Source organism: Strongylocentrotus purpuratus, unplaced genomic scaffold (assembly GCF_000002235.5).
Source record: "Strongylocentrotus purpuratus isolate Spur 01 unplaced genomic scaffold, Spur_5.0 spur5_scaffold_1, whole genome shotgun sequence".
NCBI lineage: Eukaryota > Metazoa > Echinodermata > Echinoidea > Camarodonta > Strongylocentrotidae > Strongylocentrotus > Strongylocentrotus purpuratus.
In genome coordinates this window covers 34,016,846-34,138,741 of record NW_022145594.1, presented here as the reverse complement: position 1 = coordinate 34,138,741, position 121,896 = coordinate 34,016,846, and the positions used below count along the sequence as shown (strand labels likewise).

At 37.5% G+C, this 121,896-nt stretch overlaps 8 protein-coding genes and 1 long non-coding RNA gene across 10 annotated transcripts; 7 read left to right on the top strand and 2 right to left on the bottom strand.

The window, feature by feature from the left end:
* Positions 1–2,040: 2,040 nt before the first annotated feature.
* On the bottom strand, positions 2,041–5,686 carry LOC115921069. 2 transcript variants are annotated; one of them, XM_030978116.1, is made up of 3 exons: positions 5,278–5,686; positions 3,932–4,082; positions 2,041–2,801 (listed from the first exon to the last, which is right to left on the bottom strand). In XM_030978116.1, the coding sequence occupies exons 1-3, from the start codon at positions 5,459–5,461 to the stop codon at positions 2,774–2,776; spliced, it is 363 nt and encodes a 120-aa protein (XP_030833976.1). In that variant the 5' UTR covers positions 5,462–5,686; the 3' UTR covers positions 2,041–2,773. The 2 variants fall into 2 exon arrangements, with proteins under 2 accessions (XP_030833976.1, XP_030833977.1); XM_030978117.1 differs by lacking the exon at positions 5,278–5,686 and adding an exon at positions 4,839–5,084.
* A 9,927-nt stretch (positions 5,687–15,613) lies between these two features.
* On the top strand, positions 15,614–16,962 carry LOC115921335. The gene is made up of 2 exons (XM_030978716.1): positions 15,614–15,759; positions 16,617–16,962. The coding sequence occupies exons 1-2, from the start codon at positions 15,647–15,649 to the stop codon at positions 16,960–16,962; spliced, it is 459 nt and encodes a 152-aa protein (XP_030834576.1). The 5' UTR covers positions 15,614–15,646.
* A 1,386-nt stretch (positions 16,963–18,348) lies between these two features.
* LOC100892805 lies at positions 18,349–32,588 on the top strand. Its single transcript, XM_030978715.1, has 6 exons — positions 18,349–18,462; positions 18,913–19,202; positions 20,175–20,286; positions 25,389–25,678; positions 27,760–29,441; positions 32,427–32,588. The coding sequence occupies exons 2-6, from the start codon at positions 18,926–18,928 to the stop codon at positions 32,586–32,588; spliced, it is 2,523 nt and encodes an 840-aa protein (XP_030834575.1). The 5' UTR covers positions 18,349–18,462; positions 18,913–18,925.
* A 19,257-nt stretch (positions 32,589–51,845) lies between these two features.
* LOC115921334 lies at positions 51,846–64,224 on the top strand. Its single transcript, XM_030978714.1, has 6 exons — positions 51,846–52,097; positions 52,866–53,033; positions 59,686–59,850; positions 60,576–60,740; positions 61,466–61,630; positions 63,903–64,224. Exons 1-6 carry the CDS (start codon positions 52,011–52,013, stop codon positions 64,095–64,097), a joined length of 945 nt encoding a protein of 314 aa, XP_030834574.1. The 5' UTR covers positions 51,846–52,010; the 3' UTR covers positions 64,098–64,224.
* Positions 64,225–66,236: 2,012 nt separating this feature from the next.
* Positions 66,237–70,748, top strand: LOC115921068. Its single transcript, XM_030978115.1, has 2 exons — positions 66,237–67,262; positions 67,928–70,748. Exons 1-2 carry the CDS (start codon positions 66,932–66,934, stop codon positions 70,081–70,083), a joined length of 2,487 nt encoding a protein of 828 aa, XP_030833975.1. The 5' UTR covers positions 66,237–66,931; the 3' UTR covers positions 70,084–70,748.
* Positions 70,749–73,164: 2,416 nt separating this feature from the next.
* Positions 73,165–77,112, top strand: LOC115921333. Its single transcript, XM_030978713.1, has 2 exons — positions 73,165–73,939; positions 74,632–77,112. The coding sequence occupies exons 1-2, from the start codon at positions 73,165–73,167 to the stop codon at positions 76,431–76,433; spliced, it is 2,577 nt and encodes an 858-aa protein (XP_030834573.1). The 3' UTR covers positions 76,434–77,112.
* Positions 77,113–80,547: 3,435 nt separating this feature from the next.
* Positions 80,548–82,816, bottom strand: LOC115921067. The gene is made up of 2 exons (XR_004062725.1): positions 82,524–82,816; positions 80,548–82,155 (listed from the first exon to the last, which is right to left on the bottom strand). It is a non-coding gene; the product is annotated as an uncharacterized LOC115921067 (long non-coding RNA).
* A 9,267-nt stretch (positions 82,817–92,083) lies between these two features.
* Positions 92,084–101,871, top strand: LOC105442740. The gene is made up of 10 exons (XM_030978712.1): positions 92,084–92,090; positions 92,797–92,900; positions 93,693–93,950; positions 94,168–94,313; positions 96,636–96,673; positions 97,422–97,625; positions 99,358–99,599; positions 100,096–100,230; positions 101,072–101,234; positions 101,825–101,871. Exons 1-10 carry the CDS (start codon positions 92,084–92,086, stop codon positions 101,869–101,871), a joined length of 1,344 nt encoding a protein of 447 aa, XP_030834572.1.
* A 119-nt stretch (positions 101,872–101,990) lies between these two features.
* Positions 101,991–105,231, top strand: LOC105443874. Its single transcript, XM_030978113.1, has 4 exons — positions 101,991–102,069; positions 102,532–102,648; positions 103,116–103,370; positions 104,494–105,231. Exons 1-4 carry the CDS (start codon positions 102,026–102,028, stop codon positions 104,573–104,575), a joined length of 498 nt encoding a protein of 165 aa, XP_030833973.1. The 5' UTR covers positions 101,991–102,025; the 3' UTR covers positions 104,576–105,231.
* Positions 105,232–121,896: the final 16,665 nt, after the last annotated feature.

Sequence of the window (121,896 nt, the reverse complement as noted above, 5' to 3'; positions counted from 1 at the left end):
CAACGTAAGCTGTTACGTTGGTCCAACGTCGCCAACATGATGTTGGGCCCACGGCTTTCTTGCCGGCGGGCCAACGTTGGCCCGACAGTGACAAAATGACATTAAGCCAACATCGGGCCAACGTTATGCCGACCCCTATCCGACCATATGTGTCGATGTCCTCCCGACATTGAACCAACGTTATGCCAACCTCTTTTCCACCGTATGCCGACGTCTTTCCGACATTGGACCAACGTCGTCCCAACCCTTTTTTAACCATGTGCCGACGTACGACCAACGTTATGCCAACCCCTATCCCACCATGTGCCGACGTTGTTCCGACATTGGATAAACGTTATGCCAACCCTTATCCCAACATGTGCCGACGTCTCCTCGACATTGGCCCAACGTTATACCAACCCCTTTTCAACCATGTGCCGACGTCTCCACGACGTAGGGCCAACGTTATTCCAACCCCTATCCCACCATGTGCCGACGTAGTTCCGACATTGGACCAACGTTATGCCAACCCCTATCCCACCATGTGCCGACGTCGTGGGCTGTTACGTTGCGCCATCGTCGCCAATGTGATGTTGGGCCAACGGCTTTCTTGCCGGCGGGCCAACGTTGGCTCGACAGCGACGAAATGACATTAAGCCAACATCGGGCCAACGTCCCCCCGACGTATGACCAACGTCATGTCAACACCTATCCCACCATATGCCGACATAGGACAAACGTAATGCCAACCCCTTTCCCACCATGTGCCGACGTCTCCCTGACGTAGGACCAACGTAATGCCAACCCCTTTTACACTATGTGCCGACGTCTCCCCGACGTTGTCCTAACATAATGCCAACCCTTTTCCCACCAAGTGCCGACCCCTCCTCCACCATGTGCCAATGCTAGACCAACTTTATGCCAACCTCTTCTCCACCATTTGCCGACGTAGAAGCAACGTTATGCCAACCCGTATCCCACCATGTGCCGACGTTGTACCTCCCCTTTCCAGTTCATGCCAACATCCTTCTGACATTACCAACACCAACTCAAAAACATATTCACACCAACATCAGTCGTCCGTTCATAAGAACATCGTCAAGATCATACTACATCGGACATGTACAATCATTCAAACACATGCATCACAACGTGACAAGGAAAAGCCAAGTAGTTTAAGATTGGATTAAATAAATAAACAGAGCAAAATCCACAAAATGAAGATAGTAACAATTTCATCAAAATTAGACTGAATTTGAGAAAAGTTCATTATAGAACTCGACTTAGATCCGTCAGGAAGATATGTATAATAACAATATTGAAGTAAGAGGGACATGTTATTTTAATTTCGTCATGTCTATTATCTTGTACATTTTAATCACTATCAAAACTTGATAACAACTTATTTGTCCCATTTTAATGAAAAGTTCACCATCTTGCTTCTTAGAATTTGCTCTGAATACATCCCCCTCCCTCCAAAACAAAAGAACAAGGAAAATAAACTGATTTTGTGATAAAACATACTTTATTTTATGTGTAATAAACAAACTGTTGTAAATGTGAATACAATTATTGTACATCTTTCTTTTGTATTTTCGTTTGAATTCGAAAAAGATGTAAACATAGTTTCAAGTTCAAGGTATCTCAATGTGTCACAATATAGGCCTACTATCAATGAATGCTAGGACGATAGGAGCTTTTATAAAATGATTTGTCGCTGACACGTAACACAACATAACATACTGAAATTCATTGTACGAATATAATAAACAATCCTCACAACTTCCCGAGTAAAACAAAACAAACTTTCTGGCAGACGAACACGATTGCTTATGAAAAGATTCCTCTACATATGTACAGCACAAAAATATAAAGAAATTAATAAAGTGTTTGCATTTGCATACCAAGAATTAGGCAATTAATGTAAACAATGTTCCATAAAAAATAAAAAATAAAATTCAGAGAAATTGCCAACATTTTTTATGCTTAGGCATTTCAGAGATGCTGATACATTTCGTCGCCATATCTATTGTTAACACATCTACAAACTGTTTTTTTTTAGGAGGGATAGTATACATTGCTTGAATGTGTGAAGTAAAGCAATCGCTAAATGTTTATATAACAAGAGAGGAAATTTGAAAGTGAAGTAAGAAAGAGCAGAGCTTGTAAAGGGAAAAACACAAGTTTCTTCACTTTGATATACCACTTTCAATATTTCTTTAAATTGAGAAGAAGGTAGTACGAAAAACATTCAGTCACTTAGATATATGAAACATTTTTTTCTTACCTTTGAAATTCTTTCTAGCATGCATTTAGTTGACACGTTATACAGGCATTCAAATCAATTACGACCTTCTTCGACTCATGGTATAGCTCTCTTTTTAAAATTGGGCCATTATTGAAATTTCACCACAATAAATAACAAGTAAAGATGCATAGCACACTATTTAATAACAAAAGTTATTGTTTATGTTTGTGTACAAAACATAATGCCTGCAGAGCTGGCTAGCATGCACCGTAGCTTGCCTAAGCGGAGATCGTTCTTGATATAACATCACTAATCCTTTGGTCAATCATTCCGAGGAACTCTGAGAATTGTAAGGGGCGGGGTCCACCATTAGACGAGCAACTTGGAGAGGTTTTCAAAAAATTGTAAAAAATATAAGGAGGCATTTATTTATGAAACAATTGTTATTATGTTGCTTTAAAAGGGTCTTGATACAAGACATAAAAGTTTTAATTTCCTAAGGCAATGGACCTTTAAAGAATGGGTTAGTCGGAATCAAAATCTTGTCTAGCTTGTGGTGGTACAACTTCGACATCTGCGGCAAAAAAAAGAAGAAGAAAGAAACCAAACAAGATTTAAAAGCAGATCATGGAAACATCACCTTGAAATAGTACGGATATTAATCAAATAGTACGGCATTCAAGGGAAGTAGTCCTGAGTGGCACATCCTCCCTAGTTTTGATGAAATTTCATGGATAGAAGTACTTTGTCATGAAAATAACTTCGTTCAAACTTTAGAGCGAATGACCCAGACGTATGGAAATTAGAAAGGAATGGATTTCTTTTATTTTTGTCTTGTTTAATTAGAATCAGCATCAAACACTCTTCTTAACAAAGGAAATATACATTTGAGGTAAAATGGCAGTAATATTCTTCAATAGAAAGAACCAATTTATAGTATCTGTTTGCTCAGTGTTGAGATGCTTGATTGATAACAGTTTAAAGCCCCTCTTAAGTGTTGGATCCCAAAATTAGCCAAAGAATAGATGGCACAATCTCACTTAAATGGTATGATGTAAAAGAGGATGTCATTAACACCCGGACACTTCTGCAAATAGAATATTGCCCTAACAAATATGTTTGAAGTAGAATATGGATGAAAGAATACAAAATTTGCGTTTTCTGCATACAACACAAAACCCTTAGTTAGTAAGTTTGTATTCTTTCTAATTTTTAGGACAAATGTTTGAAGAAGAGTGGCATTTTCTTTCACATCATTATAACATTGAAGTGAAATGTGAAGCTCCCAATACTTTTTTTGTATTTATGTAAGCTCAATAACCCAATACTTGAGAGGGCTTCAAAGTAGAAACAAAAACACAAAGCTATATCGTTAGTTGCTTATACAAGAAACAAATCAATTGACTGTGTTTTGTTTTTTGTGGCACCCTGCATTCAGAATTGTTTCCAAAAAAATACTGCTATAAGCAGTATTTCATGATTTGTTGTTGTTGAATAGATTTGTAAGTGATCACAATGCATTTTCTCAATATAATCAGGAAAAAGATACTAGCATCCGTTAGCAGCTATGTACTACACAAACGTACATTAATCCAGTACATTTGTACTTTGTGTGCAGGGCACAACTATAACGAATACTAAGAAGTGCTATCCTGTCTACATGTATAACTAAATACTAAATGAATAAAATGCCAAATGACATACCCATATTTCTGAATGTTGAGGTCAATGGGGTCGTTGGGGTCGACAGTGTTCTGGAGGTTGATAGGGTCGATATCGAAGGGGTCCTTGGTGCGGTTGATGCTGTTCTGGATGATCGAGGTAGGGGTAGCTGGATCTGAACGGGTAGAGGAATCTGGAATTTGTTATGAAGTAGACGATATGAAATGCAGGATTTAATATTTAAATTTCAGAATTGTAGGGATTATGGGAGAAAAAAGTATTGGGATTTGGAAGAGCTATATAGAATTGAATGTATTAATAAAGAACGTCAGAATTTTAAAAATAAATAATTAGAATATTTACCTTCAGTTCAAATCATAGCAATTTAATATACATGGGCATAAACAATAAAAACTAATTTGAAAATGAGAATAAAAATGCAGCAATAATCAAATTTGTGAATGAAAATTGTGAATGAAAATTATGGGATCGATCAGTGTTACCCCGCCCCCCAATATTTTTTTCTATTTACTATTTGATCAAATTGAGGTTCTTGGCCAATTGCGACTTTAAATGATTGCAAATGCCAAAATGAGGGTAATTCCCACCAGCTACCTCTTTCACATCACACTCACAATCCACTAAATGTGTTGATACAAAGTTCTTGCATATTTTGGCAGACTTGGCACACTCCCTTGTAAGATTTCAGGAGGCTAGAAACATGTACTAGCGGGATATCTTAATTCACAGCCCAATCTCGTAATTTATTCCTTTTCGAACTGAATCATCATCAGCATATATTGAGCTACTACAGAGTATAGTATTGACCTACTTCTAAATCTGAAAGTATCAGAGACTATAATATCATTTAGATATGCATACAAAAATGATGCATCTTCCCATTCAGCTCTATTTGATTCAATTGGTCTTTCCAACAATGCATCAGCACCTTCAACACTTGTAACACCAACAGATTCACAATCATTTGATTCATGGTCGATATTGCATATTGGGATGAACATCATCACTGTCACGGACGCTGCAACATGATGCATCAATACATCACCTAGGTCTAACTCTAAGTCAGGAACATATTAACATTTATCACGGCAAACACTCAATGCATCTGATGCCGACACTTCGGCCCCCATCATAGCCATCACTCACACTTCAATTGCACGCAGCGGGTGTGCATGCTAAGCGTACGGCGAGCGGTACACTCGTACTCACTTTCATTTGGACAGGGAATTATCAATGATTACTTTAACAATTTCTCATGCTATTTCCCTCGCTTTGTGACGGGGAGTTCTCACACTATACAATTTATCAGTTTCACGCGACATGCTCACAAAAATAACGTTGAAAGAGAAAGAAAATCATTCATTTACCATGCAGTGTTGGTACTCCCCGGCAACTGATCCAGACAAATGGACAGGATATGGCTGACGTACGTTGGAATTGCATGAGCACATGGGCATGCGCACGCATGCAATTTTTTTTACCCGGATGTAGCGGTACTAGGTCGTATTTGCTACGTTGGCCCAACGTCATATAGCCAACCAATATATACATGCACTATTTATCAGTAAAGATGGAGACGATATAGACCAACGTTAAGCCAAGGTTGGCCCAACGTCGCGTATATTAGCCAACATATCCACCATTTCTCAGTAAAATTTGAAACGATGGACCAACATTGAGCCAACGTTAATAGCCAAACGTCGAATAGCCAATTAACAGCCACAATTTATCAGTAATAATTGAGACGATGGACCAACGTTCAGCCAACATTGGCCCAACATCCAATGGCCAGCCAAAAGCCAACATTTAAAATTTAAAATTGAGACGATGGACCAACGTTCAGCCGACGTTAGCCCAACGTCGAATAGCCAACCCAAAGCCACCATTTAAAAAAAAAATTGAGACGATGGACCAACATGAAGCCAACATTGGCCCAACGCCGAATAGCCAACCAATAGCCAACATTTATAAGTTAAAATTGAGACGATGGTCCAACTTTCAGCCCACATTGGCCTAACGTCGAATAGCCAACCAAACGCCAACAGTTATCAGTAATATTTGAGACAATGGACCAACGTTCAGCCAACATTGGCCCAACGTCGAATAGCCAACCAATAGCCACCATTTATCAGTGAAAATGGCGACAATGGACCAACGTTCAGCCAACATTGGCCCAACGTCGAATAGCCAACCAAACGCCAACAGTTATCAGTAATATTTGAGACAATGGACCAACGTTCAGCCTACATTGGCCCAACGTCGAATAGCCAACCAATAGCCACCATTTATCAGTGAAAATGGCGACAATGGACCAACGTTCAGCCAACATTGGCCCAACGTCGAATAGCCAACCAAACGCCAACAGTTATCAGTAATATTTGAGACAATGGACCAACGTTCAGCCAACATTGGCCCAACGTCGAATAGCCAACCAATAGCCACCATTTATCAGTGAAAATGGCAACAATGGACCAACGTTGAGCCAACTTTAGCCCAACGTCGAATAGCCAACCAATAGCCAACATTTATCAGTGAAAATGGCGACAATGAGCCAACGTTAGCCCAACGTCGAATAGCCAACCAATAGCCAATATTTATCAGTGATAATTGAGACGATGGACCAACATTTAGCCAACATTGGTCCAACGTCGAATAGCCAACCCAAAGCCACCATTTATCAGTGAAAATGGCGACAATGGACCAACATTAAACCAACAATAGCCCAACGTCGAATAGCCAACCAAAAGCCACCATTTATCAGTGAAAATAGCGACAATGGACCAACGTTCAGCCAACATTGGCCCAACGTCGAATAGCCAACCAATAGCCACCATTTATCAGTGAAAATGGCGACAATGGACCAACGTTCAGCCAACATTGGCCCAACGTCGAATAGCCAACCAATAGCCACCATTTATCAGTGAAAATGGCGACAATGGACCAACGTTCAGCCAACATTGGACCAACGTCGAATAGCCAACCAATAGCCACCATTTATCAGTGAAAATGGCGACAATGGACCAACGTTCAGCCAACATTGGCCCAACGTCGAATAGCCAACCAATAGCCACCATTTATCAGTGAAAATGGCGACAATGGACCAACGTTCAGCCAACATTGGCCCAACGTCGAATGAGCCAACCAATAGCCACCATTTATCAGTAAAAAATGGCGACGATGGCCCAACGATTAGCCAACGTTGGCTTGCCGACTGCGACCCTGCCGACCGTGGCCGACGTTGGCCCAACGCCGTATTGTTATCTGGGGTCTTATTAGACAAAGAAGACGATTCGTTGTACCTTTCTCGACCCTTAATCCTTATCTGTATTCAGTCCCCCTCACACGCAAAGCGTGGAAGTTTTGACGTTTCATTAATTTATTAGAGAAAGAAGACGATTCGATGTACCGTTCTCGACTCTCAATCCTTATCTGAATTCAGTTTCCTCCCGTCCCGCGCAAAGCGCGGAAACTTTGAAGTTTCTTTAAATTATTAGAAAAAGAAGACGACTCGAAGTATCGTTCTCGACTCTTAATCCTTGTCTGAATTCAGTCCGCCCCTCCTGCGCATAGCGCGGAAGCTTTGACGTATTATTAGAGAAAGAAGACGATTCGATGTACCGTTCTAGACCCTTTAAATTATTAGAGAAAGAAGACGACTCGAAGTACCGATCTCGACCCTTAATCCTTATCTGTATTCAGTCCCCCTCTTTCGAAGCGCAGAAGCTTTGACGTTTCATTAAATTATTAGAGAAAGAAGACGATTTGTTGTACCGTTCTCGACTCCTTTCCCTTTTTCTTCCTACGTCCTCTTACTTTTTTTTTTCTCTTTCTCTCTCTTTTTTTTTGGGCCGGCGTTTTGCGGGAAGCGACCGCCCTCACCGCCTCCCCCCGATACTGATTTTCGGGGCATAACAATATGGCCATAAATGGCCTTGGTGTTTGAAAGTGAATAGGGATAATCTTCCGTCTCTAAAGAGAGAGCCGACCCTACCCCAATAAGAGGCTAACGAATGAAAGAGACAGAAAATTCGGTCTGGGGGGTGGGGGGGGGGGGGGGGAATGAACACTATTTTTTTTTATTCAACAACCCCCCCCCCCCCCCCCTCCCTTGAGCAAAAAAAAAGGGTACAATTGTGAGTGGTTACCATCTGACTTCTCCTTTTTTGCCAGGGGGGGGGGGCGGGGCAGTTAATTCTTTTCTATTTTAAAAAAAGATAAAATTGTTGTAAGGTCTACTAATAACAGATCTAGATCTAGACCTAGGGTCTACTATTTTTTTTTTTAAACATGTTTTTGGCCAGCGTTGCATGGGCCCGCCCCTAGCTTGAAATTGTTGAGTTTAATGTTAAATGATATCAATTTTTGTTTCGTCTGGAAGTGCGTTACTATAGTCTATAGGCTTTATAAAATACTTGAAGCCTTTTTTCAGTCACTGACAGGTGATTATCTCATCAAATCAGCTCTCAATTAATGTAAGAAAAAGGGGACCATGGGGGACATAGAGATGAAGCTATATTGACGCGAGTGTAGAGCGAAAGCAGCATGAACACAGGATTATACCATTTCACACAAAGAAAGATGCTGACAGAGAACTAGAAAGACTTCAGAAGTTGGCATCAAAGAGAAAATAGAAGGACATACGGTACCCCATGGACCAGCCCAATTGTTATTGTGCCGAAGCAAAGTGGACAAGTCAGATTATGCGTAGATATGAGGCAGGCAAACGCAGCCATCAAACAGAAAAGACAACCAATCCCTGCACTAGATCAGAGCTGTCAACCCTCCCGCATTTGGAGGGAGTCTCACGCCACCACGCTCATCCTCCCGCCGCCCCAAAAGCTTGTAGCGGGAAACTCCCGCCACCACGCACAATTTTTGTCTCGCCTGCGTAGTAAAAAAGCGAGACATAGGTGCCACTTTTCCGGTGGCGACGGCGTCAACATCAAAAACTTAACCTTGGTTAAGTTTTTAAAAATAAATTTTAATATAATTTTGCAAGTAAGTACTTATTCAATGAAAGTTGGACTAAAGGGTTATCAAGGGTCCCCATCATGTGAGGAGAATTTCAGGTCACATAGTCAAGGTCAAAGGCCATTTACGGTCAACAAACTTAGACTACCGTATGTTGTTTAGATTTATGCTTTAAATTTGATTACATATATGTGTAGTTTTGTGATACTGGAGAGATTTCACCATGGATATTTCAGATCCAAGTATAATAATAAAAGAGTATTCTATGGTGATAATTTTGTTTATATCTTAATGCAGATATGTAGTGGAGATAACTTAAATAACATTGTGTTTCAGAGCCCCTGGTTAAATAATTTTATGTAAGGTGAAACCCATTTTTTTTTTTTTGCCCTATTTTGGACACCAAAACGTGACATGAAAAAAACCTAGTTCCTGGTAATGGATATTCTCTAAATTTGTATGACTACATGTATCTGAATGTTCAATTATTGTCTGATAGTAAGTGCTGAATCTATTTATGCTCAGAATGTCATTAAAAATCTTAGGTTGCGTGGCAAAGTTTTTTCATAATCACCATATTTTACATCTTGTAATAGTGGTTATGCATGGTGTCCACCATGCAATGCGCGTTACATTTGGTGCTTCTGCATGATGAATGCACATTATATGAACAACTTTGACAATTCCCAGTTTATTTCTTGGAAGAACTCCATGGATCAAATCAATTAAAAAAAGATGAGGCTTGAAATGTAATAGTTAGAAAAACAGCGCATGTTTGAAATTCTAAAAATTCTTTGGTGTCCACCCATAACGCTTGTCCCGTTCGTCACGCAGCACATTAATTACATTTAAAATTAATTAAAAAATTGGTCAGAACTAAAACTTTCCACAAATGAACTAGCCCATAATAGCCACAGACTCATACCAAAAGATAGCCATATAAATAATTTCATCTGTTGTTATTTCTTGTTTAAAGTCTCTAAATGTCCCGTACGTCACAATCCAAATAGCTTGGACCTGCCCAAGTAAGAATATTTATTCTTAAAGTTTGTGTTACGGTTGAGATGGTGGACACCAAGCTTTTTGAGTTAAACTGCCCATACTGTACATGTAGAAGTGCATGTGTCATTCATATTTTTTATAACAGAGTTAGCAACTATTCAAGTTTGTAATTTTGTCTCACTTCACAGAAAATACACAATTAATAACATTCTCTAAGAATGAACCATATTTAGGCATATTTTAGAGGGTTTCATTTTTAAGCATTCATGTCACATTTTACCCAGTATTGTAAAAGTACGTACATGTATCTCTGCTGACTCGCAGCCAGTGGGCGACACTCCAGTGTGGCTGTCGTGGGCAATTGTCATTGTGACATGATTGAATACAAAAATTTAAAGCATGATCTCTTGTGAGGTAACCAAGGCCAAGGCTTGTAATTAATCATACATAATGTGGCGGAAAACGGGTTGGGGGGTTATGTGTGAGTCTGGGTGGTGAAGATGTTGATTTGGGACATGAGAGGGCGGTCTTATATTGTGGTAAAGTCACTGGGGTTAGTTTGAATACTGCGTCTCATCTCGTTCCCTCGTTCTATCTCTCTTCTCACACACTTCCTCTCTCCTTTTCGTGGTAGCGAGGGGTCCGTAAAGCAACAGTGGGCCGGAGATTATTGAACTATACACGACTTGATATCTGCAATGAGGGTACTGAGAGCCAGATTTTATGGTGCAACTATAGATTGGAGCCTAAAAGCTTCCCTTTTATTTGTGTAATGTATACATTCAACTTTTATATTTGTCACTATATACTAATACATAATAACATAACATCTTCATTACAACTTATTAATTCATGGGCATTGCAGTGCCCGCTACATTAAGACAGCTAAGTTCGAAAAGTGATAAAGCATACTGAGAGAACTGGAGTAAGCACAGGCATCCAATGTTGTGGACTATATAACCCTTGACCCAAAACAGTATATAACTGTCACTAATCCTTACTAATCCCCTTTGTTTGAGACTGGGAAATAAACATTGAGGGGAGGGGACGAGGCGAACCAGAAGCTAAGGGGGACTGTTATACGAGCTTTACTCTGTAAACAAGTTATACCCTGCACTAGCAGGACCCGCGGAAATCCGCGGGTCCTGCTAGTACCTAACAAACATGAAAAGCACTGCTAAAATTTATTTCTGATTTTAAAAAAATAAATAAAAAAAAGTGTCGGCCGCCATCTTGAAAAATAGCCCGAATGTCAGGGAAAATGTACGGAGCGGCCATTTTGAAAGAAAGAAAAAAAAAAAAAAGGGTCTCCTCCCCATTTTTCGAAAAAACAGGACGCTAAACATTTTTTTTTTTTAATTTGGCCTTATATAAAAAAAAAAAAACGATCCAACTGTACCGGTAGTTATTCTTTAAGCCACTGGAACTGCGTAGAGTTTCGTAGTGTGGCGTACCGACTATGCAGAAATTAGGCTGCGTATTAATGGGAAAATAGTCCCTGCGTAGGTTATGCGTAGGCTGGCGTACAGGTTTGCTTATGGTTGCTTACTGTGTGGAGAGCTTTTACTGCTTTGTCGATCTGGCGTAGGGTAGCGTACTGTTGTGTAGGCATGTAGCGTAGTGTTGCGTAAAAAGGCGTACTTTCTGCGTCAAGTTTCTACGCCGAAAGTATGCGAAAAAAATTAAACATGTTGAATTGTTTTTGTTCATCTTGCGTACCCCTTTCCGTCCCTCAGCATATAGTAACGTAGGCCAGCGTAGTTGGTACGCAACACTACGCAACTCTACGTATTGACCCCACGCCAATTAGTAACCCACAAGTGTCACAAATAAAGTATTAAAAATATGCTCATCTGACCCTAATTAAACGCCAAAAACCCAGAGCTTTCGGGGGTTTATGGCCCCTTGAAACCCGTGGACCCCACACCTATATACACTCAACCCGCTGCGATCTAACTGACCCCCCCCCCCCCCCCCCCCCCCCCCCCCCCCCCCCCCCCCCCCCCCCCCCACTTTGAAAAATGTTTCTTGGAGCCTTCATGTAACATGTGAGAATGGTGCATGGTGATGCCGATTTTTTTCTGCACCCCCCCCCCCCCCCCCCCAAACAATTTTACTCATTACGCAACTGATTGTTTTGCAATGCATGAAGTCACATGCTTCTGTCTGCATGGTTGATATTGAACTATTAATATGCAAGTGTACAATTCATAACCTTATTCATGCAATGCTTTCTTGTAATTTACTGTAAAGATAAGAAACAAATTTGTGCCACTTCGGCCCGCACGCTGTTGTGTTGACGGGTTCTTCGATGGATGGAAAGACGTATGTGTAGTTATATAGTTGTACGAATATTGGCCTGCTTGGCCCCCCAAACTCTTCGACTCTAGCGCAGCTCAGTCTTGGTCAAAGCGCCCCAGCCGCAGCACCGTGTATACTGTATGTGTTGACTGAAGTTAGCTTGCGACTGAACTGTCAGTCCAATGGTTTTCTTGTGAAAACTTTCCTTTAGAAAATGATAATTAAAATTAAGTATAAATGGCCGTAATAATCACAAAATAAGCTTTGATTTCATACCTCCATTCACGAAAACTATATAAAAATCGCGGCAATCATGATGGAAATAGGTCTCTAAGTTTGGACGTCGACGGGAATTAGCCCTGTGTATCTCTCTGGCTTGTGCAGCGAGTACAAAGCACACCCTATAGTAAGATGGCTTACTCGGGGGTTATCCCGCCCTTTGCATAGAGCATTTAATACGTAACATAATGTGAGTTGATGGTCATCTGTTGTGTGTCTGTTTGATACAGCTACTACAAAGCACATCCTAGCTACTACAAAGCACATCCTAGCTACTACAAAGCACATCATATATAGCAAGACGCTTTACTCTGGGTAATCCCGACCCTGTGCATATAGTGCATTTAATACGCAACTTAATGTGAGTGGATAGTCATCGGTTGTGTGTCTACGGATGTAATGTTGAGTATAGCCAATTCCACAGAGTAGACTCTCCCGCGGACGATGGCACCGGGCACGGGTACCCCGAGGGAAGGGTTCAGGAGGAGATAGCCGCACCAACTTCGGTCGGCGATCTCATTAAAGAACAATAGAATACAAAGGCTCGCGGAGACGTCGCGCCCCCCGCGGAGCCTTAGCGTATTACTTATATAGATTAATTAGTTCACAGTACCCTTAACTCCAGAATGAAAACTGAACCCTTGTGTAATTTAGATAAGGTCTCTAGTCTCTAATCTTTATCAGCTGGGGCGGTTCAACAAACACCACAGAGAAAGGAGGCATAGCAGGGGGAAGGAAGGGAAACTGTTACATGCGAGCTCAACTCTGCAAACAAGTTTCCTCTTAAGCCTCTCTCTACACACCATCCTCACCCTATGAGTGTAAGCTACACGCCCCGGTTTAGTTTGAGTAACGTTTCCCTAACTATGCCTCTACGTATTCTATGGGTACAACTGAGCAAACACCGAGGCCAAGGAGGGATGACAGGTACGAGAGACAGGGAACTGATACCACAAGATTTACTCTGCAGTCAGATACCCCATGGTCGATCTCCCCTGTACATCACCTGCCGATTGAACAACTGTGTAGCCTCCCTTAATATTCACTAAGTTTATTTGGACCCCGGCTTAACCCTTTTTGGAGATTAGGGGGCCTGCGTACCCATAACGGGGGAGGGATGAGGCTGGGAGGATGACCGGCGACAGGGGCAACCAACGTCGACACGGGTACAGTTAGCAAACACCGAGGCCAAACGGTAGAAATGACAGGTTTTCGTTATAGAGACACAACGAAGGAACTGAACTGCGAGATTTACTCTGCAGCCAGGTAACCTGCGGACTCCTCCCTGTACGTTGCATACCGAACCAAGGTGTAGCTTCACTGTAGGTGTTGACTAGATTGGGCCGCTGCCTCCAGATCCGCCGTCTCCCCCCTCATCCCCGAGATGGTATAGCTTGTACCTAGTTAAGTTGGGATGCCTGGCTTCTCAGTCTCTGCGATTATTTTAGATATGGCTCGGTTCTCCTCCTTTCTGCTTCTGAGTGTCTAACTGACTTTTTAGCTAAAATTCTACCTTCTTTATACCTTTCCAGCAAGCCCCTATATCCCCCAAAGCATGGGAATACATCAGGTTTGCAAAAGAGTTACTTCTGCTTATTACACATTATATACATTTTAGTATGACTTCCCCATAGGGAGCTGTACTAAGCGAGTGCAACTAATCTCTCTTATTATAAACAACGACTATAATAGTATGCTTTAACCCATCCCTTGCTTATACTACAATATTACATGACCTGAGGCTGGGAGCAGGGCTGTGTGGCATGGAAGGGGTTACTAGAAATAGGCACAGGCTTTCATTGTCTGGAATTTGTCAGTGAAGTTAAAAGAGATTATTTAACCCTCTACTCTCCCTCGGGTTAATACCCATTAGGGATATGAGTAGTATTTTGTATTGTATTTTGTATTTGTATTTATTAACATTTATTTCCTTCTCAACTGCACAATATAAAACACAATGTATATATATACATGATATATGTAACAATTATTTCAACATAGAGTATACAGTAATTAATTCAGATACGGAAGGAGGCGAAAATCCGGAAAGCGTAGCTTGAGTTGGGAACGCCCATAATAAATTAACACAGTTACCGAAAGAACATTATAGATATTATTATGAAAATTACATTTCTTGTATTTCTTGTAGTAGAGTGGATGTTTGAGGGTAAATGGGTTAAATGGAAATAGAATAATAGTTGTCCTTCTACCCTCGAAAGAGGGCCTGCTTAAAGTGCCATTTCGTCACAATAATTATTAAGAAAAGGGATGGACGAAAACAAAACATACAGACGGCCTATTGATGTAGGGGCTCACTATGTATATAACAACTATTTTGGGGGTTCTTCATATGGTCAAAAATATGGTCAAACTATATATCAATTTAAAGCTCTTTATGAGAGAAATCAACTGATGAAAAGATGATTGATATTGGATATTATATTATTAAGTAATGGCTTGTCAAAGATACTCATCTCCTATGGGTCTTCTGCCACACTTCTTGGAAGATAATTAACTATGATCTGTAGCTGACATTAATCTTCATCATCAGGCTATTAAAAATATCCTACTTAAAACAAAATGCAGCTTTTGATATAAGGAATGCAGTGACCAAGGTATTGCAATAGAAAGTCCCTAGTAGAGGCTATCACTTTTAAATTCTGCCTTGCCAGAAAGGAGACCAAAAAAAAGGAACACCTCACTACGGGGTATTATGTGACTGGCAACCCATCTCCAAGTGATGTTTGTCGATACAGTAACTATCTTCTTCCAGACTGCTACGCTTATCTTATGCAAGTTCTCCGGAGATCTCTGCATATGGTGCAGTACATGATCTATGCTCATTTTGCGCTGTGGAAGAATCCCGGGCGTCTTGATTGATGACGACACAAAATCACAAAATCACCTTTTGCTGTCCAAATATAAAATTTCTTGAATATGAATCCTGCGATCGAGGCTCATATTCTTGGCTGGTCCCAGTCATTTTTGCCAAAGGCCGGTTTAAGGAGGCGGCAGCAGCAAAAAGGTTTACAGCATTGAAAGCTAAAAAATAACACTTATGCTATGATACAGGATCTTTATTCCCTCTGTTTTATGTACATAATGTATTTATTTCTAAATATTTTTTTCAGGTATTTGTTTCCTATGTCATCACCATTTTCTAGAGGACTATAATTCTGTCAAATGAGAAGGACATCTTACACCATGGATGGATTCTGCCTTCTCTACCTGCTCCTGATCCTCTTGATGAGATCTGGTGACGTTGAAACCAATCCAGGTCCTAACACTGCAGAAAGGTATGCATACTAGTAACCTTTGGGAATAGATGATAAAGTTGAGTTCAGGTCCAGCAATTGTCTTACGAAAGATACTGTGGAAGCGATTGGAAATGTTGATCATGTAGTGCATGTATTGGTGTATACTCTGAGGGTAAGGAGTTGTCAAAATGATAAATTTGCCCAGAAAAAAGTCGCATGCACTGGACACAGAAATGTTCATATAAGACTACACAAAAATGTTGCATGAAATTGTATTCCACAATAAATTACTTGTCATATTTCAAATGTGAGGGTATTTGAAGAGCCATCTTTTTCATGGAACTTTTTTTTCTAAGATACTCACCAACATAAAAAGAATGAACAAGCTAAACAAATTATTTTCACCTTTCCCAGAACTCAACCTTCTTATCAATGTGACACTTAAAATTACCATATTATCAAAGAAATTCAGTGATTACAAAATATGCAAGATACAGATAATAATTATGATGATGATGATGGTCATCATCATCATCATCAATTCTATGTACCGGTAAACATTATTATTATTAGAAGTAGGAGTAATCCTTTTCTTCTTCCTCTTATTATTATTATTATTATCATCATCATTATCATTATTGTATTTACTGCCACACTCTACATCTTTTGGAATGATTACCCTTGCCAGAACGATACCGTCCTCGCCTGCAATTTGGGGCAATATGTCTCAAATGTTCAATAATTTCATAGGCAATTTTTATTCTCATATCCCCAGGCTGTTATAATGCAAGCTGGGGCATATAATACAAATTGTTTAGTGTTTAGCTTCTCAGCCAAAAGGATGTTCTCTAACTAATATCCTATCATTCCCAATTGATTTATTATTCATTTTACAGTACTGTCAGTGACATGGAGTTCCTGAAGCTGGCCCAGGATATCCAACCATCTTACTACGATGCTGTAGGGACATCTCTAGGGTTCTCCTATGCTCAGCTAGAGAACATCCTGATTCAGAAGTCAAATAGCCATACCCATGCATTTTTTGACGTATTCATGAAATGGAATGTCGTGCAGCAACGTCCACACTTAAACAAACGACAGCTTTTGGCAGACAAACTACGAGAGATTGGCTTGGAAGGCCTATCGGACAGATTGCTCAATGAATCTCCATTTCCAAATTACAGCACAGGTAAACAGATACCAATTCTTGCTACACCACAAGATATAGAAAACCATGCATAAACGTGAAGTCAGTTTTTACTAAAGAGATAATGAATGCTCTATTTTTTATACATTTGCCACAATTTACAGCTTGTGTCAAATTTTAGCAGGCCCCATGCATGTTTTTTTAATAATTTACTTATTTAACTTTGTTTATCCTAGATATTTTCTGGACACCAATATATAGTACAAGTACTCTGAGTGACAGCAGAATTCAATTCATGTCAGCTTTCTCTACTTGCACATGTTCTACAAACAAATTAAATTTATTTGCATCATTCCATTATGTTAACTGTATTTATGCATTCGCCCATCAAAAAGGGTGCCATAGATAATATGTTTTAGGGTTGTCTGACCGTACGTTCCCCTTCTTTGTTATTGCGATATCTCAAGAACCCCTTGAGATATGTACTTCAAACTTGGTGATAGTATGAATCACAATAAGAACATGAGCAAGTAGGCCAAAGGTCATAGAGGTCAGTTTAAGAAGTTACAGGTATTAGCCTCCTTATCGCGATATCTCAATGACAACTAGAGGTATCAACTTTCAAGGTTATGATAATACCACCTTAGGAAAATGATCTGAATAGGTCTGGGGGAAAGTAGGTCAAAGGTCAAGGAGATCAATTATGAAATTGCATGTTTAGCCTCGTTATAGAGATATTTCAGGAACCACTAAATGTATGAGCTTCAAACTTGGAGATAGTATTTATCGGTCACCACAGGAAGACAATCTGTCATAGTGGTCAAGTTTTTAAAATTACAGGTTTTAGCCTCATATTTCAAGAACCACTTCGGGTACGACTTTCAAATTTAGTGTTAGTGTCCATCACCAAAGTCAGATGATTATAGATTTTGGGATAAGTAGATCAAAGGCTAATTCATGGAGGTTAAATTTAATGAATTTCTAGGGTTTTAGTCCCATCATCACAATGTCTGGAGAACAATTGGAGCCATGAATTTCAAATTTGGTGTATATCCATCACCATAGTGAGGCAAACTTATTATATTTTGGGTTCGGAAGGTCAAAGGTCAGCAAGTCAATATACATGACAAAATTATCACCATATCAATAACTATTTTAGTGATTTTAGCTAGAAACGTAAAAGAAAAAAACCTTGTATCTACATCTACATGAGGTATGCGTCACCGTTGGAAAAATTATTCCAGTCATATTTATCTACAAGTACATGAATACACAAGTTACTCAGATTTTAAATGCCCTTTAAATTAAATGAAGTCATAAACATTCAGACAAACATGTAGGACTTTTTGTCTTTGAGTACATGCACCTAGTCGTAGGTGACACTATTAGCCTCAGGCCTTTACAATCCTTTCAGATATACCTTGTAAAGATCAAACTATGTTTACTTATATCACGTGAATATGGATTATCTATGTATTATTAGGAGGGCCATCAAGACTGTCAGAATCACAGACCAAACCTCCTTCAGCTGAAACGCAGACCAAACCATTTTCTCCTGAACTGGTTAAGCAGCGTGCAAAGGATTTCAAGTCCAGGTACAGGTCAACTGTATGTAATTATGATGATTCTGATGATGATTCTGATGAAGACTCTGTTAATGATTCTGATTCTGACGAGGATGATGATGATGTAAACATTTTTATTATTACTATTAAAAGTAGTAGGGATCCTTTTCTTCTTATATTATTATTATTACTATCACTATCATTATTATCGCCATCATTATTGTATTTACTGCCAGACTCTGCTTTATTTGGAATGATTACCCTTGCCAGAAAAATACCGCCCTCAGATCACCTGCAACTTGGGCAATTTGTTTCAAATGTTAATATCATAGGCAATGTTCTGATATCCCCAGGCTGTTATATTGCACAGCCGAGCACATAATACAAATTTGTAAGTGTCACTTGATAGCTTCTCAGCCAAAAAGATGTTCTCTAACTAATATCCTATCATTCCCAATTGATTTATTATTCATTTTACAGTACTGTCAGTGACATGGAGTTCCTGAAACTGGCCCATGCTATCGCTCCATCTTACTACAACGCTGTAGGGATATCTCTAGGGTTCTCCTATGCTCAACTACAGGCAATCCTGGTTGAGAATTTGAAGAACTACATCAATGCGTTACTGGATGTGTTTATGAAATGGAATGTCGTGCAGCAACCTCCACACTCAAATAAACGACAGCTTTTGGCAGACAAACTTCGAGAGATTGACTTAGATGGCCTATCGGACAGATTACTCAATGAACCTCTATTTCCAATCACCACAGGTAAATTACAGCAATACTAGTAGGCCAAAGGTCATAGAGGTCAGTTTAAGAAGTTACAGGTATTAGCCTCCTTATCGCGATATCTCAATGACAACTAGAGGTATCAACTTTCAAGGTTATGATAATACCACCTTAGGAAAATGATCTGAATAGGTCTGGGGGAAAGTAGGTCAAAGGTCAAGGAGATCAATTATGAAATTGCATGTTTAGCCTCGTTATAGAGATATTTCAGGAACCACTAAATGTATGAGCTTCAAACTTGGAGATAGTATTTATCGGTCACCACAGGAAGACAATCTGTCATAGTGGTCAAGTTTTTAAAATTACAGGTTTTAGCCTCATATTTCAAGAACCACTTCGGGTACGACTTTCAAATTTAGTGTTAGTGTCCATCACCAAAGTCAGATGATTATAGATTTTGGGATAAGTAGATCAAAGGCTAATTCATGGAGGTTAAATTTAATGAATTTCTAGGGTTTTAGTCCCATCATCACAATGTCTGGAGAACAATTGGAGCCATGAATTTCAAATTTGGTGTATATCCATCACCATAGTGAGGCAAACTTATTATATTTTGGGTTCGGAAGGTCAAAGGTCAGCAAGTCAATATACATGACAAAATTATCACCATATCAATAACTATTTTAGTGATTTTAGCTAGAAACATAAAAGAAAAAAACCTTGTATCTACATCTACATGAGGTATGCGTCACCGTTGGAAAAATTATTCCAGTCATATTTATCTACAAGTACATGAATACACAAGTTACTCAGATTTTAAATGCCCTTTAAATTAAATGAAGTCATAAACATTCAGACAAACATGTAGGACTTTTTGTCTTTGAGTACATGCACCTAGTCGTAGGTGACACTATTAGCCTCAGGCCTTTACAATCCTTTCAGATATACCTTGTAAAGATCAAACTATGTTTACTTATATCACGTGAATATGGATTATCTATGTATTATTAGGAGGGCCATCAAGACTGTCAGAATCACAGACCAAACCTCCTTCAGCTGAAACGCAGACCAAACCATTTTCTCCTGAACTGGTTAAGCAGCGTGCAAAGGATTTCAAGTCCAGGTACAGGTCAACTGTCTGTAATTATGATGATTCTGATGATGATTCTGATGAAGACTCTGTTAATGATTCTGATTCTGACGAGGATGATGATGATGTAAACATTTTTATTATTACTATTAAAAGTAGTAGGGATCCTTTTCTTCTTATATTATTATTATTACTATCACTATCATTATTATCGCCATCATTATTGTATTTACTGCCAGACTCTGCTTTATTTGGAATGATTACCCTTGCCAGAAAAATACCGCCCTCAGATCACCTGCTTCCTTTTTGGGGGCCACCTCCTATTTTTTTTTTTTTTTTTATTATTATTTTTTTTTTTTTTGAAAGAAAAAAAACATGAAAAGCACTGCTAAAATGTATTTCTGATTTTAAAAAAGAAAAAAAAAAATTGTCGGCCGCCATCTTGAAAAATAGCCTGAATGTCAAGAAAAATGTACGGAGCGGCCATTTTGAAAGAAAATAAAAATAAAAAAAAAGGGCCTCCTCCTTCCCATTTTTCGAAAAAACAGGAAGCTAAACATGTTTTTTTTTTAATTTGGCCTTATATAAAAATTTAAAAAACGATCCAACTGTACCGGTAGTTATTCTTTAAGCCACTGGAACTGCGTAGAGTTCCGTAGTGTGGCGTACCGACTACGCAGAAATTAGGCTGCGTATTAATGGGGAAATAGTCCCTGCGTAGGTTATGCGTAGGCTGGCGAAAAAAATTAAACAGGTTGAATTGTTTTCGTTCATCTTGCGTACCCCTTTCCGTCCCTCAGCATATAGTAACGTAGGCCAGCGTAGTTGTTACGCAACACTACGCAACTCTACGTATTGACCCCACGCCAATTAGTGACCCGCAAGTGTCACAAATAAAGTATTAAAAATATGCTCATCTGACCCTATACGCCTAAAACCCCCGAGCTTTCGGGGGTTTATGGCCCCTTGAAACCCGTGGACCCCACGCCTATATTATATATACACTCAACTCGCTGCGATCTGATCTCTCCCCCCCCCCCAACTTTGAAAAACGTAACCCCCGAGCTTTTGGGGGTTTATGGCCCCTTGAAACCCGTGGACCCCACGCCTATATTATATATACACTCAACTCAGGACCCGCGGAAATCCGCGGGATTCTAGAGGGGGTGCGCAGGCAAAAAATTAAGTTTTTTATTTCGGGGGCTCCATTTTAAATTTTAGGGAAATTTTCGGGGGCTCTTTTTTCTGGGGCTACTTTTTCATTAATTCATATAAGGATAGGCCTACACTTTGTTGAGATTTGTTTAGTAGGCTATTAGGTTTCAGGCTTCCTACTTCATAATTGCCTATTTAAAAAAAAAAACATTTTTCTAGTTCAATAACTAAGTTTTCATGCATTGATTTGATGCAAGAACTGTAACATAATAGACCCTAGATTGTGATTATTTCTGACCATGAATTTCGATAATCATTTTTCAAAGTAAAATTTTCACAGGAAAATCAAACAGTCTTTTAAAAACGTAGACATTAGAGTCTAGTAATACTTTTACTAATTCTAAGCTCAGGTTTCGTAAATCTATTCACGAAACTATATTGAAATCGCGGCAATAATGATGCAAACCAACAGATAACAATTTCAAAGTGTCAAATCTCTTCGACTCGAATTCAACTCACACACTTTCAACTGCAACTCAGCTCATCTCTCACACACACTACACAGTGGCAATGCACTGTCAGTTACGGTGATTTTGTCTGATTTTCTTTACTTTGAAGAAATGATTATCAAAATTACGTAAACATGGCGAGAACATCACAAAATAGGCTTTAATTTCATACCTCTATTTATGGAAACTTTATAATATTGCAGCAATCGTGAATTCGTGATGGAAATTGATGGTTGCAGTTTCGCGATGTTTAGTGGTTCATGGTCTAGATTCAGCTTCTACCGAAACAAAATCGACCGCCAAAAACTCGAGCCCTACGCTCCGTCTCGATCTCGCAACTGCGAAAATGTACGTGTTTTGGCGTACTTGCGTGCGACACGGTAAGCCAGGTAAGGTATGGAATATGGTTCGAGTTTTTTTTACGACCGATTTTTGTGTATACAATTTTATACGGATAGTCATCGGTCGTGTGTCTACGGATGCAATGTTGAATATCCATGAGGTATCTCTGTCGTCACGCATATCCTGCATTATGCATGTCGCGTCTGTTTTCGCCCTGGACGTCGACAGGGAGGAGGACCTCGGGCGGAGTATAGCCAATTCGATAGAGTGGACTCTCCCGCGGACGATGGCACCGGGCACGGGTACCCGGAGGGTAGGGTTCAGGAGGAGATAGCCGCACCAACTTGGGTCGGCGATCTCATTAAAAAACAATAGAATACAAAGGCTCGCGGAGACGTCGCGCCCCCCGCGGAGCCTTAGCGTATTACTTATATAGAGATTATTATCATTACTAGCAGGACCCGCGGAAATCCGCGGGATCCTAGAGGGGGCGGGGGGTGTAAATAGATATATAGAGACTGTCTAAATTAAAACCACCAAGAACTTTATTTGCCATTCAGGCCATTAAGAAATATACATGTTAAGCGTCCCCGCCCGCTTCCTTTTTGGGGGCCGCCTCCTATTTTTTTTTTTTTTTTTTTTTTTTGAAAGAAAAAAAACATGAAAAGCTATGCTAAAATGTATTTCTGATTTTAAAAAAGAAAAAAAAAAAATTGTCGGCCGCCATCTTGAAAAATAGCCCGAATGTCAGGGAAAATGTACGGAGCGGCCATTTTGAAAGAAAAAAAAAAAAAAAAGCGCCTCCTCCTTCCCATTTTTCAAAAAAACAGGACGCTATAAGCATGTTTTTTTTTAATTTGGCCTTATATTAAATTTTAAAAAACAATCCAACTGTACCGGTAGTTATTCTTTAAGCCACTGGAACTGCGTAGAGTTCCGTAGTGTGGCGTACCGACTACGCAGAAATTAGGCTGCGTATTAATGGGAAAATAGTCCCTGCGCAGGTTATGCGTAGGCTGGCGTACAGGTTTGCTTATGGTTGCTTACTGTGTGGAAAGCTTTTACTGCTTAGTCAATCTGGGGTAGGGTAGCGTACTGTTGCGTAAAAAGGCGTAATTTCTGCGTCAAGTTTCTACGCCGAAAGTACGCAAAAAAAATTAAACATGTTGAATTGTTTTCGTTCACCTTGCGTACCCCTTTCCGTCCCTCAGCATATAGTAACGTAGGCCAGCGTAGTTGGTACGCAACACTACGCAACTCTACGTATTGACCCCACGCCAATTAGTGACTCGCAAGTGTCACAAATAAAGTATTAAAAATATGCTCATCTGACCCTAATTAAACGCCTAAAACCCCCGAGCTTTCGGGGGTTAATGGCCCCTTGAAACCCGTGGACCCCACGCCTATATTATATATACACTCAACTCGCTGCGATCTGATCTCTCCCCCCCCCCCCCCCAACTTTGAAGAACGTAACCTCCGAGCTTTTGGGGGTTTATGGCCCCTTGAAACCCGTGGACCCCACGCCTATATTATATATACATGCAACTCAGGACCCGTGGAAATCTGCGGGATTCTAGAGGGGGGCGCAGGCAAAAAATTAAGTTTTTCATTTCAGGGGCTCCATTTCAAATTTTTGGGAAATTTTCGGGGGCTCTTTTTTCTGGGGCTACTTTTTCATTAATTCATATAAGGATAGGCCTACACTTTGTTGAGATTTGTTTAGTAGGCTATTAGGTTTCAGGCTTCCTACTTCATAATTGCCTATTTAAAAAAAACAACATTTTATTAGTTCAGTAACTAAGTTTTCATGCATTGATTTGATGCAAGAACTGTAACATAATAGACCCTAGATTGTGATTATTTCTGACCATGAATTTCGATAATCATTTTTCAAAGTAAAATTTTCACAGGAAAATCAAACAGTCTTTTAAAAACGTAGACATTAGAGTCTAGTAATACTTTTACTAATTCTAAGCTCAGGTTTCGTAAATCTATTCACGAAACTATATTGAAATCGCGGCAATAATGATGCAAACCAACAGATAACAATTTCAAAGTGTCAAATCTCTTCGACTCGAATTCAACTCGCACACTTTCAACTGCAACTCAGCTCATCTCACACACACTACACAGTGGCAATGCACTGTCAGTTACGGTGATTTTGTCTGATTTTCTTTACTTTGAAGAAATGATTATCAAAATTACGTAAACATGGCGAGAACATCACAAAATAGGCTTTAATTTCATACCTCTATTTATGGAAACTTTATAATATTGCAGCAATCGTGAATTCGTGATGGAAATTGATTGCAGTTTCGCGATGTTTAGTGGTTCATGGTCTAGATTCAGCTTCTACCGAAACAAAATCGACCGCCAAAAACTCGAGCCCTACGCTCCATCTCGATCTCGCAACTGCGAAAATGTACGTGTTTTGGCGTACTTGCGTGCGACATGGTAAGCCAGGTAAGGTATGGAATATGGTTCGAGTTTTTTTTACGACCGATTTTTGTGTATACAATTTTATACGGATAGTCATCGGTCGTGTGTCTACGGATGCAATGTTGAATATCCATGAGGTATCTCTGTCGTCACGCATATCCTGCATTATGCATGTCGCGTCTGTTTTCGCCCTGGACGTCGACACGGAGGAGGACCTCGGGCGGAGCATAGCCAATTCGATAGAGTAGACTCTCCCGCGGACGATGGCACCGGGCACGGGTACCCCGAGGGGAGGGTTCAGGAGGAGATAGCCGCACCAACTTGGGTCGGCGATCTCATTAAAAAACAATAGAATACAAAGGCCGGCGGAGACGTCATGCCCCCCCGCGGAGCCTTAGCGTATTACTATTATAGATTATCGACATCATTATTGTAATACTGCCAGACTCTGCTTTATTTGGAATGATTGCCCTTGCCAGAAAAATACCGCCCTCACCTGCAACTTGGGGCAATTTGTTTCAAATGTCATTATCACTGGCAATGTATTCTGATATCCCCAGGACGTTATATTGCAAGCTGGAGCACATAATACCAATTTGTAACTGTCACTTGATAGCTTCGCAGCCAATAAGATGTTCTCTAACTAATATCCTATCATTCCCAATTGATTTATTATTCATTTTTCAGTTCTGTCAGTGAAATGGAGTTCCTGAAGCTGGCCCGGGATATCGATCCATCTTACTACTACGATGTAGGGATATCTCTACGGTTCTCCCATGCTGAGCTAAAGGCAAACCTGATTGAGAATTTGAAGAACTTCAAAAATGCCTTACTTGATGTCTTTATGAAATGGAATGTCAAGCAGCAACCTCCACACTCAAACAAACGACAGCTTTTGGCAGACAAACTTCGAGAGATTGACTTGGGTGGCTTATCAGACAGATTACTCAATGGACCTCCAATTCCGAACAGGACAGGTAAATTAACAGATACTTTTTCTTGATGAACCAGAAATATATGCATGAAAGTAAGATTTTACCATGGATTTTACAATTTACAGATGTGTCAATTTTTATCAGGCCTCATGCAGGTATTTATGATTTACTCATGTAACTTTTTAAAGCCTAGAAGTTGTCTGGACACCAATGTAGGACATCTAGTTGGAGTGACAGTAGATAAAAAATAGTATTTTTGCTTTTTGTACGTTCATATGTAGGCTTTGAGTAAGTAGGTCAAAGGTCATAGAGGTGAGTTCATGAAATTTCATGTATTAGCCGCGTTATCCTGATATCTCAATAACCACTAGAGACATAACCTTCAAACTTTGTGGTAGTATGTATCACAATAGGGAGATGTTTTGAGTAGACTTTGAGCAAGTAGGTCAAAGGTCATAGAGGTCAATTTACGAAGTTACAGGTATTAGCCTCCTTATCGCGATATCTCAATGACCACTAGAGGTATTGACTTCTAAGGTTATGATATATATATCACCATAGGAAGATGATCTGAATAGGTCTGGGGGAAAGTAGGTCAAAGGTCAAGGAGATCAATTCTGAAATTAAAGGATTTAGCCTCATATGTCAAGAACCACTTGAGGTACGACCTTCAAATTTAGTGTTAGCGTGCATCACCAAATTATCTATGTATTATTATGTATTATTAGGAGGGCCATCAAGACTGTTAGAATCACAGACCAAACCTCCTTCAGCTGAAACTCAGACCAAACCATTTTCTTCTGAACTGGTTAAGCAGTGTGCAAAGGATTTCAAGTCCAGGTACAGGTCAACTGTCTGTAATTATGATGATTGTGATGATGATTGTGATGATGGTTCTGAAGATGATGATGAAAATGATAATAGTAATAATCATTATCATCATCATCATCATCATCAATTCTAGTAATAATAGTATTATTAGTATTATTATTAAAAGTAGTAGGGATCCTTCTCTTCTTATATTATTATTATTACTATTATCATTACTATCGACATAATTATTGTAATACTGCCAGACTCTGCTTTATTTGGAGTGATTACCCTTGCCATAAAAATACCGCCTCACCTGCAACTTGGGGCAATTTGTTTCAAATGGTATTATGACCGGCAAGGTATTCTGATATCCCCAGGCCGTTATATTGCAAGCTGGAGCACATAATACAAATTTGTAAGTGTCACTTGATGGCTTCGCAGCCAATAAGATGTTCTCTAACTAATTTCCTATCACTCCAAATTGATTTATTATTCATTTTACAGTACTGTCGGTGACATGGAGTTCCTGAAGCTGGCCCAGGATATCCATTCATCTTACTACATGGCTGTGGGGATATCTCTAGGGCTCTCCTATGCTCAGCTAGAGAACATCCTAAATGAGAAGTCGAATAACTATCCCAATGCATTTGTTGACGTATTCAAGAAATGGAATATCATGCAGCAACCTCCACACTCAAACAAACGAAAGCTTTTGGCAGACATACTACGAGAGATTGACTTGGAAGGCCTATCGGACAGATTGCTCAATGAACCTTTATTTCCAATCAGCACAGGTAAACAGAAATACTAATTCTTGTTACATCAGAAGACACAGAAAACCATGTATAAAAGTATATTCAGTTTTTACCAAAGAGATAGTGAGTGTTCTGTGTTCTATACATTTGCCACAATTTTCAGAAGTGTCAAATTCTCTCAGGCCCCATGCATGTTTTTATAATTTACTCATGTTACTTTTAAAGCCTAGAAGTTTTCTGGACACCAATGTAGGACATCTGGTGACAGCAGAATAAAAAAAATATATATGTTGGCTTTCTGTATGTGTACATGTTCTACAATTAAAATATTTTATTCTTTTGCATCATTCCATCATGTAATTATGCATCTTTTGTTTGCGGATTATCTGACAGTCTGTCCTGCTCTTTTGTTATCGGATATCCCAAGCTGTTTTAGCTGGAAACATAAACAAAAAAACCTTGTAACTTTATGTGGTATGCATCACTGTAGGAAAAACTATGTTTCAAACTATGTTTACCTATATCATGTTAATATGGATTATCTATGTATTTTAGGAGGGCCATCAAGACTGCTCGAATCACAGACCAAACCACTTTCTTCTGAACTGGTTGAGCGGTGTGCACATGATTTCAAGTTCAAGTACAGGTTAACTTTCTGTAAGATCAGAGCTGATCCTCTCAATCCTGCTTCCATTGTGCCGTTTAAAGACATGTACACCAATCTCGTCTTACACAAAGAACATGGGACAGAGAAGCGAATGCTAGATTACAATGATATCCTTGATCTCAAAGTCAATGGAGAGTTCCCTAAGCGAATAATGGTTCAGGGAGAGGCAGGGACTGGAAAAACTACATTTTGTGCTAAGATTGCCTGGGACTGGATGGAAGGGAGGCAATTCAGTCACTTTGTATGGGTCTTGATTGTTCCTCTACGTGAATTCAAGCAACACACTATTGGCGAGATTGCAAAGTCTTATCTAGCCAAAAGCAATCCAGCAACGGTTTCTCAGATTACTGAGTATATCCGGTCAAATCCTGACAAGGTATTCATCGCGTTTGATGGGCTAGACGAAGTCAGTAGCAAAATCGTGAAGACTGAATCTTGTGAATCACAGCCTACTGATCAAATGCAACTTCAGCCATCACAGCTTAGTGTCACCTCCTCAGAGGCATGTGGAAGCTCATCTGAGACTGATGATATTGGACTTGTAGATATTCTTTGTTCAGATCAACTTGCCTCTTGCCCAGTCTTGGTGACCACTCGCCCATGGAGAGCAGTAGAGATTAGATCAGATGGTGATCTAATGAAGCATTACACATTCATTCATGTTGAGGGTTTCACCAGAGAGAGTTTGTCAGTTTACATTCACAAATACTTTCCAAAGAATGATGATAAAGCAAATCATCTTATCCAGTTCATCAGTGAGAATGATGTTATATCTTTACACATGGCCCACTATCCTATATATGTAGCCATGTTGTGTCATATGTGGAAAGAAGTTGACGAGCAAAGACTAAAGGAAATGAAATCACTGGAAACTTTTTCTGAGATATTCAAAGAAATGATTGCCTTTCTAAAAGAATATTATGCCCAGAAAAAGGTGAAGAAAGTAGGCAGCCCCTCACATATTGCCTATATGAAACAAATTGATAAGCTCCTCGAACCGATTGCCAACCAGGCCCTCAATGGTCTGCTAGAAAATACCTTGGTTTTCGGTGAAGACGATTTAGAAATATGCCTAGAATCCAAGGACACTGCCTGTCGGGTCGGGATTTTGTCTCAGGAGGACAGAATTACAGCTGACATGGATACACATGCAAGGAGTTCTCATGTGCAATTGCCAGTCTTCTTCCCTCACGAACTGTTTCAGGAGTACATGGCTGGAATCCATCTTGCTTCCCTGTATGAATCAGATCGTAATGAATTCAACAGGCTGATTGAGCAAGTATTGCTGCCAAGGAAGGAGGAGTTTAGGCATCTCCTGTACTTCACTGTGTCACAGAACAAAAGTATTGCAACCCATGTAGTGAAGTCTATGCTTCAGGGACTAAGCATGGACTTGTGGGACATAGAAGAAGAGTTACCTTTCATTGTTGATGTAGCCTTCGAGAGTCAGGACCCAGATGTAGCAGCCTTACTGAAGGAGAGGGTTTCATCAGATGAGACTAAGCTGACTATATCACCAAACATGACAGCACACACTGTAGCAGGTTATGCATTCATTGGACCAAATGTGGTAAGTTTGATTATAGTTTCAGAGCAAAATTAGTCCATTTATTTCTGTACACGTTCTTACTTTTATATCTTTTGCAATTATGGACGGGTGCATCTCGACTAGCACAAGTGCTATTATCTGGCCCCTTTGATCAACCAAAAGCTTTTCTTCTTAATATGTAAATATCATTGTATGAAATGTATTGCTGTTGGAAATAAATAAAATCAAAGAGGTTTGAACTAGTGCTGTAAAGTCACGGTTATTTTAAATTCCGTGTTCAGAGCTCCGAGTCAAAACCGGGCGGCTTTCGGTTAAACAAAAATTACTCAGTTTTGCTGAGGTCGCCACTGATTGAAAGTAAGAATAGTAGAATACCACGCGCCCAACTTGCACCAGGTATCAGACTTCTAGGTCCAACGCAATTTCCATTCATTGCACTCAACCACTCATCAGTACGGTGTGATGTTATCGCCACTCTGCTTGTAAACACCGCCCCTGACAGCTGAATACTACTGCTTGTCACTTGGTTGTTATTTCTTGTTCAGTTTGTAAATATCCAGATTTTGACTGAAAGTACAAACTATGTATTTCACCCAGAGCTTGCCAAATTTGTTTATTGTGCAAGATAACCTGGGGCATGAGCTGGAGCCATTGACCTCATTATGGTTTGGGTGCGTTACGTGGTCACGTGAGCCAGCGTTATTTTTAGAGGCTATTGATCGTACTATTGTGCATGTATTTCGAGCCTGGGAACTTAGTTTTACGAGTCCACTTCTCAATCTGCAATCTTGCAATTGATTGTTATCGTGTAGATTGAACATTACAAGTTGGAGCTGACTTATGATGACTATAATGTCCGCAAAATTTGATTTATTAGCTTCATAAACAAAGTGACACCCAGTCATTGTTCCAATGCATGCCTGCCATTAAAGTCTCTGTGTAACAAAACCGTCAATTTGAAAGCGGTTAGTGCCGTGGATGGTTGTTTACTGGAGGGCTTAATGTTTGACCACAGCACTAGTTTAAACAGTAATAATTTGGAAACTGGAACTGCAATTATAGAATGATATTCATGCATTGATGCCCGTATTTCTATGTCTTTGAGCAGATTAATAAAGCAACAATTAGGGCACATCACTATGAACATGACAGACAAAGAAAGCGGACAAAATATACAGTTCCTCACAAAGGAACATCCCTTCACTGCTATTATTTTAACAGGTGAATATGCATGTGACACCTGTTCTACACATTTTTACATAATAGCGGTGAAGGGATGTTTCGTTTGTCTACCCGAGGAACTGTATATTTTGTCCGCTTTCTTTGTCAGTCATGTTCATAGTGCATGTCATTACGCACGTATGGTTTTTCATATACTTTGCCCTATATGGCCTTGCATGCTAAAATATGTGAAGCATATAGTGTGATACATTGTAATGCAGGGAAATGCAGGATATAAAATGGCATCTAAAACGTCCCGCTTGAGAGATTTTAATAATTTAGCTATGAGATGCCCTGAGTTTGGCCACTCAGAACATAATTTCAAGATAAAGAAAAATTCAAAGGGGCAAAGATCAGTCTGAAAATCAATTTCATAGCCAATACGTGTTACAGTTGGGCAGGAACCCTGCATAATCCGAAATGTGACCTGCTCTCTATTTCGATTTACTCCAAATTTTCTCACTGAACATATACGGTGTATGATATCATTTTCATTGCGGTCAAACTAACCCTAACCCTCATTTTGACCTCATTGTCATCCACACCAATGTACTAGCAAGTCTAGCATATGCCATGCATTGTGACCTGATGCATAGCAAATTCATTTTTTAATGCCTCCGCTACAAAGTAACCGGAGGCAATATGTTTTCGGGTTGTCCTTCCGTCTGTTCGTTTGGTGTCACGAGTTCAAAGGTCAAAGGTCATAGGGCTCAATTATATATGTACAGTATGCAAAAATAGCTTGTGATCGCATTACCATTAGAACCGATCGACGGATTACCATCAAACTCAAGACATGTATGTATCGTGCAGAGCCAATGAACTGAGTAGATTTGGAGGTCAAAGGTCATGGGACTTATTATGTATGCAAAAATAGTTTGTGAACGCATTCTTATTAGAGAACTGACGGATGGATTGCTATCAAACTTAGGACATGTATGTATCTTACAGAGCCAATGAATTAATTTGATTTTAGGGTCATGAGGTCAAAGGGTCATAGATGTATATGAAAATTATTTTGTCATCACGATATTCTGAGAACCTTTTAATGGATTACAATCAAACTTTAATTTTAAAAATGCTTCTGTTTTGGTTTGTAAATCGCTCTATAGCATAATTTTTGACTGTGCACAGTCGAAGTCCCATCTAATTTTATTCCTAATTCATTTAAATAATTGCAGTATTCCTAAAATGATGATTTTCTAAAATCCGGTGGAATCGCCACTAAGGCTGTGTCTTGGCTTCTCTACTTGCCGATTGTATTGATTTCACATGATGTCTAGCTATTAAGCTCTTTGTTAAATGGTTTAGGAAGATCAGAGACATCACCATAATTGGCGGATAAAGTTATAAATGTCTTGTTGGTTTCGAGAAACGGGCCCCATGTTCCTATTAACATAAATGATTAAGGTTTAAGTTACAAGATGATATTTAAGAACATGCAAGAAAAACTAAAATAAGTAATCTCTTTTGAAGCTCTTTTGAAGCCTGTCCTTAGACTTCTCTCCTTTTATTTTTGTCTAAGGATTCTCTGTTTAGTAAATGGTAAACTGTGATGAGTTATTCATAAACTGACATAAAAGTAATAATTTGATATGAAATGTTATGACTTTAGTTCTCCAGTTTATAACTTTTTTTCATTTCATTTTCCCTCTTATTCTCTTCAGTTCTAGCAGTGCAATTAGGGCAACTATTCATGCAGCTTACACATGTATGCCTAATATCCAAGTGAACATCTATATATGCTGTATCACATCTCAGTAATCATTTTCTCATTTTATACAGGATGAACTCAATATTGAGAGAGATTGTGGACCTACCACGTCACTCCATGTGGCAGAGATGATATGCTCCATGCCATCCTTGAAGGAAGTTTTTCTACATTGTGCATTCCATCAGGATTTTTTTGCAACACTTGCAAGGAAAGGAAAAGAATCAAAGGTATAGTTGATCAACTTGATCCACAATAGACCATTTTCGTAATGTACCGTAATCAAATTAAATGCCCAAATCTTGGGAAAGTGCCTCGTTACAAAAGATTTCATTCACCTGTCACAAATAATTGTATTTCAGTAGTTGCAGAATTCAAATTGCAGACCCAACCGGGTTGTTAGGTAGGACAGGCGGCACAGGCCATAATGTTTGCTCTACAATTAATATATGCAATTTGCATTCTGTTGAAATTCAATTATTTTCAACAGTTGAATGAAATCTTTTGTAACGATCGAGGCAATTACAAAGATTTGAGCATTAAATTTGATTACATTACAAAAATTGCCTATTGTGATGCATTTGTGAGTGTTTCCAGGAAGCTGTAATGAATGGAGATACAATCTCGAAAGAATTTCCCGTGGGAAATATATTCAAGATTAACTTGGCTTAACAAAAAGAAGTGTTACCCTCTCAGCCATAAAATCCATCAACAACTGTCCTTATCAATGCACAGATGCCCTCTGGCATTCCAAATATAAAGAAATGTTACGGTAGGGGAAACAAAAGACGCTCAGTGCCACAGGATCTCCATTACAGCTTCCTGGTGTTTCATTTAATTTCATTCCATTACCATCCCTCCCATTTTCTTTTCTACATTTGAACTTTCTGTAATTCTTTTGATTGTATTATATATGCTATTTCTTTTGACAGAATGTTATTTATTGATTGCCTTTAATTCACTGCTCTTTAATTCAATGCTCTGGCTCGTAATGTTATGAACCAAGGCAATATAACACTGAGTTCCTATTATCAGATGGTCATATCTCAGCCAACACTTAACATGTTCGATTGGTTTTCGACATTCCGACATTATTTTCGATGCTCTTTCAGAAAATGAAGAAAAAATGAGAAATTTAAGAAATAGATTTTTGATGACGTCACACTTCACCACTCTATTACCCCCCTCCCCCCCCCCCCGAAAATTACCCTGTATGACAATTACCCTCTGGAAATTACCCTTTAGGATAATCACCCCCTGTGTGTGTGGTGTGTGTATATGGTGGGGGGGGGGAGGGAGGAGTCTAACATGATATCTTGTCTTTTGGAAATTGTCCTCAGGGCCCCCCTCCCTGAGGACAATTTCCTAGCTAGATAATTTTTGTGGGAGGAGGGGGGTGATTGTCCTTTTGGTAGTGGATTTTTCATTGCGAAGTGTCTACTTTCATAGTATTGAGCGTATTTTGTTGTGAGGAAGTATATTTTTCTCGTCATTTGATTGATAGTTTATGTCGCAAGTGTCAACATATTCACGAACGCCACAACATCGGTAAGATTGACTGCCAGCTAGCTGTGCCGACCAGACCCGGTGGCAGTAGCTATCATCCCTGCTCGAGCGCTCTGCGAATAGCATTTTCGCTGGTCCTACTTTTGTCGTCATACACCTCTTATTTCCGTTAGAGCTATATACATCATGAGCTTTTCGCTGGTACTTCACCACTGTTTTGCGCTGCTCTCGGGATTGCCATTTTGAATTCTTTTTCCATTTGAATTCTTTTTCTCAACATTATGGAGGATCAAAAAACAACCAACCAAGAAGCCTCCACCATGGAAAAACTACAAAAGATTTTAACAAAATTATCTCTATTCGGAAAAAATCTTGAAAGCGGAAATATGCCATCTTCAGATCAATCAAATCCTTAGACTGCAGCTCCGGCAACGCGTACCCAATCTTCCTCTCCATCAACTTCTACAGCTTAAGTCAAACGCTCACTTGAGAAAACAGATGAGAATCAGCGCAAGAGTGGCAGGAGGCCCTCAAAGCCAAAGAAGGAAAGTAAGGAGAGTACTAGAGGACCAGATACTTACAGCAAAGAGAAATTTACATGTGAGTACTGTAAGAAAGAGGCTATGGATCTAATGATCGAATGTGAAGCATGTATGAAGTGGGCTAGACCGAAAGCTTCAGTCTCTCTAATCGTCGGTTGTTCCACTGAGACTACGTCTGGCTCCACTAGACCTCCGATTATAGAGACTGAAGTCTGGGGACCTCTTACTGTGAGGCACTGTACGGAACAAATGGTTCGGTTCGACCGGACCGCGATGAATGAGATATGCAACGAGATTTTCACTCTTTACATCCTCATACATGCTGCAATATGACAATAATTTAGAGTCTAATTAAAAATAACATATATATAGCTTATTTGACTTACGATAGCTTGCTCATTTAGATCCTAAATTAATGATTAATCCGAGAAAGACTCGTCGTCAACATTATCCGTCTTGGTTTTAGTTGATGAATATTCATTTTTTCTTTTCGAACGTCCAATAGCTACCGTAGCTACGTACGAGTCGGCCCAGCTTGACCAACGAACTCCCACGAAACGAGTGCTCTGATTGGCCATTTGGCTATGTTTTGGTAGGTGGACCCGGAAATATATCGGCCGCCGGGTAATATTTCGAATGCATGAACGTACCGTTTCACAGTTCGGAAATACAAATTGGATAATTCATATAAGTAAGTCCGTAAATTATACATTTAATATTAAGTTATCAAATTTTGATAACTGTAATTAGGACAAATGACATACCGACCTAATTTACATCTGATTTAGAAATCAGAAAATTAGACCTAGATCTAAATAAAGAAAATCGGGGAGAAAATTTTTTGACACAAAAAGCTGCCATTGTTGGCTATAGCTACCCCCGCGGTACGAGATCTCTGGGTTGCCATCTGTATTGGGGAATGACAACAAATGTCAGTTTTATTAAAGAAATGACCCAAATCAGATGGTTATTGCTGTCTAGAAGTGGGCATGCCTTCACTGCCAAGATGTTAGTGTTGAGGTGTTCAATGTACTGTCTAATACCTCCAATTTGCATTGGTTTGTAAGCGGTGTGAACATGGAGCCATTGAGGCTGCCAAAGAGGCGAGTCTTTGTGCAAGTGGAGACATCCCACAACTTAAAACTGGTTTGGTGGAGTAAATGATAATCGATGTCAGAAAGGATATTGGTGAGGTGAAGAATGAACTGAAGTGCATGCAGAAAGCTGCAGGTTCTGTTTATGCAGCAAAGTCATATTCTCAGGCGGCGTCAAGTGTTCCTGCCTCAGATGATAGCACTACAGATCCAGCACAGAATATAACCAAGAACAACAATGCTTCTGCTATTAAAGCAAAGGTCATGCCCCAAAGCTTGCATGATAGTGTGAATGTCATGGAGGAGATCATTGACAGAGATAGAAGGAAGAACAATTTTGTGATTTACAACCTGCAAGAATCTACCGCTGCTATAACTGCTGGTCGTGAAAGGGAAGAATTTAACTCTGTTAAAAGCCTAATCACTAGCGGGCTTAAAATCAGCGGCACTAAGATACAGAAAGTGACAAGGCTTGGCGGTCGCCGTCAACAAGAAGAAGGGTCTAGGCCAAGACCAAGAGTAATGCTTGTACGTCTTAAGGATAGTACACAAAGACATGAGATTCTGTCTTCGTCACGCAATCTACGAAAAACTGATACTTGGAACAAAACCCCATTTTAACGTAGGGAAAGACAGGCGACCTATATGAAGAGCTGAAGGAAAGAAAAAGTAACGGTGAGGTAGATTTGTTTTTGAAGAACTCAAAAATCGTCTCGCAAGCACGTAAAAACAGAGACCTGAAACTGGCCTGGAAGTTTCCTGCCCACATCACGTTCTGTCCCTGATCCTCTTCAATTGTGATTATGAATGCAGCTCTGTTATGCACATGCTTGGTGATTTATAAGAATGCAGTGAGAAATTAATACTAGTAAATAAAACATATGCATGGATAGATGAGCTGCTTAACTATATTAACAAACAATGCAGGTCCGTATTCAAACTTCATGTTGTCCAGTGTCCTACACCAGTCTTATCACATCGGCTAACGATTTTTGTAAACATTATTTTGATCAATAATCAATATCCAACATGCCCAAGTTTAATTGAAAGGGAGTATGTCTTGTGTTTCAGAAGTCAGAACTAATTTTGATAAAGGCTTGAACTTACCAAACTGTACCATAGCCACAAACATCATGACTTAGGGTTCTCTTGCAAATGAAATAAGCATTTGTTAATACCTTCAATACATTATTAGCAAATGCAGATTTTTATCTCCTCGTCGACGAAGTCGGAGGGGATATAGAAACGTTGCCGTCCGTCCTTCCGTGCGTGCGTGCGTCCGTAACAAATTTGGTTTCTGATCGAAAACTGCAGTAATGATTGACGGATTTTAATGAAATTTGATATGAAGGTATATGATATCAAAAAACATGCTAAATTTGATTGTGGAGTACGTAGGTCAAAGGTCATAGCTTATTAAATATGTGAAAAAATACACTATACAAATATGCAAAAAAATCAATTTAATACTCGCATATTTATGTTTAAATTTCAAAATCGCCTATTGCCGGAAATTCCTAATATAAACTTTGTTATTAATAGTGATGTTCACTTGTATTCTACTCGTCAGAAAAATGATTTACATTTATTTAAAGTTCGAACGACAAATGCACAAAATTCTTTCTATTTAAATGGTATTAAGGAATGGAATAATTTGAGTAATGATATTAAGGAAAGTACAACTCTATCTCGATTTAAATTACGATGTACACAGTTATTATTTAATGATTTATGTAAACAAGTTTGAGCTGAGGAGGATATTTTGAATGTATGTGTGTATGTATATGTGTGAGCGTGCATGTGTGTTTGTATCATGTTATTTTAAAGTTTTTAAACTGTATAATTTATGTGTAGTTTGTTTTTTCTTTTTAAGGCCCCACCACAAGCAATTTGCTTCTAAGGGTGTCCTTTACCGTATTATGTTAACTATGTTACTCATTTGTATGTACATGTTTCATTTTTATGGTTAAATAAAACTGAATAATGTAACATCTCGTTTCCGATTGATAACTTTAGTAATGTTTGACGGATTTTAATGAAATATGATATGAAGGTTCATGGTATCAAAACACAGCCTAAGTTTAATTTCGGAGTATGTAGCTCAAAGGTCATAGCTCATTAAATATGCGAATCTGGTTTCCATTCGATAACTTGAGTAATGTTTGACGAATTTTAATGAAATTTGATATGAAGGTTCATGGTATCAAAACACAGCCTAAGTTCAATTTCGGAGTATGTAGGTCAAAGGTCCTTGCTCTTTAAATATGCAAATCTGATTCCCATTCGATAACTTGAGTAATGTTTGACAAATTTTAATGAAATTTGATACAAAGTTACATGGTATCAAAACACAGCCTTAGTTCAATTTCCGAGTATGTAGGTCAAAGGTCATAGCTCATTAAATATGCGAATCTGGTTTCCATTCGATAACTTGAGTAATGTTTGACAAATTTTAATAAAATTTGATATGAAGTTACATGGTATCAAAACACAGCCTTAGATCAATTTCCGAGTATGTAGGTCAAAGGTCATAGCTCATTAAATATGCGAATCTGGTTTCCATTCCATAACTTGAGTAATGTTTGACAAATTTTAATGAAATTTGATATGAAGTTACATGGTATCAAAACACAGCCTTAGTGCAATTTCCGAGTATGTAGGTCAAAGGTCATAGCTCAGTGAATATACAAAAAAACCTATTTATATATGTGAAAATGTGGTTAACTTCCTTGCCTAGTAATATAATAGTATAGTCCAATGGAGGTAACTTGTTCTGATGCATATAGGCCATTTGTACCCTGCGAGGGGATGCTACGCTTTGCGTTGACTTGTTGTATATTATTTCAGTTTTATTAGGAGTAGGAATTATCTATGGAAACCGGTTTGATGCCTTATAAAGAAAACATACAGAATTTAGAAGAAAAAAAATGCTATTACTAAATCATCCTTTCCATAGAAATTTTAGTGTGTTCTTTTTTTCAATAGACAATTGAATTTAAAAATAAAATCTATTCAGTCATTTTTGTTGAGAATTTGAGTATGAATAATTAACAGAAGGCCCTTGTACCCAAGGACAACTGCACTGCCCCATGCTTGATGCAATGCACCCAACACTGGGTTCGGACAGTCTAAACAAGTGAACGTTTTTTCAACAGACAAAAACTTTTGAAAAATCCTCTTCAGTCATTTTGTTAAGAATGTGATTACGAGTGCACCTCTGTTATGCACATGCTTGGTGATGAATCTAAGAATGCGATGTTAAATGAATACTAGTAAATCAAACATATTCATGGATAGATGAGCTGCTTAACTATATGAACAAACACTGCAGGTCCAGACTCTCGAACTTGGAGATGTTCAGTGTCCCACACCAGCCTCATCACATCACCTAGCAGAAGCACTTTGTTCTATGCCAAACTTGACTGAATTGATACTTGGAATGGATCTCGATGAGGAGTTCTACTCTACATTGGAAGCAAAATCATCATCCATACAGGTATGTGTGTCCTAATGTAACTTTCATGGAGAGGGTCATTGAAAGAAAGAAAGAGCAGTGTTGATTATATGGGGCACATTTGTATACAAGTATCTTCAATCATTTTGTTAAGAATGTGATTACGAAATTCCCCAAAAAGAGAAACATTAAGTGTGTGGGTCCTGAGGCAATGCCCCAGGCTGAGGTTTCTGCTGAAAACTTTAAAATTTATTAACGTAAAAGGACACTTTTCCTTGCATTTTTATTCTAAATTTGAGTATTATTTGTCACCCCATCTTAATAAACGGGAGTCTATAAGACTATAACATTGATCAGATGGAGGAAAAAATGCTGCTAAGGTACTGAAATCAATGCTACATGTACAATTAATGATAGTTTGAAAGTTTAAGATGTATTTTTCCCCATATTGAAATCTCGAAATTGGCGGAGGAATCTCATCCCTGTATTATTAACAAACAATGCAGGTCCAGACTCTCGAGCTTGATATTGTCCAGTGTCCCACACCAGCCTCATCACATCATCTAGTAGAAGCACTTTGTTCAATGCCAAACCTGAATGACTTGACATTTGGAATGAATCTCGATGAGGAGTTCTACTCTACATTGAAAGAAAAGGCATCATCCATACAGGTATGTGTGTCCTTATGTTAATGTCATGGAAAGGGTCATTGAAAGAAAGAAAGAGCAGTAATGTTTATATGGTGCGCATTTGTATACCAGTATCTGTTATTTTTTTATCAAAATATAATTTGTTTAATGCAATTCACCTCATATGGCGGAAAGTCATTAAACATGTAATGAAAGCAATCTGCGCCGGTTCTAATTCAATTAAAATTCCAGTGTGTATAGGATTCACAGTATTTTGATCAATAATTAATATCCAACCGTTTCCAAGTTTCATGTAAAGGGAAAATATGTCATGTACTTTTCTAACAGCTAATTTTGATAAAGGCTCGAATTTACCTTAGTGAGGTAGTAGATAAAACATATTCAAGTACAGATGGGCTGTTTAACTATATTTAATCAGGGATGAAACAAAGAAATTCCTCAAAAGGAGGAAGATTAAACGTGGCTCCTGGGGCAAACCCCCAGACTAGGGTTTCCGCTGAAACTTTAGAATATATTTACGTAAAAGGACACGTTTTCCCTGCATTTGAATTCTAAATTTGAGTAATATTTGTTGCCCCATTTTAAAGGTTAAAGAGACTTTATAGCATTGATCAGATGGAGAACAAATGCTGCTCAGGTAGTGAAATCATTGCTAGATGTACAATTAATGATAAGACAAATACTTGAAATCTCGAAATCGGCGGAGGAATCTCATCCCAGTATTATTACCAAACAATGCAGGTCCAGACTCTCGAGCTTGATAATGTACAGTGCCCTACACCAGACTCATCACATCACCTAGCAGAAGCACTTTGTACTATGCCAAACCTGACTGACTTGACACTTGGAAGGGATCTAGATGAAGAGTTCTACTCTACATTGAAAGCAAAAGCATCATCCATACAGGTATGTGTGTCCTAATGAAAATGTCATGGAGAAGGTCATTGAAAGAAAGAAAGTAGTAATGATTATACCGTGCATATGTATATATGTTATTTTAATTTCTTTCTTTCATTTAGATGCCATTCACTTGATCTGTGGATATAGTCATGAAACATAATGAAAGAAAACTGCATGTTCTGATTCAGTTTAAAATTCCAGTGTGTATAAGATTTACATTGTTTTGATTGATAATCATTATCCCACCATTAATATTCCACAGTTGCTAAGTTTGATTGATAGGGAAAATATGCATATCGTTTTTTAAGAGCCAGTTTTAATAATGGCCTCAATTGATCAATCTGTACTTTAGCCACAAACCTTCTGACCTCAGGTTCTTGTGCACATTGAATTTAAGGTAATACAAAGTTTTGGGAAATTTTGAAAATTGGGTGGATCGTGATTCTTTACATTTTTGATATATTTGGATGCCCCTGCGGATGTATTATAAGCACTAGAAAATTTAGCCCCTAAAACACTTCTGCTTTGGAGAAAAATTTAATATTAAAATTTACTGGTGCTCCCGGTAAATTTTGATAAATTCAAATAGCGCCTACGGCCTTACAATGGTAGCTGCGACCATGAAAATCTCAGAATATGTAGTTGTGATATATAATTTCCAAACGGGAATAGCTGATCGGTCGATTTTAGTCAAAAAACATTGTTTTATAGCTTAATTAATATCTTGACCTTGAGAGGTAGCTATACAACATGGAGAGTTTATTTTTTACAATTTCATAACTTTAGACTCGATTTCAACCTCGACAATGATCGCTGAATATTGTAGGATCGCATATGCTTCCAATATGTTCATTTGACCCAAATTCATGACCCTATACCCAAACTTTTCATGTCCCATTTGCAGGCCCAAAAAATGGTTAAATGGTTAGAAAAGGTTAAATTCCACAGCATTGGAAAGATATTACTAATTTCGAACTTCCCTCAAAAAGAGTGGGTTTGAAAATGTCTTTAAGTGGGAAAATAACGACTATTAGTTGTTGAATCGACTTAAGAGCTATGGAGCCAGTAAGTAATAGTCTGATTTTCAGACCATTGTACCAAATGGTCGCACGTTTTATGCTGCGCAAAGATTCAATCAGTTTAATTTTGGCCATTACAAGAAGTGGGTTATTGATGTAGACAAATGCTCATGTACCCTTTACAGCACATTTTATGTAGTTATTACCAAAGAAGAAAAAAAAAGCCAGTCAGTCACTCAATAGTGTCTGACAGTGAAGTCTAGCAAGTAAGCAGGTTTCCTTGCATAATTTGAATATTAGGACACTGCTAACGTTTAAATTTCACAGATAGGACATACATGACATATTCATAATTCCTGCAAAGTTCTAGAGAATTTGATGTTGGCCGCGAAAGGGACATAGTATCTTTAAGACTTATTAATACCTTCAACATTTTAATAGCAAATGCAGATATTTTGCCTCTGCGCACCAAAGGTGGTGCTGGAGGCATTATTTTTGTTCGCGTTGTATGTCCGTCCATCCCTCCTATTTCTTGTTATTTCAAAATCTTTACAGCCACTATAGATATGAGGCTCAATCTTGTTGATAATATGTATTACCATAGGAAGATGATCTGGTTAGATTTTGGGTTAGTAGGTCATAGGTCAGGTCAAAAAGGTCAACTCCTGAAATTCCAGCTATTAGCCTCCTAATCGCGATATCTCAAGAACCACCAGAGATATAAGGAAGATTTTCTGATCAGGTTTTAGACAAATAATAATAATAAATAATATTTATTGGTTTGCTGAGGACAAAAAGAGGACTCTCTGCACGAAATTGTATGATGGCGTTGATTTGTACTTTAATCAAATGACCAACGATGTGAGTCAAATGTCGTCGAACAACGCAGTTCAAGAGATGTTGAAAAATATATAATTCAATCTGCATAAAAAGAACAAACAAATTGAACCGGAAATTAGACATGTACCTTCAGTACCTTGATTAACACTGAATACAAATTTGTCTAGACTATGAAGCTCTGAATTGTACTTCTTATATAAATAATAAACTTGACTGAACCATCAAAACATGTCTCTCTGTGTCATTATTGAATAATAACTGTTGTATCCTATCTTGCATCATGACCACTAGTCATCAGATACATATGTAGTCTAAATCATAATTATCTTCATGAAATATCTGCAATAATTACCTTGCAAATATTAAAGTGTAAACTACTCCAGTAATCCTTTTGTATTGGAAAATAAATCTCAAGCCATGTATATCAAGTTCAACTTGAGCAAAATTCAACTTGCAATGTTATTATGCACATCACAACTCTTGCATAACTTTTCTCTAACCAAGTTAAAATAACCTAGCCCAGTTTGATTCATTTCAGACACTCAGTTAACATATAAATCCCTCATGCCTTTTTGATTTCTCCATTAATAATTGTTGTACAGATTTATAAGCTTTCATAAACATAAGCCCCTGACAAAAACACTCATTGATGTAAACAATGCAAAAAATTGATGTGCTAACTTCAGTTTTGGTTTCATGCTCAAAACCTATATAAATTGCACCTCCTTTTAAACACAGGAAAGTAACATTAAATTCTTGAAGAATTATTAATGAAAACAGCTTGACCTTATCTCGATAGTTATTTCCTTTCATACCCTTTTCCATTATAAGGATTATATTTTGTTTTCATATCTCATTTTTCCCACGAAACTTGTTGCATTCTTATATCTTACTACAGCGACAGGAAATATGCAAATTAAATGCAAATGAACATAAACCACGAGAATTCATTTTTCGTTTCACATTTTCATTTTTAGTAATTTGTTCATATAAAGTCATTAAACCTAATATTAAAGCACACTTACTTCTTTGGCAGGAACTATAAACTTTCTTAAACATAATGAGAGTCGGCCAAACTTCTAGCTTGACGAAATCTGCACATACGGTTGAAATTTCAAGCCTTCGGTCGAAACTTGTGGCCTCGGGTTTTCTGACATGTTTTGAAGCTAAAATTATCCACCTATAAACGGACGTAAACCGAAAAACCTATGGTATCTTTCAATAAACAAGAAAAGAAGTAAATATCAGCAAATCCACAAGAAATAAGTTTCGATCATTGAAACATTTATAAAGCACCTTTTCGTTAGATACAAAGCGCATAAACTGAAAATACAAACAAACAGAGAGATATATTTCGACAAATTAGAAAAGATGTGTTTTCAGACACTTCTTGAAAACTGTGAGAGTATAGCAATTCTTAAGTACAGCGGGTAAGGAATTCCAGATTTGGGGGCAACGTACGACACAAATAGCCCTATCGCCTATCTGTTTACTGGTTCAAGGGATAGTATGTGTTTTACTACTGCCTGATAGTAAGCAAATAATCATCGTTGGTGAAGGTGATGGGACAAACTATCACTTCCGAGGCGATCTGGATGTAGCTATCTTTCTCAAGCGAAGCTGAGGAAAGTACACAGTACAACACACTTTTATCCAAGAAAGTACACAGTGCAACACACTTTTATCCAAGATAGTACACAGTGCAACACACTTTTATCCAAGATAGTACACAGTGCAACACACTTTTATCCAAGATAGAACACAGTGCAACACTTTCATTTCACACATACTCCAAATAGTGATAGCGCGTTGTTGCTCTATGAATCAAAGCTGTTAATATGAGAGATCAGCGAAGCACAAGATACTGCAGGCTGATTGATGGGCGAAACTATCTTTCCTCACGTTATTTACTTCTGTCCAATCATAGAGCAAGATTCTTAGTATCTGGAATATAATGTATTACGGTATACATTGATGTGTGCAAATGGAGTAGATCACCTGTATGCTGGGGCCTGATTATTGAAACACTTGTAATTGAGAGTTAAGGTCTTATGTATGATACGATTATTAACAAGAAGCCGAAGATAAGATATGAAAGGGGAGACATGGATAAATTTTTGTTTAAAATGAATGAGCCGTGCTGCTTTATTTTTGAGGTGTTGAAGGGAGTTAAGATCTTTAAACACTTGACTGCTATTGGCTTAAAACGCGCGGCATACCCCCTTTGCTACAGCATTTTTGTACTGTTCAAAAAGTGTACACTGTACACTTTTTGAAACAGAAATTCGGACATAGGCTAGTTTGGTTTTAGTTTCCGAATGGTGAGTCACCATCCTGTGTGTTAATGAGCTTGGAGCATGCCGGTGCTACCGGGCACGGGTGAGCGTCGGCCGGCAGAGTGCTACTGCTAGGTGAAGTTGTATAAATCGAGACTTAAAAAAAAAAAAATCTCTTCCCTTCAAATTAGGAACGTAAGTTAACTTCAAATAGTAGTTCTTATTCTTTATTTGCATTATGTTATTGATGTTGAGACAAAGAGATTGTCAAAAACCACTAAAAAGTAGCATTTTGAGGACTCAAAATATTCTGTACCTGTCTATAAGACGCTCCCCTGACTTTCAAATTTTCCGGCAGACAAAAAGTGAGTCTTATACACAGAGAATTACGGTGCGCAATTTTACAATATTCAAAGATTGTTGTCGCGGTTGGAATTAAGTCTAAAGTTATGAAATTGTAAATAATAAACTCTTAATGTTGTATAGCTCCCTCTCAAGACTGATATCACTTTAGCTTTAAGACAATGTTTCTTGACTACAATCAACCAATTTGCTTTTCCTGTTTGGAAAATATATATGAGACCTTAACATTCTGAAATTTTCATGGTGGCAGCTACCATGGAATGGCCTTAGGCGATAGGCTATTTGAAATAGGTGGGAGCACCAGCAAATTTTAATTATTCAATTTCTTGAAAACAGAAGTGATTTAGGGGCTAAATTTCTAGTGCTTATAAAACATCCACAGGGGCATTCAAATTACAAGTTCTGGGACATTTACCCCCTGGACAATCACCCCTCGGCCAAGTACCAACGGGACAATTACCCCCCAGAAAATTATACCCTGTGGACAATTAATCCCCCCCCCCCTTGGACAATTACCCCCCGAAAACCAAAAAAATAAAAAAAAACTTATTATCAGGGTGTAATTCCCCTTTAATGAACAGGGGATAATATTCCGGGGGTAGGGGTGATTTTCCTAGGGGTTGGTTGTCCTGGGGGGGGGGGGGGTGTAGTTTTCTGGTGGGTAATTGTCCTGATACACAAAGAACAGTAAGACCCTTGTACCCTAGAAGATCTGGAAGCACTGACCCTCTGTGCTGTACAATACATCCCACACTGGATTAGGACAATGTTAACAAGAGTGAACGGTGTGGTGTAGCGACTCGAGAAGAAGAAGACCACTGATATGATCCTTTTGATGGAAATTTACTTTTTTCAACAGACAAAAACTTTTCTTCTTTTTTTGTGTAGGATATATATGTTTCAATCAGTGTGTATATGATTTACATTATTTTGAACAACAATCAATATCGTAGTGTTTCCTTTTATGATTGATAGGGAAAATATTTTGTTTATCTTTTTTTTAACTGCCAATTTGATAAAGGCTTGCATTTACAATAGCTACCATTTAAGGGTTCTTGTGCACATGAAACCAGATTTATGATTACCTTCAACACATAAGTAGGAAATGCAAATTCCTAGGTATTAATTATTTCAGTGGTAGGACTAATTAATTTAAACTGGTTTTGAGTATTTTGAAGAATATGTATAAGATATTGAGGGGAAATAATGACGTATTTACCCTTCTGATGGAAACTGGAGTGTTAGACAAGAATTGATATTTTCAAAAATATATTGATTTTTTTTGTTGAAGAATTTGAATAAGCAGACAACTGTGTTACGAATATAGTTGGTGATGAACTTAAGAATGCATTGAAAAATGAATACTAGTAAATAAAAAATGCACATAACGATATCTGTGTAACTTTATTCACAAACAATGCAGGTCCAGACTTTCAAACTTCATGTTGTCTGGTGCCCTACACCAGCCTCATCACATCACCTAGCAGAAGCACTTTGTTCTATGCCAAACCTGACTGACCTGACACTTAAAATGAAGTTTGATAAGGAGTTTTACTTTGCATTGAAAGCAAAGGCTTCATCCTTTCGGGTACGTTTGTCCTAATGTTAATGTCATGAAGAGGAACATTGGAAGAAAGAAAGATCAGTAATGTTTACATGTATATGTACTTTTTTTCTTAAAATTTTAAAGGCTATTCACTTGATCTATCAGAATGGTCATGAAATAATGAACCAAAGCAAACTACATATGTACTGAAAATCTGTTGAGATTACTATGTGTAAAGGAATAACATTATTTTGATCAATAATCAGTATCCTAGTATGTCCCAAGTTTGATCAATAGGATTTTTGTGTGTATTTTTATTTCCATTAACCAAATCTGTAACATGAATAGCCACAAACCTCCAGACTTAGGATTCTCATGCACATGAAGCCAGATTTATAATTACCTTCAATACATTAATAGGAGATGAAAATTCTTAGGTATTTTTTTATTTCAGAGTTCTTAGGATTGGGAATTATTAAATGTAAACAGGTTAAAAGCCTTTTGAAGAATGCACATAGGATATTTAAGGGGATCCTTTTTTCTTATTGGAACTTACGTGTTAGACAATAATTGAATTAAAAAAGAAAATACATTCAGCTATCTTTGTTGAAAATGTGAATATGCATACAGCTGTGTTATGGAGGCAGTTAGTGATAGATATAAGAATGCAATGAGATTTAAAAAAAATGCACATAATGATATCTGTGTAACTTTATTCACAAACAATGCAGGTCCAGACTCTCAAACTTCATGTTGTCTGGTGCCCTACACAAGGCTCATCACATCCCCTAGCAGAAGCACTTTGTTCTATGCCAAACCTGACTGACCTGACACTTGAAATGCAGTTTGATAAGGAGTTCTGCTCTACATTGAAAGCAAAGGCTTTATCCTTTCGGGTACGTTTGTCCTAATGTTAATGTCATGAAGAGGAACATTGGAAGAAAGAAAGATCAGTAATGTTTACATGTATATGTACTTTTTTTCTTAAAATGTTAAAGGCTATTCACTTGATCTATCAGAATGGTCATGAAATAATGAACCAAAGCAAACTACATATGTACTGAAAATCTGTTGAGATTACTATGTGTAAAGGAATAACATTATTTTGATCAATAATCAGTATCCTAGTATGTCCCAAGTTTGATCAATAGGATTTTTGTGTGTATTTTTTTCTTCCATTAACCAAATCTGTAACATGAATAGCCACAAACCTCCAGACTTAGGATTCTCATGCACATGAAGCCAGATTTATGATTACCTTCAATACATTAATAGGAGATGAAAATTCTTAGGTATTTTTTTTATTTCAGAGTTCTTAGGATTTGGAATTATTAAATGTAAACAGGTTAAAAGCCTTTTGAAGAATGCATATAGGATATTTAAGGGGATCCTTTTTTCTTATGGGAACTTAACTCTTATCGTGCCACAGGGCTAATCCCCATTGTGCCAGGTTGTTTTTGAGATAATCTGATTTACGCGGTGGTTCTATGAATGGCGAGTGCAAAACACACAGCACAGCCCAATGAGCATGAACAATAACCGCTACTACGAAAGTGCGCACGCACGCACATGGCACTCAATAGGTAGCGTGTATGCAGCCTCATGGCAGGCTATGAGTTAAGTGTTAGACAATAATTGAATTAAAAAAGAAAATACATTCAGCTATCTTTGTTGAAAATGTGAATATGCATACAGCTGTGTTGTGGAGGCAGTTAGTGATAAATATAAGAATGCAATGAGATTTAAAAAAAATGCACATAACGATATCTGTGTAACTTTATTCACAAACAATGCAGGTCCAGACTCTCAAACTTCATGTTGTCTGGTGCCCTACACAAGCCTCATCACATCCCCTAGCAGAAGCACTTTGTTCTATGCCAAACCTGACTGACCTGACACTTAAAATGCAGTTTGATAAGGAGTTCTGCTCTACATTGAAAGCAAAGGCATCATCCTTTCGGGTACGTTTGTCCTAATGTTAATGTCATGAAGAGGAACATTGGAAGAAAGAAAGATCAGTAATGTTTACATGTATATGTACTTTTTTTCTAAAAATTTTAAAGGCTATTCACTTGATCTATCAGAATGGTCATGAAATAATGAACCAAAGCAAACTACATATGTACTGAAAATCTGTTGAGATTACTATGTGTAAAGGAATAACATTATTTTGATCAATAATCAGTATCCTAGTATGTCCCAAGTTTGATCAATAGGATTTTTGTGTGTATTTTTATTTCCATTAACCAAATCTGTAACATGAATAGCCACAAACCTCCAGACTTAGGATTCTCATGCACATGAAGCCAGATCTATAATTACCTTCAATACATTAATAGGAGATGAAAATTCTTAGGTATTTTTTTATTTCAGAGTTCTTAGGATTGGGAATTATTAAATGTAAACAGGTTAAAAGCCTTTTGAAGAATGCACATAGGATATTTAAGGGGATCCTTTTTTCTTATGGGAACTTACGTGTTAGACAATAATTGAATTAAAAAAGAAAATACATTCAGCTATCTTTGTTGAAAATGTGAATATGCATACAGCTGTGTTATGGAGGCAGTTAGTGATAGATATAAGAATGCAATGAGATTAAAAAAAAATGCACATAATGATATCTGTGTAACTTTATTCACAAACAATGCAGGTCCAGACTCTCAAACTTCATGTTGTCTGGTGCCCTACACAAGGCTCATCACATCCCCTAGCAGAAGCACTTTGTTCTATGCCAAACCTGACTGACCTGACACTTGAAATGCAGTTTGATAAGGAGTTCTGCTCTACATTGAAAGCAAAGGCTTTATCCTTTCGGGTACGTTTGTCCTAATGTTAATGTCATGAAGAGGAACATTGGAAGAAAGAAAGATCAGTAATGTTTACATGTATATGTACTTTTTTTCTTAAAATTTTAAAGGCTATTCACTTGATCTATCAGAATGGTCATGAAATAATGAACCAAAGCAAACTACATATGTACTGAAAATCTGTTGAGATTACTATGTGTAAAGGAATAACATTATTTTGATCAATAATCAGTATCCTAGTATGTCCCAAGTTTGATCAATAGGATTTTTGTGTGTATTTTTTTTTCCATTAACCAAATCTGTAACATGAATAGCCACAAACCTCCAGACTTAGGATTCTCATGCACATGAAGCCAGATTTATAATTACCTTCAATACATTAATAGGAGATGAAAATTCTTGGGTATTTTATTATTTCAGAGTTCTTAGGATTGGGAATTATTAAATGTAAACAGGTTAAAAGCCTTTTGAAGAATGCATATAGGCTATTTAAGGGGGATCCTTTATTCTTATGATGGGAACTTAAGTGTTAGACAATAATTGAATTAAAAAAGAAAATACATTCAGCTTTCTTTGTTGAAAATGTGAATATACATACAGCTGTGTTATGGAGGCAGTTAGTGATAAATATAAGAATGCAATGAGATATTAGTACTAGTAAATAAAAACATTATTATGCATGTATAGATGGGTTGCTGAACTATATTAAAAAACAATGCAGGTCCAGACTCTCAAGCTTGATTATGTCCAGTGTCCAACACCAGCCTCATTGCATCATCTAGTGGAAGCACTTTGTTCAATGCCAAACCTTACCAACCTGACACTTGGAAAGGATGTCAATGAGGAGTTCTACTCTTCATTGAAAGCAAAGGCATCATCCATACAGGTTTGTGTTTCCTAATGTAAATGTCATGGAGAGGGTCATTGGAAGAAAGAAAGAGCAATAATGATTATATGGTGCACATGTGCCGCAGTATTTTGGAAAGAGAAAATATTGCAAAGTTTGGGTGCAGCCAATGCGCAACAACAGTCAAAATCGGGTCATCTCGAACCCTGAATCACCGGTCAGAACAGCATGTATGTGTACATATGGGACTACAATGACTATACAAGTTAGTGTAAAATGGTACAGGACATTTCTAGAATAAGTCCAGTACTCCACACATCTAACCGACAATTTTGTGTTACATTGTTGAAGTTTTGTCAATTTCGTGAATAAACTTCATAACTTTGGAATTTGGTATCAGTTTGTGGACAAAACAGTTTTCATAACACTACAGTCTATTGGGGGAAACGAGTATGGTAAAATCGGTCACTTAAAGATGTTTACTTCTTGATCATTTTGAAACTCAAATTGTTTAGGGCTTCAATATTACACCATATCACAGACACTGATAACACGTAGGGCCGTGCATTTAACATTGTTGAAGTTTGAAGTTTATTTATTCCGCATTTTACATAAAAAAACAGTTTAAATTCTTTTCTAATTTTTTTATACAGGCGTATATTATATAAGATTTCACACAAGAATTTTTTTTGGTTTTAAATTAAAGATTTAAAATCAAGTATAATGTACGGAAAATAAGTACAAAATTTCGAAATATGAAGATATAACAGGCAAGGTAAAAACAATGTAAAATGTGGGGAGCCTAAATAAAAAGCATAGCTTGTATGTGAATAGGCTCCCGTACTGAGTAACACAATATAGTAGGTCTGAATTTAAAAGGTGTTATAGGAGGCGAAAACGGGAGTAGTATACCATTAGTATGAGATTCTAAACAATGCCTTCAATATTAAAAGCCATTAACTTGATATATCAAAAAGTCAAGAAAAATGTAATGTTCTGGAGAGATTGTTTTCCTTGCTATTAAAATAATCAAATATGATTAATTTCGAGATCGTTTTAACTGGCTCATAATATTTAGGAAGGCTATCAATCAAAATGTCTTGGTTTCAATTTCCTTAAAGATTACATTTGAATTAACACTACCACTTTAAAACATGATCCTTTTGATCGAGTTTTTCTTCAAACGACAATACCTTAATTTTTTTTTAAATCACTTTGTTAAGATTGTGATTATGAATGCAGATCTGTTATGCACATGCTTGGTGATATATAAGAATGCAATGAAAACTTAATACTAGTAAATGAAACATATGCATGAACAGATGAGCTGCTTAACTAAATCATCCTTGCCATAGAAACTTTACGCATGTTCTTTTTTTCAATAGACGATTGAATCTAAAAATAAAATCTCTTCAGTCACTTTTGTTGAGAATTTGATTATGAATAATTAACAGAAGGCTCTCTACCCAAGAAGAACTGAAAGCACTGCCCCATGCGCGATGCAATGCATCCAACACTGGGTTCAGACAGTCTAAACAAGAGTAAACATTTTTTCAACAGACAAAAACTTTTGAAAAATCCTCTTCAGTCATTTTGTTAAGAATTTGATTACAAGTGCACCTGTGTTATGCACGTGCTTGGCGATAAATATAAGAATGCAATGAGAAATGAGTACTAGTAAATATAACATATGCATGGATTGATGAGCTGCTGAACTATATATACAAACACTGCAGGTCCAGACTCTCGAGCTTGATGATGTCCAGTGTCCCACACCAGCCTCATCATGTCACCTAGCAAAAGCAATTTGTTCTATGCCAAACCTGACTGACCTAACACTTGGTATGGATCTCAATGAGGAGTTCTACTCTACATTGAAAGCAAAGGCATCGTCTATACAGGTATGTGTGTCCTAATGTAAGAAAGAAAGAGCAATAACAATTCTTTTTAGGACAATTACCCCCTGGACAATCACCCCCAAAGAAAACTATCCCCACAGACGACCATCAGGAAAATTGGCCCCCAAAGATAACCACCCCCCCCCCCCCCCCGAGGACAATTGCCCCCGGGTAATTACATTACCCCCATTGACAATTACCCCGTATATAGACAATAACCCCCACCCCTAAAATTTATCCCCTCGATCAATTACCCCCTCCCCCCACCTAAGGACATCCAAGGTCAACCACCCCCAAGGACGACCCCCCCCCCCTTCATTAAAGGGGAAGTCTACCCTGATGTTGGTTTTAATAAAAGCAGAAGTTTTTTTCAGGGAGTATTTTCCCTCCTAAGTAATTTTCGGGGGGGGGGGGGGTAACTGTCCTCTGGGGATAATTGTCCCTCTGGTAATTGGCTGGGGGTGATTGTCCTAGAACCATAACGATTATATAGTGCACATGTATACCGATACATGCTATTTTTGTATTAAGAAAAGAAAAATTAAATGCAAGTCATGAAAAATGTGATGATGGAAAGCAAACTGCTCAGGTTCAGTTAAAATTCCAGTATGTATATCATTTACAGTATTTAGATCAGTCAATATCCAACCGTTCCCAAGTTTCATCAATAGGGAAAATATGTCATGTATTTTTGGACAGCCAATTTTGACCTTAATTTAAAACATGTGCATGTATAGATGAGCTGCTGAACTATATTAACAAACACTGCAGGTCCGGACTTTCAACCTTCGAGATGTCCGGTGTCCCACACCAGCCTCATCACGTCACCTAGTAGACGCACTTTGTTCAATGCCACACTTGACTGACTTGAGACTCTATGAAGGGGATTTACGTGAGGAGTTCTACTCTACATTGAAAGCAAAGGCATGGTCTATGCAGGTACTTGTGTAATAATGTAAATGTCATTATACGGTGCACATGTATATATATGTTATTTGAAATTCTTTATTTTATTGTATCCCCTGGCAGTATGACGGTGGGGTACTTAGGATTCAGCATCGTTACGCCGCGGCCACCGCCACGTCATATTCTTGTGTGCGCTCTAACTGCCACATTTCTGGACTATTTGGTTAAAAAACATGGTTAAGCATGTTTGTACATTAGACCATACGGACTGGCGGCCATTTTGGATTTGACCTCTCAGGGTCATCAGAGGTCGAACCAAACTATAAAATAAACTAACTGAAAGGGATTAAGGTGGGGGACTATGCAGGGGAACCATTCCTAAAGAAATTTGAGAACAGATGACAAATAAATATGGAAAACCTTTTGTAACCATTCAAAACTTGCTATTTTTGAGTCAATTTTGACCTTGACCTTGACCTAAATGCAAAACCCTGAGTTCTGGCGATCTCTAAAGTATTACTAAATGAATTGGCATCCCCAATTTAGTTGGAAATGACACCTTAAACGTTTTTCTGGACTATTTGGTTCAAAAGATACCCACGTTTGTACATAATTAGACCATGCGAACTGGCAGCCATTTTGGATTAGACCTCTCCGGGTCATCAGAGGTCAAATCAAACTGTGAAATATACTACCTGAAAATGATTAAGGTGGGGGACTGTGTAGGGGAACCATTCCTAAAGAAATTTGAGAACATAGGGGAGAACAAATCACAAATAAATGGGAAAACCTTTTGTAACCATTAAAAACTTGCTATTTTGGGGTCAATTTCGACCTTGACCTTGACCTAAATGCAAAACCTGGAGTACTGGCGATCTCAAAAGTATTACCAAATGAATTGGCATCCCCAATTTAGTTGGAAATGAACAGTTTCCATAAATTAAAAAAAAAAAAGAAAATGCAATAAATTTTCAATCATTTATTGCATTTTACCTCGGTCCCCAACATAAAAAATCCTCTGGACGGCCATGCATTATGGCTCAAGGCATGGGCACACATAGGATTTGTTTATGTTTGGAACCGGGGTAAAATGCAATAAATTATTGAAAATTTATTGATTTTTTTTTTTTTTTTTTCATTTATGGAAACTGCCCACTACCCTAGCCCCCGCTGCGTACAGGCATGGTTCAATGACAAAGCAACAGCCTCGTAACTGTGAGGCCCCAGGATCAAAACCATGTCGATGTGCTATATTAGTGCCCTTTTGTAGGGCATTAATCCTCATTGCTGTCATTTATGACTTAAGGGCGTAGGTCCCCTAGTTCATAAGCATAGTAGCATACACATGCTTTAGCACTCACGCAAAACACACAATGGCAAATTATTATTCAATAAAATCTGAGAATGTATACTATTATCTAGATCTATTATTTTTAAATTATTTTTTTAATAATTCCATAAATTGGAGTAAAACAAAAATATTCCAACGATATGAGCGACAGTGTAGTATAGTCTAGTGGAGGTTACTTGTTCTGACGTATATAGGCCAATTGTATCCGGCGAGGGGATGCAATGCTTTGCGTTGACTTGTTGAAAATATATGTATCACTATAGGAAGATGATCTAATTAGATTTTGGGTTAGTAGGTCAAAAGTCAGGTCACAGAGGTCAACTCCTGAATTTCCAGCTACCGTATTTGCCGGCGTAAAGGTCGCAGTATTTTCGGAAGAGAAAATATCAAATAATCTGGGTGCGGCCTATGCGCAACAACTAAAATTTCAGGGGTCAAAACAGCACGTCCATTCGTACATATGGGACTACAATGACTATACAATGGTACGGGACATTTCTAGAATAACTCCACACATCTTACCGACAATTTTTTGTTGCATTGTTGACATGAAGACAAAAATAAACTTCATAACTTATTTTTCTAACAAAATCTACCGGTAGATCTAGATCTAAGTTTGTGTCATTACATCGCTAAAAAGTAAAGCTAAAGTAGAGCTAGCTGCGGCGCAACACATCTGCGCATCCAGCCGAAGTTGCAATTTCGTATTACACCGCACATCGTGGTAGGGGTATATATAGGATACCAAAACTGCCTGCGATACAGTACTAACTTAAAAATCGATGAAAATTAGCTAAATCATGATCATTTTTTAGGTAAACTTCCTGCAGATTTATAAGAATATTGAAGAATTTGGTATGAGTTTGTAGAAAAACTAGTGTTCTACGAGAAAATTATGATTATTTTGTTTGGTCTGTTTTTTTTTCCTCTACGAAATATCAAAGTTGGGGGTGCAGCCTATGTTGCACTGTGGCCTTATCGCCGGCAAATCTGTATGAGCTTCCCTATTGTGATATCTCTATAACCACTAGATATGATGCTTAACTTGGTGATAGTATGTATCATCATAGGAAGATTTTCTGATCAGGTTGTACATTTATAAAGCACCTTTTCATTAGATACAAAGCTCACAAACAAGAAATACAAACAAACAAAACGAGAGAACATTTATTACTAACGGGAATATTACAATAAATTAGAAAATATGTGTTTTCAGACACTTCTTGAAAACTGTAAGAGTATGGCAATTCTTAAGTACAGGGGGTATTAAAGGAGTTCCAGGTTTTTTGGGGGATAACAGAAAGAGCCCTATATCGCCTATCTGTTCGAGGGTCAGTAAGTGCATGTTTTGCTACTGGCTGATCGTGTATGATACATGGATATCTGCAAATGGAGTAGATCCCCCAGGAATGCTGGGGCCTGATCATTGAGACACTTGTAACTTTGTAAGTGAGAGTTGGGGTCTTAATGTATGATACGATTATCAACGCGAAGCCAGTGAATATCAGTGATGAGAGGGGAGACATGGACAAATTTTGGTTAAACATGAATGAGCCGTACTGCTCTTTTTTGGAGGAGTTGAAGGGAGTTAAGATCTTAAAGCGAATACCATGGTGTAGTGAATTACAAAAATCCAGAAGGTCAAATGTCACAGACGTCAATTTCTTAAATTACAGTTTCTAGCCTTGCTATTGCAATATCTGAAGAACCACTACAGATATATTGGGTTAAAACTTTGGTGATAGTATCTATCGTCATTGGAAGACAATCTGAATAGATCTTTGGTAAGGAGGTCAAAGGTCACAGAGGTCATTTTCTGAAATTACAAGTTTTATGCTTGTTATTGCGATATCTTAAAGCCCCACTGTCCTACTTGTAGCTACTTGCTCCCTCTATATAGAAAACTTCCCCAATCGGTGCCTGTTGGTCCCCCATGATCCTCTATTTCTTATGTTATTTAAGAGCTGAGTTGATGAGATAGCCACCTGTCAGTGACCTTGCTGTGTGATCTAATCCCTCCTAGCCACACTAGTGTTGATAAGCTTTAAGAGCCATTAGAGGTATAGAGTGGTGAAGTGTGACGTCATTAAAAAAATTATTTAAAAAAATCAATTTTTAGAATTTCTCAAATTTGTCTTCATTTTCCAAAACAGCATCAAAAATAATGTACGATTGTTGAAAACCAATTGAATATATTCAGTATTGGCCGAGATATGACCATCTAAATAAATAGATGTCCTATGGGAACTCGGTGTTATAGTGCTCTGGTTCATTAGGACCCAAGAAGATCTAGAAGCGCTGACCCCCTGCGCGATGCAATGCATCCAACACTGGATTTGGACAATCTACACAAGAGTGAACATTGTGGTGTAGTGACTCGAGAAGAAGAAGACCACTTAAATGATTCTTTTGATGAAATTTTTTTTTTTTGACAGACAAAAACTTAATTTTGAAAATTCCTCTTCAATCATTCTGTATAGGATTTGTACTTTTCATTCAGTATGTATATGATCTACATTATTTTGATCAATAATCCCAAGTATTTCCAATTTTGAATGAAGGGGGAAATCTGAAACCCGGAAGTGCATGTACAGTCGGGCCTCTATCCGTGACGTCACGAACGGGACCCATGGGCTAAGTGAGAGTGAATGCAGTGATATCCCTACGTAAATGCTATCCTGGCAGAACTTAGTTTTTTTTTTGTTAATGAGTATATTTGATGGATTTTTTGTTTCCATTTGAATGAAGAATAACGAAGCAACATTTTCCAGTCGCTGATTTCTGTTTATATCCTCATATTCACCTATTTGGTAGAGATTTAAGACGAGTTTACTGCTTGGGAAACAAGGTTAAATCATGCACGTATGAATAGGCGGATGCATTATCTTGTCATTAGATAAGGTACAGGAGCAGTTTTGTAAAACGAATAGGCCTACAACTATGATAGTACTTATCATAGATGTGTGTGACTGCCTCAAAAAAGGATACAGTACCAGTTAAACATTTTATGTTGTAAAATATCAAACTTGACCGAGATCATGCAAGCGCGCTTCCTCTATAATATTTTGACAACGTCTAGTGTTCAACCAATGTTCCATCCGCGAGTGATCTTCACGAACATCCGTGAAGCAAGCAGAATCGGGAGGTAAGACCAGACCAGACCGTTGCTCTAGGCGCTGCTTGCTGCTTACGTGCGCTGATTATATGTTTATCGGCAATTGCAAGATAACGAAAGCGACGTTACCAGCTAAGAAAAACAACTAACAAAAACTTGTTCCTGACTACCGGTGTCAGAATTGGTAGATGAAGGATCTTCAGGGCCAAGGAAGGCGAAAGACATGGGAAAAAGGAAGAAGAAACCATCGGGAGATCGCTGTATGGTAATGAACTGTGCATGGGTGCACTAACCAGACAGCTACTGTTCACTCCGTGCATATGCCTGGGCCGATTTCAACACCAAAACAAAAAAAATACATGGTGAAAATATCGACTAATAGCACATCGTTGGCATGTATATGTCATAATTTTTAAAAGGGGAATTGATATTAATACTATGAAATATTAGGGGAAGGTAAAGAATTGTACATAGAATTATGATTTATTAGGATTTTCAGCCTTTGAAACAAAATAAGCAGAAAATCGTATCTCTCTGCACATGCTTTCTATGGAACATCCGGGTACGTGAATAAACTCTTTCCCAGACATGATGTCATATATAGTAGACCAGTGCAGTGACTGATTTGCTGTGCAAAGAGAGGCGGATATTTTCGACATTTCAATTAAGGATTTCGAGTAGCCAGAATTTTTTTGTGATATACTATGTAATTGAAAAACTTATAAATAACATATGCTTGCCGTAGGTACCAAATTAAGGGACATTTATTTGCTTAGAATATCAGCTTTAAGGGTTCTTGTGCACATGAAACCATATTCATGAATACCTTCAATACATTAAATACATATGAAAATTCGAGGTATTATTTATTTCAGTGGTGTTAGGAGTAGGACTAATAAATGTAAACTGCTTTTAAGTCTTTTGAAGAATACTTATAGGATATTGGGGGAAAAATAATAACGTATTCACCCTTCTGATAGAACTGGAGTGTAAGACGAGGACTGAATTTAAAAAAAAACTGTAGAATTTTCTTTGTTAAGAATAGAGCGCTTTCACAAACACGATGGAAGCAAAGACGACAGGATTCGTACAGGATTCACTCAACCAAGTTTGTACTATGCTTCCCTCTTCTTTTGTAACGTGTATATCAAGCGCTTTCGCAAATATGACGGAAGGCAAAAACAAGGGTAACTGAGAGAAAAAATCAATCTGCGCATGTGCCAACCAGAATTTTCACCGTCTTGTTGATTTTCACCGTCTTGTTGATTTTCACAACTTTTCGGCCATAAAAGCGTTCATTCCCTAAACACGATGAAAGAGCTGTATCGCCATGCAATAGGTCTATTATCGTAATTGCATAAGTCTTTGTGAAGTGCCTCAATACAAATTATTTCATTCACCTGATAAAAATAATTGTATTTCAATAGACAGAATCCGAAGTGCATACATTAGTTGATCTCGGTTGAGAAGATTCTCCCGTTGTCTTCGATGTTTGCGACAGCGCTCTACTGTGGATATGCATACAGCTGTGCTACGAATATAGTTAGTGATGAATATAAGAATGCATTGAGAAATAAGTACAAGTAAATATATCATGCACTTACAGATTTTTAATAGAAACGCCAAACATTCTTTTACACTCATTTAATTTACGTTTCAAGTGTTTCTTAAGTTTAATAATACCCATTCTAATTATTTTATACAACCCAAGTATACTTTATTGATCACTTGCCAGTCTACTTCTTATGATTGAGAATTTATAGCTATTTAATCACTTGTGAATTTGTATTGATTTTTCATGTTTTGATCCTTTTGATTATACCTTTATTTGTATATGTAATAGAAAACTCATACTTCTAGACTCCTTTAATTAACTTAATGAAAAATATTCATATATTATTAATTTTTACCATCAGATACCACTCAAGTTACTTTACACAAGGCTTTACATTTTGATGGAAAGTGGACAATATTTAAATGTTAATTCCAAAATTATTATTGTTTGTAAGCAATATGTTTATAATCTTATCATTATACATGTATGGTTCCTTTCATTTGCATTTACATTTATTTCCAGAATATTGTGTATGATTCTTTCTAATTTGAATGATGTTTTTAATGTTTTGAATTTTGTAAATTCATTTGTAATTTAGCCTTTGAATAAAATACCTTGAATTGAATTGAAATATATCCGTGTAACTTTAATTACAACAATGCAGGTCCAAACTCTCAAGCTTCACGTTGTTTGGTGTCCCACACGAGCCTCATTACATGACTTAGCAGAAGCACTTTGTTCTATGCCAAACCTGACTGACCTGATTCTTAGAATGGATTTCAATGAGGAGTTCTGCTCTGCATTGAAAGCAAATGCATCATCCATACAGGTATGTGTTTCCTAATGTTTACGTCATGGAGAGGATCATTGAAAGAAAAAAAGATCAGTAGTGATGAGATGGTGCACATGAATATATGTTTTTTCTTCTTCAAAATACCCTTTTTTATAGGTCATTCACTTTATATATCAGAAAAGTCATGAAAAAAAGGGAATACAAACAGACTGCACCTTTGCTAAATCTTTTGAGATTAGTCTGAGTATAGGATTAACGTTATTTTGATTGATAATCAATATCTTAATATGTCCAAGGATGGTTGATAGGGGGGGGGGGGGATTGTGTTTTTTTAACATCAAATTTGATAAAGACTCGCATTATCCACAACTGTACCATAGCCTCAAACCTCCTGACTTAGGGTTCTTGTTCACATAAAACCAGAAGTATGATTACCTTCAATACATTGATAGCAAATGCAGATTTCTGTGTATTATTTGTTTCAGTGGTGTTAGGAGTAGGACTTATTAATATAAATTGGTTTCAAGTTTATAGAAGAATACTTTTACTTCTACTTCAACTGCAGTTTTGGACAAGAATTGAATTTTAAAAAAAGAAACTCTATTAAACTTGTTTTTTTGAGAATGTGACTATGCACACAGCTGTGTTATGAGTATAGTTGGTGATGAATATAAGAATGCATTGAGAAATTAATACTAGTGAATAAAACATAATTACTCATGTATAGATGAGCTGCTGAACTATTTTCACAAACAATGCAGGTTCAGACTCTCAAGTTTGAGGACGTCCAGTGTCCCACACCAGCCTCATCACATCATCTAGCAGAAGCACTTTGTTCTATGCCAAACCTGACTGACCTGATTCTTAGAATGGATTTCAATGAGGAGTTCTGCTCTGCATTGAAAGCAAATGCATCATCCATACAGGTATGTGTTTCCTAATGTTTACGTCATGGAGAGGATCATTGAAAGAAAAAAAGATCAGTAGTGATGAGATGGTGCACATGAATATATGTTTTTTCTTCTTCAAAATACCCTTTTTTATAGGTCATTCACTTTATATATCAGAAAAGTCATGAAAAAAAGGGAATACAAACAGACTGCACCTTTGCTAAATCTTTTGAGATTAGTCTGAGTATAGGATTAACATTATTTTGATTGATAATCAATATCTTAATATGTCCAAGGATGGTTGATAGGGGGGGGGGGGGATTGTGTTTTTTTAACATCAAATTTGATAAAGACTCGCATTATCCACAACTGTACCATAGCCTCAAACCTCCTGACTTAGGGTTCTTGTTCACATAAAACCAGAAGTATGATTACCTTCAATACATTGATAGCAAATGCAGATTTCTGTGTATTATTTGTTTCAGTGGTGTTAGGAGTAGGACTTATTAATATAAATTGGTTTCAAGTTTATAGAAGAATACTTTTACTTCTACTTCAACTGCAGTTTTGGACAAGAATTGAATTTAAAAAAAAGAAACTCTATTAAACTTGTTTTGTTGAGAATGTGACTATGCACACAGCTGTGTTATGAGTATAGTTGGTGATGAATATAAGAATGCATTGAGAAATTAATACTAGTGAATAAAACATAATTACTCATGTATAGATGAGCTGCTGAACTATTTTCACAAACAATGCAGGTTCAGACTCTCAAGTTTGAGGACGTCCAGTGTCCCACACCAGACTCATCACATCATCTAGCAGAAGCACTTTGTTCTATGCCAAACCTGACTGACCTGATTCTTAGAATGGATTTCAATGAGGAGTTCTGCTCTGCATTGAAAGCAAATGCATCATCCATACAGGTATGTGTTTCCTAATGTTTACGTCATGGAGAGGATCATTGAAAGAAAAAAAGATCAGTAGTGATGAGATGGTGCACATGAATATATGTTTTTTCTTCTTCAAAATACCCTTTTTTATAGGTCATTCACTTTATATATCAGAAAAGTCATGAAAAAAAGGGAATACAAACAGACTGCACCTTTGCTAAATCTTTTGAGATTAGTCTGAGTATAGGATTAACATTATTTTGATTGATAATCAATATCTTAATATGTCCAAGGATGGTTGATAGGGGGGGGGGGATTGTGTTTTTTTAACATCAAATTTGATAAAGACTCGCATTATCCACAACTGTACCATAGCCTCAAACCTCCTGACTTAGGGTTCTTGTTCACATAAAACCAGAAGTATGATTACCTTCAATACATTGATAGCAAATGCAGATTTCTGTGTATTATTTGTTTCAGTGGTGTTAGGAGTAGGACTTATTAATATAAATTGGTTTCAAGTTTATAGAAGAATACTTTTACTTCTACTTCAACTGCAGTTTTGGACAAGAATTGAATTAAAAAAAAAGAAACTCTATTAAACTTGTTTTGTTGAGAATGTGACTATGCACACAGCTGTGTTATGAGTATAGTTGGTGATGAATATAAGAATGCATTGAGAAATTAATACTAGTGAATAAAACATAATTACTCATGTATAGATGAGCTGCTGAACTATTTTCACAAACAATGCAGGTTCAGACTCTCACGTTTGAGGACGTCCAGTGTCCCACACCAGCCTCAGCTTTCTATTCAATCCAATACTTGTCCATGTATTCCGAGTTGTTTCAATTTGTACAGAAGCCATCGATGTAGAACTGAGCCGAAAGCCTTTTGGAAATTGAGATACATAATGTATACTCCTTCCTTCTCATCAAAAACCTTGGACCAGTCATAAAGACACTCCAGAAGTTGAGTGGTGCACGAACATCCTTGTTGAAAACCATGCTGAAGGCATGAAATTATAGTATTGATTGAGGCATGTTCAGTTAACTTGTCACAAATAATCTCCAAGATCTTCACTATTTGACTTGTAAGAGAGACTGGTCTATAATTGTTCGGCACTAGTCGAGCTCCTTTCTTGAAAATTGGTGTGATGTTTGCATCCTTCCAATCTTGAGGGATTTGACCGGTCTGTAATGATTCCTTAAATAACATAGAGGCTTGTCAAAATCAAGAACGTTCTTTAAGACATTGACATGTATCCTGTTGGGACCACAAGATTTGTTTAAGTGGAGTTTGTACAATTTTTCATGAACAGTATTCACAGAGAATTCAATGTCATAGATAGGATTTGTGTCAGAGGTTTTCGGAATCTGAACAGAAGGGAGCTGCAGATCAACTGCTTCAGTCTTTAATACACTCATAAAAAAGTTGTATAGAATTTCTGCCTTATTCTGATCATCTGTTATCTTACTACCATCATGCTCCAAACCTCAACACTTGCTGATGATTGTGAAAAATGTCTCACATAATTATAGAATTTCTTTGGTTCTGACTTGATCTGGTCAATCAAAAAGGTCTTATTATCCACTTGCACTTCACGCACTACTTCAACAGTATGAGACTATAGATCGTCATATTGTTCCTGGTGAGCATGAAGACTAGTTTTTCTAGCTATCACAGCTGCTGCCCTCTTCGCTTTCTTGGTTTGTTTCACCGACCTGTAACTAGTGCTGTAAGTCAGGCACCATGTTTGGGTTCGGTAGAGTTAAACAATTTTTTACACGAACTTGGATCGGTTCGGGGTTCGGTAATATAATAGCAAGCAGCGTTATAGCTTCGGTGGTCGGCACTGGGCAGGCAGGCTGACCAGCACGGAGGGCTTCTGCCTACCACTCTTGATGAAAAACACTGCTCCTGACAGGCACGAATTTCACATAAAACACTGCTTTAAACGTAACTATTTGTGAATAAAAGTAGTACTTACATTCATATTTCCATCTTTAATCATGTTTTATTTGCAACTTTACAAGAATCATTTTTTCAATTTGACAATAAATGATATTCTTTCAAGATTTGCCTAGACGATTGATGTCTAATGTTACAATTCATGTCAGCTGCCATATTGCATTTACTGATGTATACGTATACGTATACAGAGATAGCAGCCCAGGCTCATTCGATTTCTGTTCTTTTAAATGTTTATTTTTAATTGGGTAAATAAAAAAGTTTCTAACTTTCCTGAATAAATGAATTAAAATACTATAATATATATTTATTTCATTATTAACAAACAATGCAGGTCCAGACTCTCAAGCTTGAAGATATCCAGTGTCCCACACCAGCCTCATCACATCATCTAGCAGAAGCACTTTGTTCTATGCCAAACTTGACTGACCTGTCACTTGGTATGGATCTCAATGAGGAGTTCTACTCTACATTGAAAGCAAATGCATCATCCATACAGGTATGTGTTTCCTCATGTTACAGTTATTGAGAGGGTCATTGAAAGAAAGAAAGAGTAGTAACACTTATATGGTGAAGATGTATATATGTTTTAGGTTTTCAAATTACACTTTTATTTAGGCCATTCACTTGATATATCAGAATGGTCATGAAACGTGGGATGAAAGCAAACTAGACATGTTTTGAATAAGTTAAAATTTCATTTTTTTTTTATAAGATTTACATTATTTTGATCAATAATCAATATCCAAGCATTTCCAATTTTGATTGATGGGAAAAATATGTCATGTATTTTTTTTAAATCCAATTTTGATAGAGGATCGAATTTACCTAATCTGTACTATAGACACAACAGGGCTCTCACTTAACTTTTTTTTTCTGGGGCTACTTTTTCATTAATTCATAGAAGGATAGTTTGTTGAGATTTTTATGCCTCCGCCACCGAAGGTGGTGCCGGAGGCATCATGTTTTCGGGTTGTCCGTACGTCCGTCCGTCCGTCCGTCCGTCCGTCCGTCCGTACGTCCGTCCGTCCGTCCGTACGTCCGTCCGTACGTCCGTCCCGTTTGACCGTTATCACAATATCTCAAGAACCATTTAAGATTTAAACTTAAGACTCGGGAATAGTATTTATCACCATAGGAAGACGATCTGATTAGATTTTGGAGTACGTAGGTCAAAGGTCACAGGTCACAGAGGTCAACTTATGAAATTCCTTGTATTGAGTTTGTTAGCGCGATATCTCAAGAACCATTTGAGATTTAAACTTCAAACTTAAGGATAGTATGTATCACCATAGGAAGACGATCTGATTAGATTTTGGAGCACGTATGTCAAAGGTCAAGGGTCACAGAGGTCAACTTATGAAATTCCATATATTGAGATTGTTATCATGATATCTCAAGAACCACTGGAGATTTAAACTTCAAACTTAGTGATAGTGTGTATCACTATAGGAAAACAATCTGATTAGATTTTGGAGCACGTATGTCAAAGGTCAAGGGTCACAGAGGTCAACTTATGAAATTCCATACATTAAGATAGTTATCATGATATCTCAAGAACCACTGGAGATTTAAACTTCAAACTTAGTGATAGTGTGTATCACTATAGGAAAACAATCTGATTAGATTTTGGAGCATGTAGGTCAAAGGTCAAGGGTCACAGAGGTCAACTTATGAAATTCCATACATTGAGATTGTTATCATGATATCTCAAGAACCACTGGAGATGTAAAAACTTCAAACTTAATGATAGTGTGTATCACCATAGGAAGACAATCTGATTAGATTTTGGAGCACGTAGGTCAAAGGTCAAAGACCACAGCGCACATTATGAATGCAAAAACAGCTTGTGATCGCGTTATCTCAAGAACCGATTGATGGATTCATGCCAAAATTAGGTCATGTTTGTTACTTGCAGAGCCAATGAACTGAGTAGATTCTTGGTTCATAAGGTCAAAGGTCAAAGGTCATGAGCCCATTATGTATGCAAAAATAGCTTGTGAACGCATTCTCATTAGAACTGACAGATGGATTACTATTTAACTCAGAACATCTTGCAGAGCCAATGAACTGAGTAGATTTTATGGTCATGAGGTCAAAGATCAAAGGGTCATATATGTATATGAGAAATTGCTTGTAATCACAATATTCTGAGAACCTGTCAATGGATTACCATTGAACGTGAATTCAATTTTTTTTTTCTGTTTTGGTTTGTAAAATTGCTCTATAACGGAGGCATCATTTTCGACTGCGCGCAGTCGAATTCCATCTAGTTTTAGCAGGCTAAGATTTCGGGCTTCCTGTTTCGGGCTTCCTGTCCGTACGTACGTCCCGTTCTCGTGATCGTGTAATCTCAAGAACCGACTGATGGATTCCTACCAAACTTTGGACATGTATGTAACTTGCAGAGCCAATGAATTGCTTAGATTTTGGGGTCACGAGGTCACGGCTCATTACGTATGCAAAAATAGCTTGTGATCGCGTAATCTCAAGAACCGATTGATGAATTCCTGCCAGTCTTAGATCATGTATGTATCTTGCAGAGCCAATGAATTGATTAGATTTTGGGGTCATGAGGTCAAGGTCAAAGGTCATGGGGCTCATTATGTATGCAAAAATAGCTTGTGATTGCATTATCATTAGAACCGATGGATGGATTACCATCAACAGGGTTCGTACGGGTCATGGAAAACCTGGAAAGTCATGGAATTTTACTTTATTGCTTTTAAGGCCTTGAAAGTCATGGAAAATTATTTTTTCCATTGGAAAGTCATGGAAAGTCATGGAATATCAAAATTATGGACAACTATAGTATTTTCTCACTATACAAGTGAATAAATGGAGATATTTCAACCATTTTCTTCTCGTATTTTCTTTCATTCGTAACATACCGACTGATTGTACTTGTGAATGTGTTCACTATGATCGATGGATAAGCGCTGTGTACGTGGGTGTGTACGTGTACGATACGAACTACGTGTGTATGGTCAGTGTATGGCGGTACGGTCCACATCGTGCGCACATGGCTAGCTTGCGAGCGAGCTCGCTAGCGCTAGCTCAGTTCAGCAAGCTAGCGCACGTGTACGTGTGCAGTGTGTGTGTGCATATGATGATGGTGCCAACGCGACATGTGACACTCCAAGAACGAATGTAATGCCTCGATTGCACTTTGGCTTTGCATTAAATTGCGACCACTTAGACTACTACAATTTTTACACTTCTCCAATAAATGAGGAAAAAGTAAATTAGTAATATTTGTTTTTTAATTTTCATTATTTAAATAAAAAAGGAACAATACTGACGTGTCAACAAGGCAAATTGGCAGCGCTAGCTCGTTGACGATCTATATATCGACGCGACGGCATGTGTTTTGAAACTTTTGTGCATGTGTTGATTCTTCATGAAACGGAGTTGTTTATTTTCACAGACCTTGGAACTCGTCACGTGGATATTTTCACCATTACAAATTTTGTGGAAGTGATATTCAAAATGCCTGGAAATTGTCATTTTAAGGATGCTTGGTTAGAACACCCGGATTACCGTGGCTGGATTTTGAAAGAAAGTTCCGATCTGGGGACTGCTAGATGTGCTGTTTGTATGTGTAAATTCAGTGTCCGTAATATGGGCGAAGCAGCCGTCAAGAGCCACAAGAAGAGTGAAAAACACACAGCAAACCTCCAACAGCAACAACGTCGTAAGTGAGCATTTTTAATGTGAATTTTACCGATCCTTTATTGAGCATGAATCCAAATAATGACTGATAATAATTATATAAAAATGAAAGATTTGAGATTATTTAGCGATGCGATGTCACCTCGCAGGCATTGGTTACTGCTTACTGCGACCAGCCCGTTCGGGAGCGTCCCCGGCCCCGGGCCGGGCCGGCTAGGTTACTGCATGCAACAGCCCGAACGCTAACCCAGGGGGCTCCGCACTCACACGCCAGTGTTGTACCGGGCACTGTATGTGGACTGCAGAAAAAAAAAATAATAATAATTTACCTTAAAATTGACCCCAAAAATCATAAAACTAAATTTTGTACTTACAATTGGGTCCAACAGTTTGCTTGCCTTGAGAAGTATTTCCTCCTTTCTATTTCTTTAAAATATGTTTTTAAGGAATGAGTCAAAAATTAGTCCACTTGTCTTAGTGACTTACATCAATTGGCCAAAAGTTGCCGTGAATTTTTTTTTTTTTTCCTTCCCCATACTGTCAAACGGTTGTCAAAATAGGAAAACGTTTATGCTTTTAATGGTCGTTTGAACGGCAGTTAAACGTTTTGACTCGGCCCTAAATCTTACCAAATGATGATATTTATATTTTATTTATTTTAATAGACATTTTTTTCTTTTCTCCTAGATTCTACTCTCTCACTCAAGAGCTTCTTCAAGGCAAAAGGTGCAGAAAGTTCATCAGTATCTATCACGTCTACAGATGCAACAACCAGTACTTGTGCGCCATCAACCTCTAAAGTGACAACTCCCATTCCTGTTGCTGCAAGAGAGGAAACTTTAAAAGCTGAAATACTCTGGTGTCTGAAAGTGGTGGAGGATCATTTATCATTTCATTCTTGCCAGCACAACAGTGAGCTCTTTCAAAGAATGTTTCCGGACTCAGCTATTGCTAAGGGTTTCACGTTGTCAGAAACAAAATGTCGGTATATGACGGTGTTTGGTTTGGGCCCATATGTGCAAGACCTCCTTTATGACAACATAAAACAATCAAACCACTATGTGATACTGTTTGATGAAAGCCTCAACAAGAAGCTCCAGAAAAAGCAGATGGACTTCCTCATAAGAACATGGCAACACAATGAAGTTTGCACTCGCTACTTGACGTCTGTGTTCATCGGACATGGTTCAGCTGTTCACCTCAAGGAAGAACTGAATAAAGTTCTGCACACAGTTGGCTTGGAAAAATTACTGCAAATATCAATGGATGGTCCCAACGTTAATTGGAAGATGTATGATGACTTTACGCGAGAGTACACTGCTGACCTGACCAAATCCATACTGAATATAGGCTCATGCGGGCTCCATATAGTTAATGGTGCTTTTCTGACAGGTGCCAAGGCTGCTGACTGGGAGGTGGAAAGCTTTCTATCATCCTTGTATTACCTGTTTTCTGATTCCCCTGCCAGAAGAGAGGATTATCAGAAGATAACTGGAGATCATACCATGCCACTTAAGTTTTGCAAGACCCGATGGCTGGAAAACCTTCCTGTTGCAGAGAGAGCAATCAGCATCTGGGAGAGTGTATGTGCGTATGTTAAAGCAGTAGAAGAGAAGAAAATCCCTCACCCAAAGAACAAGTCCTTTGAAACTGTTTCAAAATGTACTCATATAACTGATTTCTTAGCAAGACTGTACTTCTTCATATCTGTTGCAAAGCTGGTCAATCCTTTCCTAACAGACTATCAGACTGATGCACCAATGCTGCCCTTTTTAGCTGAAGACCTTACTAGAATGCTTGCATCCCTTATGCAGCGATTTTTAAAGCTGGACAGGAGTACCATTACTTCTCCTTACAAGATAATGCAGGTAGATGTTAGCAGTGAGGCCATTCAGCTGCCCTTGGCCAAGTTGGACATTGGATTCTACACTGAGAAGAAGCTGAAAGATCTGAAGGCGAAAAATATCATCAGTGAGCTGAAAGTTCTGGAATTTCGCACTCAAGCAAAGAAGTTTCTTGCTGCAATGACCCGGAAGCTCATTGAGCGATGTCCGCTTAAGTATGCACTTGTGAGAAATATAGGATGCTTGAGTCCAAAGAACATGGCAAAAGACAAAGAAAACTCCACTGCAAAGCTGAAGAGGGTGCTTAACACCCTTAGTGATGCCCACAGACTTAAGGATTCATGTGACGATATCCTAAGAGAATACTCAGAAGCATGTGATGAGGCATCAAGAAGTGCAGAGATGAGAGACTTTGATCCAAAGAAACAGAGATTGGACTCTGTAATGTGCAAATTTCTGTCCGAGTCTCGCTATTCGACCCTCTTAAAGTTGGTCCGCATGTTGCTTGTCTTGTCCCATGGACAAGCCTCCATTGAGAGAGGTTTCTCAATCAACAACGAAGTTGAAGAGGACAATCTCCTGGGACACTCACTGATATCATTGAGGGCCATTTATGACCATATCAAGTATGTTGGAGGAATCAAGAATGTGACTATTGACAAATCAATCATGTTGGCTGCGTCTGCAGGCAGGCAGAAATACCACATCTATCTCGATGAACAGAGGCGTAAAAAGGAAAAGGAAAAGAAAGAAGGAAAGAGAAAAGGACTGATGGATGGTTTGGAAGAACTAAAGGCCAAACAAATGAGACTGCAAGCAGATGTGAAAAGTCTTCACACCTCAGCAGACAAGTATGCTGAGGAAGCAGAGTCACAAGGAAGATTGACTTGTATTTCCAAATCAAACAGCCTCCGACGTACAGCAAAGGAGAAGGCATCCCAGTTACAAGTAATTCAGAAACAGATTGATGAACAGCTGAATGCCATTAAGAATTATTAAAGAACTTGGACAGTTTGTTACCAATGCCACCAAATATTCAGACAGGTGCAATGTGTAGAGGGATATCTTTCAAACAGCTACATGAAGATGTCTCAAGAAAAAACTCATTCAGAAATTATTGACCAGCTTAATGCTAGCGAAACAAGAATTCATCAGCTGATGTGAGTAGGCCTACTGTGTTTTGTTGGTGAAATCAAAATTGGTGATGGTATGTGTGTGAGTTTGTGTGTTGGTGTTGTTTTGTTTTCTTTTTTTGGGGGGGGGGGTAGTTACCTTGTACATGCAAAGGAGAGCTATTGAAGGAATCATGGTGGTCCATGAAACCAGGAACAGGCAATTTGTATTCTTTAGAAGTGAAAATTGCCATTAAAAAATGGACAATTGTTGATATGAATACATGTATGTGTAATTGTAAGAATATTATATAGCAGTGCATATCGAATATGATGAAAAAATAACATGTAATTGTAACAGATGAAATAACTAGATAACAAAAGCTGCCTTTCTATTAGTAGACTTGAAACATGCACTTTGCTTCGCTTTGATTTGAGATCAAATTTTCAGTCTACCGTGTAAAAAAAATGTGTAAAAGTCATGGAAAGGTCATGGAATTCTGGCTAGAAAAGTCATGGAAAGTCATGGAATTAAATTTATGAGAAAGAGTATGAACCCTGATCAAACTCAAGACATGTATATATCTTGCATTTGGGGTCATGAGGTCAAAGATCAAAGGGTCATACATGTATATGAGAAATAGCTTGTAATCACGATATTCTGAGAACCTGTTTATGGAATACAACCGAACTTGAATTTGAAAAATTTCATCCATTTTGGTTTGTAAAATTGCTCTATGATGGAGGCGCCACTTTCGACTACGCGCAGTCAAAGTTCCATCTAGTTTACGACCGAATTTGTGTATACACTTTTACACGGAGATTCAGCTCTATGACGGAGGCATCACTTTCGACTGCGCGCAGTCAAAGTTCCATCTAGTTTACGACCGAATTTGTGTATACACTTTTACACGGAGATTCAGCGCGCGTATGCACGCCGACCAATAAATGCACACAATGAATACAAAGCTAGTAGAGAGCGGCCGCTCATAATCATTACGGGGGCGATTTGAGATCATTTCCTTTTTCGATGTCGCCCCCGTAATCGGAATTTGGGCCTATTTTGTTTTGGTTGGCAGCCAAGACGGGACTTTTAGGTTGCCTGGTGGCGTTTTAATTTCGAGCCCTGCACAAAACTCCTGATTGAGGGTTCATGTGCACATGAAATCATCCTTCATTCTGATGGAAGCTGTAGTATTAGACAAGAATTGAATTTTAAAATAATTTTATTGAATTTTCTTTGTTAAGAATGTGAATATGCAGACAGCTGTGTTATGAATATAGTTGGTGATGAATGTAAGAATGCATTGAAAAATTAGTACTAGTAGATGAAAATAATTGTTCATGTGTAGATGAGCTGCTCAACTATATTCACAAACAATGCAGGTCCAGACTCTCAAGCTTGAAGATATCCAGTGTCCCACACCAGCCTCATCACTTCATCTAGCAGAAGCACTTTGTTCTATGCCAAACCTGACTGGCCTGACACTTGAGATGGATCTCAATGAGGAGTTCTACTCTACATTGAAAACAAAGGCATCATCCATACAGGTATGTGTGTCTTAATGTTAATGTAATTGTGTGGGTCATTGGAAGAAAGAAAGATCAGCAATGATTATATGGTGCACATGAATATATGTTTTTTCTTCTTCAAAATACCGTTTTTTAAAGGCCATTCACTTGATATATCTGAATAGTCATGAAACATGGAATATGAAAGCAAACTGCATGTTTTTATTCAGTTGAAGTTCTAGAGTGTCCTTGTAGAATTTGTAGAATTTGATTGACTCTTTGACCCCTTCTCAGGGTATGAGAGTACAAACAAACAATTCAACTCAATTCAATTCTCATTTATTTCTTTCTCTGTTAAAAATTACATTGATACAAAAGATACAAAATAGTTCATTAACAAATTTAGAAAATGAAATGGGTAACTACATAAATAAAGCCCTTAGGTCTTGTACAAGCGTAGTTCTCAGAGCATTCATAGAACAATGTAAAGCAAAGATAACCACCAAAAAAAAAAACATTGAACACAAATATAAACAAAAAATAAATAACTATACATATTTGAGATAAAGAAATTGCTTCAACTTTTTTTGAAAGAATTAACTGACTTGCATTCCGAGATATCTTTGGAGATGGAGTTCCAAATCACAGCGAAATTATATTGTACTGATTTTATTAACTTATTTGATTTTACTTGCCATAATTGAAAAGAATCCTTAAAACAGGTATTGTGATTATGTATCTGGTAATTAAAAGTGAACATCTGTAAAATATTAATAGGTAATTTATTTTGAAAGTAAAAGAAACCAAGGAGGGCAATGGAGTAAAAGTACAAATCAAAAATAGTAAGAGATTTCAATTTCCTAACCAGTGGGGCAGAATGGGCACGATAATGAAGAAAAAAAATATATAAATAGCAATGCATGACTTGTGAATAAAACACATTATACATAGATAATGACACAAAGATACCAATGATGATAGGTCTATACATACCTGCCAACTATTACGATTTTGGCGTAATTATTACGATTTTCTGTTTTAAATTACGCCTTACGATTTTGTGTCACAAAATTACGATTTTCTGATTTTCTGACTATTAAAATGTTAAAACGTCTGAACTTCAAGGCTAACAGCCAAATCGTAATGCCAACGTTTTAATTTTATGAACGCACGTTTTTCAGCGAGTGTATAGTAATACGAGCGGGAGGATTGCGTGCGTATGGTGATATGTACTGCGTGTATGGTCATGTGTGTGTGTGTGTGCAGACATGACGACTACATGCGATGCAATACATGCGATGTGTTCTTGTTTTGCGCGCACATTTACCATACAAACTTACGTGGATTACTACATATGGGACTGATACGAGTGATTTTTGTTTCGGCCGCGATTGCGATCAGCTAGCTTTGATTTTCCCATGATTTTGATCGCTACCAGTAAACTTCAAACGTCAAAATGAGCAAATCAACTAAGAGTAAGAAGTCTACCCAGAAATATCGGGCTGATTACGCTCTAAAGTTTCCTGTGTTGACAAGCTCTAAACTGGGAGATCACTATGCATTTTGCAAACGCTGCTCCAGTGATGTCCGCATCTCTCACGGTGGACTTAATGACATTGAGAAACACATCAGGACAAAAAAACATCAGGCTAATACCGAGGCAACCGGTGGAAGATCATTACAAAGCTACTTCGCGGTAGATTCGGACATGAGTGTTATTAATGCAGAGGTTTTGATGACCGAATTCATTGTTGAACATAGTTTGCCACTCAGCGTTGCTGACCACTGTAATAAACTGTTTCGGAAAATGTTTCCCGATTCGGCCATCGCAAAAAAGTATGGATGTGGGCGCACGAAGACAGGCTGCATCACCAATACCCTTGGTAAAGATTCCTGGAAAAAGATTGTTGATGTCATCAAGGTATCGCCATTCAGTTTGGCAACGGATGGGTCTACGGACTATGATGATGTCAAGTTGTACCCAATATGTGTGCGGTATTTTGACCCGGATGAGGGTCGTACCTTGTCTGTTCTTCTCTCATTGAAGGAGTGTAACAAGCCATCTACAGGGGAGAACATATTCAAGCTTCTGGAGGCAGAACTACAGGAACTGGAAATTCCGTTTGAAAATCTGGTGTCCTTTTCCGCGGACAATGCGTCAGTGATGTTGGGCAAGTTCAAAGGTGTAGCGGCGTTTCTCCTCAAGCGTGCCCCATCCATGTACATTTCTGGTGAGTCTTTGTGAATACTGTATTATAATGTTATGTAGACCTCTAGAGAAAAACTGAACATATAAAAACATAAATGAAATATAAATGAAAGAAATGCTTGTGCTGCTCATTAACATAGTCGTGTGTGTGTGTATGTGAGTGTGAGTGGTGTTCATTTCCACAGGCACAGCTTAGTTTGATGGCATTCCAGAGGAATTCATGACCATTGTTTGATTGTTAGGTGCCATAAATATCTGTTTGGGTGAAATTTGGGGATGTTTTTGTGACGGGAGTAGTGCGATATTTTTGTACAGCATTTTTGTTATTATAGGAAATATACAGACAAGTATCTTACTAAGATATCGTCTAAAGTCTAAAAGCTTTTTAGTTAGATGCCATTGAACTAAGACCCCCTTCCAAAAAAATCCAAAAACAATACAATAATATAAGATAGATGAATACAAAAATTAAATGAAGATAAAGAAATAAATAAAACAAAATTGTTATAATTTTGAATATGCAGTCAAAATATAGTCGTCTTTGATTGTCTTAGTAATGGAATGATTGGTTAAATATCTTGCAGCTACATGTGTGTAGTATACTATAAAAAGGCCTAAGTGATGGACAAAGAGTTTTGATATTTCTTTTCCAATTTAAAAATATTTAAATATGTTCTCATTTGTTTTTTATTTGCATTCTTTTTATCTGCACAGGCTGCCCCTGTCATCTGATGCATCTTGCGGCTGAGAAAGCAGCAAAACGGCTACCTGTGAGAGTAGAGGACTTGCTCATTGATATTTATTATCATCTGGAAAAGAGCAGCAAGAGAAAGCAAGAATTCAAATCTTTCCAAGCCAAAGAAAATCTTCCCCAGCACAAGATCATCAAGCACGTGTCCACACGTTGGCTTTCACTCGGACAGTGCATCACTAGACTCTTGGAGCAGTGGGATGCAATTCTTCCTTTCTTCGAAGGAGAGAGAAAAAAGACAAGTGGGACAAAACGACAGAGAGTCACACAAGAAGGGGAACAAGAAAGAAAGAAACAAAAAAACAAATCGGCAGAATCACCGCTAAGTTCGGCTACCTCTACCAAGCAAGGCACATCGGTGACCCCTGCTGTAAAACCTGGCAGTTCACATGGTCCTACTAGATCAACACTCCAAGGAACAACTTATGCAACATCTAGTACATGTTACAAGATTCCCAAGAAGAAACTGCCTGTTGCTTCTAGTTCAACTTGCAACCAAAGCACTACCAAGTCTGGAACATCAAATGTGGGTGGTAAATCAACAGCATCCAGTTCTCCAAGCACCAGCACAGTGAAGGGAACTTCTAGCTCAACTAGCAACCAGTGTGCTGCAAAGTCTGGTACTTCGAGTGGTCCTGCGAAGTCAACAACATTGAAGTCTGCTAAAAGCGCCAGTAAAGATACTTCAGGTCTTTCTACAGCATCAAACCCGTTCTTTCGAAAGTCATCTTCCACAAGACCAACTGCAAAATCAGCTGCAAAATCAGCTGCAAAATCAGCTGCAAAAGAGACTGCAAAATCTGCTTCAAAACAAACATCCGCTGCAAGAGATCAACCTACAATAACAACAGTTGAATCAAAACCTGAGCGTGTAATGAAGATGATGACAGACCCTAACACAAAACTATATTGTCTCTTTTTGAACATTACCATTTCTTTGTTTGATGACAGTAACCTGATCCTTCAGAAAGATGAACCATGTATTCATGTAATGCATAATGTTATGTGCAACCAACTGAAGTCACTGCTTGTTCGATTTGTGAAGCCAGAAGTTGTTACTGCTCATTTGAAAGTGTATGAAGTAGAGTTCACAGATGAAAGCAATCAGAAAAGTGATGAAGAGTTGTTTGTTGGCCAAGCAGTACGCACATACATCAGAGAGTGTGGAGAGCAGTGTAACTTGAAGCAATTCTACGACAGTGTACGCAGCTACTTCTCTTCAGCATGCAGCTATATGAGAAAGTCCTATCCATTTGAAGAAGAAGTTCTTCAAAATGCTGATGTATTGGATGTCTCCAAACGCACACAAGTGAAGCTCAACAAGTGGCTGTTCTTTGCAAACAAGTACCCCCAGTTTGTACCAGAGGATGAAAGGGACAAGCTGGAAGATGAGCTTTGTTGTTTCCAGGTGGATGATCTCACTGATGAAATCCTGAAACCAGACTTGAGAATCGACTCGCAATGGCATGAAATTTCGAAGCTGAAGTCTCCAGCCACTGGAAATGTGTTGTATCCAACACTGGTGAAAGTAGCAAAGGTGCTTCTTGCTATGTATCACAGCAATGCCGATTGTGAAAGAATTTTCAGCATCGTGAACAAGAACAAAACGGAATTCAGATCGAGCCTTTCAACTAAAACATTGGATAGCATCTTGACAAGGAGAATGGACCTGCTATCAAGGAACACGCCATGCCATTCTACTGTGCACTCCAAGGAACTTCTCAAGAAAGCGAAACAGGCAACGTCCTCATGCCTTAAAGCTTGAGGCATTGTAAAACTTCTGTAAAACTTCTGCAAGATAGATGTCTTCTAATTATATCTGGCAGCGTGTGTTTATGAGGCATGAGTATGTCAAGTTTATTCTCTGAACAAGGAACTTCTCAAGAAAGCGAAACAGGCAACGTCCTCATGCCTTAAAGCTTGAGGCATTGTAAAACTTCTGTAAAACTTCTACAAGATAGATGTCTTCTATATCTGGCAGCATGTGTTTATGAGGCATGAGTATGTCAAGTTTATTCTCTGAACAACCAAGAAACAAGTGCCTGATGGAGTCACTGATGGCTGGAAAAGACTGCTTTGTGCGATCAGTAGAGGTGAGGTGGAAAGTTTGAGAGCATTAAGTGTAATTATGTATGACTTTATTTTTCTCCTCCAGGGTCTATTTCATCAGAAGAATTTTTAGCTTTTAGTCCATGTTTTGCTGTTTTTGACAGTTTATTCTTTTGTGGGGGAGGTTCCATAAGTGTTGAAAAATGGGTTTAGAGTGAAGGGAAAGGGCATTTCTACATGTTCAAAATACCAAAAGCTCCCTAGCGTGGGAGGGGGGACACCCCCCTCCCACACCCACCCCCCACTCGTCCGCTTCGCTCCCTCGGTCTAGCGTTCGGTCGCTGCGCTCCCTCACAGTCCACGTGAAATAAATTACTATTTTTTTTTTGTAAAGGTTGGCAGGTATGTCTATAGTGTATGAAAGTACAAACGTGAACAATGTAACCAACTAGTAAACACAATATATACATACAATGTAGATAGTGTCAATACTAAAAATGTTTAAGTATAATGCAGTCTATTTACAAGCTAGTGTATGTTAAGCTCTAATTGTACTACCTGAAAGCCTGAGGCTTGAAGAGAAGTGCTTCTAGTATCAAAAAGTTCTGTCATGTGCAAATCACTTGGAAGCTTAGTCTTACAAAACTTTTTAGGTAAATATAAACATGTCTCTCTTTAAAAATATGGACAAACAAAAATATAGTGAAATTCATCTCCTATATCAGTGGACAGGCAGAGTGTGCACTGCATATTACAATGCGGTGTGTTCGCATAAAATGGACCTTTGTTTACAGGTAAATTTATGTGATCTACACCAGAACTTACAGAGAGTAAAAGCATCAGTTTTATTTAGGATGAGTAAATAGCTTTCAAATATATGGCTGCCTTTAAATATTTTTTCCTGACAAAAAATATCATTTAGTCTCAGTTTTAACAAAAAATTAGTATTTAAGCCCAACCACTATTTGGCCTAGCCAAATAGTGGATAGACCAGCTTGATTAAATGCGTCTTTAATAAATTTTAACCATGAGAAGGTAAAGTCCAAATGTTCATCTTTATGAATGGCAGAAATAAATTTCAAAAGGACATATGAATTCTTGACCAAAAATTAACTATTCTACGCTTCACATTATTCAATCTGGGGTATATGAACTTACATATAATAAAGTTCTGAGGAATTTCCTATGGAAAACTTCAGTTTGCTTTAAATCTTCATGTCCCCAGACTTCACACCCATACAATAAGATAGGCAAAATTAAATGGTCTAATAAATGCCATTAAATATCAACTGACAACTGCATTTTCTTCGCTTTAGTCAACATACTGTATAACGCCTTTCCAGTCTGCACTGTCTGTTTTGCCATCGCCTATTTGAAAGTACCATTATAACTACACTGTACTCCAAGATAAGCAAAATCATATACCACATCTGTTATTGCATGACCATACATAAAAATTTAGTATCTTCCTATTCAACTTTTCCCTCTGGAAAAATCATTATTTTAGTTTTACTCGCATTGACTGTTAGGTACCAAGTATTACAATACCCTTGTACTGCATTCAGCGCTACTTGCAATTCGTCAGGGCTTTCTGCCAAAATGATTGTGTCATCAGCGTACAATAAACAAAATAACTTTGAAAAAAAGCTCTAATTCCTCGCCCTGTAAGGTATTCTATATTTCTTCGTTTGAAATTTTCACGTCAGGATAATATTTGGCAATTTATTCTTGAAAGTCATTTAAATAAACAGCAAACCTTGTCTATCTCCTACGTTACACAAGAAAAATGCAGACATTGCGCGGTTGGCAGAAATACAAGACTTCGCACATTTGTATAAGCTTTTAACAACATTTAGGACTTTGCCATTTCACACCTGTTTTTAACAATTCAAACCACAAAAACTTCCTATCAATTAAATCAAATGCTTTTTTATAATCTATAAAAGCACAATTTAAGCGTTTCCTTTTCTGTACGTAAAAGTCGATGATAGTCTTCAAATCAAACACATGATCAATGGTTGAATATGTTGAACGATATCCAGCTTGTTCCTCACCTAACAAATAATGATTACTATCAAGAAAGCTAGAAATTCTTTTATTCAAGACTGAGGTAAACAGTTTACCAAGGCTACTGAGCTTGGTAATTCCTCGATAATTATGTTGATATGCGTTTCCACCTTAATTCTTAAATATTGGGATAATCACTCCTATATACCATTCAGAGGGAAGGATTCCACTGTCTAAAACTGAATAAATCAACAATAACCCTACGCATTTCTAAGGGGCAACTTTTCAAAATTTCATTTCTTATCAAATTTTCACCACAAGCTTTGGCATTTTTCAATTTATTTACCATTAATTCAAACTCTTCTAAAGTGATAGTTTCATTGAAACAATCATTTTGTATCGGCATCCAAACACATCCTTTCCTCTGGATTATCCTCTGATTTAATACATTTCCTAGAGACCGTAAAGAATCACTCAATCTTTACCATACTTCCTCCTTTTGTACCTTAGCAATTTTTTATATTTCTTACTTGCCAAAAGAAAGTCACTTTGTAAAACATCAATATCTGGAACTTGAACATCTAATCTTCTACCTAGTTGAATTTTCCTGCTTAGCCTATTCCTTAAGTTAACCCCAGTCGTAAAAAAATAGGGGAAAAATAAGGAAAAAATAGTCCCGAAAATATATTTTTTTTCTATTTTTTCCCTATTTTTTTTAAAGGAAAAAATAGGGAAAAAATAGTTTTGGAAATAGGAAAAAAATAGGTTTGAAACAATTTTTTCTATTTTTTTCCTATTTTTTTCCTATTTTTCAGACCTAAAAATAGGAAAAAAATAGGGAAAAAATAGTGTAGAAAATGGTGAAGAAAATAGTAAAAAAATAGTGATAACTAGGTGCTAGTGGACAGTGAAAAATAGTGAGGAAATAGGAAAAAAAATAGTGAGGAAATAGGAAAAAAATAGTAAGAAAATAGGAAAAAAATAGTAAGAAAATAGGGGAAATTAGTAAGAAAATAGTAAGGAAATAGGAAAAAAATACTAAGAAAATAGGAAAAAAATAGTAAGAAAATATTAAAAAAAATAGTAATAAAATAGGGGAAAATAGTAAGAAAATAGGAAAAAATAGTAAGGAAATAGGAAGAAAATAGGAAAAAAATAGTAAGAAAATAGGGAAAAATAGTAAGAAAATAGGAAAAAAATAGTAAGGAAATAGGAAAAAAATAGAAAATAAGTGAGGAAATCAGTAAAAAATAGTCAGGAAATAGGGGGGGGGGGGGGTCACTCATCCTTTACTTTCATGGATTTCTCAAGCACTACCATCTCACACATCCAGTCAACGACTCTGTACATTCAATTAAATCATACAGTGCAAACTTGATATAAAGAGATCAGTTATACCTGAAATGACAAGGTAATTTAACAGCTTTTGGGGGTTAAGATTTCTTGGTTGCACATGACCTCATTGTCAAAAGTTTCCACTGTAGAATAGTCACCCTACTCCTACAGCTCTTTTCTCTGCATCGATGCACCTACTCAGTTTGCCAAATTCACTTCATCCTTTCAGTCCAATCCATTCAGTAGAACATTTAAAATAGTCAATGGGTATATGGAAAATGTTATACAGTCCACTCCTATTATAACGAACATGGATACACCAAGATTTTATTATCAAGCAATTCTCATCAGTCCCAATTTTAAACCAATGTGTTCAGTAACTGGAGTATAACATGATTTCATTTTAACAAGGAAATTGGCTTGGTCCCGAGCACCTCGTTATAATGGCAGTGGACTGTAACAAAAAAAAAAGAATAAAAGGGAATGTGTCAAATAAAATACATGTACTTTATTTTCGAGAGGTAAACACAATGACATGAGTTTAGTATAGTATGTGTGTTCATATAAGCAAATAAATAAAAGAACTTAACTGATATTTACAATCTTTGGTTAAGTACTGTAGTGTACATGTTGTAGTAATAGAGTTGTTCATGGTTTGCTATGATTATACTCTAAAAAAAAAAAACAAGACAAATGCGACTGCGTCTCCTATATGCCTCCGCCTTAAAAAAATATCATCCACCTAGAATGTAGCTTTCTATTTTTGTTCAAATAAAGTATTCAGGTGAGTTTCAGGACTATTACTGAGCCGATGTGGATATGCCAGGCGATCACAAGCTCTCTCCCTCACTAGTAACCAAATAAAGCAGTATTCTTGACATGAGAGTGTTGTTTTCTGTCTCTTTTATTACAATTTAATTGCAAAGTGCTCTTAATAATGTAATAACATTTTCAAACCTCAAGAAAATCATGACAAGTAAAAAAAAAATTCTCGTTATTTACAAAGATAACAAAATAAAATAAATCCTAAAACAGATTTTTCAACAATGCATGCATGCTCTATTGTACAGTTGACATGTTACTCAATCTCAATTGAACTGTCAAAATCTTAATACAATCATCATAATCTAGAAACACTTACTACAAAATCAATGACATGTCATGTCATTGAGATATATATAAACAAGAAAATGACAGACTTACATGCTACTATTTTCAAATAGTTTTACAAAGTATACCATCATTACCATGTATCATAAGTAATGGTCTTATGGTCCTTTATCTTCACAATATGCAGGCACTCATTGTGTACACATACATGTTGTACTTGCCTATGAATCTCAATGATTAGACATAAGAATTACATAATAAAATGGAAACAAATACTAATGTAAAGGATACAGATGTTGGTCATGCTGTTCACAGGCATCGAATGGTGGTTGTACGTTACATGTACATTGTAGCTTGATTAGTTTCAATTGATCTGTAAAGATATAAATGAAATGTGAGTTAGGGGTTAGAATAATCATGCATTGGTACATTTATGAACATGCAATTAATACTTAGTACAAGTATTTATGTATTTCATAATGAAAAATTCAAAGGCACAGAACATGTGTGTACAAAAGTATGATAGCAAAAAAGATGCCAGGCTGACGACGAACGGATGGTGAAACAACGGAGTCATCAAAGAGCTGTCAAGGTGCATAAAATGTAAACCACTCAGGTAGGCAATTAATTAGAGTTATTTTATTCTTAGATATATTGGGTGAACATACATAAAATAAAACATAAAACACAGAAAAGAAAATAGTAAAGGAACAATTTGTTGAAGAAAAAAATAAAAAGGAAAGAGAAAAATAATGTAGATCTAGGTAGAACTTGTGCCACCTGCAAATTATTGTTCTAGCATAATATGATGAGGTAAACTACTCTAATATTTTGATGTCAGATCTTAACTAACAAACATGAAATAAATAAACCCAAAAAAATTATCAACAATAGATTTAGATTTCTACTTAGTAAGGACATACCTCGCAGACACACTCTCGGACTTGGAAGACTTGCTCTTCTTCTTGCGTTGTGTTTTCTGATTCCTAGAAAAATAATTTGAGATACAATTTAGCCTAAAACCACATCAAAACATTATATCATGCAAGGCAAAATAATTGACAGACGTAGTAATGGTACAAAATCTGAAATTTTTTACGTGGATTTATTGTAATCACGTTTGTTTACATTCACTCATTCACTAACAGACACTACACTGCACTTGGAGATTCACTACACTTCACTAAGAAGTTGTGTAGTCTAGTACAACCTCAACACTAGCTACATGGGAATATTGATACGTAAAATAACATTCTATAGGCCTACTATGTCTATGAAGTAGCATTATATTCAACAACAGACACAATAAAAATATATATATCATAATATAATTAAGTTTCAGAAATAAACGTACCTTTTTAGCTGTTTTCTGGGGCCAGTTCCGCTCGTCGATGGTCCGTAATTCGACAACAAACTCGTTTCTCTACGAGTGGGACTAGTAATATTTTGAACATTAGTCGGGCTCGTTTTCTTGGGAAGAATCACTAAAATGGGATAAGGAGGCATCGGAGTATGAGGAGTCACTATCTCTTGATGAAATTTCATCGCTAGAATAATTGCTGGAAGACATTTTGGTGTGATTTGGAGACGTTTGATGAACGAAAATCAGCAAAAGTCCGATGCGCACAGCAGTGTCAGTGGGGAAAAAAATAACGGGTAATTTTCAAATTACGTACTTGCGTACTGTCCTCTACGTTGAAACTTTGCGCACACATAGAACGGGAATATCTCGATCGAATGCTTTTTTTTCTATTAATAAAGGAGATTTCTTTTTGGTTGAAATTTCTATTTGTACATTTTCTTTTTACACATGGTTTATGTATGGTTATCTTTGAGTGCACTAGTCACTACTATAGTTTGTAAATAAAATCAAGAATATTAATAAAGGAACAAAATTGAAATTTCGTACATTTTCTTTTTACACATTGTTTATTTATGGTCATCTTTGAGCTCACTATTCAATATGTGACCCCACAGCTAAAAACAACCAATAAGTCGCAAAATGAACAACAGAGATAATGGCAGGAGAAGCGGGCTTTTTGAATAGGATGCCAGTCATAAACAATGAAAATATGCAAGTTTAGAAAATAGACAAAAAATAGTTTACAAATTTGTATCATGTCATAAAAAATTTAAGTGCAAAAAATAGGAAGAAAATAGTACTCGCAAATAGGTAAAAAGAAGTCTGAAAAAGATCAAGGTGAAAAAATAGGGAAAAAATAGTCTGAAAAAGATTAAGATGAAAAAATAGGGAAAAAATAGTCCAATTTTTTTTGAGAAAATAGGCAAAAAATAGTCTGAAAAAGATGAAGGTGAAAAAATAGGGAAAAAATAGTTTGGTACTCGAGAATAGGAAAAAATAGAACTATTTTTTTCCTATTTTCTTTTAAAAAAATAGGAATAAAATAGTCCATAAAAGTTGAAGGTAAAAAAAATGGGCGAAAAATAGTTTGTGCTTGAAAATAGGAAAAAAATAGGACTATTTTTTTTCCTGTTTTCTTATAGGAAATAGGAAAAAAATAGTCTGAAAAAAATATAGGTGAAAAAAATAGGGAAAAAATAGTTTGTACTTGAAAATAGGAAAAAAATAGGACTATTTTTTTCCTGTTTTTTTATAGGAAATAGGAAAAAAATAGTCTGAAAAAAAATATAGGTGAAAAAAATAGGGAAAAAATAGTTTGTGCTTGAAAATAGGAAAAAAATAGCCCTATTTTTTTCCTATTTTCTTGAAGGAAATAGGGAAAAAATAGTCTGCATTTCCAGAAAATAGGGAAAAAATAGGAAAAAAATAGGGAAAAAATATATTTTCGCAACACACAAAACTACTAGGGAAGATACTCTTTACAGGCAGCATCACATTCAGTATAGGATTTACATTATTTTGATAAATAATCAATATCCAAGGGTTTCCAATATTAATTGATAAGGAAATTATGTTGTGCGTTTTTTTTTTAAAGCAGAATTTGATAAAGGCTTGAATTAACCTAAACTGTACCATAGCCACAAACCTCCTGACTTAAGGTTCTGTGCACATAAAATCATAATTATGATTACCATCAATACATTCATAGGAAATGCAGATTTCTGTGTATTTAATTCAGTGGTGGAGAAGAACTAATTTAGGTAAACTGGTTTCAAGTCTTTTGAAGAATACTTCAGAGCTCCTAAGTAGTGCATTTTTTAACGTATTAGTTTCTACATTTTCCTGTGCTAAAATACTTTTTTGAAAGTTCCGAGTATGGCTTTGCGAACATGGCTGGCTGTGAGAACGAGCGTATATGCATAGTTGTGTTGGCGATTCCTGCAGCGCGCACGCATACACATTGCACACAATACAGGGGATGTACACCACTCAAAGACGTGGGCATTTTCCCAAGCTATGCATACAGTAAAGAACATGTATGGATCTTCATATCCAGTACACATGCAAATGACATATCAATGCACTACACACAGTGTCACTCACTAACTATACCGGTAGTACAAGAAAGTCCCGATGTCACTTCCAAAAATCCATCCCAAAAGGCAAATTTTGCTGTCAAAATGCAGAATTGGACCCATACTTCCAAAGTATGTGGGGGCTTAGCTCAGTTTTAAGAAACAGCTTTGACGCTAGTTCAGAAGTGTATCCAGACTTTGACCCTTAACTCCGGCATGAAGATACCCTACTAAACATACCGAAAATTGACTAAAATCTTCATCAATTGTTCAAATAATGGTCATGATTTAAAAGTTGTTATGTTTCTTACCTGTGTTGTGTCAATTTTCTTATCTTTTGTGGAGTATTTTTCCGAAAAACAAAGACTTATAATATACACTTTCTCACGGGATTCACGGCAAACCACTGCACAATACAATTGCATACCATAGCAACGGTGGGGTGTGGGTGCGCGAGTGTGTTGAGTTAGCGACTGTAATCAAAGCAATTCATCCGTAAGGATAAATTGTTTTGATTACAGTCGCTAACTTAACATCCCGTGAGAAAGTGTATATTATAAGTCTTTGATTTAAGAACAAATACTCCACAAAAGATAAGAAAATTGACACGAAACAGGTAAAAAACATAACAACTTTTAAATCATGACCATTATGAAGGTTTACCGTAGTCGATTTTCGGTATGTTTTAGTAGGGTATCTCCAAGTCGGAGTTACGGGTCAAAGTCTGGATACACTTCTGAACTAGCGTCAAAACTGTTTCTTAAAACTGGGCTAAGCCCCCACATACTTTGGAAGTATGGGTCCATTGACTTTATGTACAAAGTTGATTGAAACTCAAACTTGCCTTGATTTGACCCGATAAAGCACCAATGGGCGCCGCAACTTCCGCATAGAACATCCTCGTGTGGTCAGCAGCATTTCAGCAGCCCTCGTACTCATTGACTTGGCGTTTTATTTTCAGATTTTCTAAAATTCTGTGATGCATTTAAATATATTTAATATATGTTTTAGTTTGTGAAAATACAATTTTTCTTTCCTTAATTTTTTTTTTTACCAATTTGTTTGTACTCCTTCAATTGACAGCTCGGCAGCTCTTAATGATTGAAAGCATGGTTATTCAAAGAAACATAGTTGCAATAGCATTTTATAGGGAAAATAATGAAAAACGTTAAAACAGGCAAAATTTGTTTTGTCACCTAAAAAATATGTTTTTTCAAGCTGAATAATATGTATTTTGAAAGTGACAGGTTGGCAGCTCTGATACTTACAGGATATTTGAAAGAAAACAGAAATTACGTGATCATCCTTCTGATTGAAACTATAGTGTAAGACAAGAATTGAATTAAAATAAACTATTGAATTGTGTTTGTTAAAAATGTGAATATTACTCATGTATAGATTAGCTGCTGAACTATAGTATATTAACAAACAATGCAGGTCCAGACGCTGAAGTTTGAAGACTTCCAGTGTCCCACACCAGCCTCATCACATCATCTAATAGAAGCACTTTGTTCTATGCCAAAACTGAATGACCTGACACTTCGAATGGATGTCAATGAGGAGTTCTACTCTACATTGAAAGCAAAGGCATCATCCATACAGGTATGTGTGTACTAATGTAAATGTCATGGAGAGGGTCTTTGATAGAAACAAAGAGCAGTAATAATTACATGGCCTGAGCACTTTTATATGTTATTTTTTGTTTGTGAAAATGACACTTCAGCCTTGGAAAACATCTGCATTATCTACTTCTGTTGTTAGATCTAAATGTTTCCATTATTTTATGCTTAAATTTCACCGTAGCAGCTGAATACCTTTGACTAATATCGGAATATATCTCATATGAAGTTATTTTCATCCATGTATGGCAATGTTTAGTGCTTTTCTTTTAGTATAAATACCTTGTGTTTCTTTTAAAGACTGATATATTTACTTAGTTATCCCAAGTTTTGATACTCATCGCTGTTGCAAGGCAAGTTTGGACTCGTCACAGAAGGTATATGTGTAGTATTTTAGTTGTCTTACATGCTGAAAAAAACCTGAACAAAAACAAGTGATCGTACCAAGATATTTCATTAAAAACTATGAGAGCATAATGAGAGCGACAACAACTACTTAAAATTATTGTACAGATACATAACTTGGACAAAGAGTTGTCCAAGAAATGCCACAGAAATATTTCAGGAGTTACTAGGTACATTTTTATCGGAAATGGGCCTGCTGCGAAGTTCTTATATATGTACTGTTCATCTGGATCATTCCGCTATAATCCACTCTACTGTCCTCTGCGGTAAACATCAGTATAGCAATAACTTCGAGCACAGTGATTAACACTAACAATAGATGAGCAGCAGGCCTATTTCAACTATCTGCTTACTGTAGGTTGCCCTGTTTTGTGAGTGCCCCCTTCATTTTGTGGGGTGCTTCTCCACCACTCTTTTATTTGATCATTTAAAAAGGTTAAACCACAAGAATCGAGTACTCAGCGCTTGCTTCCAAGCCTTATGTCAATTTAATTATTCAATTACTACTGCCACAGTGTACTACCAGTACTACTACAGTAAACTACCAATATTATTAATGTTACAGTTTTCTTGAAATTGCCATATTATTTAACCAATTTTTTTTTTGAAATTTGTGTAAATCTCTTGTGCAAAATTTGTTTTACTCTAGCTTTTGGTAATTCTCCATACTTTCTCTTTTATTTTTCCCATTTTCATTTTGTTTATGGGATGTTACTGTAGTTCTTAGGTGTATATTCCCCAAGAAAAAATATATGCCAGAATGAAATAGATCCACTTACTAGTAACCGATACAAGTTTTAAAACAATGTTGCTGTTTTATGTTACAGGATTGTTTTCCTCAAATCAGGAAGAAAAACTTCACTTTCAATGGAGTTGCCCAAGATGACTTGAACTCATTTCTTCACACCCTCATAAGTTCGCAAAGGTCAGTGCAGTAAATATGATTTCAAAAGGGGGGGGGGGGTTATAATTGGCCATTGTGCCTCCTTCCCCCTAGTCTGCCAATGCTGTAGAGGTCTCTTCCTTATATTAATGTGTATCTTCATCAAAGATGGGTGTTTAATTTTGATGGAATTTAGTCAGAATGCTATGTTTACTATTTCATTTTATGTACTTTTTTTTATACCACTGGATTTCGAGCAAGGGTTGGGATGGGGGGGGGGGGATTTATGGGTCATTGTGCCTCCTTCCCCCTAGTCTGACAATGCTAGGTCCTTCCTCCTTTATATTAATGTGTATCTTCATCAAAGATGGGCATTTGATTTGTATGCCTCTGTTACGAAGTAGCCAGAGGCAATTTATTTTGGGTTTGTCCGTCTGTACGTCCTGTTCTCGTGATCGCGTTATCTCAAGAACCGATTGATGGATTAATCCTGCCAAACTTAGGTCATGTATGTATCTTGCAGAACCAATAAATTGAGTAGATTTTGGGGCCACGAGGTCAAAGGTTAAAGGTCACAAGGCTCATTATTATGCATAAATAGCTTGTGATCACATCATTAAAACCGATGGACAGATTAAAGACTGAGGTGCAGAAAACACAGTTGCGCTAGGATTGCGCCTGTTCTTTTTAACCGCACATAGATTAGATCTTCCACATCACTGTACATATATATCTGCACAAAAAGTATGAAGATACACCAACAACATGGTGGCCTGTACTTCAACAGAAGAAGAAGAAGATTACCATTAAACGCAGGACATGTATGTAACTTGCTGAGCCAATGAACTGATTAGATTTTGGGGTCTCAAGCTTAAAGGTCAAAGGCCATGGGGCTCATTACATATGCAAAAATAGCTTGTGATCACATCATTAGAACCGATGGACGGATTACCATCAAACTCAAGACATGTATGTATCTTGCAATGCCAATGAACTGATTAGATTTTAGGGTCATGAGGACAAAGATAAAAGGTTCATACATGTATATGAAAAATAGCTTGTAATCACGATATTCTGAGAACCTAGCTGTTAATGGATTACAATTAAACTTGAAATTGAAAAATTGCTTCTGTTTTGGTTTGTGAAATTGCTCTATGGTGGAGCCATCGAAGTTCCATTTAGTTTTTTTGAGCTTATAAATTTTCATTAAGCATTTTGTAGTCTGGATGGTGCCATTGTAAAAGGAGCCTAACCATTTTTGTACTTTTCCAGAATTTATGTTTGATTGTATGTCGATTTAAAACATTTTAGATGTAGCAACTATTCTGTAGGTTATGTTTTTCTCATATGTACATGTAGGTAGTGCCAGGAAATTGACAGCTTGTGGGTAACTAACATAAGATAAGAAGGTGATTCAACATAACTTGAATTTATGTCTTTAAAATATGAATTGAATATCCAAACAATCTAAGAAACCCTTGAAGTTATTCAAAATAATAACTAGGAAACATTTTTAAGGGTAATTGATGGAATTTAGCCAGATTGCTGTTTGCTATTTCACATTTTTAAATTTCAGTAGTATGTGTACAAGTATTAATTTCCACGATATTTCCCAGTATTTGCGGGCATTTTCAAGGAATTTGCCAACCCTGTCTTTTAACGTGACACTGTGTTTAGGCTTTTGTTCATTATCGGGTTTAACAAAGGAACTGTAAAATGGTGCCTGGCCAAAATGTGGATATATGACATGAGTAATGACATTTCTTTAAAGCACATCATAGATGTATCAATCACTATATAAACCTAGAATATTATTATTATTAACATAGTCCGAGGTCTAAATTTTTGGTTTTTACCCGAGGGTCAGGTTTAACTGTATAAACGGAATACAAAATTTTGGTATTAAAAAAATATTGTGTCCTTCACAAGAAGCCTGAAAAATGTTTCATTTTAAAAAGTCGACATAAATTTAAGGATATTCCCTTGTGCGGCTGGCAGACGGGTGTATTCGCATATTGTGTACTGTAACTTTAAACAAAAACATGTAATGTATGTGCTTATTTGATACGAAACTACTTATACTTACTATCCATTTCCACATATATTATCACCTTAATCAAAACCTTAAAGGCTTAATTGTTTAGCTTTATGTAGCTTTATGTTATTCGCGCATGGTAACATCCTTCTGTCAGCTACACAACCATTTCTCAAGGTGTCTATACATTTACTAGAAAAACTTGGGAGAAATTTTAGCGTTTTACCCTAGTGTATATTACTGTTGAGAAGGTGAGTGCTTTAGCAAGTCTCTTCATCAATATACATGTAATATACATGACTCTCTACTCCTAGGATCGCTGTGCGGCAAGCGTCAATTACATCGTAGCTGTCCAAACTGCTCGCAACAAGGTAGTTAGAAAAACTGGCAAACCATTGTTCCCATGGCACGGGAAGGTCTCCCCAAATGGTTGAGGAGCGGTTAGGTTGATACTCAACATCTCCACCACCAATGTTATATTGCTAACACAAGAATCAAAATGATAACAAGGGACTAAGAACTTAATGGTGATGTGTATATTTTATTCACAGCCAAGACCCAAGATGGCTGCGCCTCGACACAACAGACGGTAAGTGTAAATAAACAACAAAAGTGTCAGATGTGGAGAGTCCGAGAGGGAATAGAAAACTTTTAGTTCGAAAGCAACACAAAAAAAAATTGACTTCTTAATTCTCCCTCAAAATATCAGCCGACTTACATGCTAGCAATTTACCAACCTGCAGAATATATAATGCATGCTTGCAGCCTCCTGGAATTCTGTCATTTTGTTTTAACATGTAGCAGGAATATATGCCGGCCCACACAAAGTAAACACACTCGCCGGATAGAGATGATGATTATGGTGGTGGTAATGATGGTGGTATTTTGTATGCTTTTTAGAAGTAAATACGACAGTATGTTTTTTTTTTGTTTTTTTTTAAATAATTTTTATTGTTGTTGTGTTTATGTGTGTGTTTGTGTGCCGTTTTTGTCTCGCCTGCATGGCAAAAAGCGTCATAGGCGCCGGTTTTCCGGTGGCTGCGGCGACGACGTCAACACTCAAAAACTTAACCTTGAACTTTAGTATAATTTTGAAAGTATAAGTTGTCATTTAATGAAACTTGGACTAAAGGGTCATCAAGTATTCCCAATCATGTGAGTAGAATTTCAGGTCACAAAATTAAGGTCAAAGGTCATTTCAGGTCAATAGACTTAGACTATGTTGTGGCGTCATTATCAAAAACTTAACCTTAGGTTAAGTTTTTGAATTTTTAATATAATTTTGAAAGTATAAGTTCTTATTCAATGAAACTTACACTAAATGGTTATCAAGTATCCCCATTCATGTGAGTAGAATTTCAGGTCACGAAGTTAAGGTCAAAGGTCATTTCAGGTCATGCAACAAACTTAGACTTTTTTGTGGTATCAACATCAATATTTTGAATTTTTAGCATAATTTCAAAAGTGTTTGTTCAAATTCCAGGTCACAAAATCAAGGTCAAAGGTCATTTTAGGTCAGTTTGTGAGGATTAATAAATCAATTTTTGTTATTTTTTCATATTCCATTTAAGTTATTAATCTTGGGTCAATTTGTTTTTTCTCTCTTTGCCTCTTAGAGGTGTTTATTCAATAGTCAATAATACACAAATTATTTATTCAAATATAACTAAGCAAATTCGCAAGAAATTTCATATTTTGTACTTTCAAATGTTCGTTTATTTCTATTCTGTTAGTCATTTCTCTCATAAATAAATATATCAAATTCAAATCTCTATAATCATACCCATGCATACTTAAAATAATCATTTTATAAATAGACCAAAAAGCAATCGTCATTATCAAATCGATTTCGGTTTGCGAATTCATTTTGAGTAATAAAACAATATCTATCTCTATTTTAAGATTGAAAGCACGTAAAACTAAGTCCTTTAAATATTCAAAGAAGGTTTCATTTGCCTTACATGAAATGAGAGCATGAAGCACATCTTCAGTCTTTTTTGCATTTTAAACAAAGGTCATCGTATGAGAGACCCCACTTGAACAGAATTTTATGAACTGGTAGCATATATAAAAGCTTGAAAGTAAATCCATGTAGACGAAATTCTTTAATCCCAATCAAATTCCTATTAAAAACAGAGGACCATTTAACGTCCTTCTGCAAGACATCTTCCCAATACAAACAACATTTATTTATTTTAATTTGTTTAAAACTTATCATATTATACCACTGTTTACTTCTCCAAAGACTAACAGGCTTAACTGATTTTCCAAATACAATGTGGGGGAAAAAGAAATTATGAACTTTGAAACCCAAAGGTACCCTATCTACCTAGCTTTGTATAGTCAAAAATCAAAAATTGTTTTCTTCTTCTAGTTTTAAGGCGGATAAATAATTCATTTACTGAAACAAAAGTACTTGGTACAAATTATAGTAAATAATTCTTCCGATGACTCTTGGTCAATATTCACTTCAAAATGCTGATTATATTCTGAGGATTTCATTGGGGAGGGGGGGGGGGGGGGGGGTAAGTATAATGGCAAGTATGTGCTCTGTAATTCTTCGTATATCATAATCACTATCATTATCATCATCATTATCGTCATCATTATTGTTATCATCATCAATATTATTATAATTAATCATATCTGGGATCTCGATTCCCTGTATAACTGATTGGGATGTGCAGGTGGCGCAACCCGTACCTGGGTTTCCCAACATATTTGCTTTGGAGAAATGTGATATGGTACACACATCAGGCGCGGATCCAGGATTTCTTAGGGGAGGGGGCCCATTTTTATTGCTCCCAAAAATTTGAAAATCGCGCCGGTCGAAAATTCGCTGGGGGGGGGGGGGGGGGGGGGGGGGGTAGTGAGCACATTTTTTTTTTGGGGGGGGGGCCTCGAAAATTTGCACCCCCTTGAACGCCCAAATAAGGTAAAAATCACGTTTTTGTTTCCCGGGGGGGGGGGGGCCTGGATCCGCCACTGACACACATAGTATATTAAAAGCAATAAGCAATAAATATCAGTCGATACATTTCTTGTCTTATATTTTGTACTTCAATTTATAATAGTAAGAATAATAAATTGCACTTTACAGAAATATTATTACCCATATCATTGCATCTGGACTTTAAGACCAGCATAATATACTGTGCTCTCCTGACATAAACCATAATGGAATTGGCTTTATATGAATTATATGAATCTTCTATCTTTTTATCTTTTTCCTTTCTTTGAACTAAAGATTTACGAGCAACAACAACAGCAGCAGCTGTAGAAGCAGCAGCAACATTCCCTCCCACGCATGCCGGTTCACAAGTAGCAGGGGTGTCAATGCTATCACAGTATGTAACCAATCTATAACATATTTTAAAGAGAAGGCTGTGTTCTGGTAAAAATGAACCTGCATGGTACATGAGCAAGAGTGTCATCAAATTTCCGACCGCAATCACTCGAGCCCCGTTCATGGTTATTTGCTGCCTCGGCGCCCGCCTGGCTCAACATTTCAACTCTGGGGTTGTCAGTTTACCAACCTAATCCCCCGCATGAGCATCCGACCGCCCTGCTGAGCACGGGCCCGTCGAGTACGTAAGGCCAAGGTGCCGACGTCTCTGTCGGCAAACCCCACCTGCAGGTAGTCGAGTCGAAGTCTGCCTTGAGCACACATTAGACTAAGACTGGGAAGAAGTGTAAGGCCTCTTTTCAGACGCCAACCCCTTCCCTGCGGCGGTCAATCAAGCTGAGCCTCTCGAATACCTGAAGCTCTTTGCTGAGGAGAGCGATTGGGTGTGGTACGAACCTTCCTTGGATGCGATGTCCGGTCCTTGGACTCGGTTGACCCGAGCTCCGGTCCGGTTCAACCCGTTCCGGGTTCGCTGAGTTTGGACCTGACCCGACCTTAAGGTTCAATCCGGGTTTGTACCTGATCTTTCCGGATCCGGTTTCTCATACTGGTTTGGAACCCGGTTATGCTCAATCCCGGCAGCTCAGAGCTGCCCCTCCTATCCAGGCAGCACTTGGCGCCCCTCCCGGCAAAGAGACTGCCACCTCGTGGTTGCACCATACCCCTTGAGGCCAGGTTCCACACGTAGCTGATTTCGAGGATCAGAATGGTTACTCTGTTTTCGAGTCACTTGCCAGCGTGGCCCCCAAGACCCTTGTGGTTGGGCAGCCGATGCGCATACTCTCCTGGAGAAGTACCTGCCTGAGACCTTCGCGCTGGCTCAGCCGAATGCGGCTCTTGCTTCCCTTCTCTTCAGACAAGGGGCTCCCTCCACGGGAATACACCTGACGGAGGTTTGCCAGTCCGGTGACAGGTATCTTATGACTAAGGGGATTTTACTTCTCCAGAGATCTCCCCCTCTAGTTACGGTTGCGGTTGCCATGACCAGCTCACTGGTAAGTGAGCTTGGTTGGACAGGATCAGGGGCGAGAAAGGGCGTCACAAGTTAAGGCTTGAGACATCTCTCACCCGACACCAGCGGGTATTACGGTGCGACGCCCACGGGGACAGCCAGTCAGGTAAAAGTCGTCACACTAAGCTCCCCTTTTAGGCCAAGCTCTGTGTCTTACGGCTTTGCCGCAATGCAACGACCCATATTTTCATGTTTGGGAGGGAACCCGGTTCACTAACGACGTTGTTCAATCCACGTCTGTGAAACCCAAGGGTTTCGGTCTCACAAAAGTTTACATTGTCAAGCTTTTTCAGCCTCTGGCGCAGTGGAGCGGGGCGGACCTGGTCATACTCCCCCTTGTCATCAGGTAAGAAGCACAATCCTTCTGACATCCAGCCTCCAGTCTGGTGTAATCTGGTACCCGATATAGTTTCGTGGACCGTCTTGCCAACCTCAGCCTCTGAGAGGCTTTGTGCTGTGGCTAGCCTTTTACCAATTGGTGGTGGCTAGGCTCCCTTCTCCCACTACCCTTGCTACTCCAAGGGAGGGGTGGGTAGCTGGAGTGGGACTCGCCCTCCCCCTCTGGGACCCTGAAATCCTATCTCACAGTTGGCTTCGGCATCTGTGATTGGTTCTCACTGGAGCTAAGCCCTATGGCTGACTAGACCTTGAGGACTGTTACGCAGGTTTCTCTGGAGAAAATATATCTCGACACATTTCCCCAGCTTACTCTGAGGGTAATCAGAGTCCGTCACTGCTGTTTTGAGGCGACGAGCTCCCCGGCGGGTTTTCTGCTACCGGTGGTTTTTAAATCGGAGATTTCTGACTTCTGTCTCTTTTGGACGAATATCCTATTCCTCTCTCGCTGAGGCCGGACCTAGTGTCCGAGACGGGGCATTAGACTTATACCCGGGCCCTCCTTTTTAAAAAAGAACCAGTCAGTTACCTCCGAGCCGGTGCGGTTTTTCTCAACCCTCTCTTTAACTTCACCTTGGTCAAGGAGGACTAAGTCTGGTGCATTTAAATGGTGCTTGGACAAGACTAAGAGTTTTCGTAAGATTCAAGATTGAAGCTCTTCCTCTTTACCCGGGAACCTTTCTCCCCTGCGTCCAAGGAAAAGAGGCGTCTCTCGTGGGAAAAGGGGCACCTCTCAGATTTTAAAAGGGTACTTATCAGAGGTGAAAAGGGGGGCATTTATGAGAAGAGAAAAGGGCTCTTATTAGAAAGAAAAAGGGCATGTGACAAAATAAAAGGGGCACTTATCAAAGATGAAAAGGAGCACTTATCTGAAGGGGAAGAGACAAAGAGGCACTTTTCCTATATATAGAAAAGCATGTTTTGGGGGGGGGGGAGGGCACTATGCCTCCCCCCCTGGAACGCTGCCTCTGCGGTACACGCTTGTGTGACTGGAATAATATTCTAAGCTGTACTTACGAAAGTTGCACAAACTGGGGGCACAGACGTTAACGCCCATGTCCGACTGATGTCCGCCCGATGTGTACATATCAGCCGACGTTCCACCGGTCACCACAAAGTAATCGGCGGGACATCAGAAGGTTGTCGGCCATACACCATTCTATGTTTACTCAAAAAATTGACAACATGTCTGCTGATTGCCTGCCGCTTATCTTGGGATTACCCGATGGGCCCCCTTTCATGTCTAATCTGTTGCCCGACTGCGATTCCATGACATTTGCTCCGGCGACAATTGCTCCGCTGTAAATTTCATACACTAATCGAATGGCTAACTTCAACCCTGGATTCAACACTATACCCTACCCTAAACCTAACCCTAAACCTAGCATAAAACCCTATTGAAACCCTAACCCTAACCCTACATCTTAGACGAAATAAAGCCCGGAGCAATTGTCGCAGGAGCAAATGTCGTGTCACCCCGACTGCGCCTCAACCTCGACACTTCACACGATGCCTAAAGATTCATACATCGCCTGACGTCCAGATTAACTGTGACCTATAGCAGGGCTGTCAACCCTCCCGCATTTGGAGGGAGTCTCATGCCACCATGCTCATTTCCCGCCGTCCCACCAGCTCGTAGCGGGAGACTCGATCCCGCCACCACGCCCTTCCTCAATCTCCCGGTTTATGAAAAAACCTCCCGCCAAACGTGTAAAATGAACCAGCGTACTTGTATGTGTTTTTTTGCTCAACGTTTTTTTTTTTTCTTACTCAACACCCCCCCCCCCCCCCCCCCCTCCCTGTTGAGCCAAACAAAAATTGCATACAATCTCCCTCGAAGCAGTTCCCAAAGTTGACAGCCCTGCCTATAGGCATTAGTAAACATTTGAATGAGTATGTACCTGTGGTCATGAAAGTAGGCTACTTTGTGTGAAAAAAGGGGGCACATTTGGTAAAAAAAATCTTTTGTAATTTTATGTAAAATGGAAGGTTATTTTTTACTCCACTATAATAATTGTGGATTAATGATAATAATGATATAGATGAAAAGAATAATAACAATACTAATAATACTACTATTAATGATAATATCATAACTGATATTAATGCTAATAATCACTTATGATAATGATAATGAACAATAAAAATGATGATAATAATAATTGCTACTCAACATCTTTGTGGCCAATGTTATGTTGTTAACACAAGAATCAAAATGATGATGAGGGACTAAAATTTAATGATGATGTGAACCGGTATGTTTTATTAACAGCCAAGAATCAAGAAGGCTGCGCCTTGACACAACAGACGGTAAGTGCAAATTCACGACAAAAGTCTCAGATGAAAAGTCTGAGAGGGCATAGAAAACTTTTTGTTTAAAACTGAGCCGACTTGCATGCTAGCAATTTGCCAAGCTGCAGAATAGATAATGCATGTCTGCAGCTGCCTGGAATTCTGTCATTTTGTTTTAACATGTAGCAGGAATATATGCCCACACAAAGTCACGCACTAACCGCTCCCTCATTTTTGTCTGCATGCGCACATGGGTGCGTATGATCTAAGGATGATGATGATGGCGATACTAGTGTGATGCGGTGGTGATAGTGGTGGTGATCATCGTACAAATCTAGAAATAGTTTATGCAATCTTTTACATTTGAGAAAAGGTAACAAATTGTACATCCTATTAAAGGTAAACACCAGTTTTGGAAACGCCCCCCTCTCAAAAATGAAATGGAAGCTCCTATTACCAATCATGTGAAAGAATATGGTTTGACTAATAGGTACGTGATCATACAAATTTTGCAAAGAAACCGCCTACTAATTGATATATTTGGTAATTTATTATATCTATTTGGACCTGATAGATATAACGCACGTGTGGGGGTAGTCCCATATACATCTTTCTGTGTACAGTGCTTGTAACGTTACCAAGACTGACCAAATTTCTTATCATTTTGATGATTCCAAAACCTAGCAGTACACACCAATACAACGTATCTTTCACAATGCAAACGCATGACCATAGCTAGTCTTTATCTTTAACCTCTATATTTTAGATGGCAACCAAGTCCACTGGGATTTTCTGACAGACATTCCTCAAGATCTTAACCTCCAAGATGATGAAGCAGTAATATCATGTGGCATCAGATTCTCGCCATCTGGAGCTAAGCTTAGCGAGCCTATCAAGGTCACATTGGACCATAATGCACATTTCTCTAATCCAAGACGTGCAGAAATCGTCTTCTACACGCGTAACAAAGGTTAGGGGGATTTGAAAATAATAGAATAAATGTTTATATTGTGCTTAATGCTAATGATTCTTAGTGGGATTAACCAAGCTACTCTGATAAAGCGTTCTGGCAATCAAGGTCTTTTTGCCTACCAGGTACTCATATACATCACCTGGATGAAGTGGTATATGCAGATTAGTGTCTTGACAAAGGAAATTAGTGAACCGCAAGCCATAAATGATCCACAACCTTCACTGCAGCTGAATTTTCTTTTTCAACTAACTGGTGCTGTAAGTCCGTCGCCATATTCAGATTTGATTCGGTTCGGCAGAGTTCAGCAATTTTTTACCCAAACTTAGGTTCGTGGTTCGGTAATATAATTTTTGCCTACCGGGTACCCATGCTAGCTGGGAAGACCTTTATCTTATTACGAGACGCAGTTGAAGTGCTTGTGAACTTGTCACAAATAATAGTAACAATGTTGTTTTTAATACTAAAGATGACTGACAAATTTTCCTCCAAGTCCAAACAGATATTCGGACATTTCATAGCGCCCATGCAAATATGATGTGAGCGCACAGCGCAGGCAGTGACGTCATCAATGTCTTCAGATGCGCATGTACTGTTGCGTCACTGCCTGCGCTGTGCGCTCACATCATATTTGCATGCGCGCCGTCTTAATTTACGCGTAAACCACTGACCTCTAGAGGTCAGTGGTTTACCCATAAGTTAAAATGGCGCCCATGTCTGCGCATGTGCACTGTTGTAACCATAAATTGGTGTATACACAGAGATAGTAGCCCAGGCTTGTTCCATTACTGTTCTTATAAATGTTTATTTTTTATTTTAAAAATCATATTTTTGCAGAATAAATAAATTAAAATACTATAATATATATTTATTTCATTATTTATATTGTAAAATATGTCCGATATCTTAACAATTAACATATTCATTTTTGTATTGAATGGGTTTGAGCCAAACTTGTTTTGATCAGCGCCTAGTAGGCACGTGCGTTCACGTTTATAGCTTGCGATCATGACGTTGCACAGGTCAGGATTTGGGATTTAAATGGTGTCAGTGAAGTGGCATAAATCACAAAGAAGGAAACTTGAATGGGGGAAAAAAGCAAATATAGAATGAGCAATCATGAAATGAAAATTAGGTACAAAATGACAAGTTAATTAGCTTGCGAAAACAGTTATATTTTTCTGCCCAACATTTGAACCAGGCCTTTGCGTTCGGCTCGGCTCGGCTTGGTTTGCTTCGGAAGTGCCATGTTCGGTTCGGCAATTCGGCTACAGCACTACATCTAACAACACCATATTTTGACATAGAAATATACCAATGAATATAAGTAAAAGTATCGTTAAACCTAAAAAAATATGATAATACACATCACTTTCAGCTTCCTTTCATATTTAATTTGATTTAATTCCGTAAGCTTCATGATAACTGATATATGGACCAGTGGTTGATCCGATGGGGGGCACCTGGGCCACATGACACCCTCCCTGGCTAAAAATAAGGGGATAGAATAGGTGGAAGAAAAGAAAGAGGAATGGGCTGATGACCTTGGTTTGTTTTTTATTGTGAAAGATGATGCAGAGATATTAATATGCTGTCTCTCAATAACTTGCCGGATTATATATATTTATATATCTTCTTTTCATAGATTCAATAATAATTTTGCAAATGTAATACATGTAATGTGCAATTTAATGTAGACCAAATATTTCTGTTATAAATCTTGTCTTTGTAGACTCAGAATCTTTTGTAAGAATTCCTGCATCCACCAGCCGTTACCCGCGTTGCACTGTCAGAGCAAAAGACTTGGATCTCTACGTAGATCATTTTTGCGATTGGTGGATTGTGGCTGTATACAATTGGTACTTTGTTGGAAAGAGGGTCAACTGCTTGCCATATGTACGACCACCTGTCTGGAAAGAGTTCACCCACTTTGTTTATCTCTGCATCTATGACGATCTCTCAGGGTTTTTTGAGGTGAGACAGAGATTAGGGCGTTGGGGTGCCAGTGGGTAATTTTTGGACGGCCGGGTTACATTTGTTGGCAGATATTCTACAAGAATTTTAAAGGCAAAAAAGATAATTAAACAAGAAAATTAAGAATGAGATAATAATTTTTTTCCTCAAATTTCCAGAAAAGAAAGAAACTAAAGTCAACACATTTTGAGCAGCTTTTTGTAGTCTTAATTAGTGACTAGGGGCACAAATAAGGACATATTTTCTCTATTTACCGGTACTCAATTTGTCCCCTGAATTCGCCACTGAAATTTATATAAAATAAAATAAAAAATAATATATTTTTGTATACATCTGTCTACATAATATAAACACATGTATAGAGACAACAAATCAATTTTCCACATACTTAAACAACTCCATATATTGGTAAGGGTATGAATATGTTATTGTTTAACTGTAGAGAGAGATCAAGAGATCTTCTAGACCTTATATAATTTGTTTTTTCCTCCAACAGAAAATAGAAAAAGAAATGACAGGGGTCAAAATGATCTTTCCGTCCCAGCCAATGTTCGTAGAATGGAAGCATGGAGATATCGATATCAAGTTGTTCGAAGGCCCAAAGAAAAATGAAAAGAAAATTGAAGAGCAGGTATGATCTGTATTTTAAAGCTAGAGGTGTGGATAAATAAATGAATTGTAAGGATCTGATTTCATGTATTGCCATTTCTACCCCCCCCCCCCCCCCCCCCCCACACCCTTAACAAAGACACTTACACACACAGGCACCAGCACCAGCACACATGTGCTCCTACACACATTTTTGTTCATAATTTTTTTTTTTTCCATTCAATATTACATGCCCATGCACACACCTCAAATGCACCCACATCCTTTCTGTTAAGTCTGTTTTGTTCTTTGTTTAAAAAAAGGGAGGGTCTTCCTTTTTGATGATTATAAATGGTTTTAAAAAAAATGGTATTCCGGTATCTAGAGAACATTATGAAATTTAATAGTAGAATACAGTCTGTGCACAGCTACACTGGGCGAAAACTCTACTCTCATATATTTTGTTATGTCCAGTGTATTTCAAGTATCTTCATTACATTTCTGCTTAATTCTTATCATCCGTGATTTCAATTTTTTTTTCTTCATAAAAGTGTGTAATTCACAATAACTTTGCATCCTTTAAATCACAGAACTAAGAAAATTTGATTCAAGAGGAACCAGCAGACAGGGCACTTTAATTGCCCTGTTGTCCCTCTCTATCTTTCTCTCTGCACCTTGTTATTTTTATTTTTTAATTCCCGTTTGTCCATGTATGATTATGCAGGCCTGTGATTAAGTGATTTATACACAATTTGAGAATGATCGTTTTTATTCACAGGCGTGATGTAGTTTTAGCTACATGTTATACATTATAAGTTGTTTTTTAATGGAAATGAATTTGTAAATGAACTAATTTCCTTGAATTCCTTTTTCTTTTAAAATAGACACTAGGTAGAAAGGATATCAACCTCGTTGGCAGGAAACAATTCTCCTTTGAACTGAAGCCACTTGAGTCAGGGGCAAGCCCAGAAATTCTCAAATTCACCTTGAATCAAAGAGGGTCTGTCTCTGACCCTACTTTGATTCAATTTATCTTGCCATATGGTGGTACGTATATGCTCTGTGTAGTTCTTTGTGTATCAACATTATTATCATCATTATTGTCAGTAGTGCTTATAAGTATGTAAAATCATTTTAGGTGAAAGTTAGGTGAACGATTACAAATAAGGCAAGAAAAATGATGTGTTGTTTTTGCTTGATTAATACCAACAGTCCTTTTTAGGACTACACACACACTCAAGAAAGAGAGATTACCGACAGTCCTTTTCAGGACTCCCCAATCCCCCCCCCCCCCCCATTCTCACATGGTGCAATCGTAAGCCTACTGTATATTGTCATTGTTGTTTGTTGTGATCATTTTTGTTGTTGTGAATGTTGTCATTATTATTATTAATATTAATACTCATGCCTGGGATCTCGCTTCCCTGGTTAACTGATTGGGATGTGCAGGCGTCAACCCGTACCTGGGTTTCCCCTACCCTATTTAGTACAGAGAAATATAATATGGAACCCAAAATTATCTTAAAAACAATAACCAATGAATATCAGCAGATATATTTCTTTTCCTATATTGTGTACTAAAATTAATAAAAGTAAGAATAATAGTATGGGTATATATACATATTCAATGTCTCTAGGTGCCTTGCAGAAGTATTATTATGTCATGTCATTGAATCTGGACTAAATCTGATTAAAAAATTGTGCTTTCATGACATAACCCATAATTGACTTGGCTTTTTATGAATTTACAATCTTCTATCTTTTCATATTTTCTCTTTCTTTTAAATAAAGATACAACAAGAACAACAGCAAGAACAGCAGCAGCAACATGCTTTTCAATGCATGCCGGTGCACAAACACCATTGGTGTCAAGGCTATCACCGTATGTATTAACCAATCTATGTCCAAGTGTTCAACACTACATGTACTCTTTTTGTTTTGTTTTGTTGTTGCTTCTATTGGATTTTCTAATCTGCATTACTTTTTCTTGTAATACGTGCCTTTGCGGTTGTTTCATCGCAGAGCATGCCGAGACATAATTCTAGTACGGAAGTAGACTTTCACCTTCGCCGCGATCAGCTGTTCCATTGCCAACAACAGTATTTTTATCCTGTGGAATCAACATCATAATCTTGTACAGGATCCGTTATTCTGCAGTGATTTTTCTTTCATTCCAGTATCATTTGTACGGTAAGACAGACCACCTAATAATAGTGGATTTTAGTGTAGCACTTATGTATTTCAAACTTGACACGCGTGCATGGCGCTCCACTCTTAGACCCATAAAAGTAAAGTGACCCCATTAGGTTGCAAGGGTTGTATTAATCATTCTTTTACTCCTCAGGACTGATCTGGAATCAGAAGGTAGCAGAAGTCAGAGCAGGCCTTGCAAGAGGAAAGCTCCTTCTACTCAGTCAAGAGCTCCACAGGATGATTCTGAAATTCCAGAGAAGCAATCAAGGTATGAAGGCTAGTTACTATAGTACTGTTAGAGTAAGACAGTGTCCCACTGGTAACACTTCATCTTGACTTTGTGTATGCATGATACAGGGCACCACACCAACTTTTATTTTATAAAGAGGTTCAGATATAACTTTTGTACAGTCGGTATGCATGAGTCCTAGGTAAAAACATCCAAATGATGTTAGCAAACATGTGAATGAATATGTACCTGTGTTCATGAAAGTAGGCTACTTTGTGTGGGTTCTAGGACAAAAACCCCTGGACAATTACCCCCCCCCCAGCCAATTATCAGTCGGACAAGTATACCCCCCCCCCCCCCCAACGACAATTAACCCACACAAAAATTCTGCTTTCAAAACAAACTTATCAGGTTTCACATCCCCATTAATGAAAGGGGGCCCCTATAAATATAAAGTGACACCATCAGGTTGCATATATTGTATTAATTGTTCTTTCATTCCTCAGGATTGATCTAGAGTCAGAGAGAATACTTGATACACTATCAAAACACGTGCCTCGTAAGAATTACATAACGCTATGCAGACATATTGACATTGGATACGATGAAGCTATCAACATCCTAGGCAAATTCAAAGAAGATTGCGAGGGAGCTACGAGGGATTGCTTGGCAAAGTGGAAGACAAGGACTGGTGGTAATATGGCCAAGCTTGAGGAAATCTTACAGGATGCAGAGGTTGGAGATTTAGCGAAGTATATAAAGTAATTATGCAAAGCTTCTAACTGGTGCAACATGAACTGTTGTTTCATTAATTTTTTCCCTCAGTCTTTCGCACATTATCATAATATTTTTGTTGAAATCAGTTATACCTTTAAGGTGTTAATAACAATTAGAATGCGCATGTCATCAAAAAGTGCTATAATTGCATAGGTTCACATACAAGCAGAAATGTGAATACAGATTTAGATGTATTTCGTTGTAAGTGGGAGATATGAATTGATATCAAATTGCTTTGATATGTTAAATCTCAAAGTGACTTTATGTATTCCAGAACAAAAGAATACATTAGAAATAAAACTATACATATAATAAAAAAATTAAAAAAACAATACATCAGAAAACAAAATAATGAATTTCAAATTTTTTATTCAGATATGAGCAGTGATATGCAGATGGGTAGTGGAGGAATATTATTCTGCAGTGAGAAAGTGGCTGAAATTACTGTTTTAGGCTTTGCTCACAGTGCTAAACTACTTTCAACAAAAACAAAAAAATCACTAAAATAAATATTTTGTGTAAGAAAAGAAGTTACATGTGAATAATGAGTTTCAACATTCAAAAAGTGGAGTCTGACAATTTTTGTCCCTGTATATATTTTTGCAGTTTTGACATTCATGAATGCGTAATTTGCGTATTCAAAATTGATGCAAATTAACCTATGCATTTTTAAACATAAAAATAATAAAACTTCATAAATTTGAAATGAACGAAACATTTATTCAATACATTTTCAAGATTCTTCACAAGTCTAGAGACATATGTGTAGAGTTTTTTTGTAAAATGCATAAAAATAGCATTTTGCATAGTTAATTAGGCTATAACTACAAAAATTTGCATTTTGGGAAAAAACTAATTATACCATCTTGTTCCTTATGTGAATATCTACAAGGATGGAAATTTAATGTTAATCAGACATTTGACTGCCGAGATCATGGGGGGGGGGGGGGGCCTCCCATCCCCCACCCCCTCCCCCCCAGTCAAGGAGGTGCTCAGTACAGTAAGGGTTAACGCCGAACAAACCTTGCCTAATTTTATTTTTACCCCTTACTTTTGGTTCGTCTAATAACGTGTTGATTAATTATTTTTTTCCATACGTAAATATAGCCAGGGTTCCGCGGATGACAGTCTGGATGTACGTCCAAGGAAGAGGAAGAGAAAGACAAACCGAGAGACTTCACCTCCTTGATCTACAGATGAAGATGATTGAACAAGAGAGGACAAACAATGAGCCATGTTTCTGAGGATGATGTTCTGGATGGACGTTCAAGATCGAGAAAGATTAGAAGAAGACAAGTCGTCAGACCCCACTTTCTTGATGGCTTTCAAATTTATTCTTTGACGTGTGCCATTTTATCATGTTCATAGGTTAAGCTCTGGGAGAGGCCAAAAATAAATTCTGAGTCGTCTTCATTCTTCTTTTGTTGGTGTGGAAGAATACCACAAAAAGAAATATACCCTGAAAACATGGCTCAGTAAATGTTTTCGTAGTGGATATATGACAATTAATTTCTGTAATATCTGGACCTAATTTCATACCAAATGTTTGGGTAGTCATATCTGAGATCATTCTATGTGGCTTTCAAGCAAGACTAAGTCAAACATGTACTTATTGAAATGATGACCCCATAACCTCACAATACACAGTTTTATGCAACATTACTTTTCTAATCACTTGCAGTCAATTCCGTTGACTATTCAATCTTATGATAAGAACCCAACTTTATCTGTAAGCGATTGAAGTAGGTTGACGCATATCATTATGTTACAGAAAGAGAATGAAATTAAATATTTGTGATGTGTGAAATATCTATACAAGATATCTATAGTGCAATAAACAAGTCTTTCAGCAATGTATATATATATATATATAATGTTTTCTTTTCTGTTATACTGTTTTCTTTCCGTTCTGGTATTGTAATTGTTTTACCCTGCATGAGATGCATCAAATGTAATTCAAATCTCTGACCTGGGTTTATGTAACATCTTTATCATTATGTTATATGCATTTTCTTGAATAAAGATGAATAAACAATATATTGTAGACATAAATAATCATCGAGTATTGTTATTTCTAATCCGTTCTCCACTGGTCAAAACAAGTGATGTAAATCTGTAGATTGTGATATTCATGTTCAATTATGTTATTAATTTGATATTTTACCAGTTTAGCCTGTTTTCTCTCATGTTCTAAGGTCGCATGTCAGTGCCATCTTATAGTTGTTTGTGATGTGATGGTTATTTAACCTGACTGCTAAGAAAGCATAAATGCTTGTAAGCAACCAGACGGCCGACGGCTTTCATGTATTGCTTTGATTGCTGTTATTCTAGTATTAATGTTAACTCCTGTACATGTATATTGGAAGCACAGGGTCATTTTCATAAATTTTATATTACGGCGTTGCCTTACTATTGCATAATCATATTGTTTTACATTTTTTTAGTATTTATGATATGCTTATTTTTTGGGTATTTTCATCAACATCATTTGTAGATATATGCATACCGTATTTGAATGTCTTTTATACTGCCATGTTGTGAAATCTGCTTCTATTTTTGTATTTTGTTGATTTGATATCCGTTTTTAATGTTTATGACCTGTTATCTTATCATCTTCCGTCATATCGTGTTTGTATATTGGGTTCCAAATAATATGGTGCTATAAATTTTAGGACACCAATCTGAATTGTTTTTGAGCCTCTAAATGTATTCGTTATTATACCTCCATATAAAAAGACATCTTAAAACATTTAGCGAGTATTTTACATGATGGTAGACAGCTTCATCGTCTATCATGCTTCACCTGTATAAAAAATTTAAAAAACGCCAGTCTATACATAACGATAACATGCCTATAAAAGGCTTGCTTTTCTTGTCTCCCTTGAGTGGCCTTTATACACAGGTTTCACATAAATAGCTTTTTGGTATTAAAAAAGATACTGTAATAGGGATATTCTTTATTAAATTGCTTATGTTTTGAAATAATGTGATTATTACATTTCTGTCGTTTCCTAGTCGCTCCTTGTATATTTGTGATAAATAACATAAAAACATAAAAATAAAATGCAAACAAAAAAACAGTTGTACAGATGTATCAAATCTTTTCAGGGTGTCACTTCTAGGAAAGCTTCATAAAAAAAAATAGGATAAAAGGTTTTGCCATCTTTATATTATACATGTAGTTAAAAGGGAGTTACTAGCTCATATTCATTGTGAGGCTCAGTCAGCTCGCAGCAAAACCGTGGCGGTATCTTATGACGTAAAGTGTAAGATGCATTACATTGCTCAATCTTATAATACAGAGCTCAGTGAATATTTGTAAGTACTTTGTTGCACGCAGTTTCCATTCATTTACACTTAAAGTATTTTTTTGGGATGTTTACCATGCCATAACTGAGTAAGCCTATACACTACTTGTACAGAATATAGTGTATATATATATATATATATATAAATATGTATGCGGCATTTTTTTTATGTCGTGAAGTGTAATACGCTTCACATTGCTCAATCTTATAATACAGAGCTCGGTGAATATGTGCAAGTACATTGTTGCACATAGTTTCCGTTCATTTACATGTAAATGAGTGTTTCTGTGGCATTTACCATGCCGTATCTGAGCAAGCCTATACACTACTTGTAAATGTACTTATGATATAAATACAGTGTGTATATGAATGATCATTCTAGTTGATCAATTATAATAAGGTAAGGCCATATATGTCGATGCTGTACTAATATGATTATTCCATTTTTTATATTTTTTTTTATTGATACTGCATGTACAAGCATGCTATAAAGGGATAGTGCAATTCCATATTTCATCACAGTACTAAATGAAAATCTATGCAATGCCTGCCCGATATATTGTTCAATATGTTCTAGTCAATTGTATAGTACTATTATATTACAACATCATTACAACAAATATAGTGCCTTTAGTATTTTAAGATAACACTTTTATTTTTATATCGAGGATTATGTTATTTCTTGCATCTTGTTTAAGTTACCATCTGCTGTATATTCGTGTCACTCCTTTAACTCATCCTTCCCTTTTTCTCTCTCTACCCTCTCCCTTTCACTCTCTCTCTGTCTATCTCCATCTCTCTCCTCACACACACATCCTTTCTTCTCTCTTCATGTCTTCTCTCTTCATGTCTTATTTTTTAATCTCTTTCCTTCCCCTCTTGTTTCTCCTCGCTCTCCCTCTCTCCTTCATCATTGTTGGATGTTTCCTTTTCCCTCTATCGTCATATTTTACCTTACCGTATTTAATTCAACACGTCTTATTGATTTTAATGCCCATTTCTTGATCATTCTAGGCAGTTGCTTTTATTCTATTCATGATACTCTAATAATGTCTTTTTATTGTCAATGTTTTAATGTACATTTTGATATAACAATGTACTGTAATTGTAAACTTTTGCACTTCAGCCTTTTGGCGACAAGATGAACCATTTTGAATGAATGAATGTACTACATTGAAAATCGACTCTAAGAATGTTCTTCAATTTTTGCTCTTTCTGTACATATTCCAATTCCTTACATTTTGAATCAAAGGATAATAAAAAATAAAAAAATAATGCGACTGTGTCTTATATGCCTCCACCCTAAATTCAGTATAGGAAATGGATGTAATTATTTGTGACATATCAGAATGAAAACAAAAAGCCTATAATCAAATGTCAACTGATGACTATGATCTTGACCTTCTAGCACCAAAATGTATTTCCTTTTTAGTAATACAATCTACAGGTTTGGATATTGCAGCAATAGCGAGGCTAAAAACCTTTAATTTCAGAAATTGACCTCTGTGACCTTCGACCTACTTAGACTGTCTTCATATGGTGATACATACTATCACAAAGTGTGAGGTTAATAATTCTAATGGTTCTTAAAATATTGCTAAAACAAGGATTAAACCTGTAATTTCAGAAATGGGCCTTTATGATTCAGTTCAATTATTTTAATTCAAATTTATTTTATTTCCAACAGAAAGATAAACAAAGGTAATTACTGGCACATTTTTTTTCATACATGAAACATTTTATTCTGGTAACTATACAAATACACTTTGCACATAATAACATTATTACAAGAAATTCTTAATTTCTGAGGAAATGGGGGGGGGGGGGGGATCCACTAAAAAAAAGTGCTTGTAGTTTGTGGATCCCCCAGAAAAAATCTTTGACCATTGACCTTCTCGCCAAATATTTCAATGATGATACATACTATCAATAGTCTGTATCCCATATATCTAGTGGTTCATGAGATATCGCAAGAGCAAGTGACCTCTGTGACCTATTTACCCAAAATCTGATCAAATAATTATCTTCCTATAGTGATTCAAACTATCACCAAGTTTGAGTCTTGTATCTCTAGTGGTTCATGAGATATAGTGGTAACGAGAAACGGACATCCTGAAAACATAATGCCTCTGACACCACCTTCAGTGGGCAGATCGAGGCATAACGTGTCTTTAAAAGGGGATGCTGAACTGCTACATATACATAATAACAATCATCATAATATTAAGAATAATAAAAACGATAATAATACAAATTTAATAATTACTGGACCTCGAAAGCGCCTTCCAAAGTGGATACAAGGTGCTTAGTCTAAGAACACATTAAGAATTGCAGAGATTTCAGATGTGTTTTGAAGAGGTCAAGTGAAGGGCTTTTTTCAGAAATGCAGGGAATTTGTTCCCTGTGCACAGGGAAATGGATTGAAAGGATTTGAGCCAGCCTGTTTTAGGGATTTGAACATGTACAGTATCTGGACATCACTACGATCAGGCACAAATTCTTTTGTTTTAATCATTATTTTCCCCTTTCAAATCTTGCATTTTCTCAGTCAATTTTGTTGTCTTTTATTTTGAAATGTCTTCTTCTTCTTCATCCCTTATGTCAGATGGGGAAAATTAAGATAATGATGGAAGTTCATACAGTTGATACACATATAGATGATACAATAAATATTACTTTTAATCCCCGACAATAGGTCAAGACTAAATCTTTACCTATTCTGTCTGTTATTTAAAAGAATGAAAACACTGAAACCCAAGTAATCTTATCAGTTATAAATATACTTACTTTACTTTAACAAATCTCAACAGATTTAAAAAGTGGCATTTAACCCTAATAAGGCCGGGCTATTTGAAGTCTTACTACGGCCGGGGGGGGGGGGCCATTATGGCCCCCCTTAAGATCTCGGCCGTGAAACGGCCGATCTCCACGAAAATTTGCACACATGTCAAGTGAAGTGTATTGAACAATATGATAATTTCAATTTTTAGAAAAAATCACTCATTTGCATATTTATGGTAATTTATGCAAATAAGTTCATAAAATCACATTTTTACCCATAAATCATATATTATTCATATTTAAGCATTCTTTTTCACTACATATATTCATTAGACCATTTGGAACAATAATACGACAACAAAATTTGGAAGAGCCAGCTTATTCCTTATGTTATCTCTTGTTTTGTTAATTTCTTATGTATTTCATTGTTTTTTAACTTATGTATGTTATTGTTTTTGTTCTTTTATTTCCTTTCTTCCTACAATTCAACTATTTTGACTCCCAGAACAACCACCTAAACTTTAAAAAAGACCCAATAACCATGTTTGATCTATTTTTAGGAAAAATGACATTTCCATATGTTTTGTACACAAATCACAAAAATGAGCGATTTTCGGGCTGACATGCAAAGACAAAAGGTCACGTGACCTTGTAACTGTAGGTCCGATTTTTTAAAAAAAATTTTTTGAAGATGCGCAAGACTCTAAAGAAAAAAGTAAGCGGGCGGCGGGGCGCCATCCATATGCGTTCTCGAACAATCAGAAAAGTCGTGGAGGGGGGGGGGGCCATAATGGCCCCCCGGCCTTATTAGGGTTAAGAGAAAGGTACGTAAGGGGTTCTTATTACAAAGGGAAAAGGGAACTTATCAGAAAGAAAAAGATTACTTTTAAAAAAGGTAAAGGGGCACGAGTCGAAGTATATATAAAAAAAAAAAGGGGGAGACAATATCAAAGGTGAAAAGAAGAATTTTTCGCTGAAAACAGACACTCGCCAAAATGAAAAGGGGCATTTATGAGAATGGCAAAGGGGCACCTGTCAAAATATAAGGGGAACTTATCACGGGTGAACAGTGTTAAAAGGGTCCTTCTAAGAGGTGGTAATTAGGGGCAGGGCCGTAGTCAGAGTTTGATGTTTGGGGGGGGGGGCACATCCATGTAATCGATCGACGTCCTGGGGAGGGGTCTAAAAAAGTTCAACCGATCTTGGAGAAAAAAATTGGGGGGGGGGGGCACGTCCAATAATCTCCGCGAGATAAGCGAGTGCTGAGAACAAGCCCCAGCTCGATCCGGGCCCGGGGGGCTAAAAAAAAATTCCCAAACAGGTTTGCCAATGCTAATATTTCCGGTCATCTGATTGGCTGATATGTTACGTCATTAGCAATGACGTAACCATTAGGGCGAGTGATAGGTTTATAGAAATCATGCAGAATCATTTTTCATCAACCCATCGTTGGCTCAGTCGGTAAGGTCAGCGTAATACAAGCATAGAGTTGTGGGTTCAAGTCTCAGTTTATTCCGTATTTTTGCCTTTATAAATAGTGAGGCAAAGCAATAAAAAATCAAAGTCTAATTGTTTGTGACCTCTTTCCAAGCTGCTAATGACGTTTCAGCTATTGAGAAGAACGGAAATATAAGAAATTGCAAACCTGTTTGGGAATAAAAAAAATAATAAAAACACCAGAAAATTTTGAAAATGTTGTCTTCTTTCGAGAAATATGCCCCCAAATGACCCCTTATGGATGTCGAGGCTTGAGTGGCACACCCCGTCCAAACCAAAGTCAACTTTTTGTTCGTCAATAATTAGGCATACTATCATACCTAATTCTATAATGAAGAATATGATATAGACTATACTAGGTAAAAAAGATCACATAAAAAATGGCAGAAAATAGGTAAGATTGTGATCAATTAATGACCACAACACGCAGGTACTGGATTAAAACAAATTAACATTAATTGTACCTTCTCATTCAGCTGTTCAACTCATTTCTATGCTGCACCCGCATATTGGCAACATGTCAAAACATTTTAGGGGATTCCCCATGAGGTCATTGAGCGCGCGCCCTACAGCGCGAACGATAAGGGTGGGTGTGGCACTCCAGCAAAGCATAGAGAGTCAATGCTAATGCGTGTGGCATTATAGATCTATGTCGATCCGAATTTCGCAGTCATTGCGTCGTACTTTCATCTAATTTCTCACTATTGACGTAGAATCTTGATTTCCATCATCCAAGCTGCCCAAGCTGTAGACAGAACTGACACTTTCGTGAAGTAGCTAGGAAACCACTCGCTCCGATCCGATCCGCACAGTCTTTTAGCGCTTCATATATAATTGCGTCGATCACATGCATATGATTTGTGTCCTTCTTCGATCTTCCCACCAAGTACCACTCTAGCCCTATACTAGACTCTACACACAAGCCTGTGCATGTAACTGTATGTGCATGCGGACGAACAAAGTGGTTTTTCATACCACGATATAACCACAGAAAATTATCATCTGGTAAGTATGGGATATCTTTCCTACAACTAACATTTGTCTAACTTCTATGAGGATTAAAGATAAACTTGAGTTCTGGTAAAAAAAGAAAATGAATTCTCACAGAGTCTAACGAAACTTACACTGAATGTTCAAGATTACAAATAAATGTCATGTGCCAAACAATTTTGGAAGAAAATGTATACTGGCTGAGTAATGAGCATAGAAAGATAAGGAAATCAGGGTAGTACTAGCCCCGACACCATGTGTGTTGTCCCATATACATCTTTCTGTGTAAGTGATTGTTACTTTACCAAGACTCTGCCAAATTTATGATAATTTTGATGACTCCAGAACCTTGCATTACACACCATTACTTACATGCTACATGATCAACTTTTCTGATCCATTCCACACCTTTTCTTTCACAATGCAATCGCATTACCAGAACTCAAGTTTATCTTTAAGGCTATTTGCTCTTTTGTGTTGACGCATCATTCTCTTATTCTTAAGAGCCCCCGACCCCCCCCCCCCCTCCCCCCACCCCCACTTTCACGCACCAAAGTCTGGCTCGTAGTACACAAAAATCCGGCCCGTATTGACTTTACACACCGGACTTAGGGGGGTGTTTTCGAAAGGAGGGAACATGCATACGCGTAGGCTACCCTAAATAACACTGAGTGGGGGGGGGGGGGGGGGGGGCAGGCGGGAGTCGGACTTCCAGTTCCGACTCATGTATTCATCCTTCTTATATCTTATAAATGTTGGTGTATATAACTTTGCTTTGTATTGTTTTCTACTGATGATGATCCGTTTTTTTTCTTATATTTCTATATGGAGGCGTGGCATATTTAAAGATAAAGACCATTTATGGTCATGCTATTGCATTGTGAAAGAAACGTTGTGTAATCGATTAGAAAAGGTTGATCATCTATTGGTGTGTACTGCACTGCAAGGTTCTGGAATCATCAAAATTATAAGAAATTTGGCCCAGTCTTGGTAAAGTTACAAGCAATGTACACAGAAAGATGTATATGGGACTACGCGACACGTGCATTATATCTATCAGGTCCAAATAGATATAATAATTTACCAAATAAATCGATGAGTAGGCGGTTTCTCGGCAAAATTTGTATGATCACGTATTAGTAAAAACATTCTTTCACATGATTGGTAATAAGAGCTTCCATTTCATTTTTGAGAGGGGGGTCTTTACCTTAAAGCAAAAACTTGGGCAATTTTTTTTATCAATTACCAAAAATTAACCCCCCCCCCCCCCCCCCCCCCCCCCCCCCTCGGAATATCATGAACGTGGCAACAATTTTAGTACCGGTATCTTTGATCTGACAGTAGGCTATCTACCACCAATTTGAACTGGAAGAAATAGCAGGTACATTACTAAATCCTGAAATCTGAATCAGAAAGAAACCTCATCTGCTGTAGAATTATAGCTAACAAACAATCTTCACAAGATGTAGGGAGACAAAACTAATAGCCAAAAGAAATGAAAAAATTCAATGGGAAAATTTGTAAAAGACAAGTCAATCATAATGGCTCTTCCAACTCCTTGGTTCTACCTAACAACACGGAATGTATGTAATTTGCAATCTGACTATTGAAATACAATTATTTGTAAGAGTTGAATGGAATAATTTGTAATGAGGCACTTAACTCTTAAGCTGCCACCAATACAATGCACCCAGTGCCACAGTGCTAATCTCCTGTGTGCCAAGTTAATTTTAAGGTTGGTTCAAGTGCGTGTTATTTAAATCTTTACAAAAAACAAATCGCTGAATTACTCAAGAAAATCCAATCTGACTGTTGTATACAAAGACACGTAATCCAAAGCCGATAATCTGATGCACGCGATGGTACTTTCAATAGCGCTGTAAAAGCACTCAGCACGGTGCAATGGGCATGAACAATAACTGTTATTACATATGCGTGCTAGCGTGCACAAAGCAGACAAACGGTAGCGCGCTCGCGTGCACAGAGCACTATAACAATAGCGCGCTAGCAGTCTCATGGCAGGATATGAGTTAACAAAGATTTATGCTTTAAATTTGATTACATGTACATTACAAAAATGGCCTATTGGTTTCTCTGCTGACTTACGCCAGCAGGCGACACTCCAGTGTGGCTGTCATGGGCAATTGTCATTGTGACATGATTGAATACAAAAAATATGAGGTAACCAAGGCTTTTCCATTATGTAATTATTAAGAAAAGGAATGGACAAAAACAAGAAATGCATAGGGCCTATTGATATAGGATAGTGTATAGGCTATTCTGCCTTGCAAGAGAGGAGACCAAAAATTAAAAAAGGAGCATCCATCAAGATTCGCGTGTGCGCGTCTTTTTTGGAAATGCTTAAAATGGCCTGAAACGTACTCTATTTTGAGCATTTTTTAATTTTGCGTGCCTATTGTCGCGCGGACGAACGCGTACGCGCGCATTAATTGACCTTAAATTGATCGGACGGATATTGACCTTAATCATGATAAATATGATGAATTGCAAAAAGGTTTACGACGTTGAAAGCTAAAAAAACACCTTGCATTATTATGATCTTCATTCCATCTGTTTTATTTACATAATGTATATATTTCTGAATATTGTTTTCAGGTATTGTTGCCTATGTCATCACCATTTCCAGAGGACTACATATTTGTTGAATGAGAAGGACGGACATCTTACACCATGGATGGATTCTGCCTTCTCTATCTGCTCCTGATCCTCTTGATGAGATCGGGTGACGTTGAAACCAATCCAGGTCCTAACACAGCAGAAAGGTATGCATATATACTAGGAATCTTCGGGGGTAGATGGTAAAGTTGAGTTCAGGTCCAGCAATTGTATTACAAAAGAAACTGTTTGGAAACGATTGGAAAGGTTGAACATGTAGTGCATGTTTTGGTGTATATTGTGAGGGTAATTTGGAGTCGTCAAAATGACAAATTTGCCCAGAAAAAAGTCACATGCACTGGACACAGAAATGTGCATATAGGACTACACAAACATGTGGCATGAAATTGTAGTTAAAATACTTTTGTCATATTTCAAATATGAGGGCATTTGAAGAGCCATCTCTTTCAGGGAACATTATTTTCTATGATACTCTTCCTCACTAACATAAAAAGAATGAACAAGCTCTCAAATTATTTTTCACCTTTCCCAGAACTCAACCTTAATATCAAACAAACTTAGTGATAATAAAATATGCATATAGGCTATGATACTGATAATAATTATGATGATGATGATCATCATCATCATCAATTCTATATAGTAGTAAAAAATAATGTAAATATCATTATTATTAGAAGAAGGAGTAATCATTTTCTTCTCATTTTTTCTATCATCTTCATCATTATCATCATCAGGGCTCAAATTAATTTTTTGTCCACGGGGGCTCTTCCCCGAAAAAAAGAGCCCCCGTGAGCCTTCTCACGGGGGCTCTTTTAGTGCTGACGGGGGCTCTTATTTTAATACAAATTTCCATTGAATTGGTACCCATGAAACTCCTAAATTCCTTGTTTTTTTATCATTGAGGCGATTTTTGTTGTTGCTATTTTGAACCCCCGTAAGACAGTGATGTTTTCCTGACATCTACTAACATGCGGGGCATCGTCCACGAGCCGCGATTTTTTGGTGCTATTTTGAACCCCCGTAAGTGATATTTTCCTGGCATCTACTAACGTGCGGATCATTTTTTTGGTGCTATTTTGAACCCCCGTAAGTGATGCTTTCCTGGCATCTACTGACATCTATACTGTGTAGGTCTGGACACATGATGGCATTTTTCTATGCACATCACATTTTCACTTGGCAGCCCAAGGGGGAGGGGGGGGGGGTAGGAGGGTTAAACCCCCTAAACCGCCTAGATCCGCCCCTGCAACATCTTTGGTCTTGTTCTTCTTCTCGATATTGATTTACTGGTCGAGGTACATAATTTGCTGGTCTTTTAGAATCACTAGATTTCATAGGATTCACACTTTTCACAACGAAAAACTTCTGCATATTTCAGTCTTTGCGTGATCGTCTCCAGCTCCAGCAGATATTGGGCGTCAGCGTGCAAACCTGTACTATCGGTGCAGTATAGCCACTGCTGACGGCCGCACAATATAGTGCGAGCTTTTGTTTTTTTGTATCGGTAATACTCATAGAGGTGGGAGAGATAGCGCCATCTAAGTTCCATTTCATTGGTTTAAGGTTTGAAAATTGATACTCAATATTGTGTTAAAGTTATATCAGAAAAGATAATCTTTATTTTATAATTCCACGGGGGCGATTTTTAATTTTGCAATCGCCCCCGTGAGCAACCTGACGGGGGCGATTATGGAGCTCACGGGGGTGAATCGCCCACCGCCCCTGTGTATTTTGAGCGTTGATCATCATCATCGTCATTATTGTATTTACTGCTATACTCTGCTTCTATTGCAACAATTACCCTTGCCAGAATAATATCGCCCTTGCCTGCAATTTAGGGCAATATGTTTCAAACGTTAATATCTTGGGCAATATATTCTGATATCCTCAGGCCGTTATAATGCAAGTTGGGGCACATAATACAAATTGTTTAGTGTCACGTAATTGCTTCTCAGCCAATAGGATGTTCTCTAACTAATACCCTGTCATACCTAATTGATTTATTATACATTTTGCAGTACTGTCAGTGACATGGAGTTCCTGAAGCTGGCCCATGATATCCCTCCATCTTACTACGATGCTGTAGGGATATCTCTAGGGATTCCCTTAGCTCAGCTACAGACGATCCTGATTCAGATGTCGAATAACTATTCCAATGCATTTTTGCGAGTATTCATGAAATGGAAGGTCATGCAGCAACCTCCACATTCAAACAACCGACAGCTTTTGGCAGACGCACTTCGAGAGATTGACTTGGGTGGCCTATCGGACAGATTGCTCAATGAACCTCTATTTCCAATCAGCACAGGTAAACAGAAATACTAATTCTTGCTACATCAGAAGACACAGAAATCCATGCGTAAAAGTGAAGTCATTTTTTACCAAAGAGAAAGTGAGTGTTCTCTGTTCTATACATTTGCCACAATTTTCAGAGGTGTCAAATTTTCTCAGGCCCCGTGTATGTTTTTGTAATTTACTCATGTTACTTTTAAAGCCTCAATGTTTTCTGGACAGTGTGTAGTGCATCTACTTGGAGTGACAGCAGAATTTAAAAAAAAAAAAAGTATGTCTGCTTTCTTTACATACACATTTTCTACAAAAATATCATATTCTTTTTCATCATTCCATCATGATAAGTGTAATTATGCATCTTATTTTTGCGTGTAATCTGATGGTATGTCCTGCTTTTTTAGTGATCGCAATATCTCAAGCTATTAGCTGGAAACTTAAAAGAAAAACCTTGTAACTACATGTGGTATGCATCACTGTAGGAAAAAGTATTCCAGTGATATTTATCTACAAGTACATACACTAATTACTCAGATTTTAAGTGCCCCTTAAATTGAATGAAGTCACATACATTCAGACAGACATGTAGGACTTTGTGTCTTTCAGTACATGCACCTAGTTGTATGTCACACTATTAGCCTCAGGCCTTTACAATCCTTTCAGATACCTTGTAAAGATCATACTATGTTGACTTATGTCACATGAATATGGATTATCTATGTATTATTAGGAGGGCCATCAAGACTGCTCGAATCACAGACCAAACCTCCTTCAGCTGTATCTCGGAACAAACCATTTTCTCCTGAACTGGTTAAGCAGCGTGCAAAGGTTTTCAAGTCCAGGTACAGGTCAACTGTCTTTAATTATGATGATTCTGATGAAGACTCTGATAATGATTCTGATTCTGACGATGATGATGATGATGTAAACATTTTTATGCCTCCGTTACGAAGTAGCCGGAGGCATAATGTTTTCGGGTTGTCCGTCCGTCCGTCCGTCCGTATGTCCCGTTCTCGTGATCGCGTTATCTGAAGAACCGATTGATGGATTCCTGCCAAACTTTGGTCATGTGTGTATCTTGCAGAGCCGATGAACTGAATAGATTTTTGGGCCACAAGGTCAAAGGTCAAAGGTCACAGGGCTCATTATGTATGCAAAAACAGCTCGTGATCGCGTTATCTGAAGAACCGATTGATGGATTCCTGACAAACTTTGGTCATGTATGTATCTTGCAGAGCCGATGAACTGATTAGATTTTGGGGTCATGAGGTTAAGGTCAAAGGTCATGTGGCTCATTATGTATGCAAAAATAGCTTGTGATCGCATTATCATTAGAAAACAGATTGATGGATTCCTGCCAAACTTAGATCATGTATGTATCTTGCAGAGCCAATGAACTGAGTAGATTTTGGGGTCACAAGGTCAAAGTTCAAAGGTCACAGGGCTCATTATGTATGCAAAAACAGCTCGTGATCGCGTTATCTCAAGAACCGATTGATGGATTCCTGCCAAACTTAGGCCATGTATGTTACTTGCAGAGCCCCGATGAACTGATTAGATTTTGGGGTCATGAGGTTAAGGTCAAAGGTCATGTGGCTCATTATGTATGCAAAAATAGCTTGTGATCGCATTATCATTAGAAAACAGATTGATGGATTCCTGCCAAACTTAGATCATGTATGTATCTTGCAGAGCCAATGAACTGAGTAGATTCTTGGGTCATGAGATCAAAGGTCAAAGGTCATGGGCTCATGTATGCAAAAATATCTTGTGAACGCATTCTCATCAGAACTGACAGATGGATTACTATTTAACTCGGGACATCTTGCAGAGCCAATGAACTGAGTAGATGTTAGGGTCATGAGGTCAAAGATCAAAGGGTCATATATGTATATGAGAAATTGCTTGTAATCATGATATTTTGAGAACCTGTTAATGGATTACAATTGAACTTGAATTTGAAAACTTTCTTCTGTTTTGGTTTGTAAAATTGCTCTATGACATTTCGACTGCGCGCAGTCGAAGTTCCATCTAGCTATTATTATTATTAAAAGTAGTAGGGATCCTTTTCTTCTTATATTATTATTATTACTATCACTATCGTTATTATCGCCATCATTATTGTATTTACTGCCAGACTCTGCTTTAATTGGAATGATTACCCTAGTTCCCAGAAAAATACTGCCCTCACCTGCAACTTTGGGCAATTTGTTTCAAATTGTATTATGACCAGCAATGTATTCTGATATCCCCAGGCCGTTATATTGCACGGCCGAGCACATAATACAAATTGTTTAGTGTCACATAATAGCTTCTCATCTAATAGGATGTTCTCTAACTAATATCCTATCGTACCCAATTGATTCATTATTCATTTTACAGTACTGTCAGTGAAAAGGAGTTCCTGAAGCTGGCCAAGGCTATCCCTCCATCTTACTACGATGCTGTAGGGATATCTCTAGGGATCCCCTCAACTCAGATACAGGCAATCCTGATTCAGATGTTGAATAACTATACCGATGCATTCTTGCACGTATTCCTGAAATGGAATGTCAAGCAGCAACATCTAAACTCAAACAGACGACAGCTTTTAGCCGATGCACTCCGAGAGATTGACTTGGGTGGCCTATCGGACAGATTGCTCAATGAACCTTTATTTCCAATCAGCACAGGTAAACAGAAATACTAATTCTTGCTACATCAGAAGACACAGAAAACCATGTATAAAAGTATAGTCACTTTTTACCATAGAGATAGTTAGTGTTCTGTGTTCTATACATTTGCCACAATTTTCAGAAGTGTCAAATTTTCTCAGGCCCCATGCATGTTTTTATGATTTACTCATGTAACCTTTTAAAGCCTAGAAGTATTCTGGACACCAATGTAGTTCATCTAATTGGAGTGACAGCAAAATTATAAAAAAATCAGAGTATGTCTGCTTTCTGTACGTTCACATGTTCTACAAACATATTATATTCTTTCGCATCATTCCATTATGATAACTGTAATGCTGCATCCATGCACCACTGAAGGTGGTCCTGGAGCAATATGTTTGCAGGTTGTTTGACCGTCTGTTCTGCTTTTTTGTTATCGCGATATCTCGAGAACCACTTGAGATATGAACTTCAAACTTGGTGAAAGTATGTATAACTGTAGGAAGACGATCTGAGTAGACTTTGGGTAAGGAGTTCAAAGGTCATAGAGGTCAGTTTATGAAATTTCAGGTATTAGCGTTGTTATTCTAACATCTCGATAACCACTAGAGGTATAAACTTTGAACTTGGTGATAGTATGTATCACAGAAGGAAGATGGACTGAGTAGACTTTGAGTAAGGAGGTCATAGAGGTCAGTTTATGGAATGTCAGGTATCAGCCTCATTATCGCGATATCTCAATAACCACCTTTTTGGGGGGGAGGGGGTTTGGTTAGTGGTTGTAATTTTTAATTTTTTTTTTATTTTTTTTTTTTTTGGGGGGGGGGGGTGTTAGGCTTCGTCAAACTGTTTTGTGTTTTTACTTGGGGAGGGGGTTATTACGATAATATGTATTCATTCATTCATAATTTGAATTGTGTATATTGTGTACTCTATAAGTTATATTGTAAGTTGAAATAAGTTGTATTTGAACATGTATTGAATCATTTTGAATGCATACAATAAAAATATCTTAGGATCTACTAAATGTATGAGCTTCGAACATGTTTATATATATTTATTGATCACCACAGGAAGACGATCTGATTGGATTTTGGTGTTAATGGGTCATAGAGGTCAAGTTTTGAAAATTACAGGTTTTAGCCTAATTATATGTCAAGAACCACTGGAGGTATGGACTTCAAAACTTAGTGTTTGCATGCATCACCAAAGTGAAATGAAATGATTCTAGATTTTGGGAAAAGTAGATCAAAGGCTAAGGGTCATGGAGGACAAATTAAATGAATTTCTATGGTTTTAGTCCCGTTATTGCAATGTCTCATGAACAATTGGAGCCATGAATTTCAAATGTGGTGTTAATATCCATCACCGTAGTGAGGCAAACTGATTATATTTTGGGTTCAGAAGGTCAAAGGTCAATATACATGAAACGATTATCACCATATCAATAACTATTTTAAGCTGTTTTAGCTCTAAACGCAAAAGAAAAACCTTGTATCTACATTTACATCAGGTATGCCTCACCGTAGAAAAAATTATTCCAGTGATATTCATCCACAAGTACATAAATACCGGTACGCAAATTACTCAGATTTTAAATGCCCTTTAAATTGAATGAAGTCCTATACATTCAGAAAAACATGTAGGACTTTGTGTCTTTAAGTACATGCACCCAAGGCCCTCGCGTACACAGACGCGCGCCACGCGTTCCTGATTGGCCCGACCTAGCGCCACTTATTCCGGATTTTCAGGTCCTAGAAATAAAAAAAAAAAACAATATTCTGAATTATTCGTAAGGGTTGGCAGGTATGGTATTGTGTGCTTAGCGCAGCGGCCTAGTCTGTGTGTGTGTTGACCTCAAATCAAACTGTCATTGACGGGTGTATAAGTTTCATTTTGAGACAGAGAATTTATTTTACTCGAATATAAAGTAAAAGACTTGCAGAAATTTGAGTACTGCAATTTTTGTGAAAATAAGAAAATGCAATATTGTTTTTAATATAAGGAAAATAATTACAGCTTTAAAAATTCAAAACAACTAGGATCATTCTCAGTTTGTTTTCTTCGTAACATTCATAAGATAACAAATTTCACAAATTCCAACATAGACAGATAGAATAACATTGATAATTTAGATTATTTAGGACAATGACCCGGAATATAATACCATGATAAAAATTCATTAAATTACTTGAAATACTTGTAAAAAATAGATTTTAAAAAAAATTTTAAAAAAAGAAATCCCAATTTTTTTATTTATTTTTATTTATTTATTTATTTTTTTTTGGGGGGGGGGGTGTCAAATTTACCCTCGGGTCGCGCCACGCGTTTTTAATTTCTTGACGAGAGGC

Bases quoted from the DNA above. Each gene is read 5' to 3' on its own strand.
- LOC115921069 (XM_030978116.1), bottom strand. From the start codon at position 5,461: ATGTATATATTGGTTGGCTATATGACGTTGGGCCAACGTAGCAAATAC. The intron at 4,083-5,277 runs GTAAATGAATGA...AACAAATTCCAG, and splicing joins GGGAGTACCAACACTGCATG to ATTCCTCTACCCGTTCAGAT. The intron at 2,802-3,931 runs GTATGTCATTTG...TTTTTGCCGCAG, and splicing joins CTCAACATTCAGAAATATGG to ATGTCGAAGTTGTACCACCA.
- LOC115921335 (XM_030978716.1), top strand. From the start codon at position 15,647: ATGAGAAGGACATCTTACACCATGGATGGATTCTGCCTTCTCTACCTG. The intron at 15,760-16,616 runs GTATGCATACTA...TTCATTTTACAG, and splicing joins GGTCCTAACACTGCAGAAAG to TACTGTCAGTGACATGGAGT.
- LOC100892805 (XM_030978715.1), top strand. From the start codon at position 18,926: ATGGAGTTCCTGAAACTGGCCCATGCTATCGCTCCATCTTACTACAAC. The intron at 19,203-20,174 runs GTAAATTACAGC...ATGTATTATTAG, and splicing joins TCTATTTCCAATCACCACAG to GAGGGCCATCAAGACTGTCA. The intron at 20,287-25,388 runs GTACAGGTCAAC...TTCATTTTTCAG, and splicing joins GCAAAGGATTTCAAGTCCAG to TTCTGTCAGTGAAATGGAGT.
- LOC115921334 (XM_030978714.1), top strand. From the start codon at position 52,011: ATGCCAAACCTGACTGACCTAACACTTGGTATGGATCTCAATGAGGAG. The intron at 52,098-52,865 runs GTATGTGTGTCC...CAAACACTGCAG, and splicing joins CAAAGGCATCGTCTATACAG to GTCCGGACTTTCAACCTTCG. The intron at 61,631-63,902 runs GTATGTGTTTCC...CAAACAATGCAG, and splicing joins CAAATGCATCATCCATACAG to GTCCAGACTCTCAAGCTTGA.
- LOC115921068 (XM_030978115.1), top strand. From the start codon at position 66,932: ATGTGTTTTGAAACTTTTGTGCATGTGTTGATTCTTCATGAAACGGAG. The intron at 67,263-67,927 runs GTAAGTGAGCAT...CTTTTCTCCTAG, and splicing joins CCTCCAACAGCAACAACGTC to ATTCTACTCTCTCACTCAAG.
- LOC115921333 (XM_030978713.1), top strand. From the start codon at position 73,165: ATGAGCAAATCAACTAAGAGTAAGAAGTCTACCCAGAAATATCGGGCT. The intron at 73,940-74,631 runs GTGAGTCTTTGT...TTATCTGCACAG, and splicing joins CCCATCCATGTACATTTCTG to GCTGCCCCTGTCATCTGATG.
- LOC105442740 (XM_030978712.1), top strand. The intron at 93,951-94,167 runs GTAAGTGAGCTT...CATGTTTGGGAG, and splicing joins TTGCCATGACCAGCTCACTG to GGAACCCGGTTCACTAACGA. The intron at 97,626-99,357 runs GTTAGGGGGATT...TTGTCTTTGTAG, and splicing joins CTTCTACACGCGTAACAAAG to ACTCAGAATCTTTTGTAAGA.
- LOC105443874 (XM_030978113.1), top strand. From the start codon at position 102,026: ATGCATGCCGGTGCACAAACACCATTGGTGTCAAGGCTATCACC. The intron at 102,070-102,531 runs GTATGTATTAAC...TTTACTCCTCAG, and splicing joins TTGGTGTCAAGGCTATCACC to GACTGATCTGGAATCAGAAG. The intron at 102,649-103,115 runs GTATGAAGGCTA...TTCATTCCTCAG, and splicing joins ATTCCAGAGAAGCAATCAAG to GATTGATCTAGAGTCAGAGA.